Source organism: Nipponia nippon, unplaced genomic scaffold, assembly GCF_047370975.1.
Source record: "Nipponia nippon isolate SJK-2023a ecotype South Korea unplaced genomic scaffold, ASM4737097v1 scaffold_3, whole genome shotgun sequence".
Taxonomy (NCBI): Eukaryota; Metazoa; Chordata; class Aves; order Pelecaniformes; family Threskiornithidae; genus Nipponia; species Nipponia nippon.
In genome coordinates this window covers 77,320,823-77,465,001 of record NW_028262347.1, presented here as the reverse complement: position 1 = coordinate 77,465,001, position 144,179 = coordinate 77,320,823, and the positions used below count along the sequence as shown (strand labels likewise).

The 144,179-nt window shown below is 41.8% G+C and overlaps 4 protein-coding genes across 12 annotated transcripts in view; all 4 read right to left on the bottom strand.

The window, feature by feature from the left end:
* Window positions 1–21,672, bottom strand: part of PARVG (parvin gamma) — a 26,564-nt gene extending 4,892 nt beyond the window's left edge. Inside the window, exons 1-12 of one of the 3 annotated variants that reach the window (XM_087767295.1) lie at window positions 21,403–21,672; window positions 16,421–16,522; window positions 15,819–15,883; window positions 12,625–12,727; window positions 11,413–11,553; window positions 10,876–10,991; window positions 9,149–9,204; window positions 8,206–8,228; window positions 6,197–6,255; window positions 6,015–6,083; window positions 4,724–4,825; window positions 931–1,003 (exon numbers count right to left, since the gene is read on the bottom strand). In XM_087767295.1, the coding sequence (XP_087623421.1) occupies window positions 931–1,003; window positions 4,724–4,825; window positions 6,015–6,083; window positions 6,197–6,255; window positions 8,206–8,228; window positions 9,149–9,204; window positions 10,876–10,991; window positions 11,413–11,553; window positions 12,625–12,727; window positions 15,819–15,883; window positions 16,421–16,499 (886 nt within the window). In that variant the 5' untranslated portion in view covers window positions 16,500–16,522; window positions 21,403–21,672. Of the gene's footprint in view, window positions 1–930; window positions 1,004–4,723; window positions 4,826–6,014; window positions 6,084–6,196; window positions 6,259–8,205; window positions 8,229–9,148; window positions 9,205–10,875; window positions 10,992–11,412; window positions 11,554–12,624; window positions 12,728–15,818; window positions 15,884–16,420; window positions 16,523–21,235; window positions 21,382–21,402 lie in introns of those variants that run through there. The other 2 variants (XM_009465058.2, XM_087767294.1) reach the window with 2 other exon arrangements.
* Window positions 21,673–26,810: 5,138 nt separating this feature from the next.
* PARVB (parvin beta) lies at window positions 26,811–87,743 on the bottom strand. Of its 3 annotated transcripts, none has more exons than XM_087766737.1 (13): window positions 87,342–87,743; window positions 63,331–63,420; window positions 60,403–60,473; window positions 51,226–51,328; window positions 47,750–47,890; window positions 46,763–46,878; window positions 40,946–41,004; window positions 39,255–39,274; window positions 37,553–37,614; window positions 35,806–35,874; window positions 33,503–33,604; window positions 31,854–31,926; window positions 26,811–27,216 (listed from the first exon to the last, which is right to left on the bottom strand). In XM_087766737.1, exons 1-13 carry the CDS (start codon window positions 87,454–87,456, stop codon window positions 27,140–27,142), a joined length of 1,098 nt encoding a protein of 365 aa, XP_087622863.1. In that variant the 5' UTR covers window positions 87,457–87,743; the 3' UTR covers window positions 26,811–27,139. The 3 variants fall into 3 exon arrangements, with proteins under 3 accessions (XP_087622863.1, XP_087622864.1, XP_009463334.1); XM_087766738.1 differs by lacking the exon at window positions 87,342–87,743 and adding an exon at window positions 73,323–73,431; XM_009465059.2 differs by lacking the exon at window positions 87,342–87,743 and adding an exon at window positions 66,058–66,231.
* Window positions 87,744–97,702: 9,959 nt separating this feature from the next.
* SAMM50 (SAMM50 sorting and assembly machinery component) lies at window positions 97,703–116,240 on the bottom strand. 3 transcript variants are annotated; one of them, XM_087766675.1, is made up of 15 exons: window positions 116,101–116,240; window positions 114,001–114,111; window positions 112,531–112,632; window positions 111,636–111,723; window positions 110,442–110,548; window positions 108,345–108,475; window positions 108,044–108,131; window positions 107,361–107,489; window positions 106,598–106,669; window positions 105,384–105,470; window positions 102,823–102,893; window positions 102,214–102,281; window positions 101,234–101,380; window positions 100,164–100,305; window positions 97,703–99,351 (listed from the first exon to the last, which is right to left on the bottom strand). In XM_087766675.1, exons 1-15 carry the CDS (start codon window positions 116,119–116,121, stop codon window positions 99,306–99,308), a joined length of 1,410 nt encoding a protein of 469 aa, XP_087622801.1. In that variant the 5' UTR covers window positions 116,122–116,240; the 3' UTR covers window positions 97,703–99,305. The 3 variants fall into 3 exon arrangements, with proteins under 3 accessions (XP_087622801.1, XP_087622802.1, XP_087622803.1); XM_087766676.1 differs by lacking the exon at window positions 116,101–116,240 and adding an exon at window positions 114,874–114,976; XM_087766677.1 differs by lacking the exons at window positions 105,384–105,470; window positions 106,598–106,669.
* Window positions 116,241–116,926: 686 nt separating this feature from the next.
* LOC104012676 (patatin like domain 5, triacylglycerol lipase) lies at window positions 116,927–143,755 on the bottom strand. Of its 3 annotated transcripts, XM_087767266.1 has the most exons (10): window positions 137,825–137,916; window positions 134,525–134,683; window positions 132,219–132,451; window positions 131,349–131,414; window positions 129,091–129,300; window positions 127,908–127,968; window positions 125,563–125,778; window positions 124,441–124,573; window positions 123,097–123,213; window positions 116,927–119,246 (listed from the first exon to the last, which is right to left on the bottom strand). In XM_087767266.1, the coding sequence occupies exons 3-10, from the start codon at window positions 132,342–132,344 to the stop codon at window positions 118,955–118,957; spliced, it is 1,221 nt and encodes a 406-aa protein (XP_087623392.1). In that variant the 5' UTR covers window positions 132,345–132,451; window positions 134,525–134,683; window positions 137,825–137,916; the 3' UTR covers window positions 116,927–118,954. The 3 variants fall into 3 exon arrangements, with proteins under 3 accessions (XP_087623392.1, XP_087623393.1, XP_087623394.1); XM_087767267.1 differs by lacking the exons at window positions 134,525–134,683; window positions 137,825–137,916 and adding an exon at window positions 143,713–143,755; XM_087767268.1 differs by lacking the exons at window positions 134,525–134,683; window positions 137,825–137,916 and adding an exon at window positions 138,537–138,876.
* Window positions 143,756–144,179: the final 424 nt, after the last annotated feature.

Sequence of the window (144,179 nt, the reverse complement as noted above, 5' to 3'; positions counted from 1 at the left end):
TCCCTCTCCATGATGCCATGGGTTACATACTAAACAGATGCGCCCACTTGCTTATGAGTAACTAACAGGGGAAGGAGATAATGCTCTCTGTTAATAAAGATTTGATTTCCTTATTCAACGACAAGCTCTTGAGCTTGATGGAGGAATGATGGGGTGAGGTTACATGTGCTGCAAGAGGTCAGGCTAAGCAGTCACAGCACCACCCATTAATGTAGCCACATACCTCATCCCACCAGGAGCTGGTCAAAAATTTTTCTATGGAGCATTTTTTAATTGGAAAATTGGACTCATCCAAAGGAAATTTTTTGTGTGTGTGTGTGGTGGGGCAAGCAAGAGGAACATGCATGTACATTGACTCAGCAATGAAAGCATTCACTTGGATGTAGGAGATCAAGATTCAGCTCCCAGGTCTGAACTAGGCAGAATAGCAACTTAAAACCCATGAATTTCACTTTCAGGAGACTGACCCACCAGCTCTTCTGGGTTTGAATAGAGCAGTCAGTGTTTCTGATTTTCAGGACATATCCTGCAAGGTGTCCTCCTCCCACATGAAACAAGTTTGGTTTTAATGCACTAAAACCTCTTATGACATAGGAAAGTAGCTTTCCCTCTAGCTCAGATGCTGTAATTTCCCTAGGAGCTGCCACTGGTTTAAATCTTTAACAAATACTGCCTTACTAAACAGTTTAAGTTTAGTGTAAAGTTACTAAACTTACAACAATGCAACATTTTTAGTATAGAAATAAAGATTGTTCAAAACAATTCTCAGCTTTGCTATTATTCATTCTGAATGAGGAGCTATGGGGCAGCCATATAATGAAATGTGTCAGTGTCACACTGCAGAACCTACTTTCTTCACTTACCATAAACTTTTGCTAAGTCAGGATATTAGCAATTCTATTCCAGACAAGTTTGCATGCCATGACTCACCTTCAGAGTTCACAGAAAAATTCAGAAGACCCCCATCTGTCAGCAAGTCCAATGCAAGGTTAACGTTGTGAAGCTGTTGATGAGAGAGAGATCAATAAAACAGAAAGTATTTTCCACCCAACGGTGCAGTGACCAGGAGGCTTTAAAAAGTATTTCTCTAGTAGCTGAAGTAAGATACTGATTCATAAATATGTACTCATATTCATCTCCTTAGCTTTGATGGAGCGTTCTTCAGAATTCCTACCAATTATCATATAAAATCAGATGTAAGATCCATCTCCAACTAAACGTATCCCATGAGGTGGGCAGAAGAATCCATTCATTTAAAAATAGACCCTACATGTGAAAGTCTTGTGTTGATGGATGTTTCCACAGGGAAAACAGGCTAGATTCATCACTGGATCTAATAGATGCATGGAATTTATTTCTATTTTTTTAACAATGCCCATATGCTTACCACATTTGGAACAAACAAAAACGACACAAGGAAAAAGTTCTCTATATTTCACTCAGAATTACAAAGATTGGAAATCTTCCAATCAGCTATATTTGTGAGCTAGAAGTTTATGCTTCAACATATAAAGATGTCGATACACAATAACAGTAGTGATGATATCCTTAATATTACTCATGAGAAATTAAGCACACGTCTATGAATGAAGGCTAGGGGTTTTTTTCTGATTTTTCCTCACGTGTTTTTCTCTCCCTTCCCCACATAAAAGCAGCATCACATGCATATGCAGTAGTCATGAATGATTTTTTAAAGTGATATAACATCCCATTACTAGCTTCTTACAGCTGAAGGGCAGTTGTTTACTTGGCTGGTAATTAGCAAGCTCCCTTCCTCTAACAAAGTAACAAGACCTGAACAAACTTCAAATTGTCTCTTTGTACATTCCTTAGGCTACTGAGCAATTTATCCTTCAGGAGGCACATCATAGATGCTGCCGTGCTGCCAATAAGCACAGGCATCCTCCATGCATAAGCCAAGCAACAACTGTCTGCTCTGAAGTGACACAATAGATTTATGTTTTACCTGGTTCTCTGATTTACAAGTAACGGAGACTGACAGTTTGGATTCAGGCTTGGTTTCTTCCTCTGATAGTCAGCAGCCAAGAGAGCTTAAGCTTATACAGATCTACACAATTTTCTGATCAGGATGAATAAATCAAATGTTTTCCTAATGAACCAGCACAGGTAAAAAGGACACATTTCCCTCTCTGTAATGCGTATGAGATTTGCAAGGAACGATAACATGCAGATTTCAAAATATATCTTCAGACAGAAATACTGACAATTACCAAAGAAAAGCAACCTAGAAAAATAAGTCCTTTCATCCAGCTGCGCTTCCAGACTCAAAAGAGCTGGACAATTCTCTAGGATTTACAACTGGACAGAGGTTAGGACATTTGGGGTATTTCATCTCTGGGCTTGTTTTGGCAAAAGTACCGAGTTCACACAGTTTTGATAAGCACAAGGGCCCTCCATCTTCTTCATCTCCTGACCACACAAAGTTCACCCCTAATTTCAGCCTATTTTGTGATTATATTCTTTGTCTCAGAATACACACCTTTCTATACACATGAGCGCCCAGAGCTGGACTTTCTTTACAGTTACCTGTAAACCTCATTTTTTGGTAATAAACGCCAAAAAAACCTGCAACAAACCTACCCACATGCAGTGTTGTCTTCTTGCAGGCAGGTCACCTCCCACATTTCTGCTCCCACTTTTCTCACCCTTCCTGTCCCTCTAACACAGGCTCTTGCCCTCCCTGCCTCTTACATTTTGTTTCTATTATTTCCTCCTCACTATCACTGCTTCCATCCCAATTTCCTCTCCTTGTGATTCACGAGGTGTACATACCAGCTTCAAACCTCACGCTTTCAGCTTGAATGAAAGTCAAGGCACCGCATCCATCACAACGGTGCATGTGGTTGTCACCACTTTTATAACACAAATGACATGTTTTAAATCTCAGTAAAGGTTACATTTTCATACCTTACTGTACCAATTAACGTCTAAAATGACAGGGAGTTAGAAAGCACAGGGGAATTGAAAGACGTATTTTATGTACAAATGACAGTTGAACTATGGTCGTTCAATATTTTTAGTTATATTGTCATCCTGCTTTTCATCTTGTAATGAACACCAAAGGGGAAACAAATAGTAAATACCACTTTGGCAAACTGTTCAACAATAAGTCCAGTACTTGGAAGTAACTTTGCTAAAATGAAATTACTAGGATGTAGAGAATTGTACTGAAACAGTATCCAAGCCCATTATATTCTTCTCTGATGCCAGTGACCAGCATGTGCAAGGTAAGAACTAGAAAGTCTGAGCTCTGATTTGCACCTAAACTGTAGGGGTATCTCATTTCTTAAAAGAGGTCTGTGAGGCTTGAATAGGGCTGATCTAAAAAGAAAAAGGTTATCTATGAAATTTTAAATTAAAAAAATATTCATTGTCTTCCTCTGAATAAAGTTACTGGAAATGTTAAAAATTTATTTCCAAGTCAATGGACCACAGCAAACAATTCTGAAAACTGAGCGGAGGAAGAGAAAGGGAAGAAAAGGAAATGCTTTGATTTGTTTGATTCAACCCTTCACAATATATTTTCCAGTTTGGAATCATCTTAGATTAGAAAAAAATCTGAATTTTCCTAATACTTTTAACAGTCGTCAACTGACAGCCATGAATTTTGGACAGAATTTGAACCTAGGTCTCCGAGAATTGTGCTTTTAAATGTTTTGATGAAAAGCTCCACAGGAGTATTTATTAATTAATGCAGGACCTCTGAGATTTTAATTACAAATAAATACTGCCCAGGGAGATTAACTGTGGTGAGGTCAGGAATCGGACGAAAGCCTCCTCTGTGTGGGGAAGCTGGAATGCAAACTACGCCAGAGGAGAGATTCCCTTCTCGGGCAGCTCTCAAGCAAAAAAGATCTGACACATTTCACCTTCAGAGATCTAGTGAATATAACCCAGGAAAAATACCTTAACGATTCTATGATTCTATGTTCAGAGCTATTCAGTGACCCAGATGAAAACTCTCTACCCACACCACAGACAATTTGAAAATATCTCAAATATCTCAAAACATTTCAACATCCTAGATCTGCGGAGGTGGCATTTACACCAGCAGCCCAGCACAAACTACATTCTGGCTGATGACACCTTTTTCTTTTAAAACACCGATGAAATCTGCCTGGTAGAGGCTGAAAAAGGAGTCAAGCAAGTCTGGCGGGGTAGGTTACAGCTCCCTGCCTCAGGGGAGGAAAAGATGTAAATTCTCAAGAGTTCCTAAGCACAGAGGGGGCCTTCAAAATGTTCTGCTCACGTGTTGATTGAGGTATATTTCCAGGATAGCATAAGGAAACCTATAGGGATCCAGTTCTGCTACGCAAGAGGTGTCATCCACTTAAAAATGTTTGCAGGACAGACTTGTAGGAGACAGCATGTCGGTTCCCTGCCACACAGAGCCTCTGTATTTCACTGGAAGGTTTCAGAAGTATGTATCTGCCTAACAAATGCAAGTAACAATAGTTTGCCTCCCATGAGATAATAATTTTGAAGAAGACACCACCTGTTCCAAGGTATTTTTACAGCACCAAGTGCGTGCATTTGTACTGTCCCAAGCCACCATCCCGCAAACACTGTCCATGCATATGACTTCACATGCAGCAGCAGCAGTTAAAGCAAGAGGCAGAGCTCTTCACTGACATACGGAAGCATGAAATAATACACAAGATACTTGAAGCTTCAAGCACTAAGTAATTAAATAACAACCTACCATCTCCGTGGTGCTGTCTGGAGTCAGGAAGAAATCCCTTAAATTCAGAAAGTAACCCTCCAGTTGTCCAATTAACAGAAGTAAGATAACTCCATCTGAAAACTGGATGAAGAATGATCTGAATGTTATTTATTACATTGGCTTTCAGTAAACTACTTCGATAAAGGCCATTCTAGCGATAAAGGAATTTAAATGATACTCTGGCAAGCAGACAGCATAATGACTCAGCTCCCTCAACCCCTTCTACACCGAACGTCGTATTTAGTTACATAAGGTGCCCAAGTTCATATTAGTAAAAATACAACCTTGTAAGAGGACAGCTATTAAAACAAACTATTCCAGATGTGAAGAGACTTCAGATGACCACAAGTGTCAAATGCGTAACCATAAATAAAAGAAAATTGTGCCTAGTGCCTGAGATTTACAACAAAACAGTTGCAAAACTTCCTTTCTCACAGTTTCCCACCAGGAAAACCCAAAAGAGCACCAGAGCACGGCTCCGTTCTTCATCCACGCAGCATAAATCCCAGGGACCACCACTGCACCGAGGTTTTGAATGCCTGGAGCAAAGCAAGAGCTGTGGGATGATTTCTCCCGCAGTTATTGCATGCGTGTCTGCAGAAGCAGGGAAAGAAAAAGGCATGAGGGACGTCCCCGAGCTCATTTCCCATCACTCGCTCACTCCCCAGAGAGGGAGGATGCTGTGGCTCCCTGGCTCTGCACGAGCCGCCGTCCGCCCTCCCTGGAGGCACTGGCAGCGGAGGAGGACAGCGGAGGAGGACAGCGGAGGTGCAGTTCTGCCTCTCTTCACCAGTGCTCAGGGAGGTGATCCTGAGGTGCCTAACAAGCACTTCTCTTGCAATTTCATGGACTCTAATGAAGCTCAATGTTCAAAGGATGGGACTTTGAAATGTAATGAAAATCAGGCCTTCCTACCGTGAAGCAAATCCAACATTAAAAATCACTAAGCACGAGCAATCAACTTGGCTTTCAGTTGAACTGTCAAAACACCTTTATTTCCATCCCGACAGAAAGAGCATCCACAGGAGTTAGGCAGACTCCGAAAATTACTCCCTGTAGCATTACAAGGGCAGCATTCAATAAAAAGCTATATTTTTTTCATTACTTACTAGCTTCAGAAACTTCAGAGACTGAAGCCTGATATCTTAACCTGAAGCTAGAAATAATTACGCTGCCAAGTTTCAAATTACTACAACAAAAAGGAGGAATCCTAATGGTGAGAGGAAACGGCTGACAAAACATGGTTAACATTCAGCTTAGAGCAGCCTACCTGAGATTCGATGTCTTTCACATTTAATCCTAATTTTCCAACATGCTGGTTGACAAATTGCAAAAATACCTGAAGAAAACAGAAGGGGAGGAGAGGGTGGAAGAAAAGATAACTTTTTTCAGTGAAGTCATGAATTATGTTTTAACTTACAAATGTTGATGTCTATTAAAAAAGTAAATTACCTGTTTTACAGCGTCCAGTTTATCTGGAGCACGGCTAAATAATTCATCAAAGGCATCATCTTCTGTATCAAAACAACATTAATTGCTATTATTTGGAATAACTGTCAGATCAGAAGTTTAAAGTGGCTCTAGAAGGAGAAAGGTGTTCACACCTTATAAGCCAAGGAAGAAAAGAGTCGTAGGGAGACGTGGAAAAATCCTGCTTTTGTATTTATCAGAGGACAGGGTGACAGGCTTCCCTTCAACCTGACTATACCAGAGAAAACAATTTACTTCATTCGGCTCTGTAATTTTCACCTGCAGAGGTTCTCAAGATTTGTGCTGCCACCAGTCTGCACAATGGCTAAGTTTCGCATCTCTACAGTTTCTCTCTTTTCAATTATGTTGTTTTAACCCTGAACCTCTGGGATAAAATATCGTAAGCAGAAAAGAAGAGCTACACATTTTACCACTCTCCCCCAACAGAAACGTCAATTACATCAAGTTTGCAGAAAAACAACCCCCTTCCTTCAAAAAAACACGAACTAGATATTGGGTTTGGAGACACTGCCCTTCCTCTGAAAATTCACGGACCTCAAAAACTACCAGTGCTGCCATCCCGTTTAAAGGCAGGCACGGAGCCGGTGCCAGCAGCGCTGCGCCAGAGAACTAGCGTGAGTTTAAAGATTTCGAAGGAAATGAGATTCATCAAAGTCCCTGTGAACGCCCACCCTCACCTCCATCTTCTGCCCAGGTTTAGTGAAAGCAGGACACACCTCCTCATGGTAACCCGGCCACAAGACTGCTCTGGTTGAAGCATGAACAAAGCATTTGAAACACCCTTAAAAATCAAGGGCACTCTGGCAGCATAACTAAATGGAGAACCAGTTTCTAAGGTGCAGGAAAGCAAACGCAGCTTTGCTTAAGGAATATTCCTTCCAAAAGCCAGCGACAGAGAAGCCTCCGCTGCAAAAGGGTTTCCTTGGGTTCCTCCGTTCTCCTGGTTAGGGGTTTGCTGCAGGAGCAATGGCAGGGAATAGGTGAATCCATCAAACAAATCACTGAGCAACAGTCTGAAACCTGCAAGAGTCTTGCAAACTAGAGAGCCCTCTTCTGGAGCCACGCTTTGGGATTACTCTCTTTGTTAAGCAAGCTGTGTTAAAAATAGACAGAGGCAGCATTTTGAAGAGTGAATGGCAGATTTCTCTTCCCAGCAGAATCAGCCCACTGGAAGAAGCACCTAATTACAGGGTTTTTTTCACAATTTCAGCCCACACTAGAGGCCACTCAGTGGAATAAGTGAAAATATGTATTATATGATAGAGTTTGCACCTCTGCAAAGGATGAAAATGCTAACATAAAGGCCAGCAGAGAATTAAAACGGTTGCCATGATTCATTAGGGATGCAACATGCTCCTTCGCAGCAAGGAAGAGCAGCTCACACTGAAGCCTGAGCAGTACCCACACCTTCTGCAGGCTCTGTGCACATGGACGTTTTTCACCTCAAGTGTTTCCCAGCCCCCAAAAGCCCTAAGGCTAAAAATCTCAGGGGACATTGGTTTTACTGAGCTGCCGTCTGTAATCGAGCACCAGTAGATTTCAAAATCTTGTTTGCAAACTGGAAACTACATTGAAACTGGTAGCACCAAGAAGCCCAGTTCTCAAGCCATTATACTCATAAATAGTTCCAACAGTGAATGAAGTCGATGCGTAAATCCAAGATATACTTCGTCCCCCAGCCAGGCCTTCTCTGTTGGGTTATCAACTGACTGTATCATTTCTTGTCTCACCTCCCATTTGTTGCCTGTAATCCACGGGCAAAGCAAACACGCAATTTCCAAACTATATTGTGTTGATATGAACACACATTAACCGAAAACATTTGGAGAAAAACACTAGGGGAAATCCATGAATCTCCATTAACTCTAGTGGCAGCATACTGATTTTATCATGAGGTAAAAATGGATCAGAATGTGGTGTATAACAGCACATAATAGCGAAACACTGAACTTGGCAATGCCAGTACTTACTTGACTGTGCTTCTAAATTCCCTCTAAAAGTGCAATAAAAAAAAAAAGTATTAGAAAAAGCATTCAGCAGAACTAATCTTATTCATAAGTAAAGCTTATCTGAGCCATCAGCTGTCTTGTAAAGCAGGAGATACAGTACAAAGTGCCCTTAACTTTATGTCAGAGTAACTTTCCAACAGACATTTTCAAGTACACTGTATATCTGTATAGGCTCTTGGAATTATATGAGATTTTAACTGGCCCACAGACAGATGAACATTTATTTTATAAGCACAATCCATAATATCCTCTTCCAATAAGCTGCTCATGATATTAGAATTTGAAGATGTTCTAGCATATAAAAGATGATAGTAGGAAAATCCGTTTCTAGTGCTTGGGATGATGTCCATATTTTCTCAGTTTACAAACGGTGGCCTACTACTTAACTCCTTTAATAATGACAGCACCTCACAAATTCAGCAAGCTCAAACTGAAGAACTGCCTCCTTTCTCTTTATTTAATGACACAAGAGCAATAAGTTAATAGTAGATTTAAACCACTATGGCTTTACAAAATTTCCAGTTTAGTCTGGGACAGGTAAATTTACAGCACTGGATTTTTATTATTATATTTGTTATTATATTCCATAGCAATGACAAGCACTAAGCCTCAGAAATAGTCATACATATTATTTTAGAGAAGTTTATATAAAGAATAAAGCAGAAGGGTATTATACCATAATACCCAATCTGGAGAAGGGGAAAAAAAAAGACAAAAAAGGGGGGCGGGGGGGGGGGGGGCGGAGAAAACAGAGAAACAGTTGAAACAGTTCACATGCATATGTATGCCTGGGTTTACGCTTTTTGTCATCATCATGATCCCAGCTATTTTTTCTAAGGGGGAAAACACCCACAATATTTCCTTTCTGATTGACAGTGTGAAAACCAGATATATCCCCTCTTACTTGTTTTCTGTGATACATTCCACCGCACTTGCTGTCTTTAATCCTCTGGAGGTGTTCTGTTAAAAAGACAATAAATATTTTTGGTTTTGTTACCAAAAAAAAAAAAAATCTGAAAGCATTAATGAGGCTTTCATGAACTGTTTGCTGCCTTAAATGATTACCAGAGGGCATTTAGTCAAGAAGTTCAGTACAATTCGTACAGGCACTTTGAGAGGTTGCTGCTCCCTTCTGCTCTTTTTACTATTCAACCAGAAATTACCTACTTCGCATCAGAGGATGCCAAAGAAGCAGCACGTGGTCCCTCAGCTAGTGAAGTTCAGAGGCCGGAGAAGTTCATGTTCACCCGGAGACCTGATGAATGCATCAAGCTGCTTTGGGCAGGCAGCGATTTCCTTGCACACCTCACTGCATTAAGGACTCTTCAGTTTTACAGCACTGGAGGTGGTCACCTCTGCCTTATAATAACCTCACAACATGGCCTGCCACCCATTGATGAATCCTCCCTGCAGAGGACTGAGGTTTGGTAGGTTGATTAGACTTAGGTTGAGAATTGTTACTATTTCTGAAGCCACTTGGGATCTTTGCTTAAGTCCTTGTACTTTTTCTCCTCTATATAGATCTTAGTACTCAGCATAGCATCAAAAAAACAGCGCTTCAACCCAACTGACAGTCTGAAGAGACAGAAGAGGACGGACACGCCTGCTGCTTTATTCAGGCACTTGGCAAACACCTCTTCTCACAGAGAAGTCTTTGGTGTTTGCCACTCTCCCCTTTTAGGCAGCTCCCATAAGGCACTGGATGGAGGGCTGCTTTACTGAGAGTCTGGGTTGTCACTGATGAGACCGACACGACAGGAGCATCTGGCTGTGGGCAGCAATGAGCAATTTGGACTCCCACTGGATACCAGAGGGACCACTCCTCTACTGAAGTGCTCGGCTGGGATGGGGCCGTAACAGCTGCCTCTGCAGAACCAAGCCCCAGAAGAAGCTGTCCCTCCAGGACACTTTTAAACCTCCTGAAGTGACATGCATAGCTCAAGGGCATGCTTCGTTTCAGTTCCAGTTATGATCCCTCAAGGAGGGAAGAGCACTAGGTCATGCCATACAGGCCGTGTGCTGGGCTCCCAACACCACTGAATTGCAACCCCTCTGTTAAAACTGTAGCACAGCGGTGCTAATTTCTGCAATTATATCCCAAACTGTTGGATATTTGATGTTCTCCTAAAGTCCCAGAGTTGACTGTAAGAAACAAAATAGAGGAAGGAAGCATGTAGATCTCAGTTTGTAGAAAAACAACACCAATATGTGTCCCTAATGGAGGGGGAGCAAAAAATCCCTTCCTCTAACAAAATAAATCCTCAGCATTAAACCAGTGGCACAATTTACGAGTGCAGGCTTCTATTTTAAAGCACTTAGAGACAGTAACAGCAGAATTTCTTCTTTTTCTTCTTTACAGAGATCAACAGCTGTTTTCAGTTTGGATCATTCCTTTTTTGGATCAAGGAGAAAAAACAGCATAGTATTTCTACCCTTTTAAAGATACAGCATCTGAACTGAGCCCAAAATGATAGTCTAGTCCAGCAAACTCAGAAATTAAAAGGCACAGTTCACAGAAAATGCAAGCATCTCTTTCACATCTGCACATGTATTTCTCCCTAATTCTAAGCAAACTAAGTCTTGTGAAAGGTCTCTAGTATGTACTGTAAGAAATATTAAAACTATGATTACCTCAATGGTGATTGTTTCTACTTGAACATTTGGAGGCATGGCCAAGTCAGGTTGGAAGTGCTTGGCTATTGCAACCAGAAGATGCACTGTGCTCAGTAAGTCCTTTCTCAAGATAGCTGTTTCACGTAAAGAAAGAAAACAATGTTTAGTGTGCAAAACAAGTAAATCTCATTCTAATATCCTAAATTTTCCCTGTGCAGAGGATCCCAGAGTCATGGAGGGCCATAAACACAGGTGGGACATTAGATTGGGGTTTATATAATATCACAATTCAGCAATCCCACACCTTAAAAGTCCTTTTTGTGAGACATACACACAGATGCTGAGGGCTGTTAAGCGCTCCATAAGCCACACGCTTAGAGGATGCAGCTTGCATGACCCAGTCAGTGTCAGATATCCCTGTCGCACTTGTGATTCAACTAGTAATTGAAAACAGGTTTTTAATTACTGTTCTGGCACCCCTTTGCCTCACAGCAGCCTTATAGCAGAGGAAGCCCCATGATGAATAATTTTCTCCAATTTCACTTCTGCACCTACATTCCACACTCCATTTCAGCTGACTTTCTTCCAGTTGCAAACACTTAGCCACAGCATCCAGAATCACAGAGAGTTTCTGTCGCTGTTTTTTTTCCGTTAATGCGATCTTGTCAACATCCAGCTTGAGAGATCCTAGGTTTTCTTTGACAGAGAGTCCATATGAAGGAGAAGGATGTATTTTAACACCACCGTAGGAAAAAAATAAAAATAAATCAGAAACATAAAATGACAGCAAAGCACACAAAGTCTTGTTTTAAACATTCCATACCACTTAAATAGCTTCCACAGACCCACATCCCACAGCTGTGTGCCTTTTTAAACTCCTACGTTCTCTGAAAGCCTCAGTAAAATCAGTGAAGCTCTGTAAAAGGGAGAGGACTCAAGTCATTCTTTGCAGCATCATCCCCCAGCCCTAGCACTCCACATTCCTCCTTTTCCTACTGGAAGCTACAGGAATCAAATGAGTGAATCTTTCCTGTAGACAGTGCACAGAGGTGATATCGACCCACATATATATAGAAGAAATCCCAGCTCATTACTCGGGCAAGTAAACTGTGAAAATAAGGCAATCCTATTCATGCTGCTGTCCTCAGCCTTGGTGAAAAGGAGATATTATTTGAAAGACATTCCCCAAAGAGAGTGAAAGGGGACAGAAAAACGAAGTAGGGGCAGGAGAGATGGAGAAATAGAAATGGACCAACAGGCTGTTCCAAGAGGTTATATGTTTATACAAGCACCTGGTAGTGTAGAGAACCTCTCAGATTTTCATCAGTTCCAGTTCCAGCTCAGTGCTTTAGACCTAGAACTTTTTTTTTTTTTTTTTTTTTAAAGCAGGAAAACATATAAATTATAGTGCTGATTCCATCCAATGTTTCTGGTAGCTTCACAAGCCACCTTTGTGCTCCTGGCTTATGAAGCCCTCCTTCCCTTCAGAGGCACTATAATTTCACACTTCAAAGCTAACCTTTTTATTATGTTAACTAGCAGCTAAAAAGACTTTCTTAGAAGAAAAATAATTATATAAAAACAGTAGCGGATCATCAGGCATTTGTTCAGAATTGCAGTTATCTCAGATGATTCACAATGCCCTTCTCTGTTAGTGAGAAGTGAAACTCCAGCAGATCACTGCTACTGCGATTTGCGAGGTTTATTCTTTGATCTGGAAGTTCCTCCATGATGTGTTTGCGAGCTAAACTCAAAGCAGCAGCTTACCCAAAAGATGATGAAGTACCAGCCCATCATACAGATCTTCTTCCAGACTTTTGACTACTATGTGTTCCTCTTTCAGAGTTGTGTTAATCCAGTCAATCAATAACTGAGGAGGAAAACAAAGCAGCTGACAATTATATTTTTGTTGCTTAGACAGTACAGCACTCAGTGCTATATTGTATTTCACCTTTCTCTTTAGTCCCTTATCTCACATCTTGGTTTGCTTTCAACCTCCACTTCCTTTGTGCTTTCTGGTTGTTTTTTTAAAGGGAAGTTACGTATCAGTTAGTTCTCCCTAATAATACAGGGCTCATCATTGGCCAATTTGGGGCAAATTTTCAGGTGAGACAGATGTCTCACAAGTCATATTCCTACAAATTTTGTAGAAATAGTTACACAGGTGGAGAGACAGACCCTATTCCCACTTCCATCAAGGAAAAGGCTGCAGAGTACACTTCCCAAGCCCTGCCTTTATTAGACATCAGAGAATTCACATAGAAATTCAACTGTCTGACAAATGTTTGTAAGAAAAGAGGCTTCACTCATTCTCTTGGCTGTTTCTTGTAGTCATCCACGTTACTAGCACTCCTCCCTTTCCTCTCCTGTTTTTGTTTTCTTTTTCTCTCTGCAATTTTATACTAATCTGTCTGCAAATACCATTTTTTTGGGGGGGAAAGCATTTTGTTTGCTTTCTTACATGGCAGTCCTTCCATTGCCCTTTCCAATATCCTTCCTGCCTTTGCAAGGGGACGCTGGCCAGGAAGCCAAGGGCAGGCTACAGCTGGAAAGGAACCACGTTCCCAGTTACATCCCTTGGGCCCTGCAGCCCTTTCCTTGAGCACTGAGCTCCTACAGAGGAGACCAAAAGACCTCTGCAGCGTTTCCCCAAGCATGTGTTTTATCCACATATATTAATGAAAAGGGAAGATGAACTGCTGAAGCAGAACTGAAGAGCAGTAGCCCCAGCTGGCTGTTAATGAGAACCTCTCGAAAGAGGGATGGGTATTGCTCGTATTGCTATTATTGCTACAAGTGAGTGTCTGGGGTTTGCTGTGGGGAGAATATCCTTCTCACTCACTGTAAACAGAGGAGAAAATTCATAGCAGATCCCTGTATGTTAGCCAACATTAACAAAAATGTGAAAAGCAGTTTGAATTAAAAAAAAAAATATATATATTTATATATATCTCTGAGATGCTTGAAACAGCACAAGAAAAAAATGCCTGGCTCTGGCACTTGCCTGAACCGAGAAGCTGTCAAAGTGTTTGTAATATACTCACTTCCTCAGCTAAGAATTAACAATAATTTTCTAGAGCAGAAACCTGTGCTCCTCAGCTAATGCTTTCAGCTTAAGATCTAGCGATTCTTTAGATGTGCGAGGGATAGAGTGCTACCTCAAACTAACGGCACAACCAGATGGAGGTCAGAAAAGCAGAAAGTACTGCTGAGTACAGATCTATGAGCTCCCTCGTTTGCTATCTGAGCTCTGAACAGCCACTTCCACAGCCTACAACTCACACAACTCTGCTTTCAGTCCAGTTGTGGGGGCCCCACTCAGCTGCAGAGCAGAGTGTTGTGTCTAAAAATGAATAAATAGGGAAAGGAGAAAAGGAATACTTAAAGAAGTTTGCTCCTGGCTTCCAAATGCAACCATCTTCTATTTTACACGCAGTTCGGTATTTATAGTAACTATAGCGAGCCGTTTCACATTCCCTAGTTTCCCAAAGCCACCTCAAAATGAAAACGCAGTGGAACAGAGTCTTTCTCCCAAGCGAGTTTCTTTGCTTCCCTTATTTTTCCCTTGAAGATACCTCCCTGTCCCCTTCTCCACCCCAATCTCTTCTCTAGAGGAGCTATGAACTTTTTTGATCAAGAAGGCAACCTGTGGCACCGATGGGCACCCGGAGGATTGCCTCCCTTGGGACCCAATTTCCACCTCCTCATCATCCAAAGAAAAGAAATCAGACAGTGAAGAATATTGTTTCAAGAGTCTCTGACAGGAAATGGATTAAGCACAGAAGCTCACAGAAATCTTCATAAACTGAGGAAAGCTCTTCATTTTTGGCAGTCTGGGAAGAACACATTCAGTGTCTCTGTAGACAACATAATTGCATTTTGCAGCACCACCTTTCAGATCTTCTCTTTTGTATAAAAACATTATGAAAGCCTGACACAAAAATTAAATCTTTTTGATCAAATGTGCACAAAGGTTTAAGAAAACATGATATAGAAACACACATATTTATGGATTTATGAATGCCATATAATACACACATCAGCATGTAGCCTAAGCTGGTTTTCAGAATATTTATAACTATTTTAGTACCTCTGTAACGCAAGAAGTGCTGGTCTCAAAAGAGACACGCCACTTTTCTTCCAGGAGATTTCAGTATGCTAGCCTTCCCCTGGGCTGTGCCATTAGAGAAACACAGTGATTGAATGCACAGGGGAGATTTTCAAAATTACTTCGAAATGCAGTACTTCCCCATGAAATAGGATTCATCCTTCACAGTTACCTCAAGCAGACAATGTACCATGCAACAACTTGAAAGCTTTTCTCCTGACTTCCAGTGGTGACTTCACCCCTTCTCCCTCTGCTCTATGCTCTCCTTGGCAGTCTGCATTGCAGCCGAGCCAGCTGACACTGGTGGCTGGCAGACAGGAGGTAGAAGACAAGACAGAAGACTTGCAAATCAGCACAGCAATCCTAAAACTTGTTCGCATGGGATGAGGACAGCAAACTTGCATGTAGCTGAACATCTCTCTTTAGCCACAGCAAATGCTGATGTGAGTTTGCTTTCAATCATGGTCTGCTGTTCCAGATGGATTCTCTTTGCTATTACAAATGAAGTAGCAACCGGGTACTTCTGATGTGACTCATCCACATGTCCCAGGTTAGGAGAGATATCATACAAGAAAAGACTCGTTTTTTTAAATCTACGCTCCACTTTACACGCAGCAGTGACCACTCTTGGGTGATGCAGGCATTTGAAGCTTGGTCCTGTACAATCCCAGCCACTCTGGCACTGTGCTTAAGCAAAAGCTCTGGTTTACTTGTGTGGAGCCCAAGTGCGAAAAGCAGAGCTCATCCCCATCCGTAGACAGTGGGGGACTGGGGCCAAAGAGCTGGGTAATTTACAGGGCTGAGCATTAACACAACAGGTTAAAACAACTTGAGATTGTAAAAGAAATGGTACCAGTTTTAATTCTTCCAATTTGGGATTGTTGCTTGAGGTCGGTTTTATGAGTTTCTTCTTCTCACCTATGAAAGGAAGCAAACAACTATCAGATTACATTACAATTATCAGATATCAGCACTACAGTTATCAGATATGACTAACGCAAGTTTGCTGTAAAATCTGCTGTCAGTTTAACATTACCCAATATCACTAATTGCCATATGTAGAAACACTGTCATTTTTTATTTTAACTGATTCTTTATGAACGAGAAAATGGTATATTAGACTATTAAGACTGCTGTTGGAAATTATGTTTCAATGTAATTCGAATCAGTAAGATCTAGACAGACAATTCTGGAAAGAGGAAAACAAACTTGGCCAGATCCTTATGTGTGAAATTCAAATTTCAGTTAAAGAATCAGCTAGAATTTTTGTTGCTTCTTCATGATCTGCCTCTAGAGAGTCAGCAGCCAAATTACACACACAGAGCTTACTTACTGCTGATAAAACCATAGGACCACTGCTGAAAAATATATGATTCATTTGTACTGCACATTTTCTGCTTAGTTCTTCAGGTCATTCCTTGGACTTTTTTCTGTCCTGGTTCATGAAGTACATACCCTGAGCAATGACATTCTCAGATAGGAACTCATCAAGTGCAGCAGGCTGTGTAAACACATTTAAAAAGTCTGGATCCATTGCCTTCTTTCACTCCTTGTAAACTGGTAAAAAAAAAAAAAAAAAGGGGTGGAAAAGGAACATGAGTAAAGGCATGTAAAGATCAAAATCGGTACTAAGAAGAAAACAAACAAACTGAAGGGGTTTTTTGCAGTTACTATTTCGTGACTGGTGGACTGCTTTTTAAAAAAGAAATCTGAAAATGTACTTAAATGTGTGTAAAGAAGAAGTTAAAAAGAACTTTCCTTTTTTCTGTTACTCACCAAAATGTAGGAAAAAATCCCTGAAGTACTAAAACTTGCTTTAATTCCATCTAATTCTGTTTCATCTGAATTAGATTAGTAAAATCCTATTTCAAATGAAATGAAAAAACTTTTGGTTCCTAGGTATCAATGGATATCTGCTATAAAAATGACCAATACTTAAGAAACATTAAATCAAGAATACAGTAGTTAAATTACTGGTCAAGCTTATAAATATAAGCAGTTTCCTTTATTAGACCAGCCGGTATAGCTGTGGGAAAACAATGACACGTTTCTGGATAGACAATCCCATCTTCATGTTAGATTAAGTTCCATGGTTTCTCAAAGATTTTTTTTATTTTAAACACAGATTGGAGAACGACTTTCCTTCCCACCCCAGATGTCCTCAAATGAAAGCAGAATGACAATACACAATACAGAGGTGAAAATACCTCGTCAACAAACACAAAACTATGGGCGAGGTTTTCCAAAAGAGCTAGGAGTCATGTTGGAGGACAGCAGAAGTCAGAGAAAGGAATGGGGTTGTCGGAGCTGGGTGGAGAGGCTGCATAGCCATCCATACGCACTGTCCTACCAAACACGCAGGTGAAGTTCATCTCTATTAACAGCAATTATCTATAAAAAGAGGCTGGCAATGTATCTCCCACTCTTCTAGAAGCCATGGCTCAAAGCACAGTGCAAGCGGAGACGAGCCTGATTTTTTAACCATGGGTACGTAAGGCTGTGCCATGCTGCCTACACAGACAACACAAAAAACAGAGCCACGCTCTATAGGCAGCTTACATGGTAGGAAATGTTCAGTTTTAAGTGCTTGCTTTTGCAGTCTTCATGTTCGTGTAAAGGTTTTTCAGTCAAGTACACAAGACTAAGAGAGTAAGAATGCTTTAGCTTGGCAAAAACTAAAAGTCAATAAAAAATTACAGATAGTAGAATCTGAATAGTCTCTTTTACAAACTGTATTATGATGCAAGAAGTAGGATGGTTCTTTATGAAATCAAATGTATATTGATTTAAGAGCAAGAAATCAGAGTTATATACTGCAACTGTACGAATAAATGGTTGCCTGCAGAGGTGAAGGGAACTACGGAAGGATCACGGCTCTGAGCCCTGGACAATCATGGCAACGTATGGTTTGTGTCATGGCAGCATCTGTACCAGCATGAGTAAGAGATCTCATCTTTCCCAACAGTCCTAAAATCTATGAAAGCCAGAGCAGAGAAGACAACAATATGATGACCAGGAAGACTTTGTACACTCCTCTGAATCATCACATCCCAGCTGCTGCTGGAGACAGGGTACCCAGCGCGATGGACTGCTGCTCTGCTCTCTAATTGGGAGTGCTACCCGCTTGTGGATGGGAAATGCTCTCTCCTCTCTCTGAAGTTCAGTGCTGCAGGGCCACTGTAGGAGAAGGGAGGCTGACTCTTTTTGTTCTTTTTTAACAGAAAGCAAGATGCCCCACGTTAGAGGTTCACACAGGAGAGGACTCCTACTGTCTACCTGAGACGTCTTTATTAGGATCCCTGTCTCTCAAGGCCTCCTCTGTAATCAGTGGACGTGGACAGGCACTTTTAAAGAGCAATCCAGAGCATTTAAACAAGGGTCTTGCCCTGGCTTGCATTTTTCAGTTACCTCCTTCATTCTGTTACCAGAAAGACAGTCTCAGCTGCTACCGCAGGTGCCTGAAGTGAGGTGCTATGGTGACCCAGCCCTACAAGCACAGTAGAGCAAGAGAGATGCTGCAAGTGCTGTTGCACGCTGCCCACAGAGAGACCTCCAAAGTGACATTTCTCTCTTCGATAGCTTTATACACCGAACACCATGGTGCCGCTCTGCAGGCTCTCTCTCACATATTTATTAAAGGCTCCAGTCAGAGTGCATTATGAACATGTACTTTAACATGGATTTTGCCAAGCCAAGAATATTGGTAGAAAATAGCAATTGGACGCTTTTGCACATCGGTCTGGTAAAACAAGTTACAACAAACAAGTACAAAATTCCCAGCAAGCCACTAGAGGGAAGGGTCATGAGAGAATTAGTTTCATTATGGTGGCTGCAAAACTGAATGCTCTCTCTAGAAAGGTGCTTGGTAAAAGAAGATAGGAGAAATTGAGTCATTTAATACCTGAGGAACAACTGAACTATCTGAGATAAGACTGACCAGATAAAATTAACCAAGAGAGAAAAGTTAATTAATAGAGAGCAACCTAAGGACAACTTACTTTTAAATTAGGTTTCTGACAGCTTTTATGCCTTGGGAAGTCCTGCTTATAAGTCTTCTGTAGCAGACTGTGTAAACCACAACTTACACTAATTCAGCTTTGCTGTAATACTCAACTTGTGTATCCATTACTTCCTTTGACTGTTTACACATCAAAGTGATGTGTACTGCCTGCTGCATCCTTGGTCTCTGTTTGGCCAAGGAACCCAAACATCAGAAGCCACTCTTTAAAATTTGGAAGCCTGTAAGAAAAGGCCTGAAATTAAGAATTTGCAATAGCCTAAGTTATATCCCCTGAGGCCTCAGTCCTGTGTATCCTACTCAGTCAGAGTGTTAAAATTGTTATACTGGGTAAAACTAGCTTGCCTAGTATCTAGTCCCTTACAGCACCCAAAAGCAGAAGCTGGGGGGTGGGGGGACCATAAACAGAGCAAGTGTATACAGATACTTCCCTAAAACACTTCAACAGCCTGCAGCTCAGCCTTCCTAAATCAAAACTGGGGTCCTGGTAATTAGAAGCTGTCAACACATTTACTTCCCATGAACTTCCCATTCACCCCTTGAATACGTGTATCTCCCACCATACAGCAGTGAGGAGCCACAAAGTGTGGCTTTTCCTTGCGTGACGCACCACCTCCTGTGGCTTGCTCTGACCTGCCACCTGCCAGCTTCCCCTGAAGCTCCCCACTACCCACAGGACAAAGGAGACCAACGGATTCATGTTCTTCACGTCACTGCGTTACTACTCCATGTTACTGCTGTGTTACTATCCTACACCCTCAACACTCATCTCTTTCGGAAACTGAGGAAGCACAGCCTACATCCTAGTCGTCCTTCACAGGGGAACCACTCTGTAGTACCTTTAATCATCCCAGTCGCCCTTTTCTGAACTCTCTCCAGCGCTACCGCATCCTTTTTGAAGCGCTGGGAACCAGACCTGCACAGATTTAGGGAGGTGCACCACAGCGTTTACTGCGTTGTCCTGCATTCCTCTTCTCCTAATTCCTAACGCTGTTTGCTTTTTTGATCACTGCTGACCGCTGAGCTCACACCTTAATGGAACTATCTATTATATCCCCAAGATCTTATTGCTAAATAGCAACGCTCCGCTCAGAGCCCATCATTTATCTGGAGAGCCGGTATTGTTTTTTCCTCCATGTGTTTCACCTCACGTTTCACCTCACGTTTATCGACATTGATTTCCCACAGCCATTTCAGAGCCTGAGAACTGCAGTTCCTTAGCATTTAAGAGACTCATTGCTTATTAGTCGTAATTAGCATTCACAACCAGTCCTTCATGTTGCAAACTGCATTTCTGTGAGGCTTGGTCCTAGACAGCGGCCTTTCAAAGAATAACATACTGCAGGAACAACATAAAATGGAACATGACTGGATTTGGACAACTTCTTGGGGTTAGCTGTTTAATGAGAAATAGGAAGGGGTGGAAGACTTGGTTCTCACACACAAGCTTCCATGTTTGGTGCAACCAGCCTCTGCAGCCCATCGTTCAAATTTGGTATTCAGAGCTGTGACTGACATGCTGTTTGTTCCAGCCTCCATCCTCCTGCACGCGATATTTATCAGTACTTGGACAAGAGATCATTGTAGGAGACAACTGCTTGAATACTGATTGTAGAGGCATTTCATGATGACATTTTTAAATAAAATTGAGGTTTAATTATTGACTATTCAAACAAAATGGCATAATGTGGTCCTTCATTCTCCGAGAACGTCATAGATGTACAGGCTTGTCTGTTTTAAAGTCAAGAGGTGTTTTATTTCTCCTGTGCCACCTGCTGAGGCAGCCAACAAGTGAATTTTTCTTAGGCCAAGAGCTAGACTACTGCACAACATTGCAATGCCACAACTACTGATAAAACAACTAATTCTCTAGTTGGGTCGGATTAGCTCACTTTTCCTCCGTGAGTCTTCACACAGTCTGGCTCCCAGATATCCCTGATATATGATATAAAGCATTAATGAGCTACCAGTGGTCTCTGGCATACAAACTAGCTGGAGAATATGCACAAGGCACTTACCGACGTTACCAAATTGTTTCAACTGTTTTATTTCCTGTTTGAAAAGACAAAAGCCGTACTCTGCATTAGCTCAAACACATTTTCTAGGAACGGTTGTCTAAATAGATCACACAAAAGCAGGGAACAAAAAACAAGTGGGAATGTTAATGTTAATAGTAATATTTCTGCCTTCAGAAAACCAGAATTAAAAAATAAAAAAGAGAATATGTATTGCATGCCCAGTTTAAAACTTACTTTTACTTCCTTGTTTAGTACCAGACCTTTCAAGAGCCGTTTTTGCTCATCAGCATCAGAAGAGACGTCGTCTTAGCAAGAACAATCCACGTGGACACAAAAAGTCTTACAGCTTAAAAAAAAAAAAATTAAAAAGCACCCCAAAAAGTCCCTTTTCCCAAACTTACTATTCTTTCCTCTAGTAATTCTCCAGAAGCTCTTCCAAGATCTCCTCACAGCAAGCACGATGATATTTATGGGGACAAGGGACAGACCCCCAGGCTCGGAGCGTCCTGCGCCGAAGCTGCAGCCTCCCATGCAGGGCAGCACGAGGCAGGCAGAGCACGCAAGAGGGAAGTTGCACCGCGCGGTGCTGGCTACTCTTAAAAATGAAACCACCGTCATATCCGGAACTTAATTGTCCGTGTGCTTGGTCCCTGCTGGAGACTAAAATAAACAGAAGTACAAACACAGGAAACATGCAACTCCTGAAATACCATGAAGTATTAGAAAGATACAATCATTCTTCCATGGTACGGCATGGCATGGCTGTTTGCTGGCCTGCGTCTTTGGGGCGACTCCCAGTGCACTTTTTCTTTGAATATAATAATAAAACAGCCAACAACAGACAAAATCATCATGCTGCATCACACCTTGTACTCATGGTCCTTTGAGCATTTTATAAAGCAGATCAGCACTACTCTACCTAGCTGGCAGGAGAAACCTAGGCAGAAGGAGATGAACTCATTTGTCCTTAGAGGGCTGGTTAGCCACACCAGTCCCCAAAACACTCATCTGAGACAAGAATTATCTCCACTAGGCAGTGCTGATGCTCTTCCTTCCCCTTTCCATCATTAATTAAAGAGGGAAAGCTCCCTACAGCAACCACTTTCCCTTGGACATTTCCTTCAGGTACCAGTTACATTCGTTAACTCTTCCGGAAAGCAAAAGCAACTCTGCAGTCCTCCACAAAATTCCTGAACGAGACAGTAGACAGCCACGCTAATTAAGCTGGTCTGGTTTAACGCTGTTAAGGGACTGACTCCTGTGTTTAGCTGCATGCCATAGACAAGAACGGACAGTTTGGCATGAGCTAAATGGGATAAAGGAAAGGGGGTTGAAAACAGATTTCCAGCTGCCGTGAATTCTCAGTAACTGAGAACTTAACCCAAAAGCCTTAATCAGAGGGCAAACTTAACTGTATTTTCTAAGCAGATACCAAGCACAACAATACATCAAATTAGCAAAGACCCAGAGTACCTTCTTACCTATGCAGAAGTCCATGCCACAGCCTAGAAACGTAGTAAGTAAAAAACAAAAGCAAGGTATAGTTGGAGATGCTATTGGGAACTTTGGACAAATCCAGTTTCATATCAGCAGGCAGAGGGAGCAGGAAGAATGAAACACTGGGAAATCCATCTGTAATTACTAGGTCTCTCCCTACTCCAACTGGCAACTCAAAGGACTTCTTTCTTCTTTCTAAAAGAACAAGTCTGAAACACACGTGATGGACAAGCATCTTTTTTCCTCCAAAAAACTGATGTTGCCACCAGTGCATGAAGTATCCCGTCCTCTGTAGAACAGCACTAGTAAATTCTGTATCAGAGTTGCATTTGTTTTCATGCCCATTTCCCCCCCGCCGCCAGAGTCTTTCTGTACGTTCCTATAGCACACCTCATGCGCGCACACACACACACACACCTGGCCCTCACATAAAAATAGCCACTGAAGAACAATTCAAGGAATCAACAGCACTCCCACCAATCCTAAGTTCTGATAATGCATTTTCCTGCTTCTCCACGCTGCCTTGCTTTGTTGGAGAGCCACTCTGTGCTCTCTCCGTACCAGAGCAAAGGGAAGCACACAGGCATTCTCAATGTCACTCTAGACTTACTTGGGCTTCTGGCTTCCCAAATGCTCTGTAGACACATACGGGACTGGCTTTGGCATGCCAGGCTTCCCTCCTGTGCCGCTGTGGAAGAACTGGGCCCTAAGTTTTCTAATGGTATAAAAGAGTGTAATTCAGTTACTTTTCTCTTGTGGAAGGAAAAAGGTAAACAAATTGATCAGGCCCATTATCTGAGCAATATTAAAAAAAAAAAAAAAAAAGCAGCTGATGAAACCTACAGGAGAGCTTATTTGTGTCTGCCCATACAATCTCATCACCTGTACCAGGGCCAGAAACCTGAGATCACTGCTTTGCTAGGTCTACATAGATCATCATATATTGAGGAGCCTTGATGAATAAGACAGCTGAAGCCCACCTTTCAAAAGTTCTTCCCACAGACTTGTCCATTTAGCCAAAAAAAAAGATGTAGGAAACCAAGTGATCATCATTTATTTATTTGAATAAATAGTACAACTGCCACAAACCATGCACAACACTCCTGCTGTGATTTTTAGCAAACATAGCATTGCATTGTAACTTGCTTACAGTACACAACTCCTGTCACAAAGCTGGATGTCTCCAGCATATGACAAGTCCAGAATTTTATCTGCAAGGCTAGTTTTTAGTAGTTAGAAATCCAGAGTAAACACTGTGAAAAACAGTAGAAAAGAGTCTTAAAAAAATACATTAATACTGAAAGCAATGGGGTGTGGGGAAGAGAGGTAAGAAGCCCTATAAGGTTTAAAATGATTAAAAAAATCTGCCACTGTTGGTTTTTCATCTTGAGAAACAGGATGCAGCTGAGGAGTATCTGGGTTTCTTCTGTGGTAATATAGCTCACTGGAACTGAGTATGTCAAGCAGATGCACCTAAAAGGCAAGTTGTATGAACTGGAAAAGAGACACGTTCATTAAGTACTTACAAATGGTGGAAGCTTTAATGCTGCAGAGCATTCAGCATTCCAGATGAGCTCAACAGGATTCAGATCTACCCCACTGGCACCCAGGGAACATATCTAAAACTCCAGTAACACAAAGAGTTCATGAATAACATTTTTAACATTGATTTATCTTTTTGAGAGGAAAAGAAGTAAGTATCATGCATATGTAAGAGAAAGACATGACAAAAACAGGTGTTTAAAGAAGCTTTACCTAAATTGCTCTTCCTGTAAACTGGACTGCTTGAAGCTCCAGTTCAGTTAAACCCAGCGTGCTCCCAACCTGGTTAACAACAAACACAGGGTCTACAGGAAGTGTGACCTGGCTAGTCAGCAAGGAGCTAAGGGATTAAAAAAAAAAAAAAAAAAAAAAAAAAAAGTATTTTCCCTATGCAACATTTACCAACAGACTTAAAAACATCACAAAACAGGGTATGACACCTGCCCACAGTCTGTCCAGGGCATCAAGCCCCTAGTCTTGACTGACAGGGATATTAATCAAAGGAATGCTAAAAGGGACCTCTGCCTCAGGTTGTAGAGGAGGGACTCAGGTTTCTGCAGAGTGACCAGAAACACCTAACTGAACAAAACAGAGACAGTCTCAAAACTTGGTGGTATGTTCACATCTGCTCACATGCAATGATGATGCCAGCTGCAAATCCCCATCTCAGAAACAGCCATCCCCCCTCCCAAACCCAAACTGCTCTTATCAATCTCCTCTTGTTACTTTGTTTGCTTTTAATATTAATATTGCTTGCCATTTCAAAAACTAGATTTCTCCAGAGGTCTTTCCCAGCATCTCAGAGAATATAAACAGCATTGGCACTTCCACATCAGCTGAAGGGAGGTGGGTGGAATGACAGCTCTTTAACAGACTTGTTTCCCACAAATAACACTGCATTAAACTAAAAGTTTGAGAGACCTTTCAGTTCAATCACCTTCCAGCCTCATGATACCCCTATTTCACAGCACGAAAGTTAGACCAATTTCATTAACTTGCCGGGAGAGCTGACCCACCAGGCCTTAGTGCCTCTGCAAGTCTCCTCTGTAATAATTGCTAGCGTCATGGTAGAGTCTAGTGGCCCCATCTGAAATTCAAGTCCAATTGTACTAGGCTCTGTATAAACAGCGAGAGGTCAGCTCCCTCCTAAAGTACAGACAAGCAATGGCTCCCCACAGAACCTCAGAGGGTAGATGAGATCTGAATTTTTAATGGAAAGAAAGGTCAATTTCCTTCCATCTTTGTTTTGGAGGTATGAGAGAAGGTGACCCAAATAAATCAAATACTAGAACTCAGAACCCAAAAATATGAAACAAAGAAGCAGAAATCCATTTCTTTCCCTCTGAGATGAAAAAAAATGTTTAGTGAAGGAAGGAGAAAATCCCAATTGTAAAATTATACCATTCAAATAGCAAGTGTCCTCTTGAACTCAGAAAGGTAAATAAAGTTTGGCATAAGAAATCCACTTTAAGGGAAAAAAGATGCCTACTTACAACAGGACTCAAGCGAGCCCATGGAGCAGAGCAATGCCACCTGCTTCCTCTTTGGGGCACTCAGCCTAATGTTTTGCACAAAATCATGGCTGCCCATAAAAGAAAAGCTGCTGCTGTGATACGTAAAAGCAGTAGTCAAATCTCTCCCCTATGCACTCCAAGGAAAGGAGTGATATTATATGCATATTCCACAAATAATTTACTCTGCAAATTACATTCCCATTTCCTTTGCACAGCTCACCTCAAAAATCTACGGCTCATGTTCCAGCACAGCCTCCTTGTACACACTGCTACACCTGCGCATCACCAGCCAGCAACAGCTCCACAGACAAAACCTGTTAAGTACTACAAGGTAACTAGACTCTACCAGATAAATCTAGCAATTTTCTTTTTTTAAAAACAGATTCCCACTAAAATCCTTAACAGCTTAAAAGACTACAGGACTAGGCCAGAGCCTAGCAGAGTATTTCTGGGGATGCCACAGGACAACTCGATGAAATTAGTTTAAAGCATAACTGATCACTGAAGAGCTTCACATTTGAGTGCTAACCATTGGCTTGCACTATGTATACCATGTCTTGCATAGCCCAGCACAATCCACAAGTAAAGGCAAGCTCTTATTTATACAGGAATTCAGTTTTACTCATTAGGAAAGAAAATACATAAAACTCTGTTTGTAAAAGTCTGACCCCCAGAACTGCATAGCTGCCAGTAACTCCAACAGGAACGAATCTGACCCTTTAACTCAGCTACGTGAAATGAAGAGTCAGCCTTTAAACTACCAAGCTTGTTATTCCCCATGTATTTTCAGAAAGGACTGGAGGCAAAATGCATTAATCCATCCTGCACCTATTTGACCAGCTCCTGACTGACCTGATTGAAGATGCATGCTTAACGGATGACAGTGGCTCTAGCAACCAAATTTATCCTAGAAAGGAGATGAAATAAAAAATAGACATCAAAAGATTAGCTGGTCATCCCATTGCAAGACTTGTTCTGTGTAAACACTGAATGGAAATAACACTGAGTAGCATGAGGTTAACACAAAAACTGAAGCTTTTGCCATTAGCTTCAGGTAGTGCCTGTAATTCCCCTCGGTCTCACCCACCCAATAGAATGTAAAAAACCTTATTTAACAGAAAAGGCTCAGCTTCTAAATAAATTCCAATGCTGATTTCCTATTGCTAACATGTAAGCCTCTGGTAAATCATGAAATGCCAGTGGCAACCAAGGTATACACAAAAGAAAGTCTATTATAGAATCAAGGAGTCTCCAGCCATGAAGAAGGTCTCATGTTTTCCCTGCTTATTAGTTAGTGGTATATTTCCTTTATCAAAAGAACACTTATTGATGATAACAAACAACAGACTCAACAGTATGTTCTGGTAAAAGTGTGAAATATCTACACATTTTCAAGTGACTAGAGAATACACATGCATTATTTTCAGTGGGATTTTCATACAAACAGCTACAGAGAGACCACATCAACTGTAGAAAGAATGCATGAAGTATAGCATAAGGCACAAAGGGAGCGTGCAGAGGGTGTGTTTATTGTAATTTCTGCCTAAGGAGGTTGGAAGGATGAAGACCTCAGCAGCTTCCAAGATCATTCAACGTTCTTGTACTTTGTGAACAGGTTGTACAGAACCCTGAGCGTAGACTTCAGATCCAAGTTGACAACATCTGTGGAAGAAAAGGAGAAATCCTTAATTTGCTTTTTGTTGTCCCTCGTTTGTCCTCAAAGGAACAAAAGTCCCCACATCTCTGAGCCAGGGGGATTAGCAACAAAAAACAGATCTCCTCAAGTCAAGCTTTTTAAACGTCCCACATGATGCACTTCAAAACACCTTCACAATAATACAGCCACAGCTAACTTCTCTGGGAAATGGAAGAAATATAATTCCCTTCCTCATCTACAACTGGTTACAGAGAAAGTCTACTTCTGTCTGAGACCTGGGATAAAGGCTTTGGGAAATACTACCAATGACTTCACTGGCCACAGAAGCAGCAAACAAGTAGCCACGCACATCATATACTGATACTGAACCTCATACATCCACAACTCTGCAATGATACAGTCCATGAATAAATAAAGCCTGAATTCTCTTAGCAGACTCAAAGTTTTCTGTTATCTAATATCCCTTCTCACCATGCTAGGCCAGGGAACAGGTCTGGAACAGTTCTCAACAAAAAGCTTTTCTGGTAGCACATCCCAACCTCCTACTATAATAAAATGCCAGGAAATACCACAGATGTAATCCAGGATCTATGGGGGGGAGGCACAGCGCAGAAGGCTGAAGGAAAGAAAGGTTCGATACAATACTTAAGAAAGGAGAAGGAGGAAGTAAAAAATACACAGTAAACAACATATATGGAAGTAGAAGTAAGGAAGACCAGATAATTAAAAAAAATCATTCAAAGAACTAGTAAGGCAGCAAACAGTGAACAGACTGAGTACAATTAATGTGAGGTCCAGGGGAAACACCTACTGCCTGCTTTGAAGAATCATTGCCAGGACCTCTCCACCCTTCCCTCCCACCCCATACTCGATAACACTCTAACCCCCACACTTCATCTGGTATTTTCAGTAACCTCTCAAACTTTTCTTTCTACCTCTTTCGTGTGTTATTTTACATATTTCAATTACGGTTTTGTATTTTTCATTTGCAAAAGAATCTTCTGCTGCCCCAAAGAAAGGAAAGGTCCTAGCTTCTGTGAAGTAATGCACCCTGAAAAAAGAGATGTCTTACCTGGATAACTGAAATATGTTTAAGTTTTCCAGGTATTACAGAAAGTTGCTTACTACCATAGCATTCTCAGTAAGGTAACACCCAGAACCAGCATTGGTTCCTCTGCACCAAGACCCAGTTCCCTCAGAGATGGATTTAAAATGTAAATTTAGCCATAGGAAACAACACTTTGAAACAGCCATGCATTTCTAAAGCTGGGAAATTAAGGCAAATAACTGCAGAAGAGACAACTACCAGCAGATTTGACCCACTGATGCTGGCAGCCAATTTTGCTTGCTAAACAATTAAACAAAATAGTGCTGGCACTATGAAAATGCCAAAAAAACTGGCCCAAACAGTCAGCTCTGTAGTGGTCAGAGATTTTTAGTGTATTTGCCCCATTCCGCCCAAATGGTTTTCTTCTCCCCATGCCACCCATCTTCAGCCTTCCACTGAAAGCAAGATGGGTCTTCTTCCTGAGCCACTGTAACCTCCATCTCAGCTGCCACGGCGTGAAGCAGTGCGATCAAGTCTTGCAGGGTTCAGTTCCGGCCTCTGGCTGACATCAGTTCAGAGGCAGGAACTGCCTATGCTATAAACCAAGATCAAGGTGCCAGTGGAGAGAGACAGAAATCTAGAGGGTAGAGCAGAAACATTGCTGGAAGCTAGAAGGACAGTTAGGAAACTAGGGCACGTCCCAAGGAGAGAGCAGCTGCCAGTAAGAGGCAACGAAGTGCCAGAGCCAGAGCTAAGGGCACCAGAAAGAGCACAAGCAGGAGCTGGAAGGGGGTTCAGATCTGCAGCACCGGGCTGGGCAGGCACCGTCCATCTGCCCTCATGGAGGCATTTAAGGCTGACTCCTACCAATCTCCAACAGCAATCTGAGCTGGGTACCTGCTGCTGATCACCCCGAGTGATTACCCTGAGGAATGAGAGGTATGGGAGGCCCCATCACTAAAAGAAGGAATGGATCCAGCTCTTTTATTTGGCAGTGTAACGGCATGTAAATTTAGGGTCATAAGAAACTATTGTGGTCATGTAGTCTGATCTCATGTACAACACACAACTTTACCTTGGAAATCCTGTATTGAGCTTACTGCCCAAGCTGTGGTTCAATTAAAAAAAATAAGCTTAACAGTGCGTGTTTTTTTGTTTTCTTTTTTCTTTTTAAATCTTCCAGTGGTGGAAATTCCACCTCCATCCCTTGACAATTCAGACTGATTGTTAATTATCTTCACAGTTGCAAAAGTTATACTGTAATTCTAGTTTGACATTTTCCTTACTTTCAGACCTTGTTATGCCTTTGTTTCCTTCTTTAAAGAGTACAGTAGTGTGAGATGCATCCTCCCTGTGTGGGCGATTACAGTGTTCCTTATTGATTAGCGTCTAACAGGCATTCCCAGGGATAAGCATATTCTCAGCCTCCCATTTCTTATTTTAAGATGACGCATGCGCAGTCATTACATTACCAACAACAACTAATAAAATGCTAACTGAAAGTGGCCATAAACCATCGAAATAGTTTAAAATATTCCATTAATTTAAAACTTTCACACTCCATAACAACCCTGTTAGAGGCTAATTAATTAATCCACTACATGATACTTTTGCTGCAAGAACTCCGCATCAATTTCTGCTGCTGGCTCAATCTACTGAATTGGGCTGGAAGAACAGAGAAGAGGAGCTGTCCTGTATGCTCCTATTTTTGTTTATCACCTGTACAAAGACACACTAAAATATTAAACAAGACCTATTTCCTGCAAGAACCGCAGAAAGCACAGGCTATAGAAATAAAAATTGTGATGTTCTGCTCTAGACAACATTCTACGTGAAAATCCTACGACTAATTCAAGAGGCATTTACTACCCAATTCACGCTAAAGGACATGGATTCACCTAACAGGTTTTCTAGCCTATATGGGAATGAACAATAGATCAGCATGGTATTAACAGAGTATACTATACAGAAAACTTTTTGCAGAGCATCAGAGTCTATGACAAAATGAATTCTTGTTCTAAGAAACACGTATTAAATGACTGTATCGACTGTCAAGATCCTACAGAGGATTCAGTGAAACTACGGTGAGAAGATGTTACCGTCCCCTTCACAGGAGCAGCTTTTCAAGAGCATCAGTTTTACAGGCAATTGCAGCCACACAGACACCACGTGAGCACACTCACTCCTATAGCTGTGAACTACTGCTGCCGGGAATGGGTACACACACAGAAGAGGAAGGAATACACGCAAGAGACTGTACATCCTGCAGCAGCAAAAAGGAATTGTCCTATGAGCTAATTTGGCTCTCTAACTTCTATTAATAATTAAATTTTCAATCAGCAGACCACTTAAACATATTCTGCTGCTTACTGAATCTACACACCTTGTCTGGAGCAAACAAAAGAGCTGCTATAGTGTTCTACCAGTCATGACAGTGTAGGGATATAAGATAGCCTTATGGGAAGGCAATCTCCTCTGTTAGATCAACCGATGAAAACAAAACAAAAGAAAAAGGATAAGCTTTCAACTAGAGAAAAGTCTTCTCCCAGGTTTTAAGATTTCCTCTCTTGAAACAGGCTTATCTAGCTTACCTGGTCTCCTACTGCAATCTCTTTAACGCTTCCACTCAAAAACCTGCCATTCCCGATTGTGCATTCATATTTCTCCAGTTTCCTTGTCCTCCTCATATACCCACTGACTCAGCTCCAATACTCAGAACACTCCTCTACTTTCCCAAGTCAGCGTCTTGTTTCACTGAATTCTTCAGGAGCGTTTTTCATCCCCAAATTTAAAAGAACAGCACTGACAGGATACATATGCATTTGATATTGTCTTTTGCCTTTTTTTCCCCACTATAGCCAACTCCACTATTTGTTAGTCTATTTACTATCACCACTTGGTCTCATTTTAAGTCAGACAGAACACTTCTTGGGAGCTCCTCATTTTTCTCTTTCTTCTGCGGAAGCCTCTAACACATATGTAGTTTGTAACATCGGGAATAAAAATTGCTCGTTTAGCAGTCAAAGTTTTAGTGCCTCTTTTTATCCCTAGCGCAAGCAACAATGCAGACCTCATCATTAATTAATTTCAAGGTTCAGAGACTTTAAAGGAAAAACTAATTTTTTTTTAGCACTTTTCAGTTCTGACTCCCAAGTCCACATAAATCAAGAAGAGAGTTTGTTACCAGTTCTCCTAAAAAAAATCAAAAGCCTTTCAGTTATCTGTCACCGAGATCTGATCACAAGAGTCCAAACTAGTGCTAACTGCAAGAATTATGAGAATTAGACCATGAAAAGCTTCCTGCTTGGATTGTTATTGAGAATATCAGCTGAATTTATAATACAGCACTGAACAGCTCTTGGATCATTCACTAAAGCTAGACTTGTACATCTCAGTGAATCTATTCCAGACAAGAAACACAGGTAAGGATATACCCCAGACACTGACAATGAATTCTTTGGAAAACTGTCAAGGGGCGCATTTACAGCTCCACTTTTTGGTACTACTGCTACTGTCTTTGAATGGAGTTGCACCTGAAATGCACCTGCTATTATGTCTTTATATACAGCTTAAAGCCACACGGCATGTCCATACCTTCAGGACGAGCTTTTGGTTTCTTCAGTCCTCCATCTTGCATCAGCTCAAAAGCAAAGGAAACATTATGGACCTGAAAGAGGTAAAGCGTTTAGAATCTCAAAGTTATACATGCATTAAAAGAACTTTAATAAAATTTAAGAATGCTTTAGTCTCTCTGTACTTGACACAGAGAATGATAATTCTATTTAAATCAATAGTAAACATTTACATACTTAAGCATGGCAGAAAGTACATATGAGGGAATAAGAAATGAAAGCTTGTATCATTATAGGGCAAATATTCACTTTTTGATACAAAGTAATTTAATATTTCCAAATTTCAAGTGTAAAAATGTGACCGAGTACCACATGAACCAGGAAACTCCATTAAACCCCGATCTCAGTCTCTATGGCAGAGGCCAGAGAGCTCCCAGTAACAACTACAACAGAGATGCATTTTCTTGAATTCTTCCTGCCTGTACCCAAGATCAACATTTCCAACTACAAGGCAAGACATCACTCACCATCCAGGCAACAAGGAATGTAACAGAAGTGGCATAACTGAACAGAGATGAGAAAGTACATATGGGTGTGTAAGAAAGAAGAAATAAGGACACTAAATGGAATTAGTTTCAAACAACATTAGTCTTTTCTGCATTATTATCAACTGCATATCAAGCAACATCAACATTGCATCATCAAGGAGCCAGGCTGCTTGTTGCATGACCTTGTTCTAATCCCTTAGTCTCTTGGTGCTTTGGCCTCCTCTACTTGAAAACAGAGATAAAAGTCAAATTAAGTTTCTCTAATGAAGCAAATACTTCAAAAAATGCTTTGTGGTGGCAGATCCTAGACAGACTGTGCAGCGAACAAAAAAAACCCACAAGTTAGGCACAACTATACAGAAAGAGCTTTCTGAACAAACCACCAAGGATTATACATGAACATAAAGTCAGAGGAAAGAAAATGGACAAAAAGGAAAAATGCAAGAAAGTGGGTTTCTTCTTTTAATCTCTCCTTTGAGAAGTTAACATTATGGTTTAGACAGATCTGCATAGCAGCTTTCTTGTCCACACTTACCGAAATTTAAGCAAGGTAATATGGATTATGAATTCTGTGCATTTTTGTTACTGCAAATGACAGCTCTGGAGATACACAGCAAGGGGAAGAGATTTAATTAAAGCTACTCATCTTGAAAATCAGGGAGTTGCATACAAAGCTCCCCTTCAACAAGGAAGAAAGACCCCTTTCACTGGCGCTTATTGGTCAGGATTTTATTAATCTCTTTTTACCTGCTACAGCTCCTCCTCATTCATTGCAACAAAACCAATCACTTTCAAGATGAAAATATTTTTTTTACTTTCCCAAAAACACAGAGTCTACCTCTCCTCCTTTGACTTACAAATCCCCTTTCCTCAAGGCAGAATCTCCACACAAAACCACAACATTACTTCAGGAATACTGGATAATCTTTATGAATTTAAACCATTAAACAACAAAATCATAACTGAACAGGTGCTGTCACAGCCAGTGCATCTTTGCTACAGCTCCTGAAGAGAAGAATATACCAGGTTCTGATTTACTGGGCACAAAGAGAAAGGACACAACGACTGAAAAATACCACGTGGTAACAAAGCAAAAAGTATATAACCTGGAGTTTCTACCCACCTTTTGATCAAAACTTTCAGGTGTTAAGTAGAAGTTGTGAAGTGGAACAAAATAGTCTTCAAGGAGACCCATGAGCAAAACCAGGTAAACACCATCTGCAAACTAAATAGAAATGCTGATGACATTCCTAGGTGAAAGCATCTGTTTTCAAATAAGCATTCATAAACAAGCAGAACAAAGTATGCTGGGCCCAAATTATGTACTTGGATTTCTACCACTCAGGAGTCAGAGACTGCTTCTTTCAGGCATAGCAAGGAATTGACAGCAAGTGTAACAAGCATTTAGGGCTTTGTTTCATCTGCTCCCTGGATTCACCTGTACCTTTGCTATCGCCAGTGCAGCTGAGCAGGCTAAATCAGTCTTTTCTTAAGAGACTGTTGATATAGCTGCTTTCTTGTCAGTTCTCTAAAGGAAAGAAAGAAACCACAGGATACAAGGCTTTCTCCCTACATCTGGTAGCATTATTTCCCCCACTCTCATTTCCTGAGCAAAACAAGGAAGCCCATCAGCTATTGATATAGCATTAACCTGTGCAAGATCATGTGCCAATGACTATTTAAATTACTTACATACAGTAAATAGCTCTAAGCAGAAGAAATTAAAAGCAATTCACCTGCGAGTTATCTACAATTTGTACTCCTTAGTTGTGCAGAGTATTTGGTCTGAATAGGCAGGGTCTGAAAACAAGATCTTTATCTCCAGCCAGTTACCTACTTACTAGGCTACTGAATACTTCGGGGTGAGGTTAGAGTATGTATGTCTGTTCTTGCTTTTCTTCACGTTCATTTTATTTGCTTGAGGAATCTTGCCAACTTCACTACAGTATTTAACAAAGCTTTTTCAATTTAAAAAAAAAAGACTTCCTGGGAAACATGTTTGCACATTATATACTCCCAGTCCTACTACTACAGTACCTAGCAGTTTCAACCACAATCCCTGTTAAGTCATGTGTGTTGGACATTCAAATCTCTGCCCTTAATCAGAACTTGAAATTAAGTCTCCCCTGTCACAGGCAGGAAGTTTAACTTCACAAAAGAAGTAATTTTTCCAAGTCAAAATAGATTGTTTACAGTTTCAGTAAATACTAAATAATATACTAAATACTGTCAGCAATACTATTCAGTATTCCTACCAGACAGGATGACTACTTACTGGTTAAGGTGGGTAATGTTATGTATTTCTAACAGACTTCTCACCTGTGATCCTGATATAGCATATGTGACATCCTCTAACCTTTTCAAAAATAAATTGTTGGTACTTCCGCAGCATGAAGCAACAATTTCTTGTGATAGACCATATACAGCCACCTATTTATTTCAGCAAAGCTATAAAATAACAGTGAATGACTGGTATTAAACTAAGCCAGGCTTAAACCAATTACCTATACTCCTGGTATAATTCTCTAGATGCTGTGCTTATTTTTTTTGCCAGGACAATAAGATAACCGTCTCTTCACAGTTCAGTGAACTCTAGAAAGAATATCTGCCCCTGCTTAGCCAAGCCCATGCCTGAAATTTCCTTAATTTTATCTGTAAAGTGAGAACTACCCTGCTGACATTGAAATTCACACTTAAGCTTTCCAAGCATACTCGGTACCCAGTTCTGTGCTAGAGAGAGAGAACTCCTCAGAGCAGACAGTGGTGGTTGTCACCTCCACTAGCTTTAAACAAACTAACCTGGATACCACTAGCAGTCAAGCTACTGCAGTGCAGGAGCTCCAAGTCATTAATCCACACTGCTGAGAAGCAAGCACAGTGCATGTGCTCACAAGATAGCAAGGTAAAGAGGAGCATATGAAGGCCTTTGCTGCAGCAGCAAAATTGTTTCCAGTCCCACTTTGATGTGATCAAAGTGATATCTCTAGGATGAACTGCACACTGCAGTCCACACATCCCGAGAGCCCCGAGCTTATACCTGTTCATCATGAACCCTCACAGCTAGAAAAGACACAACCCACCATCCACCCATAACTACAGCAACTGCTTTGCAGCACTCCACTTTCTGATCCGAAAGAAAAGCTGCCCTGAAATCCAGCCATCCATATTCTACAGTCATTAATATGACGCTATTAAATACCCAAGAGTTTCACCTTATAATACAAATTAACAGCAATATGAAGTATGTGTAAACATCAGTAAAGGAAGCAACCATCAGTGAATGTCATTCCTACTTAAAAGACAGAGCCCTGATCCCATAAATTAACATGCCCAAAGATAAACAGTTCCACAACAAGGTTTTATGGAGCGAGGGCCTAGATTTGCAATTTACAGTTAGATTACATACAAAAAGACAAAGTATCCTACCTGGGTTTCTAACTCCGTTACTTCCAAATTCAGTTTATTCAAGTGTTTGTTCACAAAGGTGATCAGAGACTATAAAAGAAAACACCAGAACCAGTGATATTAGACACTACACTCAGTGCCTATGTGAAAGGGTTAACGTATCTTTTAAGACATTTTTTAAGCATAATAAATATGCATGTGTGCTATTTGCTGTTGCATAAATAAGTACATAAAACTGAAAACAACTCAGTCGTATAGTCATTTTTGTTGCACCATCTGCCAGAAGTCACCAGATGGTGCTATTACATACAGCTCACTAGTTATTTTTCCTAGCACATAAAGCATACTTTAGTGTCACGGGAAAAAGCTGCGATGACACTGGTTCTTTTGTAGGTTCTTTGTGAAGATGAAGCAAGCAGTAGGTGCATTTACTGTCCAAACTAATCTCTTCAGGTTCTTGGAGAAGATCCACTGCCTGGGAGCAAGGCATCAGCAGCACTGATTTAAGACTCCCAGGAGAAGATGCCAACAGTGCACTGTTCCACACACACCTCTGTTCCTGGAGTGATGTGTGCATATCAATTAGAAAATTACAGTCAGGATGTAACCCAAGTTTGGTATTTCTATTCCCACAGGAAGCAGACATGTGAGATCCTGCTACTATGAGCCAGATACGTGCTAATGTATTGAAGCACAGAGATCTGCCAGCCTGCTTACACCACTTCCAAAAGGGACACAGGGTGTCAACACTTTTATTGCACTGATAGAGTTAACTTGATTCTCTATCAACTTTGATAACACTCTTCTAGAATACATTTCAGACTGGGAAGATAAAATCTTTCAGAGACTTCAAAGCATTATTTTAAATGCGTACATCCTCTGTTTCATACGAAGGGACAAATTAAAAGACTGATCTTTGCATACTACTGTTCTAATAAATAGCTTAACAGCCATGTTGGAAATAGCTGATGGAACAACATGGAGTCTCTTCCATGTGTTCTCTACAACTAACAAGAGCTGGCAGAGATCAGCAGCTACTGTACCCCTCCACTCTGCCTAGCACAAAGAGCCATGTCAAGAATATGTCTGGCTACGTGTGCTTCGCGATGATGCTCAGCCTGGGAGGAGAGGACCACATGAATTAGTGTTAAGTAGGAGAGCCCTGGGACAAAAGCAACTTTTCTGCAAAAGCTTTATTTTTAGCAAACCCATTTATGGGTGAATCACATTTCAGGGTACTATGGAAAATATCTTCCGGTTGTGGAAGATCATCTTTAGTATAAAAACAAGCTGAAAACCAAACAGCAAGTGCTTCTTGGGGAGACTGAGGCTGAAGACACATGCACGACTCTGGCTGCTGTTGAGCCTAGTGAAGGGGTCACCATTGACAGCCACTCACTAGCCTACAGCCCAGCCCCTCCTCGCTGGAGGACAGCACCTGGGATATAAAAGCACGTACAACTGTCCAGTCAGAATGATCTGTCCCACTGCGAACACTTTGCAGAGTAGCTTTTTCTAACCTGTATCATTTTGATTGAATCTAGCAGCGCTACCTAGAAAAGCCTTGGCCAATAAACCAGAGTAATGAGACAAGCCTCACCGAAGCCAAAGAATCCAGGTATCACTTGGCTTTGATCTTTGGGGGATAAACACCCTTCTCACTATTTCAGAATCCTCTTCTGCTATTTTCCAGATCTTTCTGGATATCTTTCCAAAAGCATAAGAAAAAAAGCAATGTAAAAAATAAAACTTGAATTTTATTTCTTACCTTTTTGACTACACTGAGTTTGTCTGGTGCATGATCAAAAAGTGTGTCAAAGGCATCGCGCTCTGGTTTTAGGGGGGAAAAAAAAAAAAAAAATCAATACACCTCCAACAGCCAAGTATGGGAAGCAGGCTATGTGTCCCAAGCTTAAAGGTCTTTCTCAGAAAGCCATGTTAGAGACACTCAAGCTAAAAGTTATCACCCTATTTTGGTGTCTAACTAAATGCCAGAGTGAACTCCCCTGGGCATTTTAGAGGTAACTGAAAACAAACGTATTATTCACTGATTTACCTTTTCTGCCATTCGTAGTTGGTACACAAAATATGTAAGTGGACGAAAAAATGAAAATAAAACACAAATTTTGACTATGCCCCAACCCTAACTTAAACAATGAGCCACTGAAACATCACCTGGTTTTGGTGCACTACAGCTACAGTGACAGCTATGGTTGCATATCCACTGCTCAGTGTCAAAATCGGATATTAATTTGGTTAATTTAAAGTTACTGGTAGTACCCTTGATTTCAGTAAAGCTTAAAACTGAACACGAACGAAATCTGATTCAGCAGTGTATGAAGAGCAAAGCTTACAAACAGTATGAAGATTTAAATTATGTTTAGACCTTCAAAGTATTGTATAACAATATCTAATCCAATCTAAAATCTACTAAATTGACTATATTAGTGCAACATTTCACATTGTGGCAGCTTTGGGCTGACTGAAATTTTCCAAGCACTGAGTTTTTTGGATGACAACTTTCATCATCAGGTAAAACAAGAAAAAATTAGAAATCTAACCAATTGCAGTTGCATTTAAAAAGAAAAAAAATGCTGGAAAAGTGTGCGTGTTTTAAGCTGTTAAAATCTGAAGATATGTTATTTAGCCTCTATAGCCCCCTGACATTACTTATTCTCCAAGTACCTTATTGATTATTAATGTAGATACTCTGCAAGAGGGGAAATGGTAGTGTGGTAGTGTTCACGTATTATAACTGGGGAATAGAGAAACTAAATGACTTGTTTTGCATCACACACAATCCTTTACAGGAGCACACATCTCTTCGGTGAGAAGTGGTGACTTAATGTCACTAACAAATCTAAATGCAAAAAGAGAAGTCTCTCGGCAGCAACACGAAAAAAATTGTTTTTTGTTTAGAAGACCAGATCTACACTTGGTAAGGTCTAAATTCTAAAATATAGTGACCATGGAGGAGATAAGATACTCCATGCAAACGTATTAGAGAAGGCTGACTGGTCGCTGAAAGTGGACAGGTAAACAGGGCTTTCTTAAACCTCGTACCATACACTTGATTCAGTAATTTTCATGTATTCATTTATATATAAATTAAATGGTCACATTATGAAGAAGGTGTAACTCTTATTGCTGGGGATTGCAAAGATTTTTACTTGAAAGCCACTAACAACAGTACTAGGAAATATTGCTCTGTGCAGCATTTTTGCTATTCATTACTTACAAATGAAAATAAATCAAGAGACTAGTCTAAGGAGCACAAGCAGTATACTGAATGATCTGGTTCTACCCATTATGCTCCACATCTGTCTGGAGTAACAAAACCTGCCCCCGCAATACACTCCAACCCTGCAGAATTGCTCAATCCATTGTCTTGATCTGCTGAAGGGAAACAGACAAGATTTCTGTGCCTGACATAAATAAAAAAAAATTTCAGAGTCAACTTTGTTACTTACCAAATCTCCCCATCATCATCCTGCAAGTCAGAGCATTCAAAAATATTGGGTTAGTTCATGAATAATCACTTTGAAAAGATAAGACCATGGGCTTAACGGGCTTTTCCTGCAAGATGCCGAGGGCTAACCGCTCCTACCAAGTCAGGAGGCTGAGCATGTCACAGACCAGACCCAACGTGCTGCAGTGATGTCAGGGAGATACATTTGAAATTAATGGAAAAGCATAACTCTGTTTTACACATAATTATGATTTCTTATGCATAACTATTTTTACGATGAAGAGTGAATGAACTTCTGTGTACTTCTGTGTACAGTTTCCACAAATATAGTCATCAGGCGCTACACCACACAGCTCAGAAGGAGCAAGGCTATCTATCTCACTTTAATCGGTTTTCTCTGAAGAAAGAAAACATATATCATATCTGGATATTATGTAAATAAAACTGCCACATATGAATTATATACACAGCCAGTGACATCACCAGACATATGCAGATGTTTATCAGCTGAGAATCAGGCCCTGATTTGCACAGAGGAATTCGAAAGTATTCAATGAATGTTGGATTCTGATGATCATTGCATTTTCCATAACTACACTTATATCTGGGTATGCAACACATTAAACAGTAATCCTCTTAATATTGTGTAATATTAAATAACTTAATAAAATACATGTATAAACACACATGCAAATCTGTAAACATCTTTCTTGCTACAAAAAGTCTAAACCCCACTCCCGCAGATGGCATCTTACAAACCACATCTGAAGGAGAGAACAAGCTAACTACATTGTTCAAGAGCATAGGAGTGAGGGGAGGAATTTTGGCCCACAAATCTGAGACAGAGCTCTGATCCTACAAAAAACACTATGAGATCTTTAATGTCCACACAGAGATGTTATGATCTCATTTTTGAGCGTTTCCATCTGAAAGATCTTCCCCACTGAGCTAGCCACATGGTACTTCATTTATCTTCAAAGTCATGGGAAGCTGAGCCAACTCTACAGGGAGCCAATACACTGATAAACTGAAGGAGGGCTCATGTAAGCCCCCCTTAGAAGAGTTGCCTTCAGGCCATGTAAAAGAAAAACTCAGCTTTTACTTGCAGCCAAAGTGCATGTCCAGCCTTCTCCTTATGAAAAGGACTGTAAAAACATAAAGCAAAGTAATCCGTTGCAAAAACTGGAGAGGGAAGAGGTTTATTTATTTATTTTTGCTGAGCTCTAGTCCTGAGGTACTATTGAAAACAGAGATCATCTCTCCTTACAATTTTAACAGGGTATCACTTCAGTTTTGAGAGGTGTTTCAAAGAATTGGCTTTTGTCGAACTAATTCTTCCCCAAAATATCTACACTGGCCCCTTCACTTGAGAGAGACAACAGCACTGGGCAGAAATTAGTTATATATGGGTACCTCCAGAAGGCAGGGAAAGAGAAAAAAGGGCCCACAAAGGTCACTTTCAATGAACTATTCAGTTAAAAGCTTCTGTAACACAACAATGTCAAGAAGACACTTTTCTCCTTTGTAACATATTTCCAGAGACCAAGTTATTTCTATATAGTTAAAAAAGCACCCCATTAAGGGAATGTGTTAATTTAGCAGGGGTCAGGGGAAGATTAAGTCTCTGTTTCATCTTTGTAATCACATCATGCACCACAGACACACTCCGAAGCTAAAGTGTTTTGTGCTTACTCTGTTGTAGTTGTCAGCTCTTCTGTAACATGAGTGGTCTGAAGGAGGCCTTCGCGTTTCTGGAAAGGAAGATGGAGTTAGAAACTGAGACGGCATTAGTGAACGAGAAGCTTATTAGGGGCTCTGCAGCATTCAGCATCTTTCAGAATCCCAGAGGAGAAAGCTGGATAAAGCGTGCTCGCTAAGTTTTGTAGAGGTAGAGGTAAAACAGCTGACACAGGAGGGCTCACTCCCAGAACAGTGGCATTTATGAGGCTGACAGCCAAATGGATGTTTGGGAAATGTGTGTGTGTGTGTGTGTGTGTATATATATATATATATACATATATATTTGCAGCCAAACTCGCTAGGAATTCTCCTCCTGAGACCAGAGTCAACATAGTGCCTGGAAGACAAATTAGAGAGAGTTTGTCAGCCCCATCTTAAATTCCCCAAGGGCACTCATTCATGTCATGGTGTCAACCAACAATTTGACAAAATTGGCAGCCTAGCTCTCCGGAGAGGTCTGGGGCTGAAATAACACGGATGGCTGCCCCCAGGCCAGGGCTCCGGTGTGCCGGCAAAGCAATCCCGGCATGAGGGCAGCTCCCTTAGAGCAGGCATGTTCCTGAGGCCACCAGCCACACGCCTGTCAGGAACACATCCACCAAGGAAACGTAGGGAGCATAAAGAGCCCAACTAGTGATTTCTCAACGAATAGTATTTCCCTGTTACTGGGTTTTCTCTCCTTGGGATCATTTTCTGAATGAATAAGGAGTCTCCTACCCAACAGGGTTAGCATGCGGTGAGACTCAGTTTCAAAACAGCTTTATAACAGCTTCCTCAGCTCTGTTAAGACACGGCACCCTGACACAGGTGAGGGTGAAATGTTTCTGAGCCTCTCCAGAGTTTTGGAGACATGGCACATGCCTCTCGGAGGCTGGAAGTGCTTTTACCTGAGTTAAAAACTTTCTTAACATCTCTATGGGTCCCTTCTAAAACTATGGCATAGAGCCTTATGCCTGAATGTAGGAATTTCTTTCCTCGCTTCTCTACGCTTAAAAAGCTGACACAAAGAGCTCACATCTCAGCAGCCATCTAGGAACTGGGTCTGTCAGAATGACTTACAGCAGGGTTAATAAAGCTGCTAGCTCAGGTAAGCAGGGAAACCACCCCCCCAGGCGCAAGCTCTGTACACATATGCCATCTCAATCATTTTCATCAGCTGAACCCCCAACAAGAACTTATTAGGGAGAACAGCTTTAAAGAGAAACACATCCTTCCCCACAAGCAATCTAAGAAATAAAAATTGAAATCTAAAAACCAGTAAGAAGAACTCCTGCCCTTCCACTCCCTACTCGACAAATGAAGGCAGCATTGCTTTCTCACGCCACCACCCAGGGAGTCTGGCTGAAAGCACGGTGGGAGCCGTGGTCTCCCATCGCTGTGGCATTACAGCTCCATGCCTGAGCTGGGCCCTGCACTGGATGCCGCCAGCTGGCCATGTCTTCACAGCCCCTCACTTCCCTATCACGCATACATCTCATCCTGCTCCCCCGAGGGAGCCACAGGAACAGCGCCAGAAGGTTTGGTGAAACAAGCCAGGATGACAGCATGGATGGAAAAATGAGGAAGCATCTGACAGGGCAATGTTTTCTTGCATACAAAACAATGTTGTCTTTATTCCATCCCACCACGTCTCTGCTTTATTAACACAGGTTTCTGGACCTTCTAGGCACGACATACCCCAGGGAGAAGACGCTATAAACTGTGAACAAAAATTCATTAAGTGGTGACTAGTGAAGAATGCCTCCAAACCCCTGATAAGAAAGAGGTATGGATGCCAACACTGCCTCCCCAACAGGTGGAAACAGCAGCATTTCTGTGTAGCCCCCTCCGAGGCAGCTGAGCATGCTGCTCGCACAGCAAGCCTAGGTCCCTTGGCCTTGCAATCCAAAAGCAAATGTCATTCTTTGATAAAACTTTGATTCATTGCACCACTGCCACCAGACACATTTATTCTTCATCCTGCCTTGCCTCTGACCTTTCAGTCTGCAACTCAGACTACAAAGGAATTACTGTAAAAATTCCTCAGGACTCCCAGCAGCACCAAGGTGGGACATGCTGCAATTTTAAAAATGAGGATGAGGAAAGCTAAGCGCAAAAGATGGCAACTCCTGAGCCCTGTAAAAATAACAAACACAGGGAGTCTTAAGAACAATTTTTACATTTATTTCTGAGAACGTTTTTGTTTTCCTGAATTAGGGTATTTCTTCATCATGCAAGTTTACATTTCAAATATCAGACAGTACAGTCAGCTGGAAGGAAAATTTCAGGATTTTTAGTTCTCACTGCAAGCACGCACTGAAACCATGAAGTTTCTCTCCTCCCTGCCCTCACTGAGGAGGGCTGGAAAGACAGGCCCATGCTGAGTGACACCAGTATTAAAACACGTACCATCTTAGACTCTTAACTCAGCACTTGGAGTAGCTATAAGTTAATCAACAGGATCTTAACTAGAAGACCCACCTAAACCCTTGCTCTGCTAGGACATGTATAACCACGTATTGCCACGGTTACAAAATTTTCTATTTCACACAAAAACCACTAAGAAAACCAACTCTGGAGGTTGATTTCAAAAAGGTTTGAAAGTAACTAGGTTTCAGGAACTCAGCTCTTGAGAGGGGCTACTTCATGGCGCCCATTATAAAGTAATACAAACAAAAGTGTTTTCCTGCTGGGTTAGTCTTGTAGTTGTTCTAGGTAATACTGACAGACAGATAGATAGGTAAAGGGTCTTCCTGCCAAGGAAGGTAAAGAAGAAAGTTGTCTCCAAAATGCTTCTGAGTTTCTGAGCATACTATACAGTGCAGGACCAAAAAAGGATAGTGTATTGTTTGACAGATACAGATCCTGCTACAGATCTTTCTCAGACTCTAAATTAACTATTTTTAATTAAAAAAAACCCAACACAGCACCTTAGGAAAGTCTCCACCTCTCACCTCAAGATGCTAAAGGAAGGGAAGAATTTATGGGAAAGGCAGAATCACCACCAGTCTGTGGAGATCTTGAGAAATACTTTCCATGTAGCACAGTTCTATCATATTATTATCTCACTGTATAGAGCAGGACACTAAAAATTAGCTAAGAAAAAGCCCACGACACATACACAAGCTAATAAGGTATTCTGCATTGCTCTGGGATGGGCTATGGAAATGCACACAACTTGGCTAAGCAGTAACTTGCTAAACCAGTATGACTCTCTTATTTTCATAGTGTAAGCATAGCCCTTCTGGGCAAGAAGCACCTCGTGCATCTGCACAGTGTGAGGATGGCTCAACAAAGTTGATTATGATAATTCTAAGTGCCGAAGTCACCCATGAAAGTGAGATTTAACTAGTTTTGAAAATTTCAGTGTGGGTGTGTTCTTGCACAATGCTCCCACGACATCTTGCAAGGTCTTCTTGCTGCGGGGTCAATTCTGCAAAGCTTAAAAAGAAGTCACTTAACAAACTGTTGATTAATCCCCTTAAATGCATATTCAAGCAAGAAGAGGCATTTAAACCAAAACCTCTCAGAGCAGACATCTTATGTTAATTGTGACTAGTTTGACAGAACCCTAATCATTATTGGGAACTGTAATAAGATATCATTTAACAATAAATTGATAATTATAATATTATAATAATCTTCTTAATAATAGTTGTCTTACTTGGATTAGGAACAATACTAACCTCATTAGCATTCTTGTTTGTCATTAGTATAACAAAGGCTAAATAAAATCCATTTAGAGAGATCTGTGTTACTGAACCAGCATGTATTTTTAGACTAGATTATGGATGCTGAACTACAAAAATTCAATTTACCAAACTACAAGGCAAAAGTTATTGTTCAAGAAGAAACATGCTTCAGTTTATACTGCGCCTCGCTTTCCACTTAAATAAACAAAGCTGAAGAGTTGCAAGCTTTTCCTAGCAGTGGGATGGGGGGCTGAAACAAGCCAGCATGGGGCCAGCTGAGGTAGGCTCACAGCCAGCAGTTGCCATAACCATCTCCAGGACTCCAGGCTCTACGTCCAAGAGCAAGAGCTTACAGCCTCTTGAGCTTAAATTAACTCTCATTGTACCATTGCTCTGACACCTTTAGGCACTCCCCTGGGGACACAGGAGTTGCTCTTTCTCTCTTTCATTCTTTCCCTAGCTTCCGTCAGTCTTTATCTCATCCTGTCTTCACCTCAGCCTTGTCTAGTCTCAAGATGCAGGGACTCTGGTGAACCAGATGCTCTCAGTAGGTGTCTTCTCTATATCCCTCCAACAGGAAAAGATGTGAAAACATCTTCTCCACAGCCTTCCCTCTGCTACAGAGGTGGAGGGTCCTGAAGCTTGAACCAAGGACAAGGAAAGGGAGGCTTTACCTCTTTACCTAAGGTTTTTTTCTGACTTAGCAGTTACAGAAGACGCTTCACTGTAATGGGCAGATGGAGATTTCTAGCATCAGGGTGCCAGAGGACTGTTGACCACCTTATATTTACATTCTCCTCCTTACCTTTCCAAGACAGTCAAAAGAAATTTAAAAAGAAATTAGTCTCCTATTTACATTCATGTTACTTTATACCTAACTCATCATTCTTATAATGAAAGAACTACAACAGCCTGAAAGCAGTTCAAAATCACCTCTTAAAGATAATACATACATTTATTGTGAGCCAGGGAGTATCCATCAATTATTCATTTACATCACACCCTGTACCTCTAGAGCATTCAGGCAGGGAGCCTGGAAAATGCCATTATTTAAATATAAAGCAAAATGAGGCTTGCCTAATCAACCACCATGCAATCGCATCTTGTAAGGGGATCCACATTTGCAAAATGGAGTCCGAGATCACTTTATCTTCTTTATTCTTGAAAGGAAACCTACTACAGCCTGACAGCTCTAACAGTAAATGGCACGTACAGAAAGCACTTCCACAGACTGCTGCCAGCAGCTGAGCCTGCCTTGCAACAACAGCGCTGAGCACCACAGCAAACAGTCACAGCATGATCAGACTGCCAGCTGGAACGGCTCTGCCTGGTGTTTCAACAGCTGTTGAAAAAAGCTGGGTTCGCATGCTATGGACTGTACTGCCACAGGAGCTTCAGTTGGGACAGAAGGAGAGATAAAAAAACAAGAGTACGTATGCTCTGATAGTAGAGTCTTTGTAGAGTGAAAGGAAATGGTCAACACCAAGCAGAGAAGGGAATAACTAGAGCAGCATCTAAGGCAACAGGGAAGAAGTCAGGGTTCCTCAGGTCAGATCTCTTCTCCTAAAGCTAACAAAAACACAAGGCTGTGAAAGAAATGATGAAAGTCTATTAGCACGCCAAGGAAAACAACTTGTCTAAGTCTGCAGAACAAGTCATTGGGGAAAAACAACATCAGTAACAGGCTTCCCAGACTAGGGAGATTCTAAGTGCTGAAACTCCTTTCTGTGCTGGTTGCGTTTCAATGGCTTCTCTACAAAAAATGTGTGGCAAAAACCATTTACTAAAGTGCCAGAAATCACAGACACAACTCTCTCTTATACAAAATCCCATCACATATTTTTAGCTTGATATTGCAGTAGCAAATGGTGGTCCCAAACATATGATGTCCCAAAAGATATGATGTTCTCAGGATCACATTTAAGCAGACCAAAAATGCATTCCCAGGACCGGGACTCACTAAACAACAGTTTAGGGACAAGAATTTTCTAAATGACAAGAGATCGGGGGGCAACGGATGGGAGCAGCCCAGTACTGCAAAATCAGAGTGATAAACAATGATTGTTCTGATCATTTTCTCCTATGAGTTCATACTCACCCGTACAACTACCACTTGTACAGACACATGTTCAGGCAGTCGAATGGGAGCCCGGAAATGCATTGCCAAAGCTACCAGAAGGTGAAGAATGGAAATCAGATTCTTGCCATGGATTGCTGCAGGAAACAAGGAAAATGAAGCAAATAAAAGAACACTGAGCCCTTATTTTAAACAAACAGCTCTGGGAAAAAGGCAGGAAAAAGGCAGTGAAAAATGCCTTTGGTGAACACAGTGGTTTTTTATTTTTATCCTTCTTCCTCTTTTTCCTAAATTAACAAGGCCTACAATATAATTTTACAGGCAGCAAAACCTAGATTCAACCCTCCCTTTAAGTTACATGCCAAACTTAGGAGTCCAAACACTTCAGCTCCCTTTCTAGTTAATGAAGGCAGGCAGACTCAATCACTTGCCTTTCACTGTACTGGAGAACACTGGAGAATTCTGCTTTTAGCAGACTTCCAAACTGTTAACACAAGCTTTCCTGGCTATGAGACATGAACGCCACCCACTGCCTAGGTGAAGAGACTTCTCAAACTCCATTCCCACTTTCGGATTTTAACAGGCCATGCTTGAACAGAGGGCACTTTCTACTTAGCCTGTCAGAAGCTGCATGCAGGGTGCAGGATCCTTTTACTCTCACTGCGGTGGCCCGAAGGATTAGACCACCCTCTAGTACTTGAATAACACATTTCTCATATCTGTAGGGATTCAAATTCAGGAAGCAAACTAAAAACTTTCTAATGAAAGCATATCCTTAAAGGAACAAATTACTTCAATTATCCCACAGCCATGTACATCTGTCCTTAAACAAAGACCACAGAAGAAGGTACCAGTTACAATCCATACATGGATGTGGTAACACCCTCTATGCAAATAAATAAATATTTTTAAAAAAAACACTGCATCACAGACAATATGATCAACCTATTGATTATCATACCCTCCTTGCCTGTGAAGCTGAGACAGAAAGTATAACAGAGTCCTTACAGTCAACGTTCCACTTGATTGTCCAGCCATGGGGTCGGAGTAAATCATGGACAGCTTCCAGGACCGTCTGCAACTTTTGTTTCTGACCAATTTCAGATTGCGTCACTTCTGCCACGTTCAGTTTACGGTCAGCCAATTTTTCTGTATTTGAAAAAAAAAAAAGAACAACAAAAAGAACAGGCAAAATCAGATTAAACAAGGGCCTGGGTGGGAATAACGAGCACAGAGCACGGGACAGAGCTGGACTCTACTAGAAATTTTCCAAGAGAATAATTTTCCTCAGAGAGCAAAATAGCTGAAAGCAAACCTTTCATCAAAGTGTATCAATTCCAACAAAACCTGTGACAGAAAACTGGTAAGGTCTGGCAGAACATGCTTATCAATCAGGTGTCAAAATATATAACAACTTTCAGATAGGTACCAAGTTGGTAATAATATTTATTGTACCTCCCATTTTCTTTCACTGCTGAAAAGCATTTGGCACAACACAGCCTTCACTACACAAGGAATCTGCACAGGTTTAATGGACTCTTCTAATAACAAGGTAATTTAGGACAAAAAAGGGGAAGTATTGTGTGAACATTTACTTCAGCTTGATAAGCTTTATTTCAAGTTAGCTGAAGGTATGAATTTAAGTTAAAGTAAACTTTGCCTCCTCGAACCATGAAGAGTCATAGACTCATATGACCCACAGATTTGTATTGGCTTAGTGGAACTAATTTAAAGAAAGAAGTAAGTTGGTACAATCTTGCCATGTTGTTATGACATTTTAACATCATGGTTGGTAACTTCCAAAAATGAACTAATGCAGGAAATTTTGTAAAATGCCATTACTAAAATTTGAATTCTGCTGCTGTAATATAATTATTTGTTGCCAAAGTCTTAGACAAGTCATTCTTCTCTTCCTCTGCATTGTGGCCCTTGCCAAAGACACAGGAGCTGAATTCCTCTAAAAAAGAAAAAAAAAAGAAGAAAGAAGGCAGGGTAGAGTTCTCTAGCCACCAGAGCAATAGGAACAGCCGATCTCTTTTCTCCCTCCACCCTGGGGAAAAAAATGGTCAAACTCACTCTGCTGCTGGGACTAGAGTTCAGGACCGGTTGAACATATTCCAATTATATATTATTATTCCAGTCTTTAAAACAAAAAAACATACTTCACCAAAACTGTTTTCACAAAATGGGATGGGCTTCAACTCTAAAGGTTCTTTCAGAAACATTTCAGAGTTGTCAAAATCTATTATTCCAATAATGGAAATATTTCTGCTCTCAAGTTCAAGGCTATGTTTCTTCTGGACATTTTACCTAGCTGAAGATTTTTTTTTCTTAAAAAGTGACTGAAATACAAAAGTACTTTAATAACCCAAACAGAAGAGACTTGCAGGTTATCAATTCACAAATACTTTGAACACTACGACTGTTTCTATCAATCTACAGTAGGAAATTTTTATCAATATCTGAATAATACTAATAGGAAAAATGTTCTTTAGCCAAGATGTCTGAGTCGTTTTTAACTGACTACCAAATTATGCAAATATTATTTAAAATTATTTTAGACGTTTTTTAAAAAATTAAACTACAAGATACATTTTTTGGTCACGTGTTATGGCTCCTGTCTATTCTCAGCCCAGGTTAGCTGCCAGTCAGCAAGCAGAAATGTATTTCCTTTCACCCTGACACCATGTGTACCAAGCCACTCCAGCCTCTCCGAGTGGCACAACTTGTACCTTGATAAAATCAACTAAACAAGGAGCTCTGCCTCAATCAGTCAGACAGCTACTTGCTAATCTCTTACTCCAAACTGCTTCAAAATAAGCCCACTGACAAGCTGTTGCCTTTCATCTTTTTTTTGTGTCTGCCTATCAAGACAGATCTTCTTGAAACATCTCTCACACACAAGGAATGATAACTACTACTTGAAGTTTAATGACCCTATTTTGTTAGCCTTTCCTGCAGGCATGACTTGCACAACAGAGGGCTGACTTAATTCTGAGGCCTCGAGCATCAGGAGCACCACCACAAGCATGACGTGCTTTGCCTCTTGCATCAGTGAGGCAGCACAAAGATGGATAGATTCAGTAATACAAGTCTTGCTGAAGAAACCAAGACACCACTGAAGAACAACACAAGATTGGGGCTGAGTTGTGATAGCTTCACATCAGGGGAGAAGCATTTGCTCTCCACTCAGAGGCCCAACAGGAAAAACTGAGGAAAACACAGTCCAGTTAATCCACCTTTCCTCCTGTAAGATATGCTAAGTCCAACTGAGGTACATATGTATGTATGTACAACTAAGCACTTTCTAAACGTCTGCAGGCCTGAAGGTGGAACCATGGCCTCCACAGGGAGCGTAAGAAAGCAGTGATACCTATGACAAGTGGCTACAGTGAAATGCACTACCACCTGCTATAACAGCAGCGTCTTTACGTTAAGAAGTACAACTGTATTCACACAAATACTCCCCGGCTAAATTTAACTCTACACCTCTGCTCCTCACCATGTCTGAAGGGTCCCAGCTGCAGTCTAACAAAGTTAAAAGTACTCTTGGTTTATTCCTCAAGTTATTTTTGAGGAGTTTTAATTGCACACAAAGTTAATTGTTGTTAATCAATTTTAAAAGCTTGCAAATGTTCACCAAAATGCTGCAGACCTGTTTTTTAAGGGGCATATGCAGAAAATTCAGTAAGTGGCATCCATTAGCACCAGTGGAATTAGCGCCACTAGGTCCTCTTGCCCCGCTCTGACACATACATCCCGCATCCCAGCCCACTCTTGAAAACATGTCATAAGTAAACTGAGAGCAGTCTGACTATCTGTCTCCAAGAAACAGTGTGGATTTACAATGGCACTTGAAGCTTCAAGTCCCTTTGTTTGCTAAAAGCACCCCCATAAATCACTGCATCATCATAAGGTTTTGTCCATTGTGCTCCTTGTGTGAACACACACATTGCGAAGATGTAAGGGGGTTGCAAAATCACAGTTGCTTAACTGACTATATCCTTTCACGAATCATTTGCACGTAAGTGCACATAATGAGTATGTGCCTGCTGCCATGCATTCTCTTCTTCTCATTCTTTTTCCCCTAAAAGTAATTCTATCAGGACCCCAAAAAAGCTCTCAGTCTAAAAGCTTTCAGAAGAAAACTATACAGACAAAATTTTGGACCACATGGCTTCTGCTTGGTCCCCCACTGTAAACACGAATCTCTTCACCTTTTTTCTGCCACATATTTCAGTTGTCTGGACTACACTTAGTCCTTGAAACAGATTTATCCTAGGAATCATCTGGATTTCCTCCCCTTTCAGCAGACAGCCTGAGAACAGATGGAGAAGCTGACACTGTAGCTATCAGTGAAACAAACTGTGTCCCTGGTGAGACGGTGAGTTACTGCACAGACCTCCTGCTGTCTGCAGCTTTGGAAGAGATTAACTTTAGGCGCCTTCCAGTCTTTGGGGCCGCCTTCTCTTCTGTGAACTCACCTAACAGCTTTTGCAGCACCTGCCCATCATAAAGGTCCTCTTCAAGCTGTTTGACAATGATTCTCTCCTCCACCAGCACATCATTAATCCAGTCAATCAGAACCTGGAAGTACAGAAAAAGGAGGCAAATGTCTAAAAACCACTGAAATACGTTCCTTCCATTCAAAGCAGTAATCAGGAATATAAAACAGAGCAAGAGTAGCCACAGTTATGTATTTCCAAGTTAAAGAGAAATATCAGAGAGATGCTTTTCCTCTATTGTTTTTAATTCAGGTCTTGCAACATGGCAATTTTAGTGCCCTCTATTTTTCCTCATAAAAATGTCTCCTTATTGCACCAATTCTAAAGCAAGTAGCAACTAGCAGCTCTGCAACAATAACCATTGCTAGTATCTATGTTCTCCAGGTCCCAAAACTCATGTCTTTCTTACCTGTTTTATGTGAACAGCAGACCTGCCGATAGACGACAATAGTCCCACGCTCCCACCATGATCCCTACCCCAAACAGATGTGAGTGGTGCGCCAGAAAGAAGAGCTTCAGAGGGGAAAGAGTGAACGCTCTAACAGGAGCTAAACAGAACCACGAGCTAGATCCCTGCCATTAGCAACAGGACAAGGCATTTTATCTCAAGCTATTGCAGATTACAGAAGTCTGCAATTAAAATTTTGGTCAAATGGGCCTGATAACCATTCTACAACATACACAGTAGTCCCCATATGCTGACTACTGTAACTATAAAAATCATTTAATCACCTGCAAAACATGAATGAACATAAAGAACCTTTAAAAAGAAAAGGAACTGAGTTAAGTTTTCCAGGTGCCAAAGATAATAATTTCCAAACAGTTGCAGGAAAAACGGCCTTGACTGTTTGAAGTTGGCAGTAATGCTTTCCTCCAATTTATTATTTGGAAAATTAAATTACTTTTGCAAAAATAATACATTTCTGTGGGAAGAGACGCAATGTTAATCCTGCTAAATCCTTGATTCTATAAGAGGAGAAGAGTATTGCCAATCATAGACATGCAAAGTCCATTAACCAGAGCCATCTAAAGCAATGATGAGCCTCATTTTAAAATTCTGCAGTTTTTAATTTGCTTCATATAAAACTATGGATTCTTTAAATTCACTTTCTGATTAGATCCCATACTTCTGCCTCTTCTCAGCAGTCATGATGGCTAAGAAAGTTTTGGGTTTTTAATATATAAGAGATTGTGAAACAAAAGCAAATAAACAAAATATAGACAGGCTTGCACTGGAAAACACTCATCTTGGCAATCCTAGGAAACACAAGCATTTGAATATGTTGGTCACAAAGCCATTTAAGTAATTCAGCCTGGCCACTGAGTTTCATTGAATCTACCAACTTCAAGGAAGTTTTGCCAGGCTTAGTGTCCACAAAGAAGTTTACAATCCGAACACGAAATACTAATGCTTCATGCTTTATCTTTAGTACTTCCAAAGCATGCTGAAAATGTGCAGGGCTGAAACTCACCTCTAAAAATAGTTTAAGTGGCAAATTTTAGCTGCGTGATATGGCAACGAGTCAATTCATGGAAAGCAAGGATCAGCATCAATGCTCACATATGTAGATCACTTTTGCCCTCTAAGCTGCCCAGAGGGATGAAAAATCTCAATAATAAAGACGACTCCTCTAAAGAGCTTTCTTTCAAAATAAAGCTTTTGTGATAAGTTATTCACTATTCAGTATCAGCAACTTGTATCAAAAGTGGTCTTCTCTAGAGCAGGTAAAGGAAAAGTGGAGGTGACGTTTGAAGACAGATGTGGATATACAAGGACGTGCTCTGCACCAGTATTATTGCCCCACTGCTCCCCTGTGACCTTGCGGGAACTTTGTCTATCACTTGGGCCATTCCCTCTATCAGATGGCCTCTGTTGTGTGGTTACAGCTACCACCACTATTCAAACTCATGCCGCCAAGTATGTTCCACACTCTCACATCTACCTAATGCCATTTGTTGGGCAGGAGGATCATACAGTTTCTCCCACTCCTTCCCCTGCTTCATGCTCCCCTCCTGCAACACCTTCAGGGCTTGCACTGCCAATGAATTGATCACTGCACTTCTGCTTGAGCAGCCCAGCCTGCTGGCACACCGCCTACCCCTGGCACTTGGGGTCCTGAATTGAAAGGGGTATTGCAGCACCGTGCCCTGGCAGGTACAGTCATCCTCTCTCTCACTTTGGCTGTGGTCATAGGAGCAATGCTGGGAAGCCTGTCTCCTGACACATGCTCCAACATGCCCTGGAAACAGTCTTGCTTCTTCTGTGTCACACAGCCTTATATATATATCACATATGGGCAGAGAAAAATGTTAAGACAATTTCTCTTCCTACATTTCACCCTCTAGCAGTTCTCAGGATGCCTCTTCAGCAGCCTCTGGATCAGGTAAACTCCCTCTGCCCAGTCCTTCTCCTCTAGATTTAAAGCTACGGTTTTCAAAAGATCATAACATGTCAGCTATCATGTCATCTAACCCCAACCAAAATTAGCTCATCAGAGATTATAGCCAGCAAAAGCTAAACGCAAGAAGATGAAGCCTAAATAAAACAGTTAGCAGAGCTCTGCTCCACAGGTGGGGAACCATGACCACATTTGGAGAGAAAACTCCAACCAGCTATTCTTGTCTCTTTCAATCTTTTTTCAGAGGACAGAAGGATATTTATGGTAAAGGGCTGGAGAGAGACATTAGACAAGTGAGCAAAGGATTACCACAGCTGGAAGACAATAAGAAGAGGGATACCATCTTTCACCTCAAAAACTGTTCACCAGTGATACAGAAAAGTGAGTCCTAAATAACAAGATACTTTCTTGTCCCAGATCATCTATAAAGAGATTTTCAAAGCCTGTCAATAAGGTGACTGCCCAATTCCAAAACAATACAAATTTGACACACATAGACATCAAAAGAAAAACAACTGAAGAAGTCAAAGTCTCAGAAGATTTAGGTCTTCCACGAGATTTACAGAGCAGGCCTTCAAAAATTATCTGAAGTTCAGCAGAAATTATCATTTGATAGTCAGATCCCACTACAGCCCCTATAGGAAGAGCCCAGATTTCCAAAAGTCCTCAGAAGCTTTGTTAAAGGAAGACTCAGGATGCTAAACTATTTGAAACCATTAATAAACATTTTATTTTGTCTGCCATGTGCTGAATCGTATTGAAGCCAGAATCTAGAAAATGCCAAGGAATTAAAAATAAAAGTCTGGAAGTACCTTCTAATGTAGAAGCCAACATCCCATTTCCAAGAGTGTACATACACAGGAATCACAAAGTGGCTTTGGGTACAGGGTGTTAAAAAAGGGAAATACTTACACTATGTGCTACTTAAATGTTTCAGAGAAATTTAGCACTGAAAAACTTTTGGCAAAAAAGTACATAAAGCAGGTACAAATTAAACAAGGTCTAGCCATAGTTATTTTATTATTTTAATAGTTCAGCACCTGAATGAAAGAAAAATGTCCCAAAGAACATTCTAACTTCTTTAGTATTCAGACTACAACTCCAGCTCTGCTAGAAAAAATGAATTTGCAATTTATATTTACGGAAAAAAAAAAACAAGTTTTTTTTTTAACAGCCCTTGAAGACTGGCAAGTGCTATAATTAAAAAACAAACAAACAAACCAGCCCCCAAAATCTGCTGTCCCACCTCTTAGTTTCCTGATTGTGTCTTAATTAGGAGCCTGGAAAAATCTTTCTGCACAGAATTTTTTTTTTAAACTTTTACAAGGGAAATAAAGCACCATATTGCTTATTGAAATGACGAACATGCAGAAACACTTTGACTCTCTGCTCACGGAAAATCAGCTCTCCAGTTCTTTGTAATTGCTCCTTCATGCAAAGACAGACGCAGAAAATATCCAATAACCTGAATGTCTAAAAATTTTAACAGCTTGATACAGGCACAGAGTACTTGGTGGGAAGCAGACAGAAGGCACAGAGACAGCGCTTTTCCTGTGCATGAAAATATGCCTAACATCGATCTGTCTGGTCTCGCACTCCTCTACCCATTCCTTCATTTCTGTGCCTGCCCATCCTACATCTGGCGTTCAATATTGCCTTTCAAGCTCGGGTTACATTTGCTGCATTAAATAATGGGTGTAAGAGAAACACTGCAGGACTGAGGAAGTGCTTTATTACAAAGCCTGTTCTCCCAGCGTCAGCCCTAACACCACGCCTCTCCTTACACACAAGGGCTGGTGAAGCCACCACGAGATCCCACATGTAGCTAAGGGTCTTCAATGCAGCTGAGACTCAACTGCTTGTTCATTACTTGCAGACTCACAAAACAGCATGCAGGTACATGGAAATGTTTCTTAGGTCACTTAACTTGTCATATCTTCATAAAAAGCTGCTTTTCTGTAGTCTTCTATAGTATTTGGGATTAGCAGTGTGATTTTAAAACTTTAATACAATATACCCATGTCCTCAAAACCATGCCTGCCCTTTCGTGCATATCCATACTCATATAAAACATCTCTGAACTGCATCAAAAGCCCAGACACATGCGTTCATAGTTGTAACATTTCCAGCGGTGCTTTAAATTCTGACACATCCATTTATCGTATCATTTTTAGGACAAATGCCTATGTCTGGTTAAATCAGCCATGTTGCATTACTAAACACTAGGCTGAAAACTGAAATTCGCCACAAGGCGGACAGCTGAAACGAGAGAGTGCTAGAAATCTAGAAGGAAAAATGAGTCTGCCTGGTCAATTTGGTCTTTTAGTTCATGCAAGATGGGTTTTTACATTAAACTTCTCCAGCTCAGTGAAGTATTTTTGTTTTGCAGGCTGGCTGCTCCCATGGCGGTGAGGCACATGCAGAGTTAATCTGCAGAGTTCAAGAGCATAAGGACCCCACAGTCACCGCTCTACAAAATGAAAAACAAGACAAAATACATGAACACATCTGGCACAATGGGAAAACAGGAAGCCCAGTCACCAAAAACAGCAAAGAAAGAAAACCCTGATTTCAACGACCCTTTTCCCCTGACTTCTGGGAGAATTAGGAAGCAGAGATCAAAGGTATGAAAGCTTAACTGGCTTCAGGGTTAAGCATAGAAATGAGTATTAAGAAGTCATATTCAGGCCTGGAAACTATTGACTAAGCACAAAGCACTGGCAGCCTGTAAACAAAGAGCAGGCTTCTTGTTTTCAAACACAGACCACGGAGCATTTAGGAAGCACCGTTTCACCTGGTCACACGTGAAACCTTACCAAAAGAAGAGTGGCTGCGTTTTGGTTTTCTCTTCACCACAGTGAATTCAAAAAAGCCATAAAATTAGACAAGGAAAAAGGTGATAATTTCTAGGACAGTGAATGATTTACCACAAATAAGAATGTTTACTCATTTCAGGCAGTATCTAGAGCAGCAGTGTTTGGATCTGTATTAAGTTTAGATGAGGCTTTAAAGGCCAAAAGTTGTTGCAGCACCAGCCGATCTTACAGAAGTCCTTGCAGGGAGGGAAAGTATCTTGCAACTGTGACCTGCTGTCTTTTGTCAAGGCAAGGCACTTTCAGATTGGACCCAATTCTTGCAAGCTACTGTTCTAAAATTTTGGATTCAATTAGTAGAAGCTCTTCTGCATACTTTTCCCACCAAAATACATGGGAAAACCCTAGGATATCTGCCACTTATGTTAAAATATCTTTTCAAAGTCTCTGACTCAATTCCTACAGCCTATTAATTCTAATTATGTTTAGGATGACAAGCAGTGATGAAGCTTTTGAAACTTTTACCCTTCAGCCATATCTGAACCAGAAGACGGGAAAAAAGATTTCCTTCCACCTTTACACCCAATACACAAAGAAACGCACGTGAACAACATGGAAAGCACACATAGATCAGCCTTTTTTTTTTTTTTTTTGTTAAGTATTCAAAAGAAAGCTAGAAGAACCCCCAATCACTCTTTACAATTAGTGACATGGACCAACTAATGGAACTTTATACATTAATGGAAACTGAATTTTAAACAGATTCACAATAACATATAGACTAGAAACCTGACTCCGAAGTATACAAGAAGAAACAACGTACCACAGGACACCTCTGTATCCTATCTCAAAACAGCCCAAACTTATAATTCAAACGCTAACTTTAAGTTAGCTGTGCGCTTGTCACTTGGCAAATATTGGGCAATGAGTAGAAGCAGCTCACACATTTCAGACACCAGAAATAGAATATTTTGTGAATAAATTATTTATACATACATATAAATAAAACAATAACTCATCTCTCTGTCCCTGATCTGAATTTTCAGCTTTAGGTCTGTTCAGCCATGTACCAAACTGTGTTTGATTACACACAGAGCAAATGAAGTGAGCGAAAAAATGCTGCTGGCCACAGAGGGAACTTAGTTGAACACTTCATATTGACAAATTGCGGCCAACTATTTTTAGAATACTGTCAATGATCATAACAAACAACACTTCATGGCATAATTATAGTTCTTGATGATTTTCACATGTGCAAGAGGACTTAAAGCAGGTATTTTAGCATCTGCAACTGAGCAGCCTTCAACAAGGCGATTCACTGTACATTTGCTTTAATAAGAGTGAGGAATGAGGCTTTTTGTTGTTTGTTTGTTTTTTTCTATTGGTCTCTCCATGTTACCACAATGCTATACAATCTGTCTCTCCAGAGTTACGTCTCTGTCAAAATCACTTCCCAACGCTCACACCAGCTTGCACTGATCAATCCACTATGCATATAATTCCTATGGCATGAGGCTAGCAGAAATTAAAACAACATTTTGTGGAGACAAAGAGATATTAAAGCAGTGTCAGCAACAGATATCTCTGCTGCTTCTTTGCAGTGAGATCCATTTATCCAGCTGCATGTGACTGACAGAACAGAAACACTCAAAATCAGTGATGGCAAACCATTGGCATGTCTAACTCTGGTGTTGAAAGAGATTTGGGCTGGCACCAATGACACTAAGCCATACTGCCAAATTTCAAAAGGCATGAGGCTCTATTGCTGCTATTGACACATTCCTCTGAGGGGAAAAGAGGAAGAACCACTTTGGACTATAAAAACCTCCATTTGTTCAACTCCTCACTCTGTGGAGTCTGTGGAGATCTTTCATTTCAAGCTCTGTGGGGCAGGCAGGCTATTCTGCTGGCTGCTGCTGTACAGCACTTAGCACGGCTAATTCTCATCCAGCACTGGGACTCTTGGAAAATGTCGTTAACCACTGAAGAATAGAAAACAAAGAATAAATTGCTCATTTTTTTGCATTATCCACACTCTGTGGCATAAAATAGGTTTTGCCAACATAATTCAAACCTCTCCCTGCCTTACAGATTCACACCAGCATAGTGTTAAATATTCTCTAGCTGAATCTCTGTAAAAATTCTCAACTGCTGAGAGGTATGCAAATGATCAGCAATTACCTAAATGACATAATTTTCAAGTAGGCACTCTACAGGACACATCTCTCCTTTGAGGACGATCCCAAGGAAACAATCTCCAGTTACATGCTGTTCCCTGCGCCAGCAGCTCCAGTTCAATTGGTAATACATTACTCTCTCTTCATGGAAGTGTAAACTGGTGTAGTGAACCAGAGCCTGATTCTGCAATGCACTGTAAGCACTCAGACACATTCTCGAGTGCTGCTCTAGCCCTGATTTTCACTCCTTCTGAAGGTTTTCAGGTTTTTAAACTGGAAAACATAACCTTGCTAGACTACAACATCCAGGGAAGACTCACCAACTCGTATTAAATTCAACAGCAAAATTCCCCTTTTAAAAGCAGTTCTTTGAGTCTCCTCATCCAGTATCGAGTCTCCTGCATCATAGAGTGCATCTGGCTCCTTCACTGCAACAACTCCGGTTCAGCTGAAGTATTCATGATAATATCGCTGCTCCATCAAAGAAACCACAGTACATTTTGAGAAAGCAGTGCAAGACCACTGTACCTTTTGAGAGAATTAATGGATTTAGGTACTAACAAAGAATGTGCAAATTCACTTAATTTAAAACCACAATGTATTCCAGGTGAATTAGAATAACAAAGAAATTTGAGCACAGCTCCTTGCTAAACTCAGTTTGATGTGGTTTTGTAATCCTAAACATGTTATTGCAATGTTAATAACAAATCACTGGGCTTGTTTTAAAGATGTACCACCAGGTCAGAAGTTTGCTGAGGCACTATGTGAAGCACATGTGTGCAGCCAGGGTGCACAAGGTTTCCTGAAAGGAATGTGCCACAGCTCAACCCCCTATCTGGAGACAGTATACGTTATCCAAAGTTTTCAGACCTACCCACCTACAGCTTCATCATTGTTTCTAACAAAAATACTTTTTAAAAATAATTTTAAAATAATAAAGAGGAAGTGTAGCAGGAAGTATAACACAAGCACAAATGCTTTTTGGAAAGAGATCACATTTGTTCAGAATTGCCATCCCTACTCTTCCTGCTCAAGCTTTCACTATGTTAACCTCAACAACCTACTGCATAGAAAAGGTTCTCCTAAACACTAGTCCCTCAAGATCAAATCCTCCATCATACCTGGCAGAAACGATGAGCACTGCTGAGGCAGGAAGCCACACTTCACATCACCACAGCTGGGAACACCATTATCAACACCTTGGGCAGGTGTCTCCAGTGACAATACAGATTCAGGACAATCTGGCCCCTGCCCCAGCACACAGGTCAACTGTGGACTTTTCTTTAAAAAAAAAACAACAGAATACAGGGCAAGAAGAATCTTAGTTCCAACTCTCCTATAACACCAGAGGTCTCGTTGTCCCCTACCATGCCCTTGCTCATTTCAGTCCTACTCTTTCTTCTCCTGAAATCTCACTAACACTTTCCAAAGCTCCTTCCCTGTTTTCATAAACAGAAGGAACCTAGGTTTATTTGCAGTGACTGCAGGTAGATTCAAGCTAAGCACTGATCCTTGCTGTGATAATCACAAGGATATAAATCGACAGTGGACCTTTACTCCATAACTACCATGAGCACTCCGACATTCAGCCTTTTCTTGTTTCTCTCATTGTTGCTTTTAGCCTTACCTTGTTGATGACCTCAGTTTTCACAGATATACTGCAGTAACAAGTTGTTATTCCTCAACTGTGTTCTTCGTAACCAGCTTGTAAATGACTCCGGCTCACTAGTTAAAGATTTGAGGAAGGACAAAATAGTGATTTCCTACCTTGATCAGTTCTTTGAACTTGGGGTCTTCTTTTGAGTTAGGATCAATCATAGTGCGCTCCTCATTCTCCTCTGTCCAAGTAAAATGGGAAACTTTAGTGAGATCCACTTCAAATGTACACTGCTGAAATACTGCAACAGTTCCTAATCATGAAGTGTCCTGTCAGCTGACCAAGAAATGACAGTGCCTAGTCATCGTCTTAGCAAGGGAATATCCGATGATCAAAGCGTTAGGCATTTTTTAGAGACACACAGAAAGATAACACAGCCCTAACTTCCCTAAAATAAGATTGTTTCCACTGACCTTCCCCAGCTCAGACCCTGCTGTATGCAGAATGCTTCAGGAAAATCACCGTCCTCTATACTCTGTGGGGCATGTTAATATTAACATGCCAAAAAGCGCAGTCAACTACTTTTCTCCCTCTCCTCAATTTGTATTTAACTTCTGTTTGAAAACACCTGTCCCAAATTACACCATCATGAAGAGTATAGCAAGCTTATGGCACTACACTCAGTGCAACTGCTGCCACTTGGGCTGACAGTTTGTGCCTCCGCCTGAAACTTGGTCATGCATGCAGCCCGGACTGCATGAACTCCTTAACCTCTGGTTAAGCTGGAGAATGAGAACTACCCCAATTTATATCAGTTGTACTTGTGCGTGGAGGAAGAACATAAAATAGATTTCTCAGGTGTAAAGTCTTCTATTTCTCCTGTTGCTGGGAGATGGAGTGATGTGAGAAATGCTCTCCAACGGCCAGCAGGTCAACCACAAGAAGCATGAATATAAAGACTGATTTTTAGAAGGGATGATTTGATACAGAAATGTTGGTAGCAAAATCAACTTGAGCTCAATAAGGCTATCAAACAACCTTTGGCAGAATTATCTTCACAACAGCACACACAGACACATGCATGTTTATACGCTACTGTAGATATGGATAGCAGCATTTAGGAAGCAGCTGGAGCAAGTCTCGTATTTTAAATTCTGGTGCTTGCTTTCACATACACCTCTCCCTGCACCCTTCATTTTAGCTCCTTTAGCAGCCAAGTAGTAGCTGTGATCTAGGTTAGATCTGTTCCCTTCAGTGGAGAGCAAACGCTGGCTACTACACAACAGGAACACAAGGATGGGTGACAGTGTCACAGCTATGCGAGGAGATTCACATCTCTTCAGCTAAAATAATTCTTTATAAAACCCATGGATTTATCTTTAGATAAGTCTAGACAGGCCATATGGAATCCTATTTTCCTATTGATTTCTCAATTCGTCCCAGCATGACATCAAAGGAGGGGTTTCGGTATGACCATTGGTCAGGCCATTGCCACACTGCACAGAGGAACTCTTTAAAACTTGACAATGACCAGCCTACAGCGACTCCCTCTTGCAGTGCTAGACTCCACTGCTGTCAGGCGGGAAACATGACACTCGCACATCCTAGACACAAGACAGACCATACCACCTAACTGGTTACCTTAGACTTCACCCAGACATTTGGGTTCAGTATTTTCCAGAGCCACTTATCTTTATTAAAAAAATAAGACCCTGCTATCTGAACATACTTGACAAATCTCCACAAATCTACAAAAAAAAAGTAATTCTTTTGCTGCTTTTTTTCCCCCTGGTCCTTTACTTCCTCATTACTGCCTAGGATGAGTCAGGCAGTCTAGTCCTAAGGAAGTGACACCCACTACACACCCAAAATACTGAAACCCTGAACAAGGTTAGACCCATAACGGTACACGATTCACCACAGAACTTTGCTTAAGGTTCACGGGTGGTCATGTCTTTGCATGACAGGCCTCCAGGAGTGGTCCTGCATCTTCTAAAGTCATACACACCTTTAGCGGTACCCAGAAGAAATCACTGCTGATCCGCACATATACACAGAGCAATCAACACTTTGCCCACATCTCAGAAGAACAGTACTTTGCATTTCCCACTACTCTTCTAATCAGAAAATCTAAATGACTAACACTTTTTTGTTTTTAATTTACTGTTTTATCATTTGTCTCCATGACAGCTTGCTTCAGCTAATTCTGTAGCTTGAGACATATGGCCAGGAAAGAACAAAGTGTTTTATTCCAACAAGTTTTAAACACTTTTTGCTATTAAATTATGCTCTTGCTCTTGCAGGGACTCGGGGCGGGGGGGAACGGAGAGAACAGGATTTTGAATATTTACCTTCTTTCTACAAAGCACTGCTTGTTTTACGTACTTCTACCCTAATCACATTTAATTACTATTTTCAGCAGCCTAAACACTCATCTGTTCATTCAGTATCAGGTCCCATTTTGCTATACAGTCATTTGCAAAGTGGCAGCAGTAACCCAAGGAGGAACATGGCATCCACTAGTTAACAACTGTGTAGTATGTACATTGAGACAAGGCAGTCTAAGGGTTCCCCCGGAACCACGACACACACTTCTGCCACAGGCTTTGTGTGGGTTCGTCCTTTTGCACTTCAGTTCCCTGTCTATATATATAGAGAGAGAGAAGATACCGCTTCCTTACCAAAGAAGGATGTCTGAGATGCACTTGGCCAATGGGTTAATGGAACTGAAGTAAATCTTAAGCAGACAAATTCAGCATTATTTTCCATCTAATTCTGTGCAAACCTCAACTTTCTATCTACTTTAAGGATGATCACAGAAGAACTCAAGTTCTCTGCCAATTCATTGAACAAGTCAATTTTGCCATAAACTACCTAGTTTAAGTGTATCTGCATAGCTGGCACTGCTCTTTAAATTCCGTTTTAACCCTTCTAATTTCTAGTCTACATGTGATGCAACAGTTCTCAATTCTCATGCCCAATTCTCCCAGTTTCAACTGAGCAATCTACATCCAACTGTAAAGCAATGGATATGGAGGTCACAGTGGCCATCTTCATTAATAATTGCTTAGTCGAGATCTGTAGCACAAATACTTTACCTAATAGTGTGTCTTCTGGATGGATGTCCACAGTACTTGGGTTCATTGGTGCATTGATAGCATTTTTACCTTCTTCTTGGAGGTCACTCACTGAATAGAGGGGAAAAAACAGAAAGAAAGACTGTAATAAATGCAAAGTTTGCAGATATGTAGGCGCTGAAGAGGGTATTCATAATAAGAGAAAATATCTGGTAGATCCATTTCAAAACGGGCCCACAGTTTATGGAATTAAGAACTGCAGCTGCAGTGGAAAATAAAATCAAAGTAACATCCTTTTATAGCTTCTTATTAAACTGAGCCACCACACAACTGGCTGAAAATATTTTGCAAGAAACCCAATTCTGTGGCAAGAGCAACCTCGAAAAGTGCTTATTTCTCCAGAAGGAAGGGGTATGAGCTTTGTCTGCAGGACAGCCCAGATGTAGAGCAGACAGCAAACTGTAAAAACAAACTCCTTTTCTGATAGCATGGCCACCACTCATCACCACCTCTTCCAGATGCAGAACACCAGGAACTGCAACTTGCTACTGGCCTTACTAAAAGCCTCAGAGAATCCCAGGGAGACCTACCAAGTAAAGATGAAAATGTATTTAGTTCGAGCATTGCCGCTGGCTAAAAATAGATGATCTGGTGAACACAAATATGGAATTTGTGATTTCAAGCTCTTGTCCTAAAGCTACAACTCTCATTTGGGAAAGTCAGTAAAGTACCCTTCATCAATACAATGGAAATTAAAATACTTCCCTACGTCCTGCCACATGGGAGGAACTGAACTTGAGGACAAGTACTGAATAGTTCTTTAGTATCTTCACAGAGCTTGACAGTAAGAAAAGCACTAGCAACGCGATAACACTTTTACACTCTCCAAGGCACATCTCCCCTTAAACTCAGATAACGATTCTTTATTATAAGCCAAGCTATTGAAATACATGCATTTGAAATAGAAGATACAAAGACACCGTAACAGCCCCGTCTATTCCGTGACAGTTCTGTGTTAGCCTGGGCTAAGATAATTTGTGGCAGCGTTTGTGGTATCGCAGTCTCCTTTGGGAGAGATCCAAGTCCCATACTCTTTTCAGGGAAAAGCAAGGACTTCCAAATAAATAAGGTCTGCTAGACAAACTTTTCTGGGGAAAGAAAAGGAGGAACAGTTAACTAATAGTGACAGTATCCCAACAAGCACTTCCTTCAAGAACAGTCACTACTCCCCTTTCCCATTGGAAAATCAAACCACAGGGTAATCATTTGCATGCAGTCTGCAATGGTTACAAAATCCTGCATCAGCACTTGTTTTTTTCCTGATAGAAGGGGAAAACACAGAGATCCTACTGCCCCAGAGGAGGACAGGGAAGAAGAATACACTACAATCCCCACCCTTCTCTCACAGATACTTGAAACAGGTGCTTAACACAAGTTACCACATCTCTTAATTGCAGTTCCAAGACACTAGCTAATTCTGGTTCACAGCATGATATTGAACATGACTAAAATCCTCAATTATGAAATGCTGTTCTTATGTTATGCAAGCAACAAACAACAGTCTCATATTTTGAGACCTTATGGCTTATGAACCATGTTAGAGCAGCTGGTTAGAGCTAACACGGCACAAAGCCTGGGGGAAGGGGGGCTGCCAGCAGTAAGCACAGCTTGCTGTCTGTATTGTGTACCTTCTGCAAAGGGGAGGGAAGAGAGCAGCGTTCTCGACTGCGAACAGAATACAATGCCTGCAGCCTGAGATTTAACCTCCTGAATAAATGTCGTTATTAAAGAAACTCTTAATTACCCCTTTTTCTGCACTCATTCTCATTTTCTTGGAAAACTCTCCAAACAAAAGTCAGGGCACTAAGAGGCCTCACGCAACAGACCAAAACAGCTCTAACAGCGTGCCTTACCCAGCCCTGTTTGCATTACGCCTACTAGAGCCTTCTCACCCCAGCAGCTCCTACACTGTGATGCCCATAGGAACACAGCCACCAGGAGGCACAAGAAAAATCGTGCGGAAACCGGACATTACAAGTAAGATTTTTAAAACCCTGCTAGGAGTATAAATGCCCAAATTCCACTTAAAAAAAGACTCCTTTTAGAAGTACCAGCCTTGTTTCTAGATGTAACTCTCTTTTCATTATTATAGCATTGCTGTCATGCTGGGAATGCCAAGCGTTCAATAAGGTCAGGGCATCGCTGTTCCTAATGCTCTGCAAACGCAGAAGAGAGCTGCTAAGTTCCTCTGGGCAGTGAATACATGGTACTGTCTTCAGTGTATGCTATATAAACAAAATGCTGCATACATTTCAAGCCAGAATACTTTTAAATGCAGCTAAACTAGTTTTATTCCCAAAAGGTCAATTAAGATGATAGACTTGCTTTTTTTTTTCTTTTAATATAAAAATGATCCCCATTCTTCCTAACAACGATACCTTGTTTCTGAGCAATTTACTAAACCGAAAGAAAACATTAATACGAATTTGTGTATTAAGCCCCCATCCCTCATGATATGAAGAGCCACATAAAATCCTTACACTTGCCTTCAGATCCAGTGCGGCTGGGCCAGATCACGCAGGACCAAAACATCCTCTCCTACTGCTACTGGCAAAGCACAGCTATGTCAGCAGAAAGCCTCCCAAAGCCTGCTGGCCAGGGAGAGCCCTGCTTACCGAGAGCCCGTACACCAGCTCCGAAGCAGACAGCTTAGGAAGAGACTCTTGCTACAAACCTAATGTTTCCTACCTCCTTTTTTGCGCCTTTTACACAGGAGCCCTGCCATCCTGGCCCCAGCAGCACAAACAGGTCGCAGATGAACCGTATGGGACGTCTGAATGCTGAAGGAGCAGCAGCAACTGGATGAGGGGCTGCCACCTCGGGACTGACAAACCTACGTTAATTCGGGCATGGTGACACAGGAGGAGGCACTAAGATAGCCTCCCAGCTGCTAGGTGGGGGGGCTGGGAGGGAGGACACAGCACTTGGCCACAGACTCCCAGCCAGGAATCCTTCCCTATCCTTGCCGCTTCTGCAGATAGCCAAGTGCCTCCCCTGGCCTGCTGTGGGCCGCCTAAGAGCAGGCACCTCAAAGATGGCATTTTCTCCACAAGAAGCTTCCTGAGAAGGTCATCTCCACCCTCTGGCCAAAGCACAGTCGGGTTCCCCACCACGACAGCTTGCCCCAGGAACGCACGGGTTCACAGAGCAACAGCCAGCATGCAGAGAAGCAATTGCGCTCAGGCACACAAATTTGCCAGGGTATTCCCAACATCTGCTGCACTCCAGAACCCTTTCACGCTGCGCTTCAACAAATGCTGAGAACTTTTTCCCTGCTCGCTGCCCCCAGTATTCACTTATCACTGTTGAGCAAAGCAACAGAAGCAGGAAAAGGAAACCGAGCCACAACGCTGGGAAAAAAACAGAGAACCCACAAACAAGCGAGTGGAGACAGTTACAATAATAATCAGGATGGAGGAACAGGTACATTTCTGAGAAGAACCTGATAGGTGTTTTAATGCAAATTTACAACAAAGAACAGCTTTCAGCCCATGATTTCACAAACCCAAAGGTACTGTAAAAGATTTTGGATATTAATCGATTGGCAAACGTCAACCTCCTCAACTCGGTATCAGCAACAGTGGCTTTGCTGTAAGATTTATACCAGATCCTTCCACTGACAAGCCATCCACGCAAGAGGGCATTTTACTGGTAGAGCAGAGCTGCGCTTGGACAACAGGTTATAATCATGGTAGGGCCCACATGAGGTATTACTGCCCCTTGCCTGCTCTCCACCTGCCCGTTCACAGGTCCCCTTCTTCTTCCCTTCCTTCCCCACAGGCAACATCTTCCCCTGTTGTGTTGGCATAGTTCTTTGCTCTCTAAATGAGATCTATGTAAAATATCTTTCTCTAAAGCCTGATCATTTCATTTCACAGAGCAGCCAGAGGAAACCTGCAGCAGGGGAAGACAGGAAGGGGGAGGAAACTGAGTACAGGCTGGAGTAGCATCACTTAGTCCAGGCTGGTCCCCAGCAGAACCTTTCCTGTATCTGTTGCCCTGGGCCAGGCTGTTCGCTCCCGCCGGCACACCACGCCACGCCACACCACGCCAGGGCAGAGGTCTCCCTCGGATGTGCCAGCAGAACTCGTATGAGCAGCCCCAGCATCCAGGGAACACTCTCCTGCCCACGAAAAGAGTTTGCCCCCACCTTGACCCACAACTGTGTGACTCTGCTAAATGTTTACAGCCTTAACATAAAACTTGCTGATAGTCTAAATGACTCAGCTGTGAACTTACACAGGATAAGTCAGGTGTAACTACAGGCACAGAAAGATGATGCCTTGGAAAGGTATCTGGCAGAATTAGCCACAATTTCTCCCAGATGTCTGCTATAGCCTCCCTCCCTTCTGGCTGGAAATCTCCTCTCTGAGCAGATCCTTAATTAACAGGCAGCACTAGTCCTCTGAACCGCTTCAGCCAGCATTAGCAAAATCCAAATGTAACAAGGGAGAGGCAAGTGGCCAAAGCATTCAGCAAAAACCCTGAGTATTTCCCTGAACCAGAAATTTAAATTCACGAGTAAAAGGTCACTTCTCTACCAGTCCCCAGGAAAGCAGCAAGGGTTCCTGGCAGCCCTCCGATGTTTTAACAATCTCCTGGCAGTGTCAGCAGTCAACATGATTTAGTCACATTAGAAGCTGTGCTGGCCTTTCGAACAAATTAATGTAATGAGTGGATCGCATACACACATGCTATACAGCACTACATCTGTAAGCCAGGCAGGCTGTCTCGGCACATGGGATTACACGCAAACTGCACAGAACAGGAGCAATTAGCTGCAGAAAGTTGGAAGTGCCACCAGAGCTGTCAAGGATTTCTCACAAGTCAGAAAATGGCCTTTAAAGTCAGCAGGAGCACTATAAAAAGAAGAAAAGTCCCCGCTTTCTCCTTTTTATAAGAAAGAACAAGCTGATGTCAACAATTTGATCCTTTCCACCTTCACTCTTAATAATTTTAGTGTAATTTTAAAAGATATCAACAATAGCACAGTTCACCTCATAAGTCTACCATTCACTGCCTTGTTATTAAAAAATTGACCGCAAGCCTCTGACTCTTACAAAATCAGACGGTAAATGCTACTTAATTTTAGCTCTAGTTATTTCTGACTGCAAAGCTGAATCCCACCCCGCAGACAGCAGCTGCCGTGACGCTAATCACGGGTTTCTGGATACAGTGCTCTACTTTGCATTCAACCAGTGCCGAGCTGGCTCTGCAGCACTGCTTGACCACAACTTTTACACAATGTACTTTCATCTCATGATTAAACCCTAACTCTGGAAGCTATTAGACTGGTTTGTTACCCTTGGCTCCATTACAGATGATTTGTTCAAGTAACTTTGTCATCCTCTTTGGTCGGAGCAGCACACAGAAGGGAAACGTGCAATAACCATGTAACGCGAACTGCACGGGAAGCTCTTTTCCTGCCCCCGTCTTACTGCTTTCCAAGTTTCCTTGCTCTTCCCAGAGGGAAAACCGCAACCAGCTGCACTTTTTCAGACAGTGACTCACCTGCCTGCAACTCATATCCTAAGAGTTGAGATAGTCACATGCAAAATAGGAGGTCCGTATTCAAGACCATTTCTACCCCATTCAGACCAGTGACACAACCCTCATTCACTCACACCTCAGGTGAGACGCGGCCATGGGACAAATCGCCCTGATGAAGCAGCCAACCCTTGCATAAAAGATCAAGCATCTGCTGGGGCTCCCACTTCCCACATGCGGTGTCAGACCAGAAGGCAACAGGTCCCTGGCGGGTAAAGACCCTGCAATGTCTGTCTCTTAACCTGCTCCTCTGTTTGCCTATCACAGACCAACACACGCAGAATTTCCATCTGACACCTAAAACTCTTTCATAAAAAGTCGTCCTCAAAACTGCAAGCCTTCTAGGAACACTAAAAAAATAAAAAGTTTTACAAAAACTGGTATTTTCCAAGAAAAACTTGTACTAAAAGATTTCAAACCAGCCCCAAACGTAGTGCATGCTGATACACTGAGACTCTTTGTCTCTTTTCTAGAGACAAGCCACACACACAACTCACCAGTCTGCTACTGCATTACTAATCGCTTAACATTTACAAAAGACTCCGAGATCTTTTGATAGAGACTGCAAGAGAAAGACAAAGCCTCCATTAATTATAATAGAGAATTAATAATCACAGGCAGATCAAAGGCAAAGACTTGATCAAATGCACATAAAGGACTGTATCAAGGGACTGCATTCAAAGCAGAACTGTGGTAATAAAGGAAATTATTTATATGCCTCGGTAGGCAGAGAAGGCACTCACAACAGCCAGGCTCTGTCACTTAAAGAAATGGAAAGACCTAAAAAAAGGGAAGAGTAAAGCTAAAGACAATTTTTAGGAAAGGACTGTAATAATCCTTTTGTGTAGTTGCAAAGAGCAGGCCACGCTTGCTTATATGACGGATGTGTTAAGCTTACACAGATGAGCGGTCTATTCTGTGACTGCCAGAACAAAGATCTCCCCTTTACTTTTGCCAGGAGTAAAGCATGTATCTAGCATGGTAGCAGCATATCCAATACCAATGAGAAACATTTATGAGAAGCTGGGGTTTTGTTTTGTTTATGAGGGTGAAATTCTGCTTTCAGTTTTTCTCCCATGAAAATTCTTCTCTATCAAGTTGTCCAGGTTTCTTTTAAATTTTGGTGAAAAAAGAATTTGCATTTTTTGGTGGATGACACCTGTGTCAAGATAGCCAATATATTAACCCTGCTACAGCCATCCTGGCCAAGCCCTGCACACATACCAGCCCTCCTGAGAAGAGGAAGGCTGCCTTGAGGCAGAACGGGAACAGGCAGAGAAGCAGCAGCCTGGGAGAGAGGAGCGCTAAACAGACCGCAGCGGCCGCGAGCGGCTTTCAACATGACCAGCACTGGCAACCAAACACCAAATCAAACAAAATGAGACTCTGTAATTACTAAGCAGGCAGATCTTTAGCCAGTTACGTGGCCCACTTCAGTTTAGCAAAAAAGCTGAATCCTATGAAATTAAGTTGCTGTGTGCTGAACCAGTTTTCCACCCCAGCTCCCTGCAGAGCCCTGCGAATGCAGCGCTGGTGCTGCCAAGGAGGGAGGAGGATCCTGCTCTCACCCAGCCACTGCCTGTGCTGGGCAGCCGTGGACAACACGACAGCCAGCAAAGCAGGACTGGCCACCACTGCTGACATAACCGAACAGATAGATCCCGCTCTCCGGTATTAATCTGGCTCTGGTAACAACTGACAAAGCCGGAGCTGACCCGCAGCTGCCTGGGCATAAATAGGCAGTGATAAAAGCCAAGATGAGCCCACAGTACCAACACAGAGCCACTGTATTTAACATTCGGGTCTTCTTTCCAGCAGTTGTACTGATGCCATTCAAGCCTCCCAGCTACTGAAGCACCAAGCCAGAATTCATCACAGCATTTGGCTCCCCGGCTGGTTTAGTCCCTTTGTACTCAGCTTATCAACAGGTCTAACACCCATTTACTAAATACTTAAATAGGAATCCTTCAAAATATGTTCTGCAAGGCAGAAAAGCAAGATGCAGACTTTGACAGAAGCTGACAGAGCTACGGAGCTAAAACTAAAAGTCAAACTTGGGATTCATCATTTTGCTGTAAGTCCCTGTTTCTTGTTTCTTTAATTATTATCTTAAGCTTAAGTCACGTAGCTGTCTTTACCAGGCAGGCATCCATGCTGTGAGCAAAGGGGCACTCCAGACTTTGCCTCCATCCCTAGGCTGCCACTCACCACTTCCCTTTTGCTGGCACTTGCGGTTGCAGAAGCCACATTATGGCACAGAGCAGGGACACAGCGTGACTGAAAACTAACCAGATAAGAAAGTAAAAAAAATATAAAGTTAATTTTCACTGTGTAGACACACAAACACTAATGCTGGCCAAAAAAACCCACAAAAAAAACCCAAAAAAAGCGAGCAGAAATAAGAGTGTGTAGAAGAATGGTGTTTTAAAGTATTTACAAAATTAGACCTACAAAAGCAAGGTTTTCAAGTATGGAAAAAGCCACCCAGTAGGACACTGAGCCGACACACTGACCTTGTCAGCTCTGCTTCTGTCTCCCTACATTAACCTTACAGCAGCAATCCCACAGCTTTGAAAATGGCATGTTTTTTTAATCACATTTCCTCATGCCTGAGAGGTGCAAGTCTATTTCTAAGCAACTCCCAGCAAACAGTTCTGACATTTTGTCCTCCCTGGCCAGAACGGAGCAACACTCCCCTTCACGCAGATGAGCAAGGAGAGGTCAACAAGCTGCATTCGTTACTCGTCACGTGCTGCAGCATTCTCAGGACGCACGCTACGCTGGCTGATACAGCTCGGTGTCACTTAGACCCTGTGTGCGCTCTGAGGTCTGGAACCAGCACCTGGCTGGGAGCAGGACCCCACAACTTAACATCGTGCACCTATTCATTTCACGGACATGAGATTTTTCTCACCCGCTTCCTGCCCCTCGCACTAGCTTTTGCACAGACTTGTTAATAAATGTGAAAATGTTTCACGTAAAGAGGGTCCCAGGCCCTCATGTGGGTATTTTATTTCTAAAGCAAAAATAAAACAGTCTCTAAAGCATCTACCCCTTACCCAGCTCTCCTAAGCACTAACGTAATACACACCAAAGCTATACAGCTTCTACACTCCAGGACATGAAGTGGGCATACCTTTGGCACTTGTGTCCTGAACTTGTGAACAGGTGGCTTCAACCCCAGAGGTTTTTGACAAGGAAAAGCCAGGCTGCTGCCTCAAACATCACAGGCAAGAACTGCAGCTTGAAAGGAACCTAAAAGCAACTAGGGAAAGCTACACTCCTCCCTCTGCACACAAATTCTCCCTGAAAACAGGGAAAACGGACTTTCTCAGCCTCCCCCAGTTACAAGTGCATCACAACATACGAAAGGTCATTTCTTCCCACGAAGCAATGGTGGAGGATTATGTTCTCCCAAGCACACCACATGAGCACGAGGACAACTTCCACCTGAAAGAAGAATATGGAGTCAAATCCGCCTGATGAGACGAGAGAAAAAGAGAAAGTCTGATAAGAAGAGGAAAGGACTGAAGGAAACTTCTGGCCTGTATCCGCTCCCAGTAGGAAACCCACAAGGCATTTTAAATTTCCTGCCATCAATTCTCCATGAAATACTGTATTCTGCTATATAGTGCTTAGTACTCTTCAAGGCTTCTGTGTACTCCTACAACCAAAGTGATGGGCACGAGCAGGTAGGAACAGCACGTTCACAGTCTAGGAACTCAGTCTGAGAACCCAACAAAGCAGGCTGATTTCCACAAGATGCCAAGCACCGACAAGACTCCTTTAACCAAAAGCAACTCCAGAAACCAGAATCAGCTCACTACTTAAGGTACCCATGTTTGATGGGTCTGGCCAAAGCAAATCACCAAGGGAGAGACAGCAGAAGCTGTCAGAAGCAGAGCTAATAGCATTACTCTGGAATAGAGATGCCTAGTCCATTCATTCAATTCTTGCCTTCTCCATCGTGAAGAAATCAAGGAGAAAACAGCACTTCAGTTTACTGCCTCCTACAAGCTCTATCGCTGATCCCACATACAAATCTTAACTGTGCAAACTTTATCAAGCAGAACACCCGGCATCAAAAAAGTCACTACTGCGGCTTGTGGTAACACATTTTACACCTGAGCTCGTTTCCATCCCTCCACCAACTTCTTTCCCCTTCCTTCTCATGGTTTGACACTTCATTTGTAGGTACCCGAATGAAATCCCCTCAGTTAATTAATAGCCTAAGCAGTTTTACCAGCCTCAGCTTACTGCTTTCCCCATATCCTTCACCCCCCTTTCCAAAGGCATGAAGAGGTTAACAACCACCACCAAAAGTAGTCTACTGTGCAAACATGAAAACGTTTGACCTTGCTTATTCTTCTGAACATGCCAAGAGAAGCACAGAAAAACAGACTCACTTCTGAAGGCAGTGATGGCAGGTGAGCATGAGAAGTAACAGAAAGGCACCGTCTTCTCCAGCTGACAGTACAGAGCTCAAGAAACCAACTTCACGCAAATGGAAAGGAGGCTACAGCTATGACTTGCAATTCAAAAAAAGCAACTTTTTTGTTTGTACAACATTATTCTACAGGAAGAATAAGCTGAGATAAAGGACCCTGCAAACCACAAAAAGTGCACATGCCTAAGCGCTGGAGTTGCCCAAATGTCACCCAGAAAGACAAGGAAAACCCTGAAAAACACTCATATATAGTAACTGTTTGCAACACACGTGTTGAGTGTTTTCTAGTAAATACTGGTTTTCAGTTCAACAGAGCACAGGACCAATGGAGGGACAGGCAGTGCTCCAGACTAGAAGCTTTAACCTAAACACTCAACACACAGTTTTCAGAGTACCATATAGTAAGTTTCCTCATGCCCAGCCCTACCTTTCCTGTGTCCTACCTGCATCCAGGGCAGTAAAGCAGCGTATTGAAAATGAACTGAAATATCTCACTACACAAGCAGACGCTGCAAAATACAAAGACGTTTTCTCAATGGTTTCCAGACAAGTCATATGTGGAAAATTAATTTACTTGTTGCTCTGAGCACCAGAGGAGCCTGCCAAGACAAGCACTTCAGTGATAAGCACTACAGACCTCACAGTAAAAGAAAGTCTGGAACTCGGAGCCCACGGTCAGATAAAAGCCAGTCCACGAGGGGAAGGTACAGTGAAGATAGTAGCTGCCATAAAAGCATTCAGATGTTTAACTCTGCCAGGTTTAAGTAAGAAATAGACACCACCGTGTCCTAACAGTGACAGAAGACCATGCAGACAGAGTGGAGCCCAGGCCTCCAATTGCCATTCCAGCCCAGTCTCCCAAACACAGCCCTCAAGGGATAACAAAATGCAATCATGAAACAACAGCCAGCCCAAGAACCAAATCTAAACAAGTCCAAAGCACAAGAAAACGTCACATTTCACCAAGTATCAAAAAGACCTGCAACTGCTACTATTTGTTTACTTAGCACACCAAGGTTTTATACAATTTGCAGTTATAGCTTTCTGTGGTCTCTTTTAAAGCCTTTGCACTGATAATACCAGGTCCTATGAGCTAGATAAGGTGGTGTTTCAGAGGGACTAGACATCTTAAAGACTTTCAAGTTCGGCTACTGGTCAGTCCCAGAATAGCTTTCTAACTACACAGCCTCTCGGACTCACCCTCGCTAAAGAAGCAGCCGGAGCAGCAGCCCAGTGAAATCCCTGCTTTCCTCCTCACTAAAAGGTTAGACAGGAAAAAAAAAAAAAAAACAGAAAAAAAAATTGTACTCTTACTAGTACCTCAGTGCAAAACCAGTAAAAGGACCCTGATGAGAAGCATAGTTCCACTGCACACCCTTGTATTCACGTGCTCATAAATCATTAATCCACAGACTTCACACTGTTTAAGAAATGTCCATACTCCAGCCTTTGAAGGGTCTAAGCTGCCAGGGAGCCGCGTAAGATCATTGGATAATTCAGGGTGGAAAGGACCTCAGGAGGTCTCTAGCTGAACCTCCTCCTCAAAGCAGGGTCAGCTCCGAGATCACACCAGGTTGCTCAGGGCTTTATCATGTCACATCTTAAAATCTCCAAGAACAGAGGCTGCACAGACTCTCTAGGCATCCTGTCCTACTGCTTCATAGTTTCCAGCATGAAAAAGTTTCTCCTTTTGTCCAGATTGAACCTCATTCGTTTCAGTTTATACCGGTTGTCTCTCTCCTCTGCTATGCACAATGGTGGAGAACCTGGCTCCACCTTCTCAATAATCTCCTCATAGGTATCAACAGACTGCTTATTAAAAATCTCCCTGAAGCAGACTCTTCCACAGGCTGAACGAGCCCAGCTCCCTCAGCTCTCCTCACAGGACAAGTGCTCCAGCTGCCATCCTGGTGGCCCACTGCTGAAGGTGCTCCAGTTTAGCCATGTCTTTCCTGTACTGAGGAGCCAAAACGGGACACAGTGTATCAGCTGGGATCCAAGGAGTGCTGAGTAGAGGGGGACAATCACTTTGCTCAATCTACTGGCTGTGCTTCTGTTAATATAGCCCAGGATATTGTTGGTCAGCTCGCTGCCCACCAGGGCCCCCAGGCCTTTCCAGCAGAGCTGCTCCCCAGGCAGGCAGCATCCAGCTCATATCATTGCAGGGGGCTCTTCCTTCCCGACTGCAGGACTTTTCACTTGTTCTTGCTGGATTTCAGAAGGTTCCTGTCAGCCCATTTCTCCTCCCTGAATGGCAGCCCTGCCCTCAAGTGTATCAGCTGGTCACCCAGTTTGGTGTCATCTGCAAACTGGACGAGCGTGCACTCCATCACCTCCTCCAGGTCATCGATGAAGATGTTAAACAGGACACAGCCCAGGATAGACCATGAGACAGATCACACAACATGGGGGCAGTGCCACAGGCAGCCATGAGGATCTTTTTCCCCCTTTTCTTGCATGGGGATTAGTTACTTTGGTTTTACTCTTCCAATGTAATAGATATGAAATCTTTCACACTCCCAATACGGCTCCACAGAATCATCTGGCCAGCTACGCTGCGACACACCAAATTACTCAGCCTCCCTGCAACAACAGTGCCCATCTCCTCTGCCTTCAGTACAAAAGTGGAACCCGCCAGCTCAGACAGTTTCAAAGTAATTGTGTTTGCATTCCTGGAGAAACCCCTTACCAACCACTGGATCAACAGCACAGTTGTTTAGCAAATGAAGCAACGCGGTGAGGATGCCTTCTACCAAGATCCTGGGTGGTACAGCATCTGCATGTAACACCATCCATGGGAAGAAAAGTCACTCACTAAAAATTACGATTTGTTTTACCGGTTCGTCCACAGAAAAGAAAATCCACGCGTGTTCCCCGTTGCTTAAAGAGCTGACAGAGAAAGGCTTTTTACCAGGTGCTGAACTAGCTTGGCAAATGTTGGTACCTGTGATCTGTTTGTTAACATGTAAATGACAGGAATTAAGGGATCAGAAATATACAGTTGGAAAGACTGTATAAAACAAACACCTTAAATGTCAGAGTCATGGCTTGGTCAAGCATAGCTCCCCAGCCTTCTTATTGCTCTTACTACTGATAGTCAGCAGAGCAAGAGCCACCACAGTTTAGTTTTTTAAACTAAATGATATGAAGCTAAATGATACTGAGGATCCACAGTGATGATTTAAACTATGGCCCCTCACTGTGTTAATGCAGGTACAGCTGCAGTGCTGCAGTAGAAGTGGGCAATTTCAAGACAGCAGTCTAATTAAGCACATCGTAAGTGGTCAAGAGGGAAACTATTAGTCTGAATCTGTGTGAGCAGTCAGAGGAAAAAACTCACAAGCACCCAGTTATCCCGGACACATCATGGAAACAAATATATACCTTTCTCCTTCAACCACACAGCAGAGAGCGGATACTAAGGCCAGTCCCTCTTCCCTTCCCATTACCATCTGTCTCTCTCCCTGACGAGGTACCCTCAAAAAACCCAGCTCCACAGAATCAGAGAAATGTTGCTTGGAAGGACCTGCCAAGGTCCAGCTTGAAGCTGGACTATTGCCACATTAGATGACGTCCATCATGACTGCTTCTCCCCTTCCACATGCAAAAGAAACCCTAGCAGTTTGTGTGGCAGACAGCATCAGATCTGCTATACGGGCAGCAGATCTGGTTTGCTCCCGGCACAGCAGGACCATTTGGAGCATGACATCCTGCGCCCAATTAAAATCCAGTTTCGCAATGATAGGGCTCCATTATACATGCTTACTTAACTACCTAATTAGAGAGTCAAGATCCCTGTCAGACCAAATTCAGTACAGATCCAAGACATATCTATAGTGTTAGCATTCTTGCGGCCTGCTTAATTTTCTAATGGAACCAATTCACTGTAACAATACTGGGAGCCATACACAGGGAAGAAGGCAAACAGTAATCCCGAGGGACAATTTTATAACCCTGTTCCTGAGGAGGAATATTAAGTAGAAAATGCAAGCCTGGATGTCCTGGTACTTTCTCCTATTCTACCATTTGGGAAGAAAATCCTGTGAATTTTGCGATGCCTCTAAATCCATCTGCTGGACTAGGCAAGCCAGAAAGCAAACAACACTATTCTATTTTAAAATGACAGAAGTGCCTGCATCTGTTTAATAGCACACATGCATACATCTGCCAAACAGACCTAGTGGCAAGACACTTTCTGAGGTTTACACATTTTTCTATTTAAAGACAGTAAAAAAAGACACCGTGCCTCTATACAGACATCAGAATAGCTCTCCTCCTCATCCAGCTCTCACAGTCTCTTTCCTTATTCCAAATAAATTGTGTAAGCAACCATCTCAGCTAATTAAAAATTAGCAATAAGGCCATATGGCAGCCATAAAAGAAAATACACTATTTCTTTTTTCAGTGGATTTCATTATGGTTCAACCACGCAATGAAAGAAGTATTAAAGACAGAACCAGAATTCCAGGAGCCAGAACAGCTTGCTCGTTTTATAACCAAAATGCAGTATACATTGAAAAGAGATTTTATAAGAGTTTATATCTGATCGCCAGACAGGTCTCGGGGATTATAAAGAAGCCTTTTTTAACTTGGAGAAACAATCACTGAGAGGCAAAACTGAATTCCCAAAGATCCTGTTGCTCGCCACTAGCAAAGCCAAAACCATAATCCCGTCCCATGGCCTCCTCTCTCAGCCTAAGGGCTCTGGAGAGGGGTCTGCAGCGGGTGCATGGAAACAAATTGTGTGTATAGGATTTATAATTAGAAGCTTCATTGTGCGGATGTATCTTCCTCCATGAGGAAGTGACAGTGATTTAATGGCCTGAAGAGTATGGAGCCACTGCTCTCAGCCAGCACATGCTGCCAGGTGTGCATGTTCTCCCCACATCTGGTTTTCAGAGCAAGACTAAACCGGATTCAAATTACAAAACCCTGAAACAACATATGTTAGCCATAATACTTTTCCAGCTAAACTAGACATACACAACAGAAGTCACGAATTTTGGGTTGCAGCTTTCTACTTGGCCAACAGAAGAGTACAAATTAGGAAATCTGTACCTGAGCAGAATACGCTTCACCCTGGAGAGATCACTTGGCCACTGACCTATGAGTTGCGCAACACAGAGGTTCCTGTTCCCACTTCCCCTCCATGCTCAGCCCACCCCCAAAGATAAACAGGGGTCACTGTCACCCACGGAAGAACTGCTGGTTTAGATCCCCCACATACAGCCCCTCCTGCGATGGTGGGGACGGCATGTACCACCACCCAGCAGCCTGTCCTGCAGCAAAGGTCTCAGGATCCAGCGCTCCTCTTGAGGGCAGCCTAGAAGAGCCCCCTGAAAAGCGGGGCTCTCCCACTGCTCACCCTGCCCCTCCTTCCCTTCCACTTCCCTCCTTCTCACCACAAGGCATGCCACGCTTCCCTCCACTGCTCACCCCTCAGCCCAGGGTGAGACGTGCCAATGCAGCCTACGACAACAAGAAGAAGCAGGTACACCGCAGCCACCAGGACGGCACATAAAGCAAGGGCCAGTCCACGTACCCCATACAGAGCCCGGGGAAAATCTGCTGCAGGCATGCATACTTTGCAAGTTAGAGTAAACAACTCCGACAACTGCATCAGTTGATTCTGCTGTGCCCTGAGGAAAAAAACTAAGCTTCATCAGTGACAATGCTCATATATAACACATTTCACAGAGCAGGCAGAGGACGTACAAGGGAGGGGGTAAGCAACTACCAAAGTCACCATGCAGAAGAGCTCAATTAGAGGGCTGTGCAGAGTAAGGCATGTGGACATCATGACAGCTGACCAGAACAGAGCTCATACCACCAGTCATGTCCAGAAACTGGCACAGGTCAGATCTTTCTCTGGAGCCACGTGGTTGACTTTCAAGCAGCTGGCTTCTACAACAAAATACCCAGATCCCATTAGTTCAAAGAACCTGGAGGTTTGGTGAAGTCATGATTGCTAATGAGCAGAGGTCAGCACAAGGAGAAGCCTTTGGGAAACAAGGCTTCCCCCTTCCTTCTTTCTTCCTGGCCTCCAGGTCTCCTGAAACGACTGTGAGGAGCCCGAGGGCTGTCCCTTAACCTGCTGCTGCAGTGAAGACCTTGCCCCACTGGCATAAGAACAAGGACAGACTGAAAACGCTGCAAAGGGAACAAGACTTCAGGGTAAGAAGGCACACACAGAGCCTTCTGCGTTACCAGCAGCAGTGAGGGTGACAAGGATCACAAACAGATGATGTTATAGGTGAAGCAGAAAACTCCTCCTCCTTAAGATACATGTCAGTGTCTCTGTACGGTCGCATGTCCCCATCAAGACATCATGTCCCAGGAACCCTGACACAGACAACCTCTCAGGTGTGTATTTGCAGGACAAGATTTCTAGTGGTGCCCAAGAGATTTGTATACCTGACTCCCTTCGAAAAGTAACAGCAATTTGGCATCCAAATCCCTCAAGAGCAGGTTTGAAGTACCAGCTACACTGGCACTTCCACAGCTACAAACTTGAATCTCCTCAGCTGTGTCCATGACATTTGTATGCATAAGGTACACACACTAAATCTCCTTCCCAGCTGAACAGCAAAGCTGTAACTGCTGAAACACCAATTCCTGCAACTAGCGGACTCTGCCTCGCGCTGGTCTTGCCACAGACCACATAACCCTGGATCCCTTAGCAAGAAGTTGTTCTGACATGCTTTCGCAATGGAAAGAGCTTGCCAGCTAATCTCTCAAATCTCCTAACATCAAAGTATGATCCAAAGCTCAAAGCAGCGCATTGGAGAACTCCACCAGCTTCATCTGTTTTCGGCTCAGCCGGCCTGCAGCACTTCTTGAAGTACATAAAAAGACGTTTAGCGCTGTTATGCATAACTATACTAAATCTTCTGGACCCCTGTATTGCAGACGTGCAAATCAGTAGGATGCATTTATATGAATAAAGAGATCTAAATATCACAACTCTTAAAAACACAAGCACTTAATATGATTAATGTGTTTATGGTAATGCATTGCAGAACACAGCCTGCTCTCCCTGCATAGATCCACCAGTGGGACCAAGAATCCCCCCTTCACACCCTTCAGCAGAGAGCATCTGCACAGACTCTGCATGAAGTCGTGACTTTGCAGCTCCCCCCATTCATATCAGGTCCACGTGCAGCCCTCTATACATCAAAGTCTCACAGGGCTCACTCAGACGCTCCTCGAAACAGAAACAGCCAGATACCAACTTCTAGAAGTCTCTCCCAAGATGTTAGCATTAATAAATCCTTTAGAAGAAATGAAAACAGGTATCATTGAACAATTGCTTTTAATTAAGGGTAGACTTCAAGGAGAAAAGGAGTCCCTTTCCAAATCCTTGCATTAGTATTTTTAAGAAATTCGAAATCTAGTTTTGGAAAATTAGAAGCGTTGATAGCCACCTTGCTAAGGTGTTATAATGAAACATAACAGTGTTCTTACAATGAATCTTATTTTAACGATTGCAACTCTGAAAATAAAACAACTTTAAAATGTCTGTTTTTCTTAAATAAAAGCAAGTTACTTTCTCCAATCCACTGCTGAAGAGCTACAGAGCTATTTCGCATATCTTGCTGCATCCTGTCTGGAAGAAAACTTTCGGCTGTAATTCAAAACTCTATTGTCTCAGCAAGAGACTGTACCCAAAGCTGCGTTAGGCGAACCACCCTAGCCTAGCTGCAGTTACAGGAGAAAAATAGGGGGGTTATAACACTATTAAAAGGATGATTCCTGTGCAGGTAAAGTTCATTTCAGTTGAGACATTGACACAAATTATATCCACAGTACAGCTTTTGCCAGAATAGAACACAGTGTCAGAACCTAGACTGGCACTGCTCAAGCAAGGCTGACACCAGACCTGGTCAGAAGTACGCCTGAGCCCTACAGGAGAAACTCAGCAATTAGGCTATACAGGTTCCAACTGGAAACTTAGGTCTCTGTTTAAATTAGTAGTAGAAAGGATAATAAATTGAACGTGAATTTGCATATGTCTGCACAGTCTTTCTATGGATGCATACACATATCTGGAATGGTATGTAGCTTCAATATAATTATATGCAAATTACTCTCTTAAAAAGCAAGTAATTCTGCTTAACCAGCACCCATTCATCTTCTGTTTGGATATTTCAGCAGCAGTAGCCCCTTACGAGTTCATAAAGTAAGATATATGGGCACAGTCAGTATGAAACACCATCTGCAATGGCCAGGAATGGTTGTGACGGGGACAAATCCCGTGCATGAATAACACAACAAACATGAGTGCCACCTGCAAAGTGAATGAAGATTGAGTCAAGCGTGCCTTACTTACAGCTTTACAACTTTTTAGGATCTATTGAACAGGCATCTTTCAGTATCATTTTAAAGCTAGCTACATTTGTTGGAAGCCTCAGCAACCACTAGGCAGTCGCTAAAGCAAGGGAGCAGCACACCGAGACAGAGAAGTTAAATTTTTTGCAGTCTGTTTACACTGATACATCTCTGGAGACTGCGTAACAGAGCATTAAAAAGAGATTTTAACTATTTTCAGTATACCATATTCAAATGAAAGATAAGATCTGTTTTCTAAGCAAGTCCAATTCTCCTATCCTGTTGTGTTCAAGGGCATGCCTTACAGACTTGAGATGTGCTCATCAATACAAAGGCAATGAAGCAGATCTGGTTTTGAACCTCTTTTCCCTCCAGAGAGCAATTACGTGCACAAGCAGCCCCGTCATTTTCAAAGGAATGATAAAGAAACTGCTTCCTCCAATTTAATTCTGCTGTTGAGCTTATTTCCTCATGTTCTTCCCTCCAGAAAGCCAAACTGCATCGGGCAGTACGAGCAGCCCCACCTGAACAATTTGGAGATGGGTTTTAGCATACGTAGAGCTGTGGTAAACGGGCAGATGATGCAGTGCCTTTGCCTAAGGATCACAGCACCAGAGAGGACTCAGGAAATACAGTTTCTTTCCCTGGCTTTGTCACTGCCTTGCCAGATGACCTTGAATAAATCACCTCACTTCCTCACCCTCCAGCTTTTCTCCCTGCAAGACAGAGGCAACAACCGCCACCTTTCTCTGGGAGAAAAACCTTGCCATCTAGTGAAATACGCGTCTACCGAGCTATTTACCAAACTGGTGTGCCCGCAGGCAAACGCAAAAGCAAACTTTTCACAGCCACTCCGTCTCACTGTTACACTGAGCCACAGACCCCAAGAACAATACTTTAACCTCCCTTGATATGTGTAAAACCTTCATATTATTCAGCTGGTGTTGCAGTAATTCTGCCCTCTGTAGCACTGTCATCTCTCGCGTTCTTTCCCCCTCTCCTGTTGATTTCATGAGGCAGAATAAATTGCTCTTTTCTGGAGCAGTTTCCTCACCCCTATGCCCACCCTCAATTGTGTCACTGGGAAACAACACTAAGCAATTAAGTCTGTTGTATTTCTCTCACTGACTCCTCCCTATAGGCTATATATATACACACACATACACAGATACAGTAATAGAAGGTTTATTTAGCCAAACACCTGCTGCCCAGATCTTTCATACAGCCTGTTATGAGGAAAAGAAAACAAAGCTTTGCAAGTAGGCAAGGAGCAAAGCTTGCAGCAAACCCCCTCCTTTATTTCAGTACAAAGACATCACCCTGACCGACAGGAAAGGGCAGATTTTTTTTTTTTAAAGTTCCTTTTACAGATGGGAGATGAAACACAGCACTGTCTGAAACAGTATCTTTTACAGGGTCTGAAAAGAAGCTAAGGGATCATCGAGCTTATGAACCGTGTCCTGCTATGGGCCCTGCCTGCATCCCAGTAGTTTCCTAAGGTATTTACAGCATATTTTGGGGCTCTTGAAACAGATGTGCTGAAGTTTAGTAACCACATTACAGATGTGGCACATCGTGAAAGCCCGAGATACACCAAGACAGAATCATGTCGTGGAAAACATCAGGCAAACCTAGATTTTTGCAGATTTCCACACAGCCTAAGGGGGGCGGGGTGGGTGGTTATAAACCAAGGGGTCACACGAGCACTGCAACAAACACATCCCGCTTTCCTAAGGATGTGTGTCATGACGGATTATAACATTTAAGAACACAGTGCTTCTTCCCATAGACGTGTCCTTTCTCCAGCTGTGTCCCTCCCACCTGGGCTCTCTACTGGCGCGTCAGGGTTGAGCTCATTTGCAGGTGTTCCTGCAGTGGGACTCCACTGAGGTCTTTCTGTTCTCATTGGTCACCCATTTTGACACAATCTGCAGTCATTTAACAATCCTTAAGACCAGCAGTTCTCCCTCAGGGGCATTTTTAGCCAAACTATGGGTTAAAAATATTCCTAGGAAGGAAGAGGAAGGGAGGGGCCAAACAGATAGTGAGATCACCCACCCCTACTGCCATAGGAAACCAGGGTAAAAACGGCTCCCCCATGAACAGCGGCAGCTGCTGTTTAAGTCAGGGCTGCCTAATAAGTCAGTTCAGCCATAAAAACTCAGAAACCTAAGTATAAGTTGTAATAGTGGAAAACAGAGGTTCAAGGTAGAAATTCAAAGGCTTCCTCAAACAGTTAAGCCACCTATAGAATTCGAGTTAAAACGTTGATGAATTTGACCTGAAATCTTAACCCTACCTCACCTACCGGCACCCACTTACAAAGCCCTATGTCACACCATACTGCTAAAGCAAGAGCAGCAGCAAAGCTGTTTACACGCTACGGTAAATACTTTGAATACTGCCACAGTGACTATCACCAGCGTACCTAGGAACCTTATTTATCCTCCTGTCATAAAGGCATGGTATGAGCTTACACTGGCCGCCTCGATAAGACTAATGAACACTCCTCTCCCAATATAACCTCTCTAAAAACAGACTGCAGCATGTTATAAAGTAGTCAGCCAAAAAAATATTTAAATTTAGTTGCTTATGGGTTGGCAGCCACACATCATGGTTATTTATGACACAGCTGCCACCCATGATTAAAAAAAAAGAAAACCGCGTAAGTAACCAACAAAAGCTTTTTCAGTGTCATTGTAAGGATCTCTGAGCTGCGTGGCTCCCAAGTTGTGCACAAAGACAAAAAGGATTAATATAACTGGATTACAGCTCTTGCACAGGCCAGGTTAAAGGTCATTATATGAATACAGCTGAGATGGTGACAGCAGGCCCGCGTTTACGGTACGATGCAAAGACAGGCAGCGAAAGCAAGAAGTATGTATAAAGAGCTCTCTGGGTTGCTTGCTTGCTTTTCATGCTGCGAGAGGGAGAGGAGGCAAGAAGGATTTTTGGTTGTGGCAAATCAGCAGCCAACATTTCCATTTGCTACTGTGGAGAGTAGTTGGTGAAGAGGCCCATATTCACTCTGGGAAGATCACTCTGACCTCTGCTGGTCCCCTCAGAGAAAACCAGCAGAAACGGCCTGAAGGGAAGGAGGGAGGGAGGGAAACCCCCAGGGCAGAGCAGTTCCCAAGCACACAGGAAAAGTTGACCACACGGCTCCTGCATGGTCAACCCACTCATTCAAGGAACACCACACAGATGAGCTTCCAACTTACTTCTGCTTCACACTCACATACAAAGACTTCGTTTCTAGCCCTGACATTTGCTCCCATGGCTGCCCAGGTCCTACCACAAGCCACGGACCAGCCGCTCTCCCCCTGGTGCAGACCCCACCCCACCACCTCCTCACTGCTCAGCCCTTGGCCCCCTCCAGTTTCACAGCCGTGGTCTGGACAGTGCTGCGTTTGAGAGCTGCCCCACAAAGAAAGTGCAAAACGTAGAAGGGTAATGAGCCATTTCCCCTTACAGCCAAGGGCCTCAGCCGCCGGCAGCACCGCCGCGTGTCAGACCCAACGGGAGGCTCCAGGGGCTTGCAGACGGCCTTTCCTCCCTTCGCATTTTCAGACTGGAAAGAACAGGCGAACAAAAAGCTGCACCGCATGTTTCAGCATCCTCCCCATCACACTGACAGAAGCGTGACCACCACACTTTACATTACCGCAGCGGCGGTTCCCCACTAAGTACCGTGGGCAGGAACCAAAATGGGCCCTTCCAGCACCAAGAGGAACTGCGGCCACGAGAGTCGGCAAAATAATGAACAAACTCAGCAAAATGAGTGGGTGGCCCCTGCTGAAAGCAGTCACCTCAAAAACATCGCCCAGCGATGCCAAAATTTCTCGTTTAAGAAGGGACGCTGCCAACCTGCTTAAGCTTAGAAGTCACCTTTGAATGAAATACACTCTTTTGGAGCGTGTGGTTGGCTTCCCCCGCTGGAGATAAGTTTTCTCCACCATCTTCCTTCACAAGCAAATGAGATCATCAGGAAGGCACGACCGCATCTGCTGCTCCTTAGCAGAACCATGTTGAAGAAACTTGATTAAGAATAGGTAATAAAGGAAATACCAGTAAGCCACACCAAACCAGCCAAGAGAAGGAAAAGGAAGCAATTTCCTTGATCCAGGTTTTGAGGCCAAGTATTTTATTTTTAAATATTTAAAAGCTGCCTTCTAAATGTTGCTGGCAATTAATAGACTCGATATGGGTAAAACACGAGTTCGCTCAACAGCGAGCTGAAAGGAGGCTGAAACTCAAATTACGTCCCTACCCTACACCCCTCAGACACTAAAACAAAACCAAGGCCAGTTTTAACCAGCCAGAAAGCCAAAATTGCATTAAACCGTAAGGCAAGGACACCCAGATTTCCAGCTAGCAGACATTAGCAGTCTGGGGATAACGCGGAGGAAGAGTTTCTCCGCAGAAGCCAGTATTTGGTCAGTCGGGGAAGCAGAGGAGGACAGAGTACGCCACCCTCAGAGGAGACACCGCTCATGAGAAAGGTACGCTTTGCGTACACAGGGCTGGACCATCTTTATCAAGTCTAGCGGCAAGACGCCGCCTCCCTATCTACAGCAACAACAAAAAAGTCGTATCGCTTGAGAGTAAACAGTGCTATCTCCGCACAGCCTCTGGTGCAAGCAGACCGCTCCGAGATCGCCTCGCACACGTGCCCGCACGAGAAGGCCGTGCCAGGGGTGCAGCGCCGAGGCGGATCCGGGCTGCGGGGGCCGAGGCACCCCGACGCGGGTGCCGCTCCGCTGGGCTCGGGCTGAGGGAGCTTCTCCAGGCCCTGGGCGCTGAAGGGGGAGGCTCACACCGCCCTGCCCGGCTGGCGCCGGCGGCGACCACCCCAATGAACACACTGGGTACACTGTGGTGTAAGCGTACCCAGGCGAAACCCTGGTGCTCGAGGGCTAGGTGTTTTTGCTTAATGTATTTGGTTATGAAAAACACTCCGCGAAAAGTAGCTATGCCAACATAAAGCCTATGGATGAAGCGGGCCTGGAATGAAACACGGGTGGATTTAATCGTTCCCTCGTGGCTTCCTCAACTCTCAGACTGGAAAAAACGACGCCCACAGCCTCCCTGGTCACCAGAAGTTTATTTTACAGCAGAAAGCCGGTTCTGGGGTTCCCTTCGCAGCTGCGGGCCGACGTAGGAAGAGGGGAGCCGGGCAGCGGTGGGGCAAGCGCCCAAGCCCTGAGGCGCGCCCGACGAGCGGCCACCCCGCACCGGCCTGCGGCGGGAAGCGCCGGGCGCTCCCAGGCGCCGGGACCTCCCGGCAGCCCCCCGCTGCCAGCCGCCCCCCAACGCCCGCCCGCGGCGCCCGGGGCCCGCGGGGCGCCCCAAGCGCCCTCCCGCCGCGCCGCCGCCCCCGCGCCGGGCTGAGGCGGGCGAGGCCCCGCTCCCCGCCGGGGCTGCAGCCGCTGCGGAGACAGAGAGCAGGCGGACCGCCCGCCCCCCGCCCCCTGCCCCGGCGGCGCTCCCAAACAAAGGGGGGGTCTGCCCCGCAGCCTGCCGCCCGCCCCCGCCGCCGGCTGCCCCCGGAGGGACGGGACGGGACGGGACGGGACGGGAGCGGGAAGCGGCTGCAAGTCACGCCGGCCGGGGGCACCTTCCTTCCTCCCCCCCGCGCGGGCGAACTCACCCTCCTTGGCTTTCTTCTTCCTCGCCAGGGTGCCGCCTAGCTTGCCCAGGAACGACTCGTCTTTCTTCATCCTGTGGGGCCGCAGCGTCGGGGATCGGACGGGCGCGGCGGACATCGGCTTTGCCAGGGGCTCACCGGGGGAGCCTGCCCGACTCCGGCCCGATCCCTGCCCTGCCCGGGGGCTGAAGCGGCCCGCGGAGCCGAACAAAGCCCGGGAGCGGGTGGATCAGCCGGCCAGCCGCGACCGAGCGGGGAGAGCCGGCAGCGGGGAGGCGGTGGGCGTGCGAGCCGGAGCCGGAGCCGCACGGAGGGCAGGGGGCGGGCTGGGAGCCGCTGCCGGCGGCCACAGCGCCCTGCCACGGCCTGGAAGTCCGCGGGAGGCGGGGGCGGGCCGCCACGCCGAGCCGGCCCCGCCGCCTCCGACGCCCCCCGCGCCGCCGCCGCCGTCTTCCCGCGCCCGCTGAGGGGCCGCGGGGCGGTGGCCGCCCTGGGGAGCCGCCGGCGGCTGAGCCCGGGCCCAGCAGCACCCAGCCGGCCGCAAGCAAACACTGAAGTTTCACCCGCGGAGAGCCGTGCCGTTCCCGTGTGGGCTGTGCGGCGACGGCCGAGGCAGGGGGCCGGGGGGCGGCGGGGCCGCAGCTGCGACAGCCTGGCCGGGGGCTGCGGCCCCCCGCGCCCCACGCCGAGGCAGCGGCGGAGGCAGGGGGAGCGGCTGGGCCAGGCCCACGGGGGTGGAGAGAAGGTGGGTAAAAAGCACTGCAGAAGAGCAAAGCTGCGGGTCCCGTCACGGCCAGACCAGAGGACAACACTGAGGGGAAACTCTTCGCGTGGGCCATTTGCCAGGGCTCTGCTTTGCTGGCTACGTTCAGATTTGCCTTCTGATTTCGCAGCCACGCACCTCTTCTGTCAGACTAGCCTGCCTTCTCCTCCTGGCACGTTGCCCGTTGGGTTTGGCATCTCCCTTGCGGTAAAGTTGAGGAGAAGGGGGCCGTAGGCTCCGTGTTTGCCAGACGCAGATGTACTGAGGCCCACGGGCACCTCCGAGAGGGAAGCCACCACCTCCCAGGTCTCCGAGCACTGCCGCCACCGTAAGCATAGTGTATGCACACAAAAATGGCCAAAACCAGACAGTTGGGTTTTATCCCACAGAGAGAATTTCATATTATTTATCATTTTACAGCACTCGGGAGCATGATAAGGGCTTTGTGGAATACACATTAAAAACAGATCCTGAAGAGTTTATAGCATTAGCCTCTGGTCCTCCAAAGTCTTAAGCACATAACTAACTTTAAGCCCCTGAAGTGGTCCCATTGACTCATGAGACTACAGGGTACCTAAAGTCATGCACATGCCTTTGGCTGTGCTCCCGCAAGCCATTCCCCATCAGCAGCCCTTGCCCCAGCGAAGAACCGCATTCAAATCAACGCAGCTTGGCACAGGGTCCACGCAGCTAGCTTACAGCACAGATTTTCATGCTTGACCTGACACAGAAGTAACACGGCAGGACACATCCAGAGCATAAGATAGCAGAGAGAGTGTTCTGAGCATGTAGTTTCACAAGAGATTTAACCCAAGCTAATCCCCTCTGTCATGAAGACCTACTCTTGTCCCTCACCTCCCGCCGCTTGTTGCTTTTCTACAGGCACTTGGGTAACTAATCAAAAAAAACCCCCAGCAAACCAAAACCAAAATCACCCTGCCCAGCTTTCCGTTGTGACTGAGCATGAAGTCACCCAAGGGCAAAGGGGAAGCAGGAGGGAAGTGGAGGGAACACATGACGAGGGCTGGAAAGACCCTTTCAAATGGCAGCGCAGACTTCTGTGAATGGGAGGTTATCACAAATTGGCAGCCTGATACAGGAGGAAATGATGACTTAATTGGAGCGGAGATTAATTCTTTGGGGATCCAACTCTAAATATATTCAGGAGTGAAGACTAACTTTTTTTAAATTATATTTTATTTTTTTAAGATGATGCTTTCCGAGGAAGGTGCCAGACTGGACTGACACATTTTAATCCAGCTTTGCACTTATAAAGACGTTACCAAAGAACAGAAGGGGTATTGCTGCTGTCAGTGGCGGAAGAGGGGATACGGGAAGTTCAGATGCTTTTTAAGAAGAACGACGCATTTCAGGAGCGGGCAGTGGAGTCCACCAGCTGAGGCACAGCAGGGAACTTCAATCGAGAGCCTGTAACTCACCCTGCGGTCACAGGCCAAAGGGACCCGCTGCACCCGGCAACTATCCCACCGTATCTGCTGAGAATATGGTACTAGTCAAAACAGGGCAGGGCTGCCCTAAACTGCAAGAAAAGAAAAGCTGCACGACACTTGGCATTTCATGAAAATGTCTTTTCATTAAATGAGACGGCAGCCACAGAGGATGCTTCAGAATACAAACCCAAAACAGGAGGGTGTTTGAACTGGAATGTGGCTTTTTGTCCAAAGAGGAACACAGCCAGGATGCAGTTTGATTTTGCCTGAAAGTGTTTGTAAGAGACTGAGCATTTTGCATTTCTGTCATAACTGCTGTTAGCAGAACATGGAGCAGTTTCTAAATATAGACACTGTTAATTTACCCATGTTGTGTTTTAAAATCTGTATATTTTTGCATAAAATCTGTATATTTTTGCATAATATCTGTAAATTTTTGTATAAAAATATTTTGCTTTTCCCTGCTGAAAGTAATATTTAACACAATAGCTAATGAAAGATTCAAGAAAACAACGCTTGCTCACCCGTTTCCCTAATTGGTGTTCTTTCTGCGTTTGAACCATAGGTTTGCCTTACAGGCTCTATTTCTGTTGTGTTTTGCAAATCAACAGGAGAGTGGCAAATAGACAAATACTGTCTCAAAGCATAGAACTGAGGGGTAGTGACAGGTTTGGAGTAGGACCTGCAGCTACTTTCAATATTTACCTTTAATGGATTAGATTGCAAGTTTATGGCGTTCCTCTGCTCAAGCCACCTACTGCTCCAGCGCAGTGAGGTCCGAAGTCACCCGCAGCACCGCTGTGCATCACTGGCAAAAGCAGCCAACAACCAGGAGTGCCGTTTCTACGTCTCAGGAGTCCTGCAGTGCAGGGAGCTTGGACCAGGGGTTCCTCATCAGATTAACAAGCAGTATTTCCACAGCCGTAATTTCCTCCAGCCCCATACTAGCATGACGTTATGTGTTGCCACATTATTTAAGTATCTCACAAAATAATATATACTGTCGATTTTAACATAATGGTCACTCTCATTGGCTGTGCAAGCAGCATTAGCTGTTCCTGCAAGCCATGTTTCTTGTGGTCTGCTCTGCCAGCCAGGCTGTTGAGTGGTGATCCTGCCCTGCTGAGCTTCTCCATTCAGGAGCCCCAGGAATGCTGAGCTTGAGAATGGATTGGTGACAAACAAAAATCTCAGGAAATCCTGGACAAAGCCTCTCTGAAGAAAGTATGATTTCTCTAAAAACGAGCAAGGCAAAACCAAAATTGTAACCGTGCTATGCTTCAGAACTTCAGGGAACAAAGCAAGCCCCGGTGTAAATTAGGGCAGTCGCTCACATCTGGCCCAAACCTGAGTGCAACATATGGATTCACTCTGATTGATCATAGAATCCATCATGGAAACAACTATAAAACTTCACTACTTTTTTTGCATAAAGGACCGTGAAAATTAGGATAAAGAACATACAAACAAGGCATACCCTGGCACCACTGCATCAATAGTGCATTCTGCACGTTTTCCAGCTGCCAGTAGGTCTAGCCCCCAGACCAGACCAGTGGTGCCCACCTCTTCTCACCGGGGTACTGTAGACTACAGCAAAGGCTCCAGGCACCTGAGGAAATGACCTTTGCTGACAAACCACTCATTCAGCCCATGTACTATCTTGGAGGGTTGCAAAACAGTTTAATAATTACAATGACACATATGCAGCCCTAGTATGTAAGTGGCACTGCCTGGAATGCAGAGAACCACTTTGTCAAGTTTAGGAGCTGCACAAGCAGAAGATGATGCCAGAGATCTTTAAGGGCTCACGTGATAAATTGGTGTCCAAAGAAATATGCCTTATATTTGCAGTCTAATTTTTTTTTTTAAGCGTAATTTCTTGCTTTAAACACTCATCAATAAGGTATCCTGAAACTTACACAAAATCTATTTTCTCATTCCTTCCCAAAGTTTCTTTCTCCTGATTTCAGAAATCAATTTCAGTAAGTGGAAATCCTGCTTAAGACATTGGTGTCCTGGTTTCAGCTGGGATAGAGTTAATTTTCTTCTTAGTAGCTGGCAGAGTGCTGCGTTTTGGATTTAGGATGAGAATAATGTTGATAACACACTGATGTTTTAGTTGTTGCTAAGTAGTGCTTACACTGGTCAAGGACTTTTCAGCTTCCCATGCTCTGCCTGGTGCACAAGAAGCTGGGAGGGGGCAGAGCCAGGACGGATGACCCAGACTGGCCACAGGGCTGTCCCACACCGTATGACATCATGCTCAGTATAGAAACTGGGGGAAGAAGAAGGAAGGGGGGGACGTTCAGAGTGATGGCGTTTGTCTTCCCAAGTAACCGTTACGCGTGATGGAGCCCTGCTTTCCTGGGGATGGCTGAACACCTGCCTGCCCATGGGAAGTAGTGAAGGAATTCCTTGCTTTGCTTGTGCATGTGACTTTCGCTTTACCTATTAAACTGTCTTTATCTGAACCCATAAGTTTTCTCGCTTTTACCCTTCTGATTCTCTCCCCGATCCCACCGGGGGGGGGAGGGAGTGAGTGAGCGGCTGTGTGGGGCTTAGTTGGTGGCTGGGGTTAAACCACGACAATTGGTTATAACCTCAACTTCTCTTCCCGTTTCCTTGGCAAGTCCCAAACCTGCCAATGGCTTTCAATTCCGATGTGGTTTTATTGCAGAATACAAGGCAGCATCCTGTGATCAATGCTGCATGGAAGGGATTTTATAAGGGTGTCCTGGTTTCGGCTGGGATAGAGTTAACTTTTTTCCTAGTAGCTGGTATAGTGCTGTGTTTTGGATTTAGGATGAGAATAATGGTGATAACACACTGATGTTTTAGTTGTTGCTAAGTAGTGCTTACACTAAGTCAAGAACTTAGCTTATAGAAAACACTGCTTTTAAAAAGCTGTGAACTTTATGCTATGCTGATTTTGGAATGCACAGAAAACCTAAAACTTAAAATGGGGCAGTGTGTTCTTAAGTAGACAGCCCACTGCCCCAACTTCAGTCAAATAACCTCCTCCCTGCAACTACTTAATCTTTATACCTCACAGCAAGATAAGCCCGTCTTGTATTTGCCCGTAAAAGCAATGATGATGATTATTTTTTATTGATACTGCTTCTTTGGAAGAACAAATAAATCCTATTTCCTGAAACAACAGTGTGGTGCCCATAGCAAAGGCTTTTAGACTGTAAGTGAGAGAACTTGCTGGGATCAATACCAGTTACAAATCCGCCTCTCACTTAAATGATTTTGAGGTTTCAGGCTATACCTAATGAATCTTTTATGTTGATCTCCTCTGCAGGAGGGAGTTCTTCCCGGTGCTCTTGCTAGTGGAAAAAGTGGATTAGCATATCAAAAACTTTAGTTATTCTACTTCGTTCAAATACCTACACTTCAACTATTGCAACATTTTTCTAGCGAATATTTCAACCCTTGGAGTTGCTAACGAGATGCACCCCCAGTTTACCATCCAGATTCACATACGGTATGGATACACGCATCTTTCACACAGTTCTGCATCTACATATCTAAAAACACAGCTGCCGCACTCCTTCAGTACCAGGTTTGCCAGTCAAGTGCGGTGTTGCAGGATTTAACGGCAGTAGTGCCAGTGCTGCGAGAGTTGAAAAGCTGCATCGTTTCTTAAATTATTTAATTCAAATACAGGTCCTCCAGCTTTTTGGAGGAATGCTCTCAAAATCTTCATAGAGTGGAACTTACGGCCTATGAGACTTGTGTGTACAATACAAATGCTGATCGTAAAATCAACTCCCACGCAGCAAATGCGCCCAAAGACCAGGGACACATCGCATCCATAGAGAACAACAGTTGCTGCGGTTCTTTCTACGCTGTAAGTTAACATTACAAACAACACATCAGGAAAATGGTGGGGGGGAGGAGACAGCCTTAATTATGCTAGAGAGGCACACAGAAAGACATTCATTGGTGAAATTGGTTTCATTTAAGGTTACTATACATCTTTGCAAAAATTAAATAATTAGCAAGGATGTCAACTGCATTCTGCTGGCACAAGCCAAATGAGACACTTTACAAATGCAAACTCCATTTTCAATGCATCAAAAATAACCTGAATCCATAAAAAAAACACTAGTAACACTAAAGCACACATAAATGTTGATCTGCAACATGCCCAGCAAAGTGGATGTTTTCATTTCATAAAATTTATACTGAATTCTTAAGATTACATTTAGCTTTAAGGCAGTGCGGAAGAAGCATTTTATTCAACCGCTGGGGGAAAAAAAAAAGAAAAAAAAAAAAATCAATGAGTTCTTATACCTGAAGTTTTTGTGAAATCGTAATCAGAAAATGCGTGAGTACAAACTTCAAGCAAGAAAGCACACAAATTGGTTCACAAGCTATACACACAGTCCAAACGGCATCTAAAACTGCACTGACTCAAGTACAGCACTCAAGATGTAACAACTTATAAGCAAGTATCTTTTAATAACTGAAATAAAACCACACATAGACCCATTCACCTCCGACTTTGATGTCCTATGTATTTATAAAGAAATGCTTAAATCCGTAGCATAAGTAGAAAAAGTCTGTCAGCCTATTGCGAAGTAAAAGGAGGCCGGGTTGTTTGAGACAAGGAGAGCCTATGGCAACAGAAAGTAAAATTACACTTCAAAAAAACCACACCAAAACCTGGAGTCTTTTTGAGTCACATCACGGTGGTTCAAACAAACAGTGCTCTTCCAAATAGGAAATTAAGAGCTTATATCAGTACTTTCATCAAGTGTGTGTTAGTCTTTAATAATTTAACTGGCTAGCAGCCATTAAAAGTGACACAGCTGCTGCTGCACGAGTTCAATGGCCTTCAGTTTGAAGTGCATACTCTGTCTGAAGAGAAGCACGAAGGCGGCCAGCTATGTTATTTATTTAAACGTCCCATGCTGGATGAGATACCAGCACTCTACATCCCACAAAGTTCTCTCTGGTACCCTACCTCTCATCAGGGATGCGATTCCTGTGAGCGTATATGCGTTAAGAAAACTGCCAGAGCATAAACATGTCTTTTCAGAAATAGAGAATTACATTGGAAAGACTAAACCTAGTTCAAAATCTGTTTTTGATTTCAGCTCTGAACTGTTAGGTTTAATACTTAGCTTAAGATTTAAAAGTCTGAATTCACATGTTGTCATTTTGTCATCTTTTTTCTAGAGGTGTTCTGTTTCCTCTACTTTAGTCTTATAGCATTTTATACTGTTTTCCAAATTTTAGACTACCTGAAATTACTGTAATTAGACGTATCACAAAATAATGGTGATACTGAATATATCATCTCTCATAGTTCTTCATCTATTGAAGCAAAGCAAAGCCACCTGCTTTTTAAACTAGAAAATCATTACATACAGTCTTGTTCTATTATAACAACACCTGTACTGATTTTCTAAGATGATAGATACCTTATAGATGCAAGACACTGCTATAGTTAATTTTTCTTCCTGGTCTGCCAGATGAGTGAAAATATGTTTTGAGGGGGTTTTGGTGTTTGGGTTTTGGGGTTTTTTTGGGGGGGTTGTGGCTTTGGTTTGTTTTTTTTGTTGGTTTTTTTGTTTTGTTTTTGTTTTTTAATAACGTTATTTATTCAATACTGAGGTAGAAATGTACCACCTCACTGATGCTACTGATTTGCTTCAGAGTAATTTCTATTATGTATTCTGTTTAACTGAAAAACTTTTACAATCCCATGCAGACATTAGCTCTACCAGCTGCAGAGCGGGTTGCATTTTTTTGCTTAACAATGGAAGAAAGCTGAATGCTCTGACTTGCACAGAATACACTCAGCATAAAGCCTCGTCCCAATTAAGTTAAAATCATCCAAGAGCAATGCAGTTGCTAACAGCGATTTAGCACTCCTGTCATAAAACATACATTCAATTACACTGTTTCAAAAACCTTCCCATGGTAGAGCAGCTGTGCAAAAATCCTCCTGAAAAGGATTGCTACTGCTGTGGATGCCACGCTCCAGCCCTTTTAAAAACAAGACAAGAATGGTAGAACAAACCTACAGTCCTATACACTCAAATTCTGTAACTTTACTATGATTTTCTTACGTTATCCCATACAAAGTTCATGATAATCTCCCAGACATCTGACCAACTCCTCAATATTCCCAAGGAGGAGTAAGTTGTTTTTTTTTCTTCCCCCCCGTAACATCACAGTAAAAATTTATACTTTTTCATTTGAGTAACTGCTCACGCGCTCTAGAGAAGGGAGGGCCAACCTGATCCCCACTCACTTTTCTGTGGGCCTGTACGTTTTATCACACATGGGAGAGGGAGACTCTGAATGCTTCCCTCAAAGGGCATAACACAGACAGCAATTTCTACACAGATGCCCGACAAAACCAACAGGTATTTTGGAAAGGTATCAAGTATCAAACATTGGTTGCTACATCTCTGCAGAGATTTCCATGGGCAGCAAGTACAGACCTGTGTTAAAAAAGGCACAGAGCAACAGCAGACATACTTATGTTGAAGCGCACTTCCATATTATTGAGGTCAGCATCGTATTTTATTTTTAAAGCCTGTATTTTTAAATCAAATACACTTATGCTCTTAACAACATGGCAGCAAACCTGCCCCTTACATGCTAACAACCTCCCAATTTCCTCTTCCACATTCCCCCAACACTCCCTAGCACCTTACTCATTAACAGTACCTAATACCACCAGATCTTCCAAATACAAAGAGCATTTTCAACTTTTTTATTTAAGTGGAACAGCTCCAAGAAATCAACCACTGTCTTACAACTGGTGATACAAATATTAGCCCTGCTTCTGACACATTACTGCCGCCTTCTCACTGGCTCAGAAGTGCCCCCAGTACAGCAACAAGACCGTACAGCCGTTGTCCCAAAAAGCCCTCCTCTCCTCCGCAGGCCTCTCCTAGCCCCAGAAAGGGCTGTAAGCAGTAAAGTAACAACACAGCTGAAGAACTCGGCTTCAGGTGGTATTGGCAACCTCAGCACTGTTCACATAAAATTGTCCACAAGCATGTGGGCAGTCATTTCAGCTGTACCATCTGGAGGCATCTGTCACCATCTTACTGTCCCAAACACTGGGCATGGCTACAAAAGCAAGAGCATCTCAACTACTCGACAGGTAAAGTGATATCCAGAATTACCCATTCAAGCAAATACTGTGCTTTTGAATCACCGTTACGACTGCAGGCCTTCCCTACGCCTTTTATCCTTTCACAAACAAACTCTACGCCCAGAAATGCGGTCAGCCAAGAGAATTGCTTCAGGTCCGTCCAGAGTCGTTCTACCACTGAGTCTGCGTAGCACTACAGCAGCTTCTAGTAGGATTCTGATTTCTGTCTTATTCATCCTAATTATTAGAGCCTCTGCAACAAATTTCAAATGGGAATATATTAATCATATCAATATTCTATAGAATAACAGTGTAATCCAGATGTTGTTTCTAGAGGAATACAGGAATACTTTACATACCGTGATAGCTTTTGTGTGCTTGTTCTATGCTGTAAGAAAATGTTATCTTTCAATGTAGTGCAATACAGGTAGGGAAACAGTGACCTAGGTAAAGGCTCATGTAAGGTATTTTTCTCCCTTTATTGTTATGGGACAATTCTATGGTGTGCGGTATAGCGTGGCCTGTCAGCAGATGTGCTTGAAAGGCCTCTTCAGCCTTCAGCAAAGTTTCCCCCATTCATCCCTTATTTCTCATATAGATCACAGCTCTCTCAAAACTTAATTGTGGACTAGCTGCTTCTTAGTGTGCAGGCTCAGGCTATTTCTGTAGGCCTGCTCAACTCAGGAAGGCTACCTTCCCCTCTAAAATGGCCAACTGATACTAGCTTAGGACACTCTCATTTGTTAAAGGACTACACTTGACCAGTCTTTAATAACAGCGTGCACAGAAAGGAGTTCTTAAGGCAACAGAATACATCAAATTTCATCAACAGGACCAAAATAAACTTTGAACTCCTGGGAGAAAATCCTAACAGTACTTTGGTATCTAAACATTCCCATTCTTCCCGCTAAAAATATTTCTGCATGTCAAAATGTAAAAGGTGCTGATGAAAAAACAGTAACGTTTGTTGACATTCTTAACATAGTGTCATATTTTATCTCATAACAACAAAAAATCATCAGAAACGTTTTGTTAAATATGTATTTGCTACAGTAGCTGTCAGGTACACACACTGAAAAAAAAAGGTTCTTTATATTAAATTTTGGTATTTGAAATAGACCTGACTTCTGTCATTCACACAGTTCTCTGTTTTGAACATCTGTGGGCCTGTTGCTGCAACTTTATAAAAAGGGAAGGATGTTTAGTCAAGTGGAGCTCTGCAAAACCAAGCAGATCAGTTTCTAGCCTTCGTATTTTGGAAAGTGAGTTACCAACATCAACAGATGTAGTTACTCTATTACAGCAACAGCAATATATACCAATACTAAAGCAATGTATAAAACTGTGGTCTCTTTAAAGAGAGTGGAGTCTCAGCGCTAACTTGACTGGGAACAAGATTTCATGGCAGTACTGACAGCATTCAGCAAAGTCAAGTAGCTTGCCAGTATGTCCAAACCTGTGTCTTTAGCTAAGTAGAAGAAATCAGGAGTATAATAGCTTGTGCATTTCTGTTCTACTCTACCAGAATCTTCTTTGTATTATGATTTTAAGTTTGCCAACACCTAGTAACAAAAAAATGTAAATTTAGATGCAGGGAAAATGGATTCTCAGTTCAGATTCTCTTAGGATAATGACAACTCAGGATTGATACATATCAAAAAATGAATATGTAACTATCTGCAAAGAGGAGCTGTTAGAACTAAACTAGTGAATTAGTCCAACCTTATAAAAATTGGAATATATGTAAAGTGATAAAGCAGGAGGTCACTTTCAAGTGAAATTAGCATCTAAAGAAGTCTGTAGAGAGGCATGCCTCTCACACAAAAGCAAACAAGATAGTATCACATGATCACATGTCTAGACATCCCTTTTGCAACTGCTACAAAAAGACCTGTTTGCAAGACCCAAATCAATGGCTTCACTAAGAGCATTAAAACACTCAAAACTGCCTCAGAGTTGGGAACCCTGAACCTTTCAAAGTTATTCTTGAATTTTAGTGTTTACTGTGCTAAACAGCTGACTTGAACTTTTACGGTATTCAATTCAGATTGTAGCAGGCATTTAAATATAGATAATTTTACAATAGTGAAACATATTCGAATCAGAACATTTTGGTTCGCTTACAACCGTTATTTGTAGAAAATAATTTTTGATGCGTAACAGGCTTTTTTCAGGGTCATTTACTCACAGAAGTTGATGATGGAGAAAAACTGTCCCCTTTACATTTCCACTCCAGCCAGACTCACATTTGGTCATCCCAATACTTGTGAAACTTGTGGTTGGAAGAGCAAAGGCTGTGCAGTCCAATGACAACTGTAATCATGTGAACCATATCCAAAAGCCAATTTCTGACACAACTCTGTAATATTTTAAGTAACAACTAATAACTAAATGCTGTAAGTTAAAATAGCTGAATCCTACAAACACTCTCCCATCTTTGATAAGAATCAGAAGTACAATGAACTTTAGAGCATAATTCTTTAATGTAGTTTCTTGTGGAATCTGAGAGATAAATCACTCAGAAGTGTATCTGTATTTCAAGAAAAAAGTTAGACCATATTGAGCTATATTACAGTCTTGATTTCAATTACAGAGCACAATTTCATATACTGACGTAAAATGTTTCTGTATTATAGAAATCTGATTCCTGCTCCAAACTGAACACCATCACATATCCTGAAAAGAAACAAATAATAAACGTAAGTGATATAGAAGGTACTGATGAAATTAAAATCAATTCTTCCTACCCCCAGATTCCCAAGGTTTTCAGTCTTCGGAAAGTTACAGTTCAAATTTTAGCTGACAAAGGCTTTTTTAAATAAATGTTTTGCCAATCTGTCATCCACGTGGAGTATTTACATTTGCAAAATAAAGCCCGTAATTTTCAAATTGCTATTATTAATTCACATTTCACATGAATGACAAGTAGGAACATAATCCAACTCCTGTATGAAATACAGAGTATCTCACACAGTATTCACCAGCAAGAACAGGCCCCCTGAAGGTTTTCTATTCTGTACTATAATATTTGCTTGGTGTAGGATAATTGATTGCTAACAAATTAATTTGTTCTCCCTTTCTCTTTATCTATAGTTAAAGTTTTTGTCATTTTCCAAGCAAAGACATTAAACTCTGTATTTATCCAACCATTTGTTCTTGGAAAGCTTAGGAAAATCCCATGAGCTGTTTGAGAGATCATTTCTTCTAGAGAAATAAAACCTGCTACACAGCTACTCATACATTTCAATAGTTAATCTCAAGTTCAATGAACTTCGAAACCCGAGATACAAAGTCTTAAACCAAAGAAGTACTGTGAAACCAGGATGAATATAGCGAACTGGAAGAAGAGCACCAAGTGCTGAAAAATGGCTAAACTGTCGGAGAATAAAGAAGATTTAAAGGCAGCAGTTCTCTCTGCCAAAACCAGATAGAAGTGCAGTAACCTTTAAAATCAGTTACTATTAAAGAAATTGGTGTAAAAAACAAACCTGTCACCAGACTGTACTCCCATGGGGAAACAGTAGTTAAGTTCTAGTCTAGCAATGTTTCCAAGTCGGAGCACTATTCCGGCACCGTAAGACCATCGGATGTACTCTGCCAACTTCTGCAGGTGAGCTCTGGGACCATCACCTGAAAGTAAAAGAGCAGGAGAACAAGAATCAAAGTAGACTGTCAAGGTGGTCAAAGGCTAACTGGATTTTCAGAGCTAGAAGACAGACTACTTCAGAGCATCCCCTGCAGATTCAAAATTTACTTTACTGCCCACAACTCTCATAAATGCCAACCAAGTACCTTGGACTCAAACTACAAACTTCTACGATTCTAGCTGGATCACTGGTTGATCTTCATTTCCCCCATAGGGTACCTACTTGCATGAATCTGGAAATGAGTACTAAAGACTTAACTAAAAGTCTTTAGTGGGTCTCTATTAGTTTTAAAGTTGATTCATCCGCTTTTCAATTGTGCATAAAGTGTCTCTGTCCCATATGGATGCCACCTCTCTTCCATCAAGTGAGGCAGACATCAGATATCACTATATCCCCAAACTGATTGAACTGATACTGAAAAATCGTGCACTAATACACTGAAATATATCTTGAAAAAAGTTGGGGATGAAAAAAAAAAAAAAAAAAATCACATCAGCTGCCACACCCTCATCTACACTCTAATGCCACCACTTTTTATTTAGTTCATTCCAGAAAATATTAGAATCCCACTAAAACATCATCTTCCAATCTCCCTTTAGAATGGTGGAAGATAGCAGGTGTTAATCATTACCACACTGGTCTGCAAACATCACCAATTCACAGGTACTACCATTACCATCCTAGCTCTCTTTCCTACAAGTTCTGCTAGAATTTATGTAGGGCGCTAAAAACATTACTGGCAATCTGTCAAATATCCAAATTAGTAGCAGCAGCTTTTTGACAGGCACCAAAATATACGCAGTAAACAAACTGCTTCTGACTAAATAGACGCAGAACAGCTCTCCTCTCCTTTTTGTTTTTATATATATAGAGAAGCAGGTTTTGTTATATACAATTCTTTTGTGTCTCACCGTAGTTAAGATTGCAGAGATTTCCAGCATTAAGGAAGAAATGTGTTCGGAAAAGGTCTCCAAACCCCCCCCGGCCTGGCCGGAAAGGGAGAGGGGTGTACAGATGTAAGCCTCCAGCCCAGTAGGCTTCTCCTCCCAAGTAATCACCTATTTAGGTAAAATGTTGGAATAAAAGCATTTACTATGGAATATATTAAAAGAACCAGTTGTTAGAGGCACAAGAACACATCCTTAAGTTGTTTTACATGCACTTCTACCCTTTATAACTCTTGCCACTTGCTTCTAGCTCCCTCCAACCTCACCACTATCAAGTAAAAAAATCAGCACTTAACAGTTCTTTAAACCTTCCAAGTGAACTGCCATTTTTCTTCATTCCCTCACCGGAACAGCCTGAGGCATGCACCTACTTGTGGTTCATCAGAGACTACCTCCTGAACACCTCTGAAATACTTGCCTTAGTTTTAAAAATGGGAAATTGATACAATTAAGCAATTAGCTTTAAAATATATTGAATACTGAATCCACTGATAGCAGCCAGTCAGCAGCAGAGTAAGGAACAGAACTGAGGAAGCTCCTGGCTCTCAAAACACTTTTGTTGATCAGATTACCTTTCCCCTAAGCTACCTGAATATATGCTCTATCAAATAGAGATTTAATGTGACTTGCTATAACCATCTTTTGGGAACTTTTTCAGCTTGAAGGTTGCTTACTAATTGAAGTGACATGCTGGAAGTAAGCAAATCCAAACACACACTTGGTTTACAAAATTAGCTTATGGCTTAACTGGGAACTACCGGGCTTTATTCTGTTGTGAACTAACATGTAACGACAGATCAAAGACATAATGCCTCTCAGATTCGAAGTGCAGAATGAGTGCAATTATTTTTAAGCTATACAAAGCTTAAGGACAGAATCTGATTCTTTGCTACACACTAATATTAACAGTATTGCCAGAGAAGTGGGATTTAAAAGTTTCAGACCTTCACTCTGGGGTCCAATGCTGTACATACTGAATCCACGCACACTCGTTGGTCCACCAAGGTAAAACCTAGTGAATACAGTCAAATTTAATTTAATGCTTCACTTGAAGGACAGATTTGAAAATACCTAGTCATACTTCTGACATTGCTTTTCAGAGTTACAGGTAACTTTGTAACAGGTTTAGTAAAGTGTATTTAAAGAAACACAAGAAATTATATCTAAATCTAAATCCTGATGCGTTTGGCAAAAAAATCAAAATAAATGGAAGTATTAAAAATAAAAATCAGTCTTTTTATATGGCTTTAAATCTAAATATATCTACAGTGTTACCTATACAAAATTTTGCAGACGGTAAATACCATTTTGCAACCATAAATATTGGCAGGCAAAGCTACTACATAGCAAATTATAAACTTATGCTACCCCAATATGAAAATCAAAAACAGAAGGCATGGCTTGAGTACTAACATGCAATTAAAACTAACTAGAAACTTATTTTATTCTCCTCACACCGAGAACTGCTACTGCTTCTCTCTTCTACTACGGAGTTTTCTTTATACATTACCCAGGTTGACTGAAAAAAATTAAGAAACATTTAAAAAACTTGCCTGTCAGCTATACTGGATGGCTTGTCTCCAATAGGTACTAGCATTCCACCCCAAAGTGATGCTGAAAAAACCTTTGGAGAGAAAAAGTTGTTGTTTATTAATACATATTACTTAATTTCCCTAAAAACAGTATTAGTAAAATTTCATCACTCAGTAACAGGCAAAGCTCTCATTAGCCTGACAGAAAGTTACAGATGATCACAGTGTACACACAGATGTCACACCATCCGTAACTGTATTTTCAGGAAACTCTTGGATCACTGCTGCCCTCTTTCTTTTATGCAGTGCTATGTCTCGAAAAATCAATACAGCACAGTTGAACCAAGTCCTTCGTTGACAATAGCTAAAGGGAACACTTACCCAGGTCCTATTTTCTTATGAATTTTCACATCTTGAAATAAGACAATGCTGCTGACATAAATTACTCCTGGCAATTTTAAACCCATAGGAAGCTAAGTCCAGCAAACAGCTACCAAAAATGTACAATTATTACCTGTCTGTAAATTAGCCTTATAATCAAATGAAACCATCTTCTGCAACTCACTATATTGACATCAAATGTACATACATCATTACTGTTTATCTATGCAGTAATTCTTGGGAGCCAATCCACTATAATAAATACATTTAATCATTTGCCTGCTGACTGTGTACCAAGTACTACTGCCAGATGGTGAGATCTATTGTCAATACCTAGGCTAAAGGTGTTGGATAACTTCTCTAATTTTACAGCACACTCCCGCTGCCTTCTGCCCCAAGAGTCCCCAGATGCCTCCCCTGCCGTTATCAGATGTGAACTCATCAGGTATATGCATATCTGGTTACAAAACACATGGCATATGCAAAACCCAGCTGCACGCAAGTCTACACTCACGAACAATGGATGACATAAAATTATGTACACCATGCGATGAGATATGCTTCACTTTCACAATATAGGCATATTAGCAGTCATGGGAAAGAGCGAAGTCCTCTTGCTTAGCCATGAAGCCATTAAATTACTTCCTAGGAGAATACGCTGTCTTTCTCAACTAAAGGTCAGCAAATAAATGTCAGATGACTAGAAGTGCACTCATCAGGCAACGCCCTTTCTTCCACCACATGGAAGGTGCAAATATAACGATGTAATAAGAAAGGGGTATAGCAAACAGCCTTAAAATGCCTTTCTGCGTTGGCCTCATTGGCCTAACTCAAGAACTTCATTGCACCGAGTCGCCTCAGAATGACAGCAGGCAAGAGCAGACCGAGGGATCCTTACAGCATCAGTTCATTAGTATCTGCACTACGGAAGCAGCTTGGAGTTCTTCAGTTGTACTACTGGCATAATGCTTACATTATTCCAGTCTCCTACAATTTCTCCATTATTCCAATACTTCTTAAAAAGCTTTCAAGACACAGAGATCTTCTCAATGCTTTTTTGTTTTGGTTTGGGTTTGGTTTTTTTAGTAGGTTGGGATGCAAATTATTGTAACCTCTGATTTTTAAATCTTCATAATGGAAGTTGCCGTTTAATTCCCCATTCAGCTATAAGACAAGAACTTGCTGCACTATCTCCATGTGGTAAAGAACTTCTTTCTAAATACAGACAGAAATATTTCTAGGATATAGTTAAATTCTTATTTCACTAAGCAGAAAACACACCTATTTCCACCTAATACTAGCTGTATCCTGTTAAAGATGCCTGAAACTTGAGACTTCTATGTTCTGCTAAGAAGCTGGAGTACATGAAACATGAAGCTGGAGTGGAGTTATCCGGTGTCATTTCCTCTGAAGGAAATCTAGTTGGTATACACAAGAACTGCTCTGCCACCCTAATCAAGACTTCTAAGTGATGATAATACAGGAATTTCCTTCAAAACCGCACAGTGACTCCAAACCAAAGTACTAATGTAGACACTACACCATAAAATCTGTGATGTGCTCTGCTTACAGTGTGGCAGACTGGGATCTCACATAAACTTCTCACACTACCACGCGTCTTTCTTATTGGAACTTAAATCATTCATTGTGTACAAATATGAAGTTCAAAATGTTGTAGTGCAAGCTTAGTGTTCTAGTGAAATGAGCCATCCCATTCTTGCCCGGTAATTTTACATAGAAGAAATAATTACATGCTATGATACCAAAATTAGTAGTCATATATTCATAATTTACCATGACAAAAGAAAACTAAACCAAGATTAGTCAGAATATTCATAACCAGGTGAAAGAGACAGAACAAAGGTTGTAATGAGTTTCTGAAAAATCGCTCTTAAGAAAGATCACAAAGAACAGACATGCCCAACAGTACTTCTGAAAGGAAAATAGTTCGTATGGTTAACTGTTAAACAGGACGTTCTTGCCAAAATGCCCACTTCTCAAGTGACTGTGCACAGCAGGAACATCAGGTTAAAAATAAAGAGTATTTCACTTTCAAATAAACAAATCAAGACATCTACACCATCCATCTTTCACTTCCATATCTTTTTCTCATCCATGGTGAAAAATCATCATAAGACATAGATTCAATAACCTCATCTGTTAACTCAGAACAATTACTAAATTATCTTTAAAAAAATTACCGAATCCCAGATAAGTCGCTTATTCAACTGAAATTCAAAATCCTCTTTTAGAAAGCTCACATCTCCACCTGTATAGCCAGCCAACTCCTGCAAAGACATAAGTTTATGAAAGTTGTAATGGATTTTACATGTTTCCTCCCCCTAAAAGTTCATCATGTCTGAATCAGCATAAGCAGTGTTTTCTGTACAAGAAATACAGATACACTGGTATGGAGAGACTACTGCATTTCGAACCAATGAAAAACCACGCATGTCCCTCAGAACAGCGAGCTGCAATTTTCTCCTCCAAATATTAAACCAAGGTATTGCTTTCTAAGCCATTTTGTAAATGACAGCAAAATAGAATGGAGCTGGAAAATTCAGCACCCGAAATCAAAATTCTTACTGTATTTACCTAGACCTGGAAAGATTTCATATGGACTAAAGCAGGGCTGAAGAACCAGACAATTATACCAGCGCTAGCTGAAGATAACAAGTGAAATGACTGAATCAGTGTTAGAGGCAGTGTCTAACAAATGATGTGTTAACTAAACCCTGAATTATAACCACCCTTCTCACTCAGAAACAGCATAGTTCACTGCTGCTTACAGCAACACTAGCACTTCTAGTTCCAATGACATTTCAAAGCAATCTGCTTCTAAAGCATCGCAGAAGTTAATGCTTCTGAAGCATTAACCCGTACAGCAGAAAAGCCAGCTTTTCTAAAAGCTCTGAAAGTAACAAGAATGAAAACCATTTTCTGTGCCAAAATGATACATGTGTATGCCTTTGAGAGTTATTTTTTTTACCCAGTCTTTCATTTTTAATTCTAAGACTTTTTCTCAGTAGCAATAGGACCACAGTCTGGTCGTCTTACATTACAGTGTTAGAAAACAATGACTAATACCTACTGTAAAGTGTAGGGTAAATACTGTCAGGGATAATGCATCTCAGCTAATAAATAATTTAATGCTAATGGCAAGATGCAGTGGCTGTGCTGTTAGACCAATGGTATACAAATGAAAATTTGCCACCATAAAAAAGGTTTCATGATTTTCAAAGGCCCATGCTGTAAAGATAAAAAGTAAATACTGACCATCACTGCCTCCTAGTCAATTTACAATTCATTTCTAACTTCAGATATTTTTAACATGAACATCAATTAGATAAATTATGACTTACTCAAACACACTTACAGATAAAACCCAATAATAGTATAAGTGATTTAATACTACCTGATTAATTTTTAGCAAAGCACCTCGTCTTGGCAAGATTGAAGAGTTCCGGGAATCAATTACCATAGCATGCTGAAAAGAATCACACAATTATTTTTAGGTTCTCCTATCTGTTGAATACCACACAGCGACACTATTATTTTCCTTCAAAAACTGTGCACACAGTGGAAGACAGCCACAGCTCCAGCTAAGGCTAGCGTAGCTCCATCGATTTGGGAACAACGTACCTACAGACTCTTAGTTCTGACTTTAGAAGCCGAATGAAATATACGTATATTTATACCTTTTGAAATATAGCAGCAACAATGCTCTAGTGTAAATCATCAACTTTGTGACAGTAACCTGCAAATAGTTTATCTCCTACAATTTGTAAGCTACAAGTTAAAGATGACAAATGACCAAAAATTAGTATAGGAAAGAATATTTAGAAAGGCCACAGCAACTGTAAGATGAGGATGTTTACTGATCCTGTCTTCTACGAAACAAGACAATTCTGCAAAAAGAGATGGCAGATGACATGCAGGGAAGCCCTGCAGAAAGAACAAGCCAGCCTAAGCAACAGTCAAAATGCAACAGTCAACTATGAAAATATGTCTTCTCTTTGGACCTCCTGGATGACTCTGTGTGAATGACCAAACACAGCAAAAGATGTTTGAAGTAAAACACACTACCTACTAAGACAAACAGCTCCTTTGGTATCATTCATAAGTATTAAATGACTCAAAATAATGTGTTTTAAAAAATTATCAGGAAAAAGCCTTACGGAGAGAGAGGATTTAAGAGAGTGTCCGCTTTCTTCTCGAACAGAAAAGGATGCTGTTCTAGCAAGGCAGCCAAGCTCTCTCCACACACCTTCCCACTTCAGTGTGTGATTGGTCTTCCAGATTGGAAACTACAAATAAAGAATTGAGTAAGACATGAAAAAATTTTTGCTACAAAATTAAAATAAACATTTCCCTGAAAAATCTTTCTCTCTAAAGTTTATTTATTCATGAGTCTATGCTTTTTCTTTCCAAACTTCTTGGATCAGAGAGAAACTCTTTCTCATTTGAGAGTAATACGCTCTCTCTGCAGCCAAGAGAGTTTCTCCAAGTAGATGCACACTACTTAACCCATCCCAAATGAAAAATATCTTGAATTGGGCTGATACAGTGAGCTAGGCAACCAGCTGCCTCTCTGAAACGATACTTCAAACATTAAAAATTTGGAGAAACACACATCAGTATTTTTACATGGCCAAAATAAGATTGAAAGCTAACAAAAAGACTAAGGTTATTACCTCTGTCATTTTAAAGTTGTTGACCTCTTTCAAATAATGACAAGTTAGCCCTGTGCACAAGTGTTTCAATCATTAAAAAAGTAAACCAAATATTTGCAAAAGCCAACTGTGACCTGAATTAAATGTAAATGAAGCATGTGTTCCACAAATGCTTGTGCTCCACTTACATTAAGTTCTGTTGATATTCCTCTATCAGTTTCACGAAGAGAGCTCCAAGGGAACTGTCCAGTTACTTTATACACGTTAACTGAAAAACTGAAACACAACATTACTGATAGGTTTGAAAGTGAAACTATTTAAGCAGGTGGAGTTTTAAATTATCACAAAAACTTAAGAAAGCAGCTCTGCTACATTATTAACAGACCCTCAGCAAAGGAATAAATTTAATTATTACCAATGAAAGCTCTTATTAATTGGTTTATATTCCTTCACTAAAAAAAGAGAAGTACTCAAAAATGCATCCCCTACTTTCTTTCAAATTTTCCAGGCTGTGGTTTGAAGAATGACAGGCCATATGAAGTTTCCTTTGTTCCATAGGAGAACTGGAAGGTTACCTTTTCTGCACGTCCAAAGAGATTTGGGAACTTGAGCCCAAGTACCTATGGAAAATAAAAAAAAATGTAACATTTCATATAGTTTGCTGTCTTGCATCTTAATCGTATGCTGAAGACAAGCATATCTATCATGAGAATAAGAAATGAAAACACTAAAAATAGTTGTAACTGAATGTGTTTTTCTTTTAAGTTAGGTTTCTCTTTGCACTGGCAGCAAAAGCCATCACAATAGCACAAGTTACAGTTAATCATTCAATTTTTATTGCTGTCCAGTAGCTGCTGACTTAATCTGCCTTCTCACTGTATCATCAGTACTGCTATTATTTCAAGCAAAATCTCCCAGCCACTCTCAAAGCCAGGAGAATAAGTCTTTGGCATAATAAGCAGCTGCTCTGCAACTGCAGACTTTCTAGCTGATCATCAGAAAAACTACTTGTCAGGTAGGGTTCATTAGAACCACAGCAGTTATCAATACAGAGTCACTCTCCTGTATTTTTGTTTTGAGTAACAAGATGCTTTTGCAATCAGTCCTGACGGCAGTACAACATACCATTACAATTCTACAGAAACTAGCTAAACACTTTTGCCTGTTCTGACTCAAATTCCTTGTATCCTTTGGCAGCTCTTGGCCCTTTGGCAGCAAGGATGGAGCAGGTTTCCTCCAAGCCCAGACACTACCAGGGCTGTTCTATTATTGTGAGTTCTATTTTAAAAGAATGTAAAAAAGCTACCAAATCCCGATTGCCTTTGTCTAAGAGCTATTGGAAGCAAATCGGTCACCTGAACTTTGTGCTGATGGCTACTACGCAATTATCCAACTAACCAGAAACCACTCATCCAAAGGGCTGTTAGTATCAATATTAGATCTATAGGCTTCAGATGAATTTAAAGGATTAGAATAAATGTCAAATCTATTTAACTCTTAAGGAAACATAAACTCTGCTGCCAATACCACTGTATACGAGTCATGCTTTTATATCATTCAAATGTTTTACTTCTCTGTAACAAATTAAAATCAAATAAAGGGAGAAGCAGAGTACAAAAAGAGAAACCACAGTAGCTTTCAGACTGTTTTCAAATGCACTAGAACCAATGGGTAGGGTTCCCCACTGGTTTGATTCAGGCCACAACACCCTGGACATTGCTCTCAGCAGCGGAGCTGCATAAGCTGTTCTCAATGCACCGAGTTCCTATTCTCCCTGCACTTGCAAAACACCATCACCTGAGTCATGCAGTATCTTATCCAGGTTAAAAATACCCCTAAGAAGAAAAGGATGAGTCCCTTGATCTGGCTTATCTACCAGCCCCAGGCACAGCTGCACTCTGCACGTGAGAATGCAGAAGGGGTGCAGGAATGAGCACCCGAAAGCATGATCTACTTACACCAGCACTTCCATTAAACGGACATTAACAGAGCAACAGTACGGCTGTTACTTCTTCTGTCAATTGTTAACTGTTTTTCACACAACATTTTAATCTCATGCATCCTTAACCAAATCAAATGGAAACAAGTTCCACAGTTTGTATGGTTCTGGAAAACCTTCCATTTTGCAGCCCAGAATAACTGATACTGGGCTAAAATAGTGAAAACCAAGAACAATTTCTAGAGTCAAACATAAAGCATTTTGACTGAGAAGAAAAACACTTTAAATAGATCTCATCGAAACTAAATGCCGAACTCCTTACTAATCTCTCCAGTAGATAAAGTGTCTTAAATATTATCAAGAAATAATTTAACTCATTTTAAGAGTTAACATACTGAGTTAACATACTGGAAGCTACAGCATTCTTCCCTAGCTCAAAATAGGCTTTTGCTGAATGAAAGCCTGACTAATACAAAGACTCTTTAGAGACGAAGGTCTGGCAAAGCCTTACTAAAGCTGGATCAAGAAAATAATTTGGCTTGGATCAAGTCCTCACTTATTTAATCACCAAATTCCTTGCTAGGTATGAAACATGAAAGTAAGAAGAATATCAAGAGGAATTAATAATTATTTGAAATAATCCATACCATACTGCCTTCATTGTTGCCAACCATAGTATTATAGCTTCCAGTTAGTCTTCTCAATTCTGTTACCTCAAAGGTTACATCTAAACCATTTGGAAGGGCATCATCTCCTACATAAGCAAACAAACAAACAAAAACATGTATGTTATCTCTAAAGAGCTATTTAAAAAAATGCCGACAGAAGATTACTTGAATTATTTGAAAACTGGTTGAATTAAACAATAATAAAAGTCTGCATTACAAAGAAAAATGGCTTGAGAAGAAGATGTTGTTTAGATATGAGTGCAGAATTTGGTTCAATCATAGCATGACTGGCTTTAATCATCAACATGTTAGTTTAATTATGAAATATTAACATTTGTTTGTTACCTACCCGCTAAAAACAAAGATGTACACAAATTCTTACATTAGAATAAACAGAAATCAAAGCGGTCCAGACATGGCAAGAAGAACGCCGTCACTAGGGCAGAGCTCCCAGCACTCTGCGGGTAAGTGCTGAACAACAGAAGCCGCCCAGCACCCTCAGGGCTCCGGCTACAGCAGCTGTTCCAAAACACAGCTGTCAAGGGCACCTAACTCTGCTTGAAGCAAATGGGACAGCATCCCATCACCAGCAACCTGTGGGACTGCAACAGCAACGGGTTTGAACAGCAACCACAAGCCCAGGAATGCCAGCTGAGCCTTACTGTGAAACCTGCATACATTCAGCTGCCCCATATATACTCTAAGCCAATTTTTAATCACAAGCACTGTTACAATTACTAGTATTTCTTTAAGCACCAAGGATGTGCTGATAGAATGTCAGTTATGTGATGTGTAATACATGGAAGTACAGGACACATTTTCAAGCTTTTCCTCAAGTGTTCCTCTGAAACTTTGGATTAAGGGTTGTGTACTGGAATTCTTTTAGTGCTGGAAATTCACTCATTTTTGCATGTATGCAAGTACTATTTATATACACATAAATACAGACACATGCAAATACATCTTTTGCATAAGGATACTGGATGTAGACACATGCACTCGTATATAGAGCTTGTCTATGTGTACATCTAAAATATATAAAGGTACATAAGAGAGTAAGTTATATACACAAAAAATGTCCAACCTGTTACACAAGAAAAATATACATTATAGGTATGCATATGTCTATGTGTGTATGAGGAAAAAGCTGAGCATTAATGAGGCAACACATACCTTGACAGGTATCAATCAGAACCTCTACCTGTCTAAAGATTCCTAGACGAAGCAACTTTTCACGAGCTTCATGCGATTTCCTCATCACCTACAGGATGAGATAAGTAGCTCAGTCTTTCAGGTTATCAAAAAATAACTAGGATAAAATAGTTAAAATGCAGCTAAGTCATACAATATTCAGAGATTTTGTATACAAAGATACGCATTTGCGCCTTCAAAACAGAGCACAACCACTTTTAACACTTGAATTTGTAAAGAAATAAATTAAACTCAGAGCATCCAGCTCCATTGCTACCTTGTTAGTTTGCATCGTAATTGTTACAATACTTACACCTATTATTCAAATAGGCTTCAGTACTTAAAACTTACACACCGAATTACAGGGCCCATGCTTTTCACAAAAAAAACAAACCAACCAACCACACACCCTAATCTGTTTAAATTTAGATCATTTTACACGTCTAATTGCCAGCTGTACTGCAGAAGGAATCACCACCTAGAAGTGCAAGGACATACAGCCTAACTCACACTTTGATCCATTGTGGAGACTGGCATCAGTTATCTGTGCTGAGATCCAATAATTTATCTTAAGCAAATTAACTGCAAGTGTCACCTACAGAGTTAGCAATTACCAAATGGGAAGAGGGAAGCTGAAAAAGTATCTAAGAGTACTGTTTGCCATCTCACAACATCTTTGAGCTGAATACATCAGAAAATACAGTATCTGCTAGTATTTCATATTTAAGTTTGGCTTCCATATCGCAAGACCAGAATAATGACAAAACTTGACAAAGTTGCCCCATGTCTAAAGGGAGTAGCCCAAAGCAGGAAAAAGAGAGAAAACCGTAACCTGATTTTTTTAAACAGTAGGCCTGATATTCACTACAGTACTTACATCAATGAGATTTTTAGCCTTGAAAACATCAGAGATTTCATACATGATAATGTCATCTTTGGTCCTTCCAAGTCCATCAAAGTGCACATGCTGAACCACCACCTAAACAGAACAGATGTTTAAACACAAATGCTGAATTTGCATCTAATAATGAGTATCAAAATCAGCAATGCAGAAAAAAATATTGTCCAAGTGAAAAACCCTGAAGGTTCCTAGGCTAATTACTGCTAACCTACATTATCGGAAATCAGTGCTATCTACAATTCTGGAAAGTTGTTCCCTTAACACGAAAATTAAAGAAAAAAGAACTCTAATACCAAAGCTAATACTGTAGCTGCTGGGATTTTAGTCGTAAATGTTGTACGGACAAATAACTCACTGCAGAAATCACACTGAGATATTAAGACACATAAGACAAAACATGTAGTTAGTTGTAGTTAGCCATTTCTTATATCACCTACACATAAGCAAAGAGTTAAAAGAAAAAACAAACAAATCTACAAGCCATAAATATTTAAATTCCAACTATTAGAATTATTACTACCACTGGAGCACTGTACTTTAAAATGCATATTAAGATCACTAGCGTTATAAGGTTTTATATTTTCTTAAAATTATCCATCTTGTTATATAATCATCTGAGATAAAATTATCTTAAAAATCACAACACACTCCAGGTTAGCTGGTACAAATGGAGTACAGTGATTGCATTTCCCTTATTTTTTTCAACCTTTTCAGTGTATTATAATTTTAGGGGTAAGTGTCAAAAAAAAAAAAATCTGCAAATGCTTTATGTATTCACATATAATTAAATAGCGGAATAAGAGCAACCTAGCATTACTGCAAACTGCTTAAAAAAAACCCTATCAGAATATAGACATAATGAACTAAATAAAAACCAAATGTTATTACCAAGCTTCTAGTAAGGATGACTCTGAATAGCACAAGGGAAAGGAAAATTTTAATAAAAACTAAGATAACACATGATATCTCACCCCTCTAGCATGGCTAAACATATTATGGGCCAAGACAGCCATGCTCTTACACGTGAAATAGTAAAAAAGAAAAAAGTTACCATCCTCTGCTGAAGTTAGTATTTCCCTTAGTAACATAATTCACGTGGTGGCACTTTACCCTAATCTGGCTAATACTGCACTCTAGCAGATTAAGGACAGTTGCTTGGTTTGCTCCTAAGCAGTGTTGCAGAACCAGTAATCTCTCATAAGAGAGAGGGGACAGCAGCATCTGGAAACAGGTCTGTTAGCTCAAAGCTGAATTTTAATAACAACTCCTGTGGCAGGGAAAAAAGGAACAGGAACTAGACAACACCAGATTAAATTCACAGTACTAAATTTAATTCTTTCACATCTCAAACCATAGTTTAGAAAGTTCCCTCAGGAAAAACAAGAAAGCAAGGATGCCGAGATATTTCTCTTAAGAAAATAATCGGGATATTGTTCAGGTACTTACGTCTTTGTTTTCGAGAATTTCCTGCTTGGTTTCAGGTTCGACTTCAACCAGTTCAGCTTCCTCTCCCAAGGCACCAAAGTCTGGCCCACCCATCGGAAGAGGCTCCAAACTCTGAAACAATAAAAGAAATCCGAATTTAATATGGTATGCGGATTTGTGACTTATGCCTTTTGCAAAGGAAAAATAACTATGGTTCTTGACACTGCGCTCATAAGGTCCTAAGGGAAAAAAAGCAAAAGAGAAGAACTGAAATGAGGGGAATAACCAGCACACTTGTTACCTACCTGCTTGCTGAAATTTTTAATGAAAGCTGAATAGCTTTCACATTGAATGATTTCTCAAAAATACTCTGCACGCTTCCAAAAATAACCTTACTTTTAATGCATGCTTCCTGTATTAAAGATGAATTCCACCTTCTTAAAAAAAAAATATATATCTAAAAAATCAGGGTGTCACTACTTAGTTTGGGTTTTTGGGAGGGAGAGGAGTGTGAATGCTGAACAACGAAAAAAAAAAAAAGTTGTTTTCAGTATGTTACTTTGCTTTGCTTTTAAATTTTAATATTTCTTTTAAAAATATCCTTCCAAGTAATGCTCAAGAACCTCAGGCCCTATCCATCAGAGGTGAACATCTTAATCAAAATGGTTTCCAGCACAGCATGGCTTTATTTACTATACCAGAAAGAGTCCTAAAATAAGACGTATCAGAAGATAACAGATTCAAGCCACAGTGAATAGAGGGTTACCTGCAAAAGCAGAGGTCAGGATTGGATAACTCAGTAAATCTACTTTTAGTCTTAAGTCACTAATACAGTACTTGCTGCATTATTTAAGGATAGCTGTTTTGCCGGAAGAGTAAATTGCTATTACGTACCAGAATCAAGTCAAATGAACACAGAATGCTCTCTCACTCCCAATAGTTTTCAGGCAAGCACGAAACATTCTGCATCCACACTATATTGTACATCAGTTTATACTACAGATGAACATAAAACCAAGAATATGAACAAAAAAAAGATGAAACAGAAATTAAATTAGGCACGGTAATTAGATACTCTGGAGCCTTAACAGCCCCCTGCTGCAATATACTCCTCAGTCTAATTAAACATTATGTAAAAGCCTGCTGGTTTTCAACAGCCTCACAGGAAAGAGCTGTTCTACCTGGGATCTTGAGGAATCATCCAGACCATTCTTAGCCCCCAAATAGGTCAGTCACTCATTAATCATACCTGAATTACCTACATCAGTTTTAAACACCCCTATCCAGGGGTGTCTATCCTGAGAAATGCTTCTCTAACGAAGCCTTGAGGTATGGAGAATTCAATGCCTTCCTAAAATATTTCAGAGCCTACGTATCCTTATTCTGTGAAATTCTTTCCTGACGTTTAAGACACGCTCTTTCTGTTGCCATTATAACCTCTACTCCTTGTGCCACCACAACAAACACTTAAATCTTTGCCTTCCTTCTTTAAGCAACGGCGCACACATCTGGAGACCTTATGCTTCTGTTCAGGAGCATCTCCAATTGCTTCAGGTGTGTGAGATGCAACAGATCTCTTTAAGCAATACTGCTCTTTAGTGAGGAAGTGCAAACCCACCACCTCCACTTCTCACCGTGAGAGCTGCAGTTACGGGGCAGTTTCTTTTTGTTTCATGGTTTGGTTTGGGGTTTTGGGGTTTTTTTCCGTTTTTTTTTTTTTCTGGTTTCATTTACGCAGTCTGGCTCTTGCCAGCCCCCCACCCCCCCCACCCCCCCGCGGCAAGGTCAACCCCGACCCTCTCCAGGGAGGAAGGAAAGAAGCGGGAAGGCCTCTCCCAGCACCGGAACGGCGGCAGCCGAGCCCGGCTGGGCCGGGCCCCTTCCCCTACGCCCGGTTACGGCAGGGCAGCCCGATCCTGATCCTGACCCCGGTCCCAGCCCCGGCGAACCGCGCTGTACCCGGAGGAGGAGCGCGGCCGGTGTTCGCCCCCGCCCCGGGCCTGGCCCGAAGGTCGCGGAGCGACCTTCGGGCCAGGCCCGGGGCGGGGGCGAACACCGGCCGCCGGACCGCCCTCCTGCGGCCCCCCCCCCGCTACCGCTACCCCGTAGCGCGGCGCTTACCCGTGCGTGCACGGTGCCCATGGCGGCAAGGGACGGCGGCGGCGGTGGCCGGGGGGGGGCAGCGGGACCGTAGACGCTCAAGGCCGCAGCACGGAGGCGGCCATGACAGGCAGCCCCACCCCAGCTCCCATTGGCCGGAGGAGAAGGAAGAGGCGGGGCGAAGCTTGCGCTCCCCGGATGCTTCCTCCCGGCAGGCGCGTGCGCAGCCAGGAACGGGGCTTTTTGGGGCAGAAGTTACCGCCTAAAAAAATAATCAGTTTTCACCTGTGTCCCCCGACAGCAGCAGGCTGAAGCCGAGACACTGCCGCCGGTTGGAGGCGGGTGGTCAAAACGTAAACACCTCCCGTCTAAGGCAACTGGAAATGAACTGACGTTGCAGCACTTACAGTGCCAACGGCTCACTGGACCCCACGAAATTAGACTGGTCTTCGTAAGGGTTTAAATCATTTAAAACAGTTAGGTAGCGCTGGTACCTGTACGGTGCTAAATTACTGAGTTTTAACTAAGAAAGGAGACATGCTTGTTTTCTTCCTCCACACCCAAGCGACAGCTTTCTCTGGTTTTGAATTGTTTCTATTTAAATTAAAAAAAAAAAAAAAGTTATTTGTAAGCTAATGGGTTGCAAAGAAAGTAGGTTTTAAATTAAGGTGACTTTCGGGTCCAGCTGGAGCATGAACAAGCATCTCACACTTCAGAGTAGTAACCTAAGTTACTGCTCTTAAAGACACCTCGCAACCATTAAATCTTCTAAGTGTTCAATCAAATTAACGCATTCTGATTTAACTTACAGTAGGTGAATTACACTCAAGAAAGCTTAGAAAGCATGGTAACAGAAGAGATTGTCTTTTTATTGTAGAAAAAGGAGACAAAATTGGAGCTGTGCATGACCGAAGAAGCGGTTAAGGTTGATTTAAAATGTAGTTGATGTACAATTCAATACACAGAAAGGAAGCAAAACTTGGCATTGCTGTTTAAATTCTAACACATACAGGTAAAACTAACATTTTTCAGAACATTCTACAATTTCATTTTATAAAGTTATAAATAAAGACAATATAAAACAGATCTTGTATTTTTTAATTGTAGTTAAGAGTAACATTTCCAACTTTTCTTGCAAATTTGAAGATACATACACAGAAGAAATCAACAAGAGTTGAAGTAAAATAGCACCAGTCTTCTTTAGTATAGAAATGGACAACTTGACGCTTTCTCCCCTGTCCCCCACCATTCTAAAATCAATTTTAATGTTGTAAAATTTAGCACTTCAAGCTTAGGGCAATCACAGCTGAGAAACTGCTTAAAGGCTGGTCCAATTCAGGAACGCTACATTTTGTTATTTGACAGACTTCTGGATACCAAAGTTCCCTCTCCTGAGCATCACAATCTAATCACTGCTTCTCCTTGTACAAGATACTCCTGGTAAGCATCTACAGTCTCTTCCCTGGCCTGCACCCAAGTTGCACGGAATTCACATTCTTCAACGAGCAGCTTTCAAATGTCACACGTCTGCCCCAAACACATGCGCAAACTCAACTTCAAAGCCATCATTGCTTCCTTCCACTTTTAAAACAAACAAAAAAATTGTACAAGACACGATAACAAAACATCAAAAGAACAGTTAATCTTAACGGTTACTTACTTCTGATGTATTCATACACTAATGCGTTGTATTAAAATTATGCAGAACCTTTGTAGTGGAAAGTGTTCAAAATGCTCATCACTCAATACAGATACGATTTGGCTGACTTTCAACCCATTATTTGAGACCTTCACCCAGCTCCTCAGACATTGATACTTCCACTGAGTCTTACATGTTTGCTTCTTCTAACAATCGGTCTTGGAAAACTTCCTTTGGGTTATCCTACCTCACTGAGACAGGAGGGACCCCTTTTTTCTTCCCTCCTTTAGCAAGAGGGAAGTGAAAGGGAAGAAAAATCTCTCAAGTTGGAGGGGAAAAAACAGAGTATGATTGGGGAGCAATTAGAGAGAAGACCTAAACATCATTCAACGCTTGTTATAGGTTGATTTTTGTTAACATCTTCTGTAAAATTTAACACACTCAAATTACTGTTTGCTACTAATTACAGTCACTATTTTACCTACTTTTCAATACTTAGTCAAGTATTAAGCCTTTATTAAGTACAAAAAAAGTCCTCTGAAATCACTGAAACTGTACCTGTTTACACTTCAGGGGAATGTGTCCCATTTCTTATGTCTTTTTCATTTGAAGTATTTGAAGAGGGAAACAGTCATAGATGAAGTAATATGAACTGTGGAATACATACAACAACCTAGAAAAATACTGTTCCTACAGTATCTCATGCAGACAACTTTTACATAAACACAACAGTATGTATAAACATAAGGCAAACGGACACTGGAGGCCACTGAACAGCTCATTTGTGTATTTCCCTTTATGAAGTGAAAGTCCAATTTCATTTAAGTGCTATAAAAGTAATCCTAACACAGAATACTGTTAAAAATTGTATTTTTAAAAAGCTTTTGTTATTGATGCTTGTTTGTCTAACAATCAGTTTACAGAGTTTACATTTTTCTGCTGAAAGTAGATTTTTTTTTTTTTTAATTTATTTCCAGAGAGACACTGTTTACTACAAGTCTTACTACAGTTGATTGAGCTGGTGCTTCGACAGAATTGTAGTCTGTCGCTTAGTATAGCAGCCACTGCTTCTATAATCCTTAAAACAGCAGAATTTCCAAGGCAGATTTGTCAGGAAGGTGTAAACAAATAATTTTCCAAGACTTATTGGCAATAAACAAAGTGATCTTTAGTCCTTTAGGATTTAAATTTCTCTGCCAAATTGGAATTTTGGAAACTGTGGAATCTACTTCCAAATTAATACTCTGGAGCAGTTTGGAAACTTGTCTCTGAGGAAGAGTCAAAATCTATTTCCAACCCAGACTCATCAGAATTTGGGAGAAAATTAGGATAGGAGTTTAAGTCTGAATGCTCCTGCATGTTAGCAGAAGCATTTTTCATAGCTGACTGCATGAAGCATGAAGACTCCCAGAGCCAGGTTTCAAGGTCCGCAGACGAGTGAGGCATTTTAAGGTGGCAGTATGAAGAATGAAATTCCATAGCAGATGGGACAGTTTGACATTTTCTTAGTGATGCATAATTGTCTTTCCTGTTTAAAAGAAGAAAAGAGAAAAAGATTGTTAGTGTTTCAATGACGTTTCTATTACTGTTCAGATGTCTGACAGGGAATCTTCATATAAGGAAGAACACTAGAGGAAAATAGTTAATTCTAAATGCTTTTAGTGAGTTAGGGTATGGGACAACAGGAAAAGGATCTTGAAACGACCATATCTAAAAGAGGGGCACTCTGCCATTAAGGGTTGTCCTCAGAAAGAGCTGTGAAATAGTTACACTAAAAGTCACACTGTTCTGATGAGCTCAGAAGGGTAGACCCAGTTTGTACGTTACCTCTTAAACAGTCCTGATCTCCCCCCAGCTATCCACTTGGAATATTCGCTGATTTACCAATCACAGCACTAACTGAACATTAACAAGAATAGTCTCAACATTGACAAGTTGAGTAGCGAGTATCGCTGTTCAACTTCCCAAATGCCATCTCTGCGTTCCACTTTACAACCAGCTAATTATCACCAACCTGAACAGCTGGAACAGAACTTTCCTACACTCTAAAACAGCACCTGAATCACCAGGTTAGTCTTTTCCAATGTGAGAAACAGGGAACTGAAGTTGTCACCAAGAATACCCATTTTTTTCTTTGAAGTTCTCTCTCCTCTCTTGCAGTGCTTTTGGGAAAAAAACAAAGCAACCCGCAACACCCCCTCTCACACACAAAAAAAACCAACTCGCCATACACACACTTCAACACCAGCTTCCATACCTCAAGTTTAGGTGCACTAGAAGATACCATCCACCAGGTTAAGTTTCCTAAAAGGATTTTCAAACTGTAAACAGCGCAAATTTTCATGAGATTTAAGCCTGATTCCAAAACAGAAGCTAGATCTGATGACATAAGGGGAAAAAGGGGATTACTTTCTGCAAGAGCAGCACTAAGTTCTTGGTGGATGCTGAAACAAAGTACAAGCCCACAAAGAATCACCTGTAGCATACAATACAGGTTTCTACACACAGAGCCTTGGGACCTAGCTACCTGAAGACAGAATCCACTTGAAGGAAAGCGTTAGAATACTTACAAGTTTGACAGTGTAAACAGTTCAGTGGGAGCTGATCACCCTGAAGGTACCATAGAAGCATACAGCAAAAGCCACATGACCGCCACGTTCTGTTTTATGGCCAAGAGCTTCTCTTTCCACAAGAAGAGAAACAATGTTTCTGGTTAATCATGATTAACTCCTCACTCAATGACCAAATAACCCCTCTGATAAGTTAGATCCAAGACAGTCTTGTGATATTGCACCTTCCAAATGCTCATTTCAGATGAAGAGTCTCATGACTGGTAAGGCTGGAATATGAGCAACATCAAGAAGCTGCTAAATAAAAGCAGAAAGATGACAATACCCAAATTTATTATGGACAGGAGTCAGAAATATCATTAAGAAGGAAAAAAATGACACTGGATTACATGCAGTATCAAGTAACTGAAGAGATGACAGTAGGATGATAGCAAATATATACCAAGAACTACATTTCTGCTCAGAGAGATGGCCTCAAAAGCCAACTAGTGTTATACAAGAAAAGGCTTTAACTGATTTCAGAAAGGGAGAAGAGATGCTATTTGTATACAGGAATTAAATGCTTCTGAATTCTGGATAAAATTGAATATTATAAAAAGAAAATATCTTTACAACCTAATATTAAAGCCACCATTTAATACTTCCAAAGGGGGAAGGAAACCCAAGCTTCAACCTCAATAAGTCTTCCATTAAGCCAGAATCTTTAACAGTAAGTTTGACTAATCTGTACTTCTAAGGGATGGAGCATATGAATCGGATCTTTCACAGTGCCAATCCAGAACCTGGCAAAGCTTCTTATAAGGAAGTAGGATCAAGCAGTTCTCCTCCGACATATCAAACCTGCATTTCTGAGGGGCCAGTGTATAGCACTGCCAGGGCAAAAAAGAGCATCTTTGATCTTCTTCCTTATCTAACTTCATTACTAAAAACAGGAAGACAAAAGCTCAAGAACTCTTGGCTCAAATAAAAGGGTATTTTTCGTTTTAATTAAAAAATGTGCTGTATATAGAACATGACAATGCTTTAATTGAAATAACTGCTGCAGTTAGGAGTCTCCAGTGCTACAGCTATCTCTTGGAAGCTTTTATGAAGCGTTTAAGAAGTCTGTTCACTCCTAATAGCTTTTTGCGCTAATGTCTCCCCCCCTTCTTCTGCCTCCAACCCAGCACCTCCAGGAGTTGAGACAATCATCAGAAAAATTACAGTAAAATATATATGACCTACTCTGCTGAAGTCTGGATTTATGCTTTTTCCAAATCTTAGGACACTTCATATTTATAAGCAATTGGACCTCGAGAGAGCCAATGTTTCTCTACTTATAGCACTACTCTGACACGGCTGTGCAACACTCCGTTCCAGCAACAAGTCCATTTTTTACCACGAAAATCTAAGCTGAATATTGGTCATATTCATTTTGTGAAAGTTTGCAGAGCTCCTTGGGCAAATACTACACTCCCCAGCAAAAACTCAAACAGTAATGGTATTCTTAGATTCATACTGAGATGAGTTGTCACAGATTCCTCCATACACATAGTACTACAAAGTTTAACAGAAGTAAAAAGTATGAAAAGGCTAAATCTCACACCAGCTTGGTAAGAGAAGCATAATGAACCTAGTTACAACCAGGTTAGAGTAGAGGTTTCTCCTCCACGGAAACAGAGGTTCCTAAAAATTTTCCATATGTGTCTTATTTTAATTCTTCCCAACTATCTTACAGGACTGTCCTTCATATTCATCTACTTTTTAAAACTCTTACAACCTTTCCTGTCCAGACTCCTAAGAATCTAGTCTTTCTCCCAATGTTTTCCAGTTCCTACCTGCTACATCTGATTTAGAACATCTTAAGCAACGTTTCCCTCCTCTTTTCTTCCTGATTGCTCCAGTTACTGTGGAGCAGAGAAGAAACAAGGTCTCTGTTCTCGGTCCAATGCCTGCCCCATAACCCATCCCTCTCCCCTAAAAGCATAAGCCTACCAACAGGCAACACCTCTTCATCTACAATATGTAGCAGTCACTGATCAGTTATAAACAAGAAGCACCAGAAAATATGCTTAAGAAACAATGCTAAGGATCAGAAGCAGTGAGAACTGTTTTATGTTACCTTTGAGAAAAATATTAAATACCGTTTTCAGAGAGAAAAACTTATTAGTACTTGAATCACAGAATACCAGGTTGGAAGGGACCTCAAGGATCACCTGGTCCAACCTTTCTAGCACAATCTAGACAAGATGGCCCAGCACCACATCCAGCTGAGTCTTAAACGTGTTCAGCGTAGCGGAGTCAACCACTTCCCTGGGGAGATTATTCCAATGATTGACTGTTCTCATTGGGAAAAAATTTACCTCTCGTGTCCAATCGGAATTTCCCTGGCAGTAACTTGTACCCGTTACCCCTTGTCCTCACCATGTGACTCCTTGTAAAAAGGGAGTCTCCATCTTCTTTACAGCTCCCCTTTAAGTACTGGTACATGGTGATGAGATCACCTCTAAGCCTCCTCTTCTCAAGGCTGAATAAACCCAGCTCTCTCAGCCTATCCTCATACAGCAGGCTTCTCAGACCCTTGATCATCTTGGTGGCCCTTCTCTGGACCCCCTCCAGCCTGTCCACATCTTTTTTGTATAACGGGGACCAGAACTGTACACAGTATTCCAGCTGTGGCCTGACAAGCGCTGAGTAGAGTGGGATAATGACTTCATCATCTCTGCTGGTGATGCCCTTTTTGATGCAACCCAGCATCCTATTGGCTCTGACAAAAGAGAGATAATTTCTAAAGATGCATCACTTGCATGCAGCAGCACTCCACTTTACCTGGATGTACAGAACAGCTTGCTTTTAGCCTGGGAATAAACTGTACCAGCAATCCGACAAAGCTGTTCTTGCATCCATCGAACATCAGCAGGCATGTCAGGAAACCAGTTTACTAACCTACAACCAAAACCAAAATACAATTGTTTTGTAAGCAGTAGATATAATCCACATTATATTTTTACGTATCATGTCCAACATCCAACAAAATAGCTTGGGGAGAATGAAAGCTGTGTTAACTCCCCCACCAAGGTCTCCAGTTTTTCCCAACCTCCCCGAATTCCCATCTAACCCACTCATCTCGTCTCTACAAGCTAAGAAAAAGGGCAGCACAGACCACTGCATCTCTGAACTGCGCCGAGTGGCTGACCAGTATGTGCGTTCCACACCCTGTGACCAATGTTTAGCAAGCCTGCAAAATACTCCTGTCTCCAAGACCTCTTTCCATGTGCTAGGAACTTTCTGGTCAGTTTAAAGTTAGGTGGAAGAGGAAGGAAGAACAAAAAAAAAAGCACACAGTGGAAGAACAAATAGAAGACAGAAACAGAACAATGTCACAAATGTATTTTTTTCCTTATGGTGCTCTTAACAGAAGTCAGTTACACCAAAGGGAGACGAGGGGAAAAACCCCACATAAAAATTCTGTTGAAATTTGCTTCCTCCCCATCCATCAAAAATGGCACAGAAGTGCCACATTGAGCGGCACAGAAACAAAATATTTCACTGGAGTTTTATGTGGTTCTATTTACAGAACATTTGATTTTTCAAGTATTTTCTAAAGATAGTAATGACATCTCCTGCTCAAGGACTGGAATTCTCTTAAGCAAGAACAAAGTTTTGGGTTCATGGTGCATTCGTTTAGCATAATTTCTCCTTTACGAGAACTGAAAAACTTTTAAAATTAAGCCCTGTTTCAAGAGCAGTCAACCTAAACAAACCTGGTAAGAAAATTTATATGGCAAGTAAACAATGGATTTCACTCTTGACTTCAGAAAGAAGCTAAAGCACAAGAACTATTGGGATAGAGTTCAAATACCACTGCAGTATATAGTAATAAAAAATGTGCTCCTGGAAAACACAATTAAGGGTGCTTCTTTTGAGCAATTACGAGACAGCTACTAGCAATAAGAGTGAACTGCTTAGGAATCGTCTTAATATGTTTATTTATCTAGCCTTACACTATAGAGGCTTTAGGAGGATGCATTATTATAGGTAGAAATAACAGGCTTTGGACAGTTACCACTTGAATTCTAGAGTACTGGAATGCTTACAACACTGAATAAGCTCTCAATGAGTAAATTTCCAAAACTAAAAAAATTCTGAAGTGGTTCATTAAAAGTTCCTTACCGTAAAGCAACAGAGTAAGCAGACTCCACTGGTAGTGTATACGGTAGCATCAGATAGGATATCACCCGCATTGGGAAGAGTTTAGAGAACTGAGCATAGAATCCATTCTGTTCTTTACAAGCTTCCTGCAGTGCTTAAGAATAATTGGTTTTGGAAAAGATGTTAGACTATTTGAAAACAGGTTAAAGAATTTGCTCAAAGTTTGGTAATCTTCAGTCAACATTGTCAAGTGTTACTGACTAAGGCTCAGATAGAAAACAAAAGAATTAATCTCAAGGCACTCTTACCATAAACCTTCTCTATGCTATTTTAAAACATAGGAAACACAGACTCGCACCACAGGGACGAAAGGCGTTACCCAGAACTCTTAAGCAATAAGTCTAAGAATTAATTTATAATAAGAGGATGTAAAGTTCACCTCTCCAAAAATACTTATGTATTTTAGATAGCATTCCTGTCTTGTTAGAGACTCTGTAACTCCGAGTTTGCTTAAATTCTAGAGTTCTGCATATTCCAGTTGTTACATATAGTTGTAAGAAACATCACACTTCAAATTTTGTTCTCCTACATCACTGGGATCACAAATTTCAGATCTTGAAAACACCAATCAGCATCCACAACAACAACAACAAAAAAAGCCACCAAACACCATAGGTAAAAGTTATAGATTAAAGAAATATCAAAAGTAGTTTTGGTCTATTAACAGCTTATTAAAAAGACAGGAAAGCCAGAGAATTAGAAATCTACATAAGTCTGTTTTAAAAATAAGATGGGGATAACCAGTGCTTGGATCTGAGGTTCAACTTTGCTGTGAAATATATGCTTATAAAAATGCTGTGCACATACAAAGTTTATCCAAAACCAAATGAGAATTCAATTCACAACTCTGCAGTGTTGAAAGTGTCTCCTTCCTGCTTCAATCATTTCTGTAGCTAAATCAAAATGTATATGTTCACATTTAGTAAGTATTTAAAGAACTTTTTTGGGTTGAGCTAGTCTCTAATATCACAGGCAGTTATAATATTAAATAAAAAGCATCTTACGCAAATTATAAAAGTAAGCAGGGGGAAAAAATAAATCAAAGCTTGCCATTCAAAGTTACAAACAGTCTGAAGCATGTACCTTTACGAAGCCTAGGAGGTAGGCTCTCAAATATGCTCTTCTCCAAAGGCCATGGATTTTGCTTCAGCTGGTCATTACGTACTTCCATTTTCAAAGTTTCTACTCTGTTATTTTCTGTCAATTTTTTTTTCTTCATATGGTCAATGTGTTGTGCAGCCTCATGAGGATTTCTTTTTGTGAAGGACAAGTGGATACAAATTGAGTCATTCAGAATACCTGAAAGAGTCAAGAGCTTCCTCTTAGGCTTGATCCACAGGTCTTCAGCACACCTGTACAGTACCTGTAGTCTGTGCATCTGTACAAAGGCCTATCCTGAGGGAACATTATCTACCCAATGTCAAATACACTTGTTCTCATAATCCCACAAACGTTTAATCACACTGACGAATACTCTTTTGCAGGTTTAGGTCTTACTTTAAAACCGGTTCTAAAGAAAAGGAAAAAATGAACAATTAACTGAAACTGCACTGGAAACACACAGCCATTTACCAAAGTTGTTTTCCAGCAAGAAAGCAAATGATTTAAAGGAGAGCAGGAAAACTGATTTAATATTTATTTGAAATAAAACACCTAAAACACATCAGACATTTGGGAAATTTGACATGACAGGTATTACATGAGTACTTTGAGGCATTGCTAGAACAGGGTGGAGTAGGGTACAATATTGTTTTACAATATACCCAAAGCACAGATCTAAATCAACATTGGTTGCCTTGCAAAACTGGTACCCATTAAGAAATAACACTGATAATTACCTTAGAAATAAACTCTAGATAATGAGCACAAAGTGAAAAATACAAGAACAGTGTTTATACTCGGTTTCCAAAAAATCATTATGAAGTTATTTATATACAAAGACTACCAAATTTGACTAGGATCCATACCTACATACAACAGAATCTGTATCCTACTTGCAATTACTCCTAAAAGACAAATGTCAAAAGAATATACAGTGCATTTAGCAAAAAAGTTATTACAGATGGGGAGGGGGGAATTAACTCCTACAGCTGAAATAACTTAACAAGAAAGGAGATGCATAATGAATGAGTTTGGAAAGGTTATAATTACCACTGATTAAGCTTGAAGCAAGACAAACCTGTGACAGAATAAGAATAAAGATGATCGCAGGAACAGTAGTGTGAAAAGGAGGACAATAGCACAATACACAGAGGATGTGAGGGAAAGACACCAAGAAAGAGCTGCAAGGAATCTCAGATATTAGTGTCGGATGGACACATGCACACAGGAAACTTGTGGGTGCAGTACAGCAACAGAACCCATCTTAGCACAGACAACCACACATTATAGGCTCTAGCCTGTGCTTTTAATCACCTGGTAAAAGGTATAAAGCAGGACTCTCTCATTAAATATTTAACAGTATTACTAGAAAATCAAACTCTTAAGTAGAACCATGACATTCTTTAACAGTGAAGAAAATTGTTCCAAGAAAACTTCAATATTTAATGTTTAGTTATAATAGAGTATAAGCAGTGAGCACATCAATCTATGACTGCATTACAATACTGCAGCTGGTACTATCTGTAATAGTGTAAACATCACATTTCAGTTTCCATTCCTCTAATAGGACCCAGTACCAAATTGCTTCTGCATCCAAAGACTACAGGGGCTAGGCATATTTAATACATGGTTAACTTCATGCTAATATTAAGTGACTGTCTTTAACTTGTTTGTCTCAAAACATGCAGAGCAATAACATTTATTAATATAAAATACATTACTAGAATTCTAGGAGTAGAGCAGAGCAACTTTCAATTCTTCTTCCTAAACTTATCTGCGTCCCAACAACTGCTACATTACAAGTTGTCGTCTTCTTCTAACATCTTTCCTGACACAGACTACGGATTTGTCTGTGACTGAGTTTACACTGTTGCTAGCCAGCTTCCAGTTCTGGACTATAAGGCTTTACCTAAAAATTCCCTTGGATGATAGCAGAGGGGAGGTGGTAAGAAGATACAGGTTTCACAAGAGCAGGAGACAATAGCCTATTCCTATCCTTCACGATTAACACAAAAGAAACAAATAATATGATTTCCCTAGAATTGGAATTCTTTGGTAGTTTCACTTAACAATACGTTAACATTCGCTTTGCACAGATTTGACAAAAACCCAAAAGTTCAATTTCTGTGTGGCAGCACAACTTACCTCACGTGAATAGTTACTACAACTATGTGATTTCTATGAGAACTGAACTTCTCACTATCCCTTCAAAAACCTCAAAGACCTAGCCCCTTCTTAGCTACATACAACCCCCTCACCTTTTTTTTTTTTTTTTAACCTCAGGTTAAGACCATATCATCAGTAATTATCCACAAGTGTTAACATACCATTCTCTTTCAGGAATTTAAGAGCATCTGAATATCCTTGCTCACAGATCTCTCCTAGTACCTGCAAACATAGGATAAATGAGTCAGACAAATAAAAGGAGATTCAGCTTAAGATCAACCGTGTGCAGAATGAAAAGCCACTTCCATCTACCCTCCATTCTTGTGAGAAAAATTTACATTAACAATTGCTATAATTCAACAGATTCAGGTTAATATGCCTCCATGATGATGCATACATGTTCATGCATATATGAACTTATCTTTCAGCTACTACTGAATTATTCACCTAAAAGGACAGCATTCTAACAGTTTGCAAGCATTTCCTCCCCTTTTGTTTCTTTGACTAGCCTTTCAGCAGATGCAAGCAACAATGAGACAGAGTGGCTTGGAGTATGCCATTTCCCCTCCTTCCCTCCCAGTGCTTCCCACTTCCCAAAACTACGAAAAGTCAGCTGTGCAATTCTCATGCTCAAACTCAGTCTTCCATATGAAAACATCTTTCACCAGATGCAACACCAGCTCACCTACACAGTAGTCCTAGACAAAAAAAAAAAAAAATTAAAGCCTACATAAGTAGAATTTAACATTTTTCTTCAAGTGGTCAAAAAGCCCTCATTTGGAAAAAAAAAAAAAAATATCTATAGCAGTCAGGAACATTACTTCTCCTCTGTACTATAACCCAAGCCAATTGGCAAAGTCCATTTTCATTTTTTCAGCTTCCACAATGACAATTCAAGTGCATTTCCCTCATCAGATCTGCAATTAACAGTGTGTAGCAAAGTTATAAGGCAACTTGCCTGCTTGAAGTATTAACTGAGAACTTAAGAAAACCATGAAGCTTTAGAACTTGTTCTAAGTTCTGAAGCACCTGGTTAGCAGGTAAACATGAAAGGACTACAAACTGACAGTTATTAATTTACCAGTGTTGATTTTATGATAGAATCCTGTGCTAATTCCCAAATAAATACTGAAAGCCAATAGCAGGGCATGCATTTTTAGTCTGAGAGAGACTAAAAATAAGGAGAATGAAGACAAACTATGAAAAAAATAGAAGCAAGAAGAGAAATGTCACCAGAAAAGTTTATATGACTAGATGAAATGCTAAGACTACTGCAGCGTTCTGCAAAAGCAAGGTTTTTATATGGAAACATGTTTTAGTAACTACATGAAAGCAGTGTCTTACCTTAGGTTCTGGTGGAAAGAGCGCTTGTGTTAAACGATAAAGGTTCCCCAAACTGAGCTGAATGCTGGTATTGGTCACATTCATTTCATGGAAGCTGGCAGAGTTCCCCTTTGGACAGATATCACACTCTCCAGCGAAAGGCGAAACTGTGATGGTATTCTTACATTCATAGTGAGGTAAGTTGTCACTGATTCCTCCATCCACATAGCGCTACAAAAATTAACAGAAATAAGAAGTCTCAAAGGCTGAAAATTTCTAATTAGCAGATTTCCCATGCAAGAATTAAATAGCATTTAAGACTGTAACAGAACAGTCTCTGCCTATGGTCCCAGGCTAAACGCTTTGAATAGCATGCTTCGTCCTCTAATGCCAGTTAAAAAAAACATTCCAACATATTCTTCTAGAGCAGCCTGTTCCTACCTGTCAACTTTCTTGGACGCTCTTTAGACCCGGCAGCATGCAGCTATTGACAAACTTCCTATAGGTGCATAATGCAATCACTAAAGTACACGTGCAATCACCAAGTCCTCTGTGGAAGTATCAAGCACAATACAACAGGTTTGGCAAAGGAGGAACCATAGCATGCAGCCTCCTCATGAAATTATTAGAAGCTGGAAGTATGCATCTGAGTCACTGTTCTACAGACGTGAATGGTTTTAATTATTTGGAGTTTCTGCCTATCTGTTCCCCCTGGTAATTTTTTAATCTAAAACCACTGCTGTGTTTGAAAGGGCTAAAAAAATCCAAACAAAACCCACCACACCCAAAACCTTCACAACTGGCAGTTAGATATACCTATTGAAAGTTATCCTTAAGTCTTTGTTTTAAAGCCTACATTCATGAAGCACCAAGCCAGTAAACAGCAAGATGCTACAAAGTTTCCATACTTGACATTCTACTGCTTTTAAGCCCTACAGGAGTCATGCCAAGCATATGCAACTGGGGTATTCTTACCAAGTTACATCAAAAATGCCTCCTGAGCATTAAAATCATATCAAAATAATTGCAAAGATCAAAAGGATACAATGATTCCTTCCTTCCCCTTCCCTCAATATCAGACCAAATAAAGCATCATTTGTATGTTTTTGTACTCTGAACTAAGCCTTTTAAAATAACATTGTTGTCTGGTGACAAGAACTGAATAGCCAGATTAGCCTGGATCCACCTAAACCTTGGATTCAGTCCAACGTCCTGTTTTCATAACACCTTTAATCTGGAAGAGTTTAAGGAGACACACAAGGTTTAGAAGTACAGATAAAGAAAAATCCCTATACAGCTCTAATCACTTTTGCTTAAATTTCAGCATGAAGAAGAAAATACATTTCATGTCTATCCTTGACCTTTTAGCACTTCCAAATTGCCTTGAGAACAGGCTGTAATCAACCACTGTTAAAGATGTTTTGAGTTTTCTTTCAATATTCTTCCCCTCTCCTTGTGTAAGGAGCACCAAAGTTGGAAGGAAAGCAAATGCAAGTTAATACAACACTATAACAAAAAGCCATGAATGTCACTGCCTTGATTTGAAATGCTTGTCTGCTTCCAGATCTATTAATCAAAACACCTACAACAAAATATACCAACTTTTCTGCAGCTGTTGCCCCTTTAATGGGCGATTTTAGAAAACCCAGTATAGCCATGAAGTATTAAGAGGTTTTGTAACCAACAGTTCCTGTGAAGTAACAGAACAGACTAATATACTGACACTTCACCTTTAAAAAGCAACCTTTCTTACACTGAATACAAAGGACAGAAGACATTAAAAAGCTTTGTTTATACCTAACTGAACATGGAACTTTAACCCAGTTTTAAGGCAGATCTACCTACAGCAAGAACACAAAGATATACAATAAGCTACCTTACAAGATTATTTTTTCTTAAACAAACAAGTATAAGTGACCCTTCCTATAAATTTGTGCAGGTGAATGAGCATCACTTTCTTCAAGAAATATTTATCCTTAAGTTAAATACTTGCTAGCTTAGAATACCCTCTTTTAATTACTGCATCAGCAAGCAAGAAATTTAAGAGAGAGCGAGCATGTGTGCGTTTTGCACGGCAGCGAAGAAATACACATAACAGACCTTCCACACATTTAGTGTTTCCTTGCTTTTTTGAAAAGTTGTAACATACAGCTACAGTACTAGACACTACAATAAAGGTATTTATTTTACAGTAGGATAACCAAAAACACATATACATTGTCTCTTAATACTTTCAGAATAGCTAGAACTACTTTTAGATCACAACAATAGAGACTTACCACACCTCTAAATGACGGTGGAATTAGGCCACAATAAATAGGGACAAATGAACTACAGATTAAAGCCTGTAAGAAAATTAGACCATATAAATTAAATGGTAACTATTCTATTATTGAAATTATCATTTATCTTTATCTCTTTAGATGTTAGCAAAAACAACTGAGCAAACAACCAAAAAAATCCCTAGCAAGTACACTTGAAAAAAAAGAAGGGGGGGGGAGTGAAGAGTATTATCAAGCATTATTTTAAACAGGATGAGGGTATTCCACATTTCTTTTTTAGAATGTAACCACACCCAATCTAAAAAAAATTATAAGACTCACTAAAAGACCATCTCTGGAAATGCTAATTAGCAAGGAAAACTTTATGATCATTCACTCAAGCTATACATTTTCTGAGTAATCAAAGTAACTAACTGGGGACACAAATACCAACATTCTGGGATCATATAAACTAGCTTTGTAACTGAAGAATTTAAAAAATTTTAAATTTAAATTTAAACTTAAAAAATTTGTAACCGAAGAATTTTAAAAAGCTATTTTTGACTGTTTCTTGATCACTGCTTTTATAAGAATGACCTTAAAAAAATAATCTTATTCATGAAGAATATAGTTTCATTAGATACAATGCACTTTAAGGGCATTTATCCTTTTTAAGACTGATTCCTCACATCTACTCACTAAAACAGTTTGCTGATACATTGACTGGGAAAACTAGTAAGTGAATTTAGTGTAATGAAGCTTTAATTCATCTTTAAAATACTGTCAAAGTCACAATATCCTAAAATGTTTAAAATGGAAATCCAATGGATGACATTAAACAGACTTAAGATTACAGAAACTTTTAAAAGTTGCCAAAAATAAACATACCTGAACAACTTCTTCTTTAGAGTTAAAATTAGATATCAATGCATTTTTACCATCTGATACTCTGGTTAGCGAAATACACAGTCTGCCCGATGACAACTGGTGAGTGTTTTCTGGAAGATTTCTCATCAGTCCATCTCTTATTATCTTTATCACATTAAAGGAAGGATGAAGAGGACCAAGATTTCGCTTTCTAGCTTCTTTGGCTAATGCCAGAACATCTGCACAAGCTTGAGCTGAAACCAAAATGCAACAGAAGATATGTCAAAACCCAAAAAACACACTTCCAGTAATAAAGCATGTCTAGAGCTCCAACTTTTGTCTCTGATTGCCAGCATGAAAATTCAAGAGCTTTTTAACAGATAAAATAACTGTACACTAATGTTTAACACAGTTTAGGAGTTTTGTGAGGGGGGGAAAAATATCGCTTTAGACTTTGAAATAGAACTCTAGGTGAAGACCCAGCCACTAAGTTACTTATATGTTATTTATATGTAGACTGTAGGTGTAAAATACCCATATAAGATGCTTCCGTTAGGAATTATTCATTCCAGAAACACATTCTTTAAGGAAAAAAACAAAGGTGAGTGACCTTCCATAGGCATGCATGCATGGACATATTCCATATGCAACACCCATAAAAACCTACAGTGTATGATGCACAGATTTAAGGTCCACAGTATGTCTGCTGAAGAAGCAGAGCCCCTGGGTTCATCACAGCTAGTAACACTTGTTGGACTTTAACGGAACTTAAGGTTTCAGAGCACCATTTATCTTCATTTATATATAAACAAAATAAAGGGAATATTAAATGTGAACTTACGGTAAGGAATGTCAGGAGGGAAGTTTTTAAAACAGTGGGTAAGGAATGTGGAAGAGATCTGTAATACCTCTCACACAGGTCTCCAGCTAAATAGGTGCATTTTTACCAATACGTAACAGACATACAATAATTTTTCTCCAATTAAATCAGCATTTGGGAACTAGGTCAAACCACTACAGAAGACACGATTGTTCCCAAAGAACACTAAAATCATTTTAACAACAAACACGCTTAGTCATAGTACGAACAGCAGCTCATCCACCTGCAATGTTTTGTTTGAATTTTTAATGTCATGTTTCTCCAGTGCATACTTGGAGGAAAATGCCCGATAAGCTCGTCAACTTGGTAGAGGAAAGGGGGTGGGGAGGAAGGTCAAAGTAACAGGTTATTTACCTGAGTGATATGCTACAAGGTCATCTAAAAATATTTCCAGAACTTGCATATTTTAACTTACATAGACTCTTTCTAGAATAGACAGGATTCAACTTATCAAGTTAAATGTGGGCGCTGCACTGGAAACAACTCTGCTTAAGCCCTTGAGTTCAGATTAATTTCCAAAAATATTATCTTTCTACAATGTTATTTTTTCCTCCTCAAATAGCAATACCTAAACCTTTCTCATTCTTAACACAGTAAACCAAGAGTCAATGTTCAAAAGAGTATCTCTAAAAAAACCTGATGTATCAGACATACTCCATTTTTACCACCACGATTTTTTTCATTCCACCCTTGCAGAGTGAAGCCTTGAATCATGAATCCACTGATACCAGTAGCCTGACCCCACCTCCCACCCCAGAGGACAGCAAACAGTTTAGACACAGCTTGCTGTTCATGGTCAAATATATGCTTATGATAGTAAAACACATTTTACATGCAATTAAAAAAATGGCACAAGTCACATTCTGGCAAGTGAAGAAGTAATTTCCAGAAGCAGTTATGTAGACAGTTTTAGCAGTTCTACTTTTCATGCACTCAGATATAAATTACCACCTCCCTTTTTTTTTAATAAGCTAATTTAGCAATGTTCAATCTTCTAAACTTTCTAAAGAGAGAAATCGGGCACGTTGCAGGAGTCTGAGACACTGAGCTATCAAAACTCAGTCCAGGAACAGCAGTCTTATTGCATGCATTAATTTCCTTTTGCAAAATAAGTACATTTTTTAAAACTTATGCACTGGGCAAACAAATTGCTCGTTCTAAAAAACAGACTAAGAGTACTGGGTGCATGGACACATGAGCAAACAAACACACGCACTCTCCCTTCTCTGCCAGGTCTTGACCCTGTTTTTCTAGCTAGCATCCTGTCAAATTGAAGCTCAAGCTATTACTTAAGTTTGAAGCATGGTAACATCTTCACTCACTTGCGCTCCAGGCCTGCTTCTGCAGAAAAAATAAAGTAAGCCAGTGCCCTCTACTAACCTTGGGGTCTGATTATTTACCTCTCACTGTAAAAAATACCAGGCAAGTATCAGCTCACTTTACATACCCCATTAAAGGGCTGCAAAACTGATGACCTCTAACAGTTTAGGTTTGAACTCCTCTCATTTCAACTTCCTTTCAGAAAATAACCACCCATCAAAATGAAATTTGATTTCACAGCTCACCCATCTCTTTCATATACAAGAATGTCTACATTTGAGGTAGCCTACAGGAAGAAAAAAAAAAAAAGAAAAAATCAAGTTTACATATTTTATTCATTGTAACCTATTTTAAATACCAGAAGGGCTCCTAAGAAAAAAAAAAAAAAAAAAAGAATATTTTGTGTCTACCCGAGTACACAATATTAAAACACTGAAAATTTAAAAAGCTGTTCATTATTAATTCAACAGACTTCAAAGTATTCCAATGTTTTTTTCCTTCTCCCTTCCTTCCTCAACAGGACTAAAATACCGTTACCTCTTAGGCTGGTGTATTCCAAAATGGTATCTTCTCAGAAGGGGACAGAGTGCTAGAGCTCAAGTCAGACTGGGATTTTAGGCAGACCTTTGTACATCTGTTTTATTTTTTGAAACGCAAGAGAGCTAAAGAAATTAATGTTCCTATTAAATGTGAACTGTTTCTAGTTGTAGTTCTATATTCCTAGCTATGTTTCTATATTCCTGTTTTTAATGGTTGTTGTGGTTTAGCCTGCCATTTGCTCACTCCCCCCGCCCCCAGTGGGGTGGGGAAGAGAATTGGAAAAAAGGTAAAACTCGTGGGTTAAAATAAAGAAAATTTAATAGGACAGAAAAGGAAAATAATGATAAAAGAATATACAAAACAAGTGATGTGCAATGCAATTGCTCACCACCCGCTGACCGATGGCCAGCCAGTTCCCAAGCAGCTGCCATGTCCCTCCAGCCCACTCCACCGTTTTTTTGTTCAGCATGATATCATAGGGTATGCAATATCCCTTTGGCCAGTTTGGGTCAGCTGTCCTGGCTGTGTCCCCTCCCAGCTTCTTATGCACCTCCAGCCTCCTTGCTGGCAGGGCAGTATGAGAAGCTGAAAAGTCCTTGACTTAGTGTAAGCACTGCTCAGCAACAACTAAAACATCCGTGTGTTATCAACATTATTCTCATCCTAAATCCAAAACACATGCCAGCTACTAGGAAGAAAATCCCCTCTATCCCAGCCAAAACCAGGACAGTGGTTAAATAATTATTAATTAGTTTCCCACAGAGTAAAACCCGAGCCCAGCAAACCTGTTCTCTTTAGTGCCTCACTAGAATGGATAACCACATCGCCACCGAAATACCAGATCTCCAAGACATCCATGGGGAAGATCTAACAAGAGGAGAGTACCTTAACGGTTCCAGTTTGGAATAGACTGGAATGCACTTCATCCTTAAAAGAACAGTCACTTCTAAGCTTCTCCCTCTACCTTTCATGGAGGAAACTTCTTCCTCAGTCTGGAAAAGTACACTTTTTTCCCTCCATTCAATGGCTAATGTTTACATTTATTCCAACTCGAAATTCTACAGACTCTCAGTTTACCTATCCAACAGATAACATGAAGCACAAAGAAAACTATTTAAATCATCCTGCTACAAACCTGTAAGAGATGAAATATGCATGTCAATTTTAGTCAAAAACCCTGTTCATATATATACACAACTCAGAGTTTTAAGTGCTCCAACAAGAGTACTAATTCAGGTCTGGGTCCAGTCAAGTCTTGAACACCTCCAAGGACGGAGATCCCACAACCTGTCTGGGCACCTGTTCCAGTATTTTACCACCCTTACAGTAATTTTCTTTTCCTTATACCTAATCAGAATTTGCCACGTTCCAGCTCTTGTCTGCTGCCTCTCATCCTTCCGCTACCCATCTCTGAGAAGAGTCTGGCTCTGTCTTCCCACAATGAAATGCAACTGTGAAAACACGTGGGACTTATAACCACAACTGCAGAAATAACAAATACTGCATACTAAAGTATATCAATGTAAGGCAGGCATATGATACGAACTAATGAAATACATCAAATTATTATACTACACAGTGTTTCTTTAGAGGTTATTTACAATCCTCTGCTTTCACACAAACTCACAAAAAATTAACAGCTGAAAAGATATAGAATTAACATGGGAATATCTTCTTAGTTTGATGAATTTACAATGATTCACAGATTTTAGAATGTGGCTGCTTTTGAATTGTCTTCCAACATTCCCAAGTGGCTTTTTTTTAAAAAAAAAAAAAAGTTTCCAGAAGAAACACATTTGTCCATGAAATACAATACCTCGGGCTGTGATCGCACACATACTAGCTATTCTATTACAGAAAAGCAAAAATCTCAGTTGGCATATGAGAAGGGAAAGACAAAGGAATAATTTGAAGTCTGCAAGTCTCAATTACTCAATTTAGAGATCAGTAGCTAAGCAGGAGGGACAAGGGTTTCACAGCATTACTCTCTTGCACGTGCGGAGAACTTCTGTTCGTTTAGTCATGAATTCTTCCCTCAGAAATTTAAAAGCAAAACCCAAACCCTCTCCCAATTTAAAATAAGCACTCATTGTTTTTCTTCTCCATCTATAAGTAAGATGAAAAGTGAATTTACACAACCTTCTAGTTCTAAACCTGTTAAGGGTACCGTTAACAAAAACAATCAGTGTTGAGTCATGAACCAGACAAGCTTTTATTCAGTGGATTTCTTTGGTTTAAAAGGAAAACTATTTTCAGATTTCCAGATACTTCACACACTTTTTTAACTGCATTCCAGTCACTATCCTAAACACCTTGATATTTTACTTGTATCAAGCTTGCTTTAATGTCTAGCATGTCTAATTCACTAGACAAATGTATATTTGGGTTCTCATGACCCCTAAATAGGTAAAAGTAAGGTATACTTTTCCTAGTGCTAGAAAATAAGCACTTATTTCACAAGAGAGACTATATTTAGTTGCAAACTAACACCTTTTATCCAGTACAAACACAAAACGAGATTACCTCTTATTACCTAAATCACAATTAAAATCAGTGATTTTAATCAATCCACTGTTTCTAATCATATACCTAAGTGACCTATGCAATATATACTCTGCATAGATTAAAGAGGAAAAGCATGTTAAAGCTAACCTAAGCCCAGATCTTAACTCTCTTAGCCTTACCCCAAGAAAGGAGAAGCTTTAGAAGCAGCAAGTTAAAGCTAACTGAAGCTTCATGTGCAAAGGTAACTGCAGAAGAGATGCATTATTTCCCAATAAAGCGTCAATATTTTGTTTCGAACTGATGACAGGGTTAGTCTGCTTGCTTTGAAGGGTGCTAGGATTCAGCTACTTCCCGCTTTCCCAACGGTTTTTAATTCCTTTACCTTGTGCAAAAGTAAGAGCTGTTGTCACCAAGCCGGTATTTGCAACTCCGAGGCCAGGAGGCACCGGAGCTCCTTGGAGAGACACACCTATCTGTCCCTGTAGCTGGGGTTGTAAACTCCGACCATTTGACTACAGTTCTGAGTGTTGAAATCGGATAAGGCATCGTCAAGACCGTTTCCTGAGCCCGGGAGGTTGCTACATACCCATCCACGGCGAGGACACGCTAACTTTACCACCTGCCTCTTCCCCCACCCACAAGGAGACCCACGATTTTTCTGCGTCTTTTACTCGGAGGTAAGACGTTCACGGGATGAGACAGAAGGGAATAGAAAAAAAGACAGCCCGGCACCTACAGGGCCATATAACCCCTTCGGATTTAATTTTGTAAAAGCGGTCATGTTCCTTCTTGGGGGGCAGAAAATTAAAGGGGAAGGGCGGGAGGAAGGGGGGAAGAAAGAGGGAGGAGGGGGGGGGGGGGGGAAGGGGGGCCCCGCCAGCTGCCCGGGGCCGGAGCGGCGCCGCGGCCGCAGGGGCATCCAGCCCGGCTCGGCCCGACCGGGCACACCCGCCCCTTCCCGCAGGCCCGCTCCGCGGCAGGCGCGGTGCCTTGTCTCGCCTCGCCTCGCCTCAGTCACCTCATCCCGCCGCCCCGCTGCCCTCGCCCGCCCGACCCCCCTGCCGCCGCCGCCGCCGCCCGGCGGAGCCGCTGACCCAGAGAGCCGCCTCCGACGAGCACGGCGCCGGCGAGCGCCCCGGCGGAGGCGCCGTAGATGTGCCGGGCGTCGCGGATGACGTGGGGGGCGCGCTCCTGCAGGCAGGTGGCGGCGCCGATGTGGTAGACGCCCAGGAAGCCGCAGCCGGCGAAGGAGACGCTCCAGCCGCGCTCGCGGTCCAGCATCGTCACCGGCGGGCGAGGAGCGGCGCGCGGACCGTGACGCACAGCGCAGCTCCCGCAGCGGCCGCCGCTGCCCAGCGACTGGGGCGCGAGCGGCGAGAGCCTCCCGCCGCTCACACGGCGGCCGCGCCCCGCGCCGCCGGCCCCCGCCGCAGCCAATCCCGCGCTACCGCTCGCCCCGCCCCGGCGGCCCACGGCGCCCCAGCCAACCCCAGGGCAGATGCAAACGAGGCCCCGCCTCCTCCGGCGCCCCCCGTCAGAGGGAGGGCGCTGCGCGACCCACGCCCGCCTCCCTCCGCCTCCTCAGCCGTCTCGCCCGGGGCGGCCCCCGCCGTTCCCCGACCCCTCCTGCCCTCGGCTCTCCGCCCTCTCCCTGCCCCCAACGCACCGGTCCCGCGGGGCTGGTCAGGCACACCCCACCCGCAGCCGTTCGCCGCGAAGTAGGGCGCAGGCCGGGTTCGGTGAGGCCCTGGCAGCCGGGCTGTGGTAACGTGAAAGGCGCCCGTTAGTCTCCAGATGAAAAACGGAGGCCGCGCTGGCGGCTGCCACAGCGCTCAGGTGCGGTGGGGTAGCGGGACACGGCACAGCTCCTGCAGCCCGTGCAGGCAGCGGGGAGCGCGGGTTTAGCGATTACCCTCGTGATCCAAGGCTCAAAGGAGCCCGTGATGTTAGCGTGCACAATCGTTCGTATTTCATGACCTGCTGTAAGAGCAGGCACTGTTCAATAATCCTGTAATAAACTTAAGAAAATTCATTATGATAATACTAGGCTTAGAAAGGGAAGATCACAGAATAATTTGCTTTTTTCTGAGTATCTGAAACCATTCACTTACACAATTCTGTGCTCGTGTTCTACCAACACTTTACAGACAAAGCAGCTAAATGCCATTTGAATTCTAAAACGGTGTCATCTAGCGGAGTTTCAATAGCACCCAGCTGACTGACCCATCAAACCAGGCACTGGTGGACTTTTGGAGGTCTCATAATGGCATCTTTAAGCACCTGAAGACCTCCGGAAAATCTGTAGCACACTGATAAGAGTGATTGGCACCAACTGATTAATATGATCACTTGCCATTGTCTTTGCAGAACTGCTTAATGCAGTGCCTCATCACGACATCTAACTCAGCTGCAAACAGGCCCATACCTTTACTAGCACAGTACTGTGCGAGATCTGTCTATTTGCTACATAATATGCCTGTATGAAGAGCGTGCTGTGTTGATGTCAACCAGCCCTGACTTCTGTGCATCAGTATAGCAATATCATCATGCTTTCAGCTCTGCAGACTATTTTCCTCACAACCAGTTCAGGTATTTCTGTGGAGTGCTGCATTGCAGGCCAGAGATGTGCCCTAAATGTTTCTCTGCTCAAGGCCTCTGTAAGTCTTAAATGCATCTGAACATGTCCAGGCAGGGTTTAGCTCCGTGTAAAAGGTGCCAGTTTCCTCTAAAAGTTGTAAAAGGAACTGGTATTTGTATGTGACTCCTCTCTGTCACCGCAAATCCCAGTGTTTCCATGAGGCTTCCGCTGTAATACTGGTGGAGATTGAGTGGCTCAGAAGGGAAGTCACAACAATTACCCTGCCCGGCGGCGAGCTCCCCAGAGCTGGACTATGAAAAAAACCAAGAGAACAGCATGTCTGAAATCCTCTAGGATTTATTTGCCTCACTCAGGGCTGCAGAAAGCCTCTTCAGCTACTTCCATGCACCATCATATCCTAACAATGGGATTTAAAAACCTCTCTTTTGAGTCCGAGAGGAGCTCATACTTTCCAAATCCGCCTAGGATAGGCTGTGTTGCGCAATTTTTTATTTGTAGAAAACGCATTGCCAGGAAGAGAGAGAGCAGGATTCAAGTTCTTCTTCAATCTGAGTGGGCTTGAAGCCATACTGAGCAATCACTAGATAGTTTTACCAGGGAGATTTTGAACAAGCCTCAGACAAAACACTATGATGAGAAACTCTGAATTCCGTCTCTAAGTGAGCACCACAAGCACTGGGCCATACTTCCCATTTTCCCACCTCTAACTTAGCTCTCTAGCCACCCCCGTCTTGTTGGGCCATGCATCTTCATCCATTCATCATCTTACCATTTCAATGAGCAGAGTAGAGAATGTCCTAATCCCAATCCTGTCTGTCATTTAGGCACTTCCCTTCATTTAGGGAAGAGGAAGGTGAGAGACTGAACCCATTTCCGTTCACAGGCAGGGAGGGAGCTGAAAAGGGAGATGAAACCACATCCCACGCTTCCTAGAAGAGTCCTATTTCATTAAAAAGGTGACTGTGACCCCTACCCTTTTTCCATTCTCTTCTGAAGGAAAGGGCCAGCTCTGCTATATTTTGTATTCTCTCCATGTGTTCTCTCATGCTATTTACTGAGAGCTTACGTGCAGGAGAATACCATTTCTTAATCCATGCTTTTGGAAAAGAGACACTGAGGTGTTCAGAGAGGGCCATTACTGAACATCTGCAGAAATTCGACAGGGAGAGACAGTTAAATGGCATGGGAGCGGAGGATTTTCAGAGCATTATCCCATCAATAGGTTTTTCAGGGCTAATCTCAATTTTGCTGGTAGAGATCAACTCCATTTAAAAAATCATTTTTATCCCTAAATTGTCACTAGAAGGCTGTTCCTGAGCCTCATTTCTTTAACAGTTAGAAGAAGTCTTATGTCTACCACTGATACATGACCAATTCATAACCATCTGCTCTTGTACTTTGTCCTTTTACATTAGTATCTCTCCTTTATGTTGCTGACAATGTTTGGAGCGCTAAGCCTTATTCCCTGCCAGCCCTCATCCTCTGATACTTGGGGAGCTGAGCTCCTCTAGCTTCCTTTCATGGGAAAGGTGCTACAAATGCTCCCCGACCAGTGCTGTAACCAGTCCTTCAGATGGGGTTTCATTAGAGCCTTACACGATCTTTGCTAGAGAAACTGAACCACTGATTCTGATTACTTATAATCATATTATGATCAGCTGATAAATCCAGGTCCTTCCCCATCTCAGCTTAGATCAATTTGTAAATGTATTGTGATTTCCCAGTACACAGCACCAAGTTCGCTCACCAACACTGCACTCCCCTTCCTGTGTATGCCTGCTCTTTTTCAGTACCCGTTTTTATCTCTTTGCGCTGCTCTCCAACAGCTCTTGCCATTTCCTCACTATGTCATCGCCAGCTTAGCAAATAGCTTCTCATGAAAAAAAAAACAAAACCAAACCAAAACAAAATCAGCTGAGGTACATATGGACGGGACAGATCCCATTTGCCTTCCCTGGCAGAGCACGTGTCTCATCAAAAAGATAGATTAGTTTGATACACTGAACTTCTGGCTCATCACTGGCTACGTCATCTCCCTTTTATCTCCAGGCCTATAAGTAAAGATAATTGTTCTTCCTCCCCAAACCTATTCTAATCCCTTCTTTTTTTCCTCCCCCCTTTTTTTTTTCCCTTCACATTTTTCAGTTTAGTCATTTAATTCCAGTTACAGTTTTATCTGCCCTGCACATAGCTGTTTAGGATAAAGATCCTGGAGCTAGCTCTAAAATCTGGGACATCTGAGAAAGCTGATGCAACCTTGTCACAAGCGCTACCAACTAACCCTACTGCAGTTGTACAATATGCAGTTTCAAGATTGTCCCATTTATCTCAAGTATCATTACATATACTATGCTGCAATCTGTGTTGCAGACATACCCTAAATCCTTTCCTGAATCCAGGCCATAATCATTTCCCCATAACTCCAGGACTATGAAGGAAGGCCTGAAAGGCCACGTGATAGAAATCAAATATAGTTTGATGGGGGTACAATCTACCAGGAAACCTGCATGCACCTTACAAACTTCTGTAAACAGATACCAAACCAACCCAACGTCTGGCATCTAAATTCAACAGGCATGCCATCTGTCCATCATTTAACCACCAAAAGCTTCTGCCTTAATCCTTTCCATTTTGCTACCATGTTAATTATGATATAGGCGTGCTGGTATAGGTGACTGCTGGTATAATCAAGGGTTTTAGTGAGGCAGGCGCTCCTCTCAAAAGCTGCTTTTTGATACTTCTCATTACTGCTACCCTGTCTGGATTCAATCCTGTAATCAACATGTGAGCCATTGCTGTTATCAAAATGTTCCCAGGCACAGCTGAGTAAGATGATAAGCAGTACAGCAAGCAGTGAAAGCAAAAAGCAGGCACTAATGAGCACAAGACTCTAACATACAGTAACGCAAGGAAGCCCCATGGCAAGCACAGGAGCCTGCTGATTAATAGCCAAACAGCAATAACAGCTATAAATTCAATCCAGCAGATTCCAGTCAAATCTGTCGTTATCTCGAACCCTTCATGCTCCATGCTGGGTGCCAAAAAAGGACTGTTGTGGTTTAACCCCAGCCGGCAACTAAGCAGCACACAGCTGCTCACTCACTCCACCTCCCCATTTATTAGCAATATGTGCTATCAACTGTTCTACAGCATCTTGCAGCTCATGGCACCGCTCTGCTTGAGTAGTAATTACTTCTTGCAAGATCGCCTTTGCATTTTGTAAAGTCCTGACTTCCTTTTCCAATTCTCTCATTGTACTCCGTAATGCAACAACTTCAGTCAAGAGCTCTAAGACCAGTAACTAATAACCATCCCAATCTCATCACTAACTTGCAAGAAGAATCCGATGCTGCTTTCCATGGCAATCCACACATAGCCATTTCAATTGTCTGGGGGGTAACCACCGCCCCGTCATCTGTTTCAGGCCGTGCTTCTGGCGGAGCCCACGTAGCCAGGAAAGTGGCCACGAGGGTCCAGCACTCAGTACTGGGCCATCCCAGAATATGGGAAGTCACTGTCATGGCCTCCCCAGTCCCCGACTTTCTTGCCAGCCATGGCATGGCTGTTCCTGGATCCTGCCGACTACACCAAATGTGTGAGCTGGCATAGGCAGGACATAGGAACAAGCACAAAACCACAGATGAAATGCAGAGTAAGTTCATTTTCCTTACCTCACTAACTGGGGGATCCCTGAAGCAGCACCCAGGCAGAGGCACACAAGTGGGAACACAGGCATCGCGGAGCTCGATCCATGTTAGAGGATCAATGAACCTACTGTTTTCAGGGTTTATCAGGGACTCACGCAGGCGTAGTTTACCACTGTGCTTTGATCTTTCCCACAGCAGGACAGGAATCTCAAGCATGTTCAAGAGGATGCCTCTAAGTCTATCACGGGCCTGTGTTATCTAAACGCAGATGATCTACTTGTCCAACACACAAGGCCAAACAACAATTAGTATGATATATACGTTTTTCAGCACCCCAGCTGCAAGTCACTTGAGCACGTTTACAGTCCTCCTTGCCAATCTTCCATTATTTTCCCACACAGGAGCAATACAAACTCTAAAAGCAGATAGATAAAGCAGCCTCGGGAGTTTTCTGTAGGCTTCTGCCATCATCTTTTTCAAAGGAAAAAAAA

Coding starts and splice junctions, on each gene's coding strand:
- SAMM50 (XM_087766675.1), bottom strand. CDS start 116,121: ATGGGCACCGTGCACGCACGG. Junction 112,633..114,000: donor AAATTCTCGAAAACAAAGAC/GTAAGTACCTGA, acceptor TGTTCTGTTTAG/GTGGTGGTTCAGCATGTGCA. Junction 101,381..102,213: donor CATTGGACCCCAGAGTGAAG/GTCTGAAACTTT, acceptor TTACCTAAATAG/GTGATTACTTGGGAGGAGAA.
- LOC104012676 (XM_087767268.1), bottom strand. CDS start 138,723: ATGCTGGACCGCGAGCGCGGCTGGAGCGTCTCCTTCGCCGGCTGCGGC. Junction 127,969..129,090: donor TCTTTCCACCAGAACCTAAG/GTAAGACACTGC, acceptor CTATGTTTGCAG/GTACTAGGAGAGATCTGTGA. Junction 123,214..124,440: donor GCTTACTCTGTTGCTTTACG/GTAAGGAACTTT, acceptor TTTTGGTTGTAG/GTTAGTAAACTGGTTTCCTG.
- PARVB (XM_087766737.1), bottom strand. CDS start 87,456: ATGTCCGCCGCGCCCGTCCGATCCCCGACGCTGCGGCCCCACAGGATG. Junction 33,605..35,805: donor TAACGGAGTTAGAAACCCAG/GTAGGATACTTT, acceptor ATTTCTATTTAG/TTTGCAGATGGTGTTTACCT. Junction 27,217..31,853: donor ACCAAAAGCTCGTCCTGAAG/GTATGGACATGC, acceptor TTTCTTCCACAG/ATGTTGTCAACTTGGATCTG.